The sequence below is a fragment of the Lissotriton helveticus genome, chromosome 2_1 (assembly GCF_964261635.1).
Source record: "Lissotriton helveticus chromosome 2_1, aLisHel1.1, whole genome shotgun sequence".
NCBI lineage: Eukaryota > Metazoa > Chordata > Amphibia > Caudata > Salamandridae > Lissotriton > Lissotriton helveticus.
This window is the reverse complement of record NC_136059.1, coordinates 1,564,235,662-1,564,379,840: the sequence shown is the minus strand read 5'-3', so window position 1 is coordinate 1,564,379,840 and position 144,179 is coordinate 1,564,235,662. Positions and strand designations below refer to the sequence as shown.

The following is a 144,179-nucleotide window of genomic DNA, read 5'->3' as shown; positions in this document are numbered from 1 at the left end:
TTCACCACACAAAAATGTATGAATTGAGCAATCCACCATTTTGTGCTCAGTGGAACACCCACTTCCCTGGTGTCCACACACATCAGAGTAAGGAGGGGAAGAAAGACTGATTGCTTTTGAACACTGTCTCCTACAGATCAAGTAGTAAAACAGTTACAACAAACACACTTACAAAGGATGTAGTAAAACCCCAAAACATTTAATAAGAATATGTTTTTTATATATCCACAGATTTTCGCCAGGCTATCTACAGTCTTAAAAATAGGAGCATTCATAGAACCCTTAGAAAAGCAAGTCAATGGAATAAAAATCAACTCTCATTATAAATGTTTTTTTCAATTATTAGGAAAAATATTCATAAGCTAAATTACTGAGGAGGTATTAAACATTACCAATAGCAGAATGGTAGTGGTGGGCAAAAATACAGTCATACAGTCATAAATCTTTATTTCGATATAAAAATAACAAAAGATAAACCATGATACATAGAGTTAAAAATATATGGAATACAAACATGATACAGCCTGAAAGTCAGATAAAAAAATAAATTGTGATTCAAACCTTACTAAAATAATTAGTGATTACACAATAAATAAATTAAAGACAACTAAAAGGACTTCCCTTAGAGACCACCGCCTTAGGCAACCAAGTGTCCTAAATTCATCATACAAGACATTTGGATTTCATTCAATAATATTAAAATGAGGTACATAGTGCAAATAGAATCACCTAAGACTATAGACAAAAAGCAATTACCTAGAGCTCCTCTCTTTCCCACGAATCACCCAAACCCAGCCCAAGAACTTAGCGACAGCAATCACAATGGACTCTTCCGTAGATGTTTTTAAAATCCTGAATGCCTCGCTACTAGACCTAGTCCCCAGGTTTCGACATGTAGGTTTTAGCCATCTAAGCCTGGGGTTGCTATAGGCTTGGCAAGCGAACAGAATGTGTACTAATGATTCAATGGAGCTAGGGCAGAAAGGGCAGTTACTACCATTCGAACTGCACCATTTGTTTGTAAATACATTAGTAGGGAGCGAGCCCACCCTAAACTGGCGGTACAGTTTCCTGTCCCTAGGGGTAGTGATTAAGTCTCAGTACACCTCATATTTAGCTTTATGCTTAAACTCAGTGAAATCTCTGGATAGAGAGGGCCCAGTTAAAGCAGCAAACCGTTTCATAATGAGCGAGTTCCAATATGCTGCCTTAAACTCTCGTTTAGCTGGAAATACACTGTCAGCCGGGGATGCCCATAAAAAGCTCATTCCCATTTCACAGAGTGTGGCTTTTACTCGCCTTAGCCACAATACTTTTCTCAAACCGTCTGCCTCCCTAACTTCTAATAGAGCTTGGGCATATTGTGAAAGCTCCGGGGTAACCCAGAGCCTCCTCCAGTATGCCACAGGCCTGTAGTGTGCCACGTCCTCAATCGAATAGCATGCCAGATCCAAGAATAAAAGGTATTAAGGGGGTGGACTGGGGAGGGAGGCCAATTATAGACCTCAAGAATGTATTTTGGGTTTAGAACTAAGGGGTCTAAATTAGCATACCCCCACAGTTCTGCCGCATACAGGATCGAAGCGCTGATCTTTGAGGAATACACTTGGAGGGCAGGAGCAATAGGTTTGGTGTATGAGCAACAGTGCTCCTTCAAAAGGGCACCACAAAGCTGGGCATGCTTGACAGTGAGCAAATCTATTTGAGGCTTCCAGCTGAGTTTGTTACCAATGGTTACCCCAAAATATGTAAAGTTCTGTGTTTGTTCCAGAGTACCACCCTTCATAACGACTCTACCCCTAATATTCCTGTACTTGTGCAGGACCATATATTTTATTTTATCTACGTTGACTACTAAGTCATGTTCCTGACAAAACTCTTCGAATCTCTCAAGGGCACAATGAAGGCCCTTACTAGTCTTAGAGAGTATAACGGTGTCGTCCGCAAACATAAGCAGCGGGATCCTCATCCCTGCTAAACTGGGATAATTATGGAAATACTGCACTACCCCATTTATATATAATGAGAATAGGGTGGGTGCTAGAACGCACCCCTGTCTAACACCCTTCTCGACAGGAAACATTTTGGTGGTGCTCCCCTGCGTTTCCCATCTCACAGGCGTGTAATTTGCTTCATGTAACTTTACCAGGAATACCAAAATGTCTAATGGCATAGCTAATGCCAAAAAGATGCGCTGCAACTTAGAACGGGGAACAAGAACAAATGCCAACTTAAGGTCAACAAATGCTGCGTAGATTGTACCTCCCGCTAGCACTACGGTACGCCAATATATCAAGATGAATCGGAATACTTGATCAATGGTACTGGTGCAGCACCGGAAACCCGCCTGAAGTGGGGATAAGATGTCACATTCCTCTATCAAGGACTGCAGTCTGCCCAGCACCATCCTAGCTGATATTTCTTTAATACAATTAGGCTTATCGGCCGGAAATTTCCTGGAGGGGAATGATCCCCTTTCTTAAAAATGGGAAGGATTTCGACACCCGCCTAAGTACCGGGCACGGGTGCTCCGCTTGCAATGGCATTCACTAAAAGCTGGATGTAGGATGCCCAGAAGGGTACATCGTGTAGGAACAAATCTGTGGGGATACAGTCTGGCCCTGGCTCCCTTCCCCTAGGGACTGAAAGTAAAACATTTTCCACCTCTTTCTTACTAAAGTACAACGTGGAGTTGGGAGGTAACATGTGGAAACAATCGTACACCTCTCCACTATATGCAAACTGAGCTTTGAAATACGATACCCACTGGTCTGGATCTACATGATTCGTGGGCGCCTTACTCACATCCTGCTACCCTGTTTCACCAAATACCAGAAGGCAGACATGTTTCTCTCCATACAAGCCTTGAGCAATTTTGCCCAGTGTTGCTCATCCCAGTCCCTTTTGGGTTGGAGTTGGGCAGCCCTATATCCAGCCCTAGCCTTTTGGATATCATCCCTATTTTTAAGCAGAATTGCCCTGGCTAGAGTTCTAGATGCTGTGCGACATGAAGTATCATACCAGGCGGCAGCCGTGAAACCCGGGATAGCCTGCATTTTTTTGATTTTGGAAGTAAAAAAGGCTTTAAGCTGACTAAAAAGTTCCTCATGGACCTGCACTACTACAGAGTTAAGCTCCTCCTGCATAGCACAGGACTGTAGTGTACACAGTGCATTATTTGCCAGCCTACTCCTTTGCAACAAGTGCTCCTCTTTGTTAATGATATATTATCTGATATATATATATATATATCAGCACTAGTGTTATGAGCAGTGTTTACGGGACAAAGGGAGAGCACTAATGGGTTATGGTCACCTCGGGGCGTTCACAAACCACCATATCTATCAGATTGGACCAGAATTCCTAGTTTAGCAGAATGAAATAAATGCGACTGCTTTTCTTTCCAGTGCCAAAAGTGTATGAGCCCTGCTTATCAGAGGGTGTTCTCCCATTAGCTGCCCTTACACCCTGTTCCAAACAGAACACTTTGAGTTGAATTGCTGCTCTAGTCCATTTATTAATAGGAGGAAGATCCAGCGTGGGAATGGACCACAGAGCATCCTCTTTTGCACTAAGGTTTACATCGTGAAGGTCCAGGGGTTCAAACGTACAATTAAAATCACCAGCTATAATCAGATTATTATAACCTCTATGTTCCGTTAAAAAAGAATCTAGAAGGTCAACCGTGGGCGAGGCTTTCCCCCCTTGCACACCCCTAACATGGACATTAATAAGAAGCAGGTCTAATACATTGGCTTGCTGTATCCTAATGATAAGGATGTCATTTCAATTAATATGGAGCTTCTCCACCTTATAGCGGTTAGATTGTCTGACCCAGGTTGTGAGGCCCCCCCTGGGTCTACCAGCTTACCACCTTCAGCTACATTAGCAAAATGTAGATAGCGCTGACAGAATATATGGTCCGTGGCCCAGGTTTCTTGAAAGGTCAATATGTCGTGCCCTTCGATGAAGGCAGAGGCAGACCACTCAGGTGACAATGTTTTTTGTAGAAGTCCTGCCACATTCCATGAAGCTATTTTGAGGCCCACTGTGGTGCCGGAGTTGTGACTAATTCCATTCAGATTGCTAGAACCACTTGCCTCTACAAGGCGTGTTACCCCAGAAGCTAGGGAGTTACCGACATGTAGTGAACTGCACTCCCCTGCGGTACCCAACCTTTTCATCCCCAAAACATACGCACCATTCAGAACTTTTGACATAGGCGGTAGTGAGCCACCCAAGTTGTTACGGCCAATAACCCAACCTCCCACACCCACCTCACCCGGTGAAGGAGGGAGAGACTTATTGTTGGCATCACAGGGACGTAGTCAGTCATGGTCCTCCAGATTAGAGAATAACTCAAATCTATTGTGTGTAGGGACTGCAAAATCCATTGGGCTAGGGACCTGACAGCATCCCTTAATCCATCCCTGCCTCTTGCAATAGTTGAAAGGTTTCGATAAAAATAGCCTAACGGCAAGATATTAATTTTGTCCCTGCTTAGGTGCCCAGACCCTGCCCTTTCTAAGATGGTATGGACAAGATGCGGGGACCCAAAGCTTAGGACCACGAAGTCACCTTTAAAGGCTTTCTGGGTACTACCAACCCAGGGAATTCTGTGAATCATTTTGAATCCTCTAAATAAAGCATTAACCAGACCAATGGAGGGCTTTGTTCTTGAGTGACAACCAGTGCTCATCCTGTCCTAAGGGTAACATAGGGACATTCAAAAGTATAGTATATGGTGTTGCTTGAGGTGGCAGGTGAAGAGACTTACTAGGGCTCACTACCCCTCCAGGTGGAAGCCCTGGTTGATGGCAAATAACACAGTCCCTACTATGGATAGCATTAATAGAAGGAGTGAGTGTGTTTGAAGGATTTACTATGGGGACTTTCACTTTGGTTGGGGGAAGACAGCCAGCCACGGTGGTAGAATTACTGATTTTAGACACGCTGACATATCCAGGGCCAGTCGATTCTCCTGGCACACCCTCAATTCCCAGAGATGTTGGAAAGGTAAGATGTTGCTCAATTTTTGCTAACCATGAGTCTATACCAGACAGCCTTGCATATAGCGGGTCAAGCATAGCAGCAAGTTTTAATTCGAGCTTAGCAACAATGACATCCTCAAGATTACTGGGCCTCTGTGTAAAAATAGTTGAAGCTCTTGCTTCATCCGTGCTCGAGGTACCTAAAGCAGAACCCTCATTTATACAACCCGTGCTGGTCACTTTCGCTTTTGCCATTTTGGAAGCCTGCTGCGTGGTTATGTGCAAGCCACGAGCCTTCCTTTTTTTGTGAATGCCATCACCACCATTGGTTCGTAAAGACTTTTGGTGGCGAGTAATTGCCTTTGTAGGGGGAGTAGGTGGGTGAGATACAGTGCTTTCTACTGCAAGGGATTCATGCTGTTCGGTTTCCACTAAAATACGATTCACTTGGGGCATACAAACGTGTTTGAATCCGGCTCAGTGATTAGTGAGGGGGGGAGAGGCATCAAAGGGGACCCTTAGTGATTCTAGTAAGAGCCTTCTTTCGGTTAACTCGATTTTATGTATTAACACTGACTCAGCCCGAGTCAAGAAGGCATCCAACGTGCCTACAACACCTGGCCCACCAACCCTCTTTCGTTTAACCTTATTCATTCTTACAACATAGTGGAATACAGAACGCAAAAGTACTACACAATATAAGTTAACAATTGAATAAATTCTGACCAGTTCCTATAGAGTCCAATTAAAAGGGCGTGGCCCAGACCTGCCTCCTCCTTGCTCTGACGGGCGTCCCGCACTGCAGGAAGACCGCGTAGAATAAGAGGGCCTCCTTCTGTGCCCTCCGGTGACGCGGTCGCGCAGGGCCCTCTGGGAGCTGTAGTCCGTGACCGCCTGGCCGTTCCCCTCATGGCGGCGCAGTGCAGTAGAACTGGTGTGCCCCAGGAAAGTGAGTGAGAGAGCTTGTGCTGGGATGGATGAAGAGGTAAGTGAAGCCGTTCCCCTCACGGAGTTGGAACAAAGTCTTGGCATGATCCGCGCTGCGGAAGACCGCGTTGAATAAGAGGGCCTACTCCTGCGCCCTCCAGTGACTTGGTCACGCAGGGCCCTCTGGGAGCTGTAGTCCATGACCGCCTGGTCGTTCACCTCACGGCGGTGCGGTAGAACTGGTGTGCCCCAGGAAAGCGAGTGAGAGAGCTTGTGCTGGGATGGGTGAAGAGGTAAGTGAAGCCGTTCCCCTCACGGCATTAGAACGAAGTCTTGGCAAAAATATTATTGCCAACCCCAAAAGGTGATTGCCTCAGGGATGGTGCATGATAGTGGAAGGGGGTAAAATTGCAATTCCTACTTCAAGAAGTGTTTGCCTCAGAAAAAGTGCTGGATAGTGGGCTAGGGGCAAAATCAGTAATAAAACCCTGACATGTGGTTGCCACAGTGAAGGTGCTGATGATGGTGGGGGCTAAAATTCCTATTCCTATTCTGACAGGTGCTTGGCTCAGGGAAGGTGTTGTATGATGATGGGGCCAAAATAACTATTCCTACTTCGAGAAGTGTTTTCCTCATGGAAAGTGCTGGATGGTGGTGGGGGCTAAAATGACTATTCCTACTCCTATAGGTGTTTGCCTCAGGGAAGGTGCTGAATGGTGGTGGGGGATAAAAGTACTATTCCTACTCCGACAGGTGTTTGCCTCAGGGAAAATGCTGAATTATTTGGGGAACAAAATGACTATTCCAATTCCGACCGGTGTTTGCCTCAGGGAAGATGCTGGATGGTGGTGAGGTTAAAATTTGTATTCCTACTCTGACAGATGTTTGCTTGAGGGAAGGTGCTGGATGGTGGTGGGGGGCTGAATTACTATGCCTATTCTGACAGGCATTTGCCTCAGGGAAAGTGCTGGATGGTGGTGGGGGCAAAATTACTATTCCTACTCCGACAAATGTTTGTATCAGAGAAGGTACTGGATGGTGGTGGGGGGCAAAATTACTATTACAACTTTGACAGGTGTTTGCCTCAGGGAAGGTGATGGATGGTGGTGGGTGTCAAAATTATTCTTCCTACTCTGACAAATGTTTGCCTCAGAGAAGGTACTGGATGGTGGTGGGGGGCAAAATTACTATTACAACTTCAAAAGGTGTTTGCCTCAGGAAAGGTGCTGGATGGTGTTGGGGGCAAAATTACTAATTCAATCCCGACAGGTGTCTGCCTCAGGGAAGGTGCTGGATGGTAGTTGGGGGTAAAATTACAACCCCTACTCTGAAAAGTGTTTATTAACACAGTAAAGTACAAGTACTCCAATGGGAGCTGTCCTGAAAGAATGTGTACGACTGTACTTAAATATAAAAAAAGAAAGCATGAACAGTAAACAATAGTCACAAAATCATTTCTTTACCAGAAATGGACATTTTTTATCTTTGAAATAAAAGGTTTCAATACTACAGCACAACAAAACACAAACTATCAAAAGAGTTTACGAATATTGAAAGTGCACAACAGGTACAAATTTTAACTTAAAAACTGTTTGAATCCATAAATGATCAAAATCTGCAGAAAAATAAAAGGAAAATGTAAAATCACTCCTACCCAAACCTCACTAAACAAAATAAAAATGATATCTTAGTAAATGGAGTATGTAAAAACAAACCACAGATAAAGACATTGTCTCTTTTACAGGTGTAATCCAAACCATCCACCCATCGAAAAAAATAAATGAACAAAATATATATATACAACCATGTCTTCTTTACATTTTCTACAGATTGACCCAAATCACACCACCTGTCTGGAGGAACACATTCTCAAAATAACTAAATCATCACCACCAAAAGTTGCTGTTCACACAACGGGCAAACCCATTGAAGGTAAAATTGAACAAACACACCGTTATCGCCAATAATAACTTTGTTTTCACAGGTTTCATGAAAAAATGCATTTGAATGCAAACATAGCATTGCCTAACGAATATAAACTTTGTTATCAATAAAAAATCTAGAATGTCAAATAAATAATTTTCAAACATTTTCCCTTGCAGGATAATATCAAAAGCACATTTATAAACCAAATCATGAACACATTTTTTGTCTTATCCTTTCGGTACAGATCAAGCCATAGAACGCCACCGATCTGGAGGAATACATTCTCAAAAAGTCGGAAAGTCCACACCATCACTTTTGAAAATGACTATTCACACAACAGAGAACCCCATTCAAGGTATCATATGATAAAAACTCAATTATCAGGAAAAGTAACTTTCTTTTTACAGGTATCAACTTGAAATACATTTCAAAGCAAACATAGCAATGCCTAGGAAATATACCATTTGTTATCAAAAAGAAATGTAGTCTATGAAAAAGAGGGGTTGATTATGATGGCAGGCCGACTTACGTCCGCCTGCCACCCTATCGGGGATTGGGACCACCCAACATGCTGTTGGCAGTCCCGCAGTAGGCATTTTGATGCAACCACCACCACAGCAGTTGTAATGCCTATATTTTGCATTGTGGCAGGTCCTGCTGGCTGCAGTACCGGCCACAATGCAAAAAAGGGACACTGCACATATCCCTGCATTTCGTGGCAGGCACCATGTGGTGCCTGTCACATGGTGCAGGGATATGTAGGGGGGCATCATTGGTGCCCCTCAGGTCCAGTGTCTGGGGGCCAGGGGGCAGGTGGGGCCTGCTGGGGGCCTCAAATGTCCCTTTCCACCAGCCTTTTCATGGCGGGTTCAACTCCATGAAAGGGCCGGCAGAAAGGAACTTCGTAAAGCATATGGCGGTGCCTGGTAGGCAATGCCACCCTTGTAAGCATTACTCCACCTCCGAAGGGCCGACAGGCTTCTTGAATACATCGGATCAGTAGCGGTTGGTCTTTTCGACCGCCACACACCAGCCCGCCATCCAAATGTTGCGGGAAGAATATTTTTTACAATGGAGATGGGACCGCCAACAACGGGCTGTCAGTGGCGGGCCCACATCCACCATAATCCTGTTTTAAGTAATCTAAAAATAATTTTTCCCTTTCAGGATAAAATTTAAAAAACATTCATATACAAAATTACTACTACATTTTTGTATCTTTTTTTTTCTTTCTACCTGCAGATAAAGAATGGCATCAAGAAATCAGGCAATTTATATCAAATCAAAAAGGGAAAATAGACTACTAGGTTACAGTGGCTCCTTTATTGTAATGGTGACACAAAATGGAAAACCCAACAAACCTTTGGAAGCTTGGACAATTAACAGGTAAGTGTGCCTACAAGGGATTAGTTTGAATGTATTTGTATATCAATTTAGAAAATAAACTGAGGTAAGCTCTATCAAAGTTGCTTCGAAATGGAATAATCCAAAAACAAGTCTGCAAATTTAACAATGAACCAAACATGGAGATAAACAGATGAAAACAAATTGTGGACGCAAACTATGAAGAACAATGAAAAACAACAAGGGTGTAGATATACTAAACCTCAATTTTATGTAAATAAAAGATCATTGATTCATAAAGTTACAGAATTCCGAAACGAAGTGAAAACATATACACAAAGATAAAATAGTCCTCATGGTTACAATTGTAAACACCTTTTCGTAGAAAAAATGAGGGCAACTTGAGAAGTTTACACAATACCAAAATTGCCAATACTGTAATCAAATAAGAAATAGGTGTAGTAGTCGACGTTTTGGTTTAATGTTGTCTTTGTAGTTAGACCATCCTCAGGACTTTGCCTGTGATGATAAAACCTCTGTATATACACCAACAGTAATCAACAATTATCGTGTGGTATCTGACGCTTAATCAGTTAAATGTTAAAAGCTAACACCCATGTGGGAAATTGTCCAAAAAAGTGTATCTCACCAGTGCAAAAGCTAACCATGGCTTAGAAGGTATATAGAAGCCTTATAGCCCCAGAGAAAAAAAAGAGAAAGAAAGAAGGAATTAATCGGCACTTACGTTGCACTCAATAAAGTCAATTATTTGGAGAAGCTATTTCATAAATCGACTTGCTTCTCATGTAATGAGTGCTAAGGGGAAAAGAGAATAAAACGTTTTTCCATTGGTGGTTATTTATGGCCATTTGATTATGAGAGGCACAATTTACAATAATTACTTGTGCCTTAAAAGTGAAAAATGTATTGCCAGCAGCGTAAAGTCACCATTGGGCTGTACACATTGATAGCAAACTAATCTAGAGCGATTTGAGGTTGAGTGTGATGTCGGATACACTTATATAACACTGAGATATAAAACATTGGTTTGTGAACATGTTTGTCAAACAAATTATATTAATCCACAGACTGTATAACATGAACTTGTTTCCCTTAAACTAATTGCTGTTTAAAACTAGTCTTGGATTTATCTATAGTATATTAAAGATACCATTTTTTTTTTTTAAAAGACCGTTCCGCTAAGGAGTAAATCAGAGCCCCCTATATTATTAGGAAGCATTTAAAAGGGGAGCGAGGAATCTTACGTTGTTGTTGTACAGCTTCAAGACCACATTCGATGTAGGTACTTTCAGGTGGAAAAGGCAGTGCAGATTCTGTTAAATAAAATGATAGAATTCAACAATAATACTGCCCGAGTTCTCTTGATTCAAGTCCAGTCAGTGTTTCCCAAAAATTGATATTAAAGGTACCTGTTTAGTAGCTCGAAATGGGTTCTGAGAAATCCAACATGCACAGAATAATCGGCGTGTTTTGCCAATCGGGAACAGTATCTATTTAAACGTGCCGCGTAATGGACGTAGCCTAAAGGTAGGAAGGGGACTACTCTCCTGGGTGTGTGCCATGGTTGAATGGGGAAACACGGCAAATCAATTGAATTAAGAGATATGGTACACACTCTAATAATATCAAAAAGATGGAAAATAAACACTGGTCACTTCTAAAAAGTCTACCTGAGTTGCAGACTAAACCTATGTTTTCATTTAAAAGAGGTTCCAACCTCCAGGGTTGCTTGGTACATGCCTATGAATACACTGACACCAATATAGTTGATAACATGAGACAAATGGTCCCATTAATTGGACACTATAAATGCAACATGAGTCTGGCATGTGTCGCCACGAAAACAACCAAGACCTGCCAAATTAATGGTGTTGACATCACTATGAAACACTTCTCCAATTGCAACATGTCCAATGTCGTGTATTGTATCAAATGCCCTAGTGGGCTACACTACATTGGGAAAAGAAACACATCTTGTAACATCAATCACGTATTAGATGTAGAGTAGAGAATACTCCCTAAGTGGAACACTATCTCAATCTTGGCCGTTCAGAAAAAGAAATGAGTTGATGGGTTATTGAAGTTGTTAAGCCTTCCAAGAGACAGACAAACATAGACAACATACTCACTCTGAAAGAAAGCAGACTAATATGCTGTACAGACAACATTAAAAGAGGTTTGAATTTGGCAACCGAATGGTTTGCATTAGCCTGCATTCTGTAACTGTATTGAGTTTATGTAGATGTGACACAATCTAGGATATATTTACAATCTGTATCCATACACATTTCACTTTTCTGTACAACTCATTCATTGCGTCACTAATTAAAAAGGACATGTTAAATTATGTTGGAATTTTATGAATGTATTGAATTCAGCATTAATATGTCAATGATGTAATTTATTAAGACAGAATTTTCAGTTCCTATATGTAAAGATCCTGTGTCATCTCACTGTGTAATTTTTTTGTTACATTTCTCAAATATTTGATAATACCTTTATGATCAGAAATGAAAAAGACATCTGTAATTTATGAAGTGAAGGTATATATATTAACACCATGTTATAAGAATTATTCTTGAACTCACAATGTTACTGTAAATATTTCTTTCAATTAACACTCTTTTGAAAAGTTCATATTTGACACATCTCCCGTGACGGTTTGCACTTCCTTCTTTTTTTTTTATGTCAGTGATTTGATTCACGAATAAAGTTTTAAATTTCAGTTCCATCTAACAAGGACGACCAACATGGCTGTTTTTGTGCCTTAGGGCCAACTAGTAACAGACAAACTCATTCACCGGTATAATTATGTGTGCATCTTGACACTAAGAACTTCGGTCGAACAATGTATTTACAATTTGTATATCTCTCAATTCAATTGATTTGCCATTTTTCCCCATTCAAACAAGGCACTCACACAGGAGAGTAGTCCCCTTTCTACCTTTAGGCTACGTACGTTACCCGGCTTGTTTAAATAGATCCTGTTCCTGATCGGCAAAACACGCCGATTATTCTGAACGCGTTGGATTACTCAGAAACTATTTCGAGCTACTAAACAGGTACCTTTAATATACATTTTTGGGAAACACTGACTGGACTTGAGTCAAGAGAACTCGGGCAGTAATATTGTTGAATTCTATCATTTTATTTAACAGAATCTGCACTGCCTTTTCCAGCTGAAAGTACCTACATCGAATGTGGTCTTGAAGCTGTACAACAACAACGTAAGATTCGTCTCTCCCCTTTTAAATACTTTCCAATATAGGGGGCTCTGATTTACTCCTTAGTAGAAAGGTCTTTTTTTATAAATTCATTTCTTTAATATGCTTTAGATAAATCCAAGTCTAGTTTTAAACAACAATTAATTTAAGGGAAACAAGTTCATGTTTTACTGCCTGTTAATTAATATAATTTGTTTGACATACATGTTCTCAAACCAATGTGTTATATAATATATCCAACATCACACTCAATCCCAAATCACTCTAGAATAGTTTGCTATCAATGTACACAACCCAATAGTGTATTTACGCTGCTGGCTATACATTTTTCACATTCAAGACACAAGTTATTAATATAAAATTGCACCTCTCATAATCAAATGACCATAAATAACCACCAATGGAAAAACATGTTATTCTCTTTTACCCTTAGCCCCACTACATGAGTAGCAAGTTGATTTATGGAATAGCTTCTCTGAATAATTGACTTTATTGTGTGCGAAGTAAGTGCTGAATAATTCCTTCTTTCTTTCTCTTTTTTTCTCTGGGGCTATAAGGCTTCTATATACCTTTTAAACCATGGTTAGCTTTTGCACTGGTGAGATACACTTTTTTTGGACAATTTCCCACAAGGGTGTTAGCTTTTAACATTTAACTTATTAAGTGTCAGATACCACACAATAACTGTTGATTACTGTTCGTGTATATACAGGGGTCTTACTTATCATCACAAGCAAAGTCCTGAGGATGGTCTAACGAACAAAGACAGCATTAGACCGAACCGTTGACTACTACACCTATTTCTTATTTGACTACAGTAATATCCTTTGAGAAGTTCATGTTGAGTCTAGATTTAAAAATCAATTGTAGTAAAACCTTCTCCATGAACTGTGGCACAAGAACCGGAAAGCAGATGAGAAGAATGTTCATAAATAATGTTCCTTTGGTAAACACCTCTACTTTCCCTTACCTTGGTATTTTGTTCCATGAATCTGGGGTTTGGACAAGTGCTGTAAAGGCCAGAACTCTTTTATTCTTAAAAACAATAATGGCCTTAAAGAATTTTCTAAAAAAGTTGGGCAAGAAACCAATAAGAGAAATCTTAACTATATATAATGCCACGTGTACATCAGTAGCTTTGTATGGCTCGGGTCTTTGGGGGTATTCGAACATAGAATCAATTCAAATAGCCGAAAATAAGTTTATGAGGGATGTCCTGACAGTACCACAAAGTGTTGCGACCTACATCTGTCACACTGAACTTGGACAACCTCATATATCAGATATAATTAGAACACAACCCATCCTCTTGTGGCATAGGGTATGGACAAAAATTGAGTGTGTCATGAACCGGCCTATGTTGCAGGATGTATTAAAATTGGAAAATGTGGGTAGATTTGATTGGCTAGATTACGTTAAACGTTTTCTTATTGAAATTGGTTGCCAACAATATTATGATGATCCACCCACAATGGTTAATATATCCAGAAAATTGTTGAGAAAATTGTGTATGGAATACCTCGAGGAGAAGAGAAGTCGAGATGAAATGAATAAAAAGACAGTTACCTCGCATCTCCTGTTATTAACTGGTGATAAAGTACAGCCATATTTAACCCTGCCGATGTCTAATTATGATCGATTTCTCTTGACCCGTTTTAGACTAAATATTGTTTTTATACTCTTGTCCTTCCCAGAAATGAATTCATGGTTGCGAAATTTGCCTATGTGCCCGTGTGATGATTCCTCGTCAGAATCCGATGACCATATTTTATTCTTTTGTAAATTTTATATTGTACCACGTAGGAAATTCATTATCCCAATCCTCAAAGAAATGAATTTAAATAGATGTCGCCCAGCTTTTTTAGAATTTCAGAGAATGGACACTGTTTTAACTGTTGCAGTAGTTTTAGGCTTTTTTAAACATGTTTTTAAATTACGGAAAACAATTGGTATGGATGAAATATAATAGATCTGTCCTTTTCTAAATTTCCCTGTGTAAATTGTAATTTCATGCTGTTGCTTTTATGGTTATTGTCTTTTAAACGAATAAAGTACTTTTTGAACTTTGAACTTTTGGTATTATGTAAACTTCCTTAAGTTGCCCTCATTTGACAATTGTAACCATGAAGACTATTTAATTTTGTGTATATATTTTTACTTCTGGATATATTGTGTTGGTTTCGTAATTCTGTACCCTTTATAAATCAATGATCTTTTATGAATATTGAGTCTAAGTACATCCACATCCTTGTTGTTTTTCATTGTTCTATATAGTTTGCGTCCACAATTTGTTTTCATCTGTTTATCTCTACTTTTGATTCATAGTTAAATTAGCAGACTTGTTTTGGGAATATTCCATTTGTAAGCACCTTTATTGTAAGGCAAGATCAACTGAGCCCAGAAGTCATTGAAGGTGTGTGCAGTATTATGCATCTCATCGCACAGGTAGATAGGTTACTCTTGTTGACAGTGTTGAAAAAACAACAAAGCATAACCACTTTGCCTCTGCAATGGAGATTGAAGTTCTACATAATATTGACCAAACACAAATACCAGCATCCACCGCCAATGAACCTTGTGAATCTGTTTTGAAGAAGGTTTACCAAAATGTACCTATGCATGTAGCTAGTTGTTTGCTTACAATTACTAATCTATGTCAAAATATACAGAGACAAAAACAGGCAAGTACTCCTCAATGTGTAACACCTCAAACCTACTCAGATACAACATCCCTGATGAATTGACAGTAACCTTTACTAACAAATCTTTACATTTCCATGACAACAAATGCCCTCTAAAACAATTACTAATTTGTAGCACTCTCCATACCCTTGATAAACTGGAGAATAGTGATAATTGGATAATGGATGGTACCTTTAAGTCCACCCCATCACTTCAACCAAATATAAACCATTCATGCCAATAATAATAGCACCACTGTTCTTTAAGTTTACAGTTTACTGCCTGATAAGCAAGCTTCAACCTACACTGAATATTTGTCAGTAATAAACACTAAAACTCTAAATAAAAGTCTCAGAAATGTAATTATTGATTTTGAATTGTCTATGAATAATGCCATTACTGAATTATACCCTGAAACCCAAATTCAAGGATGTTTTTTCCACGTCTCACAGGCATATTGGCAAACAAATACAAAAAAACATCCTTGGTTGAAGTTTACATATCAGACAGGGGAAACATCCTAAACCACGAAGTATGAACAACGACTCACCGGAACATCGAAGAGTGAACAACTAAGACTCACATATTCATGAAGGGCTGAGCAACGAAGGTCACATCAACGATTGACGGAACAACAAAGGACGGAACCACGACTTTTAGAACACCGGAGTTGCACGTCACTTCTCTCTGCCGTCTTCGACTCTCCGCCTACCTTCCCCTCATGCTCACTTCGATTGGGCTTTGTTGGAGTGATACGTCACTCATCTCCGCCCAATCACAATTTAGCCTTTGTTGCCCACGATAGGTTTGGAAATGAATGTTGACATTGGCATCGCGAAATGCAAATGTCAGCCTTAACGTTTCGTCTACACCGTGGCTGATGTTATAAAAAGAGTATTGGGAAGTAGTCTGGTTTTATCCTGCTTGGTTATACGACCTTGGAAAAGCATCTCTGGAATTCTCTGACATTCTAAGGTAGGTCATTCAATTGAATTTATGTTTTTTTTTAATACTTTTAAATTATTTTTTGGTGTATTATTTTTTAAATGGGTGGATATACATTTGTATTTAATTTTATGTTTAATTCTAGCAACAGGATGTAGATATGCTATGGATAGTGGTTTGTGAAGTAATTTGATACCTAGCTGTTAATTTTATTTCTCAAGTATTAAATTATTATTGAGAAGACTTATTATATATTAATTAATGTTTTTGTTCAAGAAATGTCTTTAAAATCAGAAATATGTAACTTTTGCCATATGATGTTAAAGTGAATAGTGGCAGTGGGTTTGGAAAGTAACTTAATATTTAGGTAACTTTGTTGTTGCTCAGGTATTATATATTTTTTAAATATTTTACTTATAGGGACGGGGTGTATGGATTATAGGGAAAATGGGTGGGGAAGTTTATTAATTCCTTGGTATAATTTTTATTACTCAGCTATTAATTTTTTTTAAATTATTATTATTATATCATTATATAATATCCCTTCAGGGACAGGATGTTATGAAGTATGCGGTAATGGGTGGGAAAGTAATGTAATACTCAGGGTTTTTTTTGTAGATTAAATATTTATAATTATTTTAAAAAAATTTAAAACATACTTACCTTTTGTGATGGGATGTAGTTATGAAAGGGGTACTGGGTGGGGAAGTATTTTAATACCTAGGTAACCATTTTATTACCCAGGTATTACATTTTGACAGCAAGGTATGCTGAGTACAGACTTTTTGTCATTCTTGAACCTAGCCACATAGTGTCACATTATCTCACTCCCCTCCCACACCCCTCATCCAAATTTATATTTGGCAGTGTTAAAGTGTTACGTCACTCATCACAATCCCCTCAACCCTCTGAACTGCAAAGACCTGACATTATTCTCTTTTTCATGTACCATTCTTGGCACATCATTCTTTTCTGAACACCCCGCCATCTTTCAGCTTCATAATCGTTATTTATGCAACAATGCTTGCGGGTAACGAGAACAGCCAAGGTCACTCTGGTTTGGTTTGCACACTGGCACTATGTTTGGCACATTACTTATCTCCCCCCTCTACACCTTATCTACACCTATATTCAGCAATGTTGCCTCCAGGCTGGGAGTCTTTTAAAGAGTGTGTGGAACTAGTCTGTTTTCTTCCTGCTTGCTAGCATTATGCTTGCAAGAATTATGGGGTAGGGATGTAATTTAAAACGGAAAAAATATTTGTATTACCTAAGTTTTTTAATATTGTTTAATGTATATACATAAATATAAAATATAAAAAAAATAGAAATACTTAGCTTTTGGTACGGGATGTAGGGATGATAGGGGTAGTGGGTGGGGAAGTAATTTATTATTCAGGTAACACTTGTATTACCAAGTTATTACATTTAAAAATAATAATTATAAAATATATTGAAATATTTTTTTAATGTATAATTTATTTAAGGGATGTAAGCTTTTTCTTAAAATCTTGACTCTAGTGACGGAATGTAGGGATGCTAGGCCTATTGGTTCGGAAAGTAATTTAATAATCAGGTAACAATTGTATTACCCAGTTATTCATTAAAAAAATATATATATATAAAATATATTTTAAAAATATATATATTTTCAATATTTTAAATTTACTTAAAGTTTGTATGTTTTATAATTAAAACTTACTTCTAGGAATGGGATGTATGGATGTTGTGAGAAATGGGTGGTACACTAATTTTATACCCTGGTTACATTTTTATTACTTATTTTTATAAACTTGAAATATAAAAATGAATCATGACTGTATTACAAAATGTATGTTTTATCTCAAAAATATACCTCTAGGGACGGGATGTAGGGATGATAGGGGTAATGGGTGGGAAGTAATTTAATACTCAGGTAACAAATTAATTACTCAGGTATTACATTTTGGAAATATTAATTATAACATTTATTTAATACATATTTTTTAAATTTAAAATGTGTTTAAGGGAGGTATTTTTTTTTTTAAGACCTTTATTGGAGTCACGTAATTAGTACACAGCTTAGTCGCCTACAACCTGAGGAAGCAGGCCAGCAGCAGTACCACGTAGTGTAATCATACCCAGTAACCATATAAAAGAAGCATCGAGTTAACACAGCATGCCGCCTACAACCCATCTGGGCCGGCCGCGATGTAAAGCATCTAAAGCTGTTAAAGGAAGTGTTATTCCGCAGGTAAATAACCAGTTAATGCCAAACCTTAAACACTTGAGGTCTCATTTTCTCCTTTTTGTTGAACTCTAAACTTTTTATAACGAACTATGAGAACCAAGGTGGTCAGTCCCCGCCCACCGTGTGGCCGCCATACGTAGTATGCGGTTCAGAGGATCTATTAGGGCAGAGCAAAGATACAGTGCTTCCACCAACAGGGATCTAATTGTGCTAGAAGTGGGTGTACTCTGCAGTTTAGGGACCAACGTGAATGGTGTGGGGGGGAGGTGGTATGTGTAGTCTGTGCTCGTATCTGTGTACTGGAGAGATCGCCACTTGCTTAAATGCCATGGTTCGCGCGATGCGCCGGAGGTGGGGTGTGTAGAAAGCTGAGGTCGGGAGGGTTATAGGTCCGTCTCCCGGTCAGTCAGGGAAGGTGAAATGTGCTAGTATATATCTGTATTATTATGCCTGGGACCGCAAATGGAGCTTTGTTGACATCGATATCCCCTGTCCTGTAGTGTACCTAGAGGGATGGGGGGGAGGTCCAGCAGTGTCAGTCAGTAGTGGATCAGACGCACCTTTGGGCACGGAGGGTTGTGCATCTTGTCCCGCGTCCTCCCGATTGTCTGGTACGCTTTGTGGCGTGATTTATGGGGTAATAACTCGGCATAATTATGGAGTTGGTCCTGCCAAGTTGACATAGTAGTCAGCCATATTTTAAATTTGGGGGCACGTCCACGGCCCCATCTACATGCCAAGTGGCGTTTCGCAAGTAGAAAACCGAGCGCAAAGAATTTCCGGTGGCTTTTATTCGCAGGGATGGAGTGTCCTAGTAGGGCAATTTTGGGACACGGTTCGACTTCCACCCCTATCATTGCAGACATGGCTTCGAAAACCTGTACCCAGTATAAGGCAACAGCTGGGCACGACCATGCCAAATGAATGAAGTCTGCTCCTGCCCGTTTGCATCTGAGGCAGCGGTCGTTGTCACGCAGTCCGAAGCGGCACAGCTTGTCGGGGTGTGATAGAGGCGATGTAGAAACTTATAGTGGACCAGTCTAAGGCGGGCATTACCAGTCACTGAATTCGTGTGTGAGCAGCTCTCCTCCCATTAGTCGTCTGAGAGTGGGGAACCTAGGTCTACGTCCCAATCGCGTCTTGCACGGAGATCTGGGGGCGTTGAGGCCGCATACGCATGTTTATATAGCATGGAGACTACATGTTTCGGGGTGTCATTATGAAGCAGTGCATGCAGGGGCGCCGTGACTTCCGGCTCATCAGGAAACCCGGGTGTAACGGTTTTAATATTCTGTCGTAATCGTGCGTAAAAGAACGTGTCCATGACAGAGGGTGTATGTTCCCCAAAAAATTGAGCCGCCGTGCGAAACTCTCCCTGTATGTACAAATCCCCCCATGTATGAAGGGCTAGTTTGGAGAGCATTTTGCGTCCTATTTCTTCACGTGTGATACTTAATCTAGGGTCATGTGCTAGGGTCATGCGCGGGGAATATAAAAAGGCGACATCCATACGCTCTGCAATCCTACGCCAGGCGCGCACCGTGCAATCAACTGTGGAGGGGTCTCGGTCAGTCATACGGGCCTCCAAGTAGAGATAGCCCGACGGTTTTTCAGGTCTCATGTACCCATCTTCCACGGCCAGGTGTGCCATAAAGGGAGGTGGATGGAGCCATTATGCAGCAAAGTGGCCTTGTGCGCAGTCATAATACAGCCGAAAGTTTGGTACAGCAAATCCACCCTGGTGATAGGGCAACATGAGCATCCCTAGTTTCAGCCTAGCCTGCTTCCCTCCCCATATAAGTCTCGACAACTGGGAATCAAGGGCGCGGAAGAAGTGCGAACCTGGACTATATGGAATATTAGTGAAGAGGTACAGCATCTTAGGAAGGATTACCATTTTAATCAGGGATATACGTCCAGCCATGGACAGCGGGAGGTGGATCCATTTAGTAACGCTGTCCGTCAATTTGTCAAGGACAGTACCATAGTTCGCCCTGATTAGGGCTTCACGGTTCCTGGTTACGTTGATCCCCAAGTACTTTATCTCATCATTTTCCCATAACAGTGGGTAGTCGAGAGGAAACTGGGGAGTTTTGTCTGTTAGGGGGAACAGAGCAGACTTAGACCAGTTGATCTGTATCCCCGCTATGGCTCCAAATTTGGTAATTTCGCGCAGTAAGGGGTTCAGATTGTCTTGCGGTTTGTGAATATATAAAGTCGGGTCGTCAGCATATAATGAAATGAGCAGCTGCCGTTCCGGATAGATCAGTGACCTATGATTATGATGTTGACGGAGTTTGGCCGCAAGGGGTTCAATAGCTATTGCAAAAAGTACTGGGGATAGCGGGCATCCCTGACGAGTTCCTCTATGTATTTCGAAGGGGGCTGAACGGGACCCATTCAGTAGGACTGAAGCGTGTGGTTTATTGTATAATAGCCTGATCCAATCTAGAAAGCTAAAGGGAGTTCCCATCCGTTCCAGTAACGACAGTAGGTAGTCCCATTCCAGAGAATCAAACGCCTTGGTGGCGTCGAGGAAAACCGCAGCTGCCTCACATCTAGGATCAATATCCTGTATTACAGCCTGTAAGGTGCGGAGGTTGTGTGAAGTTGCGCGGTTTGGGACAAATCCCGCTTGGTCCGGAAGGACCAGCCTTTCCATCAGGAGATTCAGGCGTGTTGCCAGAACTTTCGCCAGTATTTTAACTTCAGTATTTAATAATGAAAGAGGTTGGTAGGAGTCACAAAGCTCCGGTGGTTTGCCTGGCTTAAGCAGTATGTTTATCAGGGCTTCACGCATACTAGTTGGCAAGATGCCTTCATCAAGAGCTGAATAGTACACCTGCTTCAGTATGGGAGCAAGCAAATGAATGTAGGTTTTATAGAAGTCTATCGGCAGGCCATCTGACCCCGGAGATTTGCCGGATTTCATGGACATAATAGCGTCTTTTATTTCATCCAGCTCTAGCTCGAGGTGTAAGAACTTCTGTTGTGTAGGGCCCAACCATGCAATTGCAGTGTCTTCAAGGTACGCACACAGGTCAAGTGGCGACTGTCTTTGGGAGGTGTACAGTGTTGTGTAATGGTCAGTGAGTACACAAAGCTGCCCAGGGAGGTCTCTCTGTGGCACCTGTTGGCCATCGAGTAGGGTGGTGACATAATTTTGATGTCTTGGGGGCCTAACAGCCGAAGCCAGCACCCTACCCGGCCTGTCTCCCTCACCAAATATGCGTGCCGTGAAGGGTTTCCCTAGAAATTTACATTCCTTATCAGCAGCCTCGGTGAACTCATTAATTTTGTCTCTGAGCTGCGCCCGCATTTCATGTCCCCTTGTCCCGCGAGAAATATCTCTCTCAAGAGTGTGAATTTCAGTTTCTAACTTACGTAGTTCCCCACGAAGGGATTTGAGGACTCCCCCCCTTTGTAAATACACCATCCCCTCACGGTGACCTTAAAGGCTTCTCATACAGTAGTAAGGCTTGAGACAGAGTCAATGTTACGGTCAAAGAATTCTTTCATGTCCTGCTCAAGGTCCGCCCTAAAGGCGAGTCCGTGAGGTGCGCAGGGTTGAGGCGCCAGTTTAAGTAGGGGGAGACGTCGAGGGGGATGTGCAAGGAAAGGAGGACTGGTGAGTGATCTGAGAATGTACGAGCTAGGTGTAGAGTTTTACCCGCCCAGGGTGCGAGGCCTGCGGACAGAAAAATGTAGTCAGTGCGTGCCCAGGTGGAGTGGACTGCTGAGAAATGTGTGCCTTGTCGCAAGGAGGGGTGCGAATGTCTCCATGCATCTGTCAAATGGTGGTCTTCCATGATGCCTAATAAGGTGCGTTGGGAGTGAGTATAATGCAGTGGCTGTGGGTGTGATCTGTCCAGTGTAGGTTTCACAGCAGTATTGAAGTCTCCCCCTAGTATTACATGAGCTATGCCCAAAGTTTGAATTTTGCCCCACATAGTAAGAAGTGCAGACGGGTCATCTGTGTTGGGGCCGTAGTAACATGCAAATAGTACCGTATGAGAGTGTAGTTTCCCCCAGACCATGCAGTACCTCCCCCCTGAATCAACGTCTGTGCCTGCCGGGGTAAATCCCACCCCTTTCTTTATCAGGATTGTGACGCCTCTAGCGTAGTTTGAGTAAGATGAGAAAACCCTGCACGATGCCCATCTAGATGCGAACAAAGGGGACCCAGTTGGCACTAAGTGTGTTTCTTGTAACATGGCTATAGATACTCCGTGTCGGTCCAGGTACCCCAGTATCTATCGCTTCTTTCTAGGGTTATTCAACCCTCACACATTCCACGACATCAGCTGGAATTGGAGCGCTGGTAGCGCATCCGTTACGTTACCCATCCCCACAGTGAAAGATAGATGTGGCATGTATATGTAGCAATCAGCGTCAGACAGACATCAGTAAACTTACTAATTTGGTCATTTCCCAGCTCTGCCCCATAGTCCCCTCCTGCCCCAGGTAGTTTTGCAGCAGCTGAATCAACAGAATGAAACCAGGCGAAATACCCCCCCATTCCGGCAATCCCAACTGGCCGGAACATCGCTCGTCCGGCAACCCAAAAGCGACTGAGCATTTCAATTATAGCTGGAATATTAAGGGTCGCAGAGTCGAAGCATAGTGTCATCCCACCCACACCGGCAACCCCAACCCGCCGGGCAATTAGTCCCCACCCACCCTCCCTAAACCCAAATACAACCAAAAACAAGATAGTCATTACAGTTGCTCTTGCCCTGGAAGGGGAAGAGGTGCTGAGGGGATCGCCCATTGGAGACAGAATCTAGGGGCGCCAGACCTGCCCTCCACCTCCTTACTTGCACCCACAGGCAACCAGGTCAGGACCCAGTCGGCATATGTGGGACGGAGGTTGGTGATCAGGTACTCAGTTATGTCTCAGATCGGTGAGAGGGTAAATCAGCAGTGGTACCTCACCGGGATTTGCTGTGTCCAGCCCCTATAGGGGCAGTGTCCGGCATCTTTGTGACCAGGATGACAGCGCCAGGTATTAGTCTTGCTGGGACATCGGAGATTGCGATCTGGATCGCCACCCCTCCCTCTCATCTCTGAGTCGTTCCTTCCTGTGCTGCTTAAGAAAGTCCTCCACCTGTTGCGGGTTATGAAAAAAGTATTGTGTGCCGCAGTGTGTTATTTTTAGCTTCGCTGGATAGAGCATGGCATAGGGGATCTCTTGAGCTTTGAGTTTCTTTTTCACCCCCGCAAATTTGCGCCTGGCGTCTTGGACTGAGGGGGTAAAATCGGGAAAGAAGGACAGCGTCGTGTTGCCATAAGTTACAGTTCCAAGTTCTCTTGCACGACGCAGTACTGCATCCCTGTCCCTGTAGTTTAGGAAGCGGGCGATGATGGGTCGCGGCGGAGCCCCAGGAGGAGGTTGTGCAGCGAGAGATCTGTGGGCCCCCTCTACAATAAGGTGGGAGGAGAAGGAGTCTTTCCCAAATAATTCCACCACAAGTTTTTCCATGAAAACATCCATTTTCCCTGTGTTGGTGGACTCCGCAAGGCCCAGGACGCGGATGTTGTTGCGGCGGGACCTCGCTTCCACATCCTCGTTTTTGTCCGCAATTATTTTGAGCAGTTTGTCCATTTGCGTGACTTGCTTGGTAGTCGAGGTGGCCCCGTCTTCCAGCACAGAGATTCTATCCTCGGTCTCTTTGATGCGGGTGTCATGATGTTCCAGTTTTGCCACAACGTTATCCATGCGTGTATTAATGGCATCGATTTTGGAGTCAATTGTTGATAGGCTTTGCTTCATGCCCAGCAGGGGGGTTTTCCAATCCTCCTCTTGGGGGGCGGGGGCGGTGGGTGTCTCCTCCGTCTCCGGCGTCGCTTTGGAAGGGTTTTTGGACTCAAAGGGTATTTTGGACTGTCTAGCATCATTGCGGCCCATTTGGCGCCGAGGAGTCCGAGTCGTCGCAAGTGAAAAGGACGCCAGAACGGCGACCAATGTAGATACGACAATGATTAACGTGGGTAGAGACGCTGGTTAGGAGCACTAGCTGTCGTGAACCACAGGTGAGCAAGAGGGGGTCGTGTCCGCCGCAAAACCACGTCCACACGTCGGGTATCGACTTGAGCAGTTGGTCCGCAGCATTCACCGGGAAGGGCCTCGAGGCACTGGTCGTGGCGAGGGAATGTGCCCCCTCTCAGTTCGGGCCTCCAGTGGGGGGGACGAGAGGCGGGGGTAGTTGGTTCACTAGGTCCTTGAGCAGCGGCGGACCCCACGGATGTTGACAGGCGAGGGGGGGACAGCGGGGGTCACAATCCAGTCAGGAAGAGTGATTTCTGAAGTTTCGCAAAGGCCAAGAAGTCGCAGCTCCCAAGGCGCGAAAGTTTGGCAGGGGAGATCGCAGCAGCCGGCTAGTTCCACCAATGAAAAGCTCCCAGTCGTATTATGAGGTCACTACTGCGCCTTCTGGGGGGGGGACCCCCCGTGGCCTTGTGTCAGTGCCTACCAGGCCAGGGTGTAAAGTGCTTCAGCGGCCTATCAGCCGGTCCAAACCGTTTAGGCCGCAGCAGCTGGCCCGTGCGTACGTCGTGTCAGCAGGGTTTGGGGGCCGCTTGCATGCAGGAGATGGCTGGTATTAAGGCCGGAGGCAGGAGCAGTCCAGCCCCCAAGCGTAGAGTAGCCCCTCAGGTGTTGGGTGCCGCAGTGAGTCAGAGCAATGCGGGCCGCTGCAGTCAAGAGGCCTCTCCCAGCAGCCCAGCCCAAGGGTGGATCGTGGCGCCCAGTCGCGGCAATTCCCAGTGGTCAGGGCGGCAGCCAGTTTGTCATACCGGCCGCGGCTAAAATGTCCGACCAGGCCCGTGCAGGCGGCAAAGCCAAGGGGTCGCATGATGCGCCGCTCCGACGGGCGAGGGGTACCAGGCGTGCGCCTCAATCGGGCGAGCAGGAGACGCCACCGGACGTCTATGTTAGGGGCGAGACCGCGGGTGGTGTTGTAACGAGCAGCCCGCAGCCAGGCCTTGCAGAAATGTCTCGCCCTCCGTGTCAACGCCCGGGCCTCCGGTGCCAGCCAATATCCCCCCGGAGTGCGAGCGGGGCACGGTTTAACCCTCGGCGGAGGAGTTTGCAGGATTTAGGCGGCGCTCACCTTTTCTGTGCGGTGATGAGGGTCTTGTGGCAGTAGCTTCCCGGGCTGGGCGCTAGGATCAGCTCGTTCTTTGAGTCGGTGCCTCCCGGCAGCGCCGTGCAGGCCGCGGAGCACCGGTCTTTCGTGGTGGGCGGCCCCGGCTCTCAGTAGCCCTCGCTCCGTCCTCACTGCCCGCTCCAGAAGCGCCGGCGATTCGCAAGGCAGCCGGAAGGGCAAACTCGGCAAATTTGGTACCGCTGTGTGCAGGACAACTCAGTGGAGCCAGTGGTGTGGGTTTTGGACCGATATCACCGATCAGGATGTTGCAGGATAGAAAAGAGTGCCCGGTCTGGCGGGAGCCTCACTCCAGTGCGGCCATCTTGGTTTGGCGCCACCTAGTGCCTCCATTTAAGGGAGGTATTTTTAAAGCTAAAAACTAACCTATAGGAATGCGTTGATAGGATGTTGTGAAAAATGGTTTGTAAACCAATTTAATACTCATGTTTCAGTTTTTTAATACTCATATTTGATAATTTAGGAATAATAAAATAATAGAAGATGTAGTACAAAAACTGTTTTAATAAATCCATGAAGAAAATATTTTTAAACACAATATTTACTCATGTATTAAAAAATTAATTCAGAGACATTTACGATTATTAAAATCTATTTATTTATATTGTTGTTTTTTAAAACATCTTTTTCATACCAAAATTGGTATTTTTAAAAACATATTGCAGTTCTCTGTTTATTAGAATTTATAAAACAGCAACATTTCATTCTCCCCGCTTTACAATGCTTTTGAATGGAAAGCCTTTTCCGTTTTCTTTTTCTGACGAATCTGCTGCTGTTTGCACAAGATTGTTTTCCCTTGTTTTCCTGATTGTATTGCCTTCCAGTGAAGAGGAGATCACGGACGACTTGCTGACAGGTAAGACTAAACTTATTTTTATAGAATTAAATATGGTGAGAGCCTCTAATGTAAAGTTTAAGCTGAGGGAAGTATTTAGCATTTAAACGGGTATAATTCGTGTAAAGTTCAGTTTTCCCAATTTTTTACACCGATGCATGTCACCAATAGCATTTTCTCCTTGCGTATGATTTGTAAAAAATATACATATCTTAGATTTGAGAGTGTATACGAATACTTTTTACGGGCCTGAGAGAGCCAGAAAGCCAGATAGAGTCAGAGAGCCTGTGGGGACGAGTCAGCGTTCCGCGATCGGTGGAGCTTTTCTGACTCATCCTCCCGCCCTCTTCTGCCCTCCTCTCCCTCGGGAGCACCCGAAGTACGGCTCGACTGCGGCTTGACTGCGGCAGGTGTTCGCAGAGGCGCGAGACGAGGGAGACGCGAGACCGACACTGAGACCGTGAAGGAGACCTGAGGGGAGGAGTGAGCGAGGGTGTGCTGTGAGCCCAGACCGGCAAACACTCGAGCAAGGAGCTGCCGCGCTGTGTCCCTGTGAACCCCGGATTGTTCCGCAAGGCAAGGAGCGGTGAGGGGGGGCCTGGGAAGACTGTGGAGCTGCCGCACTGCGTCCTGCGGTGTTGCCGCACCTACTTCGGATTGTTTTACAAGGCAAGGAGAGGCCTCCACATAGCAACGGAAAACCTCAGAAAACCTTGGACTGTTTGCCCACTAGCGGGAAAGCCAAAACTCCAGCAGGACACCCGGCACATGGGGGTCAATAGGAAGGGCCGACAGCCCACGTCCCTGGAAAAAAGCCCCACGACCCAATCTCCTACCAATTAGACAACAACACGGATGATGAGGAACAAATCATTAACCGACAGCGTAAATAAAAAGCCGCAAGAGACCGACCAAATAGGTTCGATTAGAAAATTTCTCCAAAAAAATGATCCTCTTAATAGCAACCACGATTCCTCCCAGGTCGCCATCCCAGGCATTTCAAGCCCGGTACAAGAGAGTAGTACCAATGTTCAAAGTAGACGGCTGTCCAATTCCATCTGCTCCCTCAAGGATGCGGCACCCCCCTGCGAGGAACTCACGACTAACCAGGAAAAGGCTGGCATATCCCACGAGCAACCACATGCTAAGCTATCAGCAGGTCAATGCTGGGGTGGAACCACTATCAGGTCCTCAGACAAAATGCAGGACAACATAACCAGCAAGACCACTGACACAGCTCCCCCCAAAAGCGGCCCCACAGCAATGACAACAGTGCAAATCCACCAGACCAATGCTCTCGACCCAGCCGTTCAGACCTTGGACTTAAGTAACCTCCAACACGAACTCAAGAACCTTAATCTAACGGACCCTCAACCAGCTGCCCCTGCACCTGTGTTGTCAGTCGCTGGAGAGCTCTCGGGTTCCTTCCTCCATAACCTTGAACAAAAGATCGAAAGAACCCTCGATCTAACTCCAATTTCGTCGTGGCCTTTAGAGTCTCCATGGGTCCACCAAACGAAGGTTGACCATCTGGCCTGCAACAGCAGTACAGTACAGACACGACCACAGAGAATCCATCTCAGTGCGAGACAAATAGTGCTACCAACAAAGCTCTTCTGTGGCAATCAACGAAGATGGAACTACAAATAGACCTCCTGCAGGCAATAGCTGGGCGCTTAGCAGACATAAATTCCAAGATGGAGGCCCTGGCTAACAGGATCTCCCATCATGAGCTTTCCAACTGGGGGGCCTGTTCCTGCCGCTGCTCAGACCTTATCGAGAAGTGGGCCTCTCTGCCTGAGGTACTAGCCGACAAAATGAAATTAGCGAAAGAGAGAACAGCAGCTCCGTTGCTAAACAACGAAGAAGACAGGGTGAAGCAAAATAGTCACACTCCGAAGGAGATACAGCCACTCTGGGCGACATCGGGGAAGAAGGACATGGTTGACCATGGCAAAAATGCAGAGCATACGATCACCAAGGCAGACAGCAGCCCATTAATATCTATAACCCCCCAAGGCTCAAACCATAGGGACAGCGACGCCAATGGAACAGTCCCGCAGGAAGACTCGATAGGCACAACGGACACACAGGATCCCCCTCTATCAAGGAGAGCAAAAAAGAAGCTAAAAAAGCAACAGAAAAAAACAAAGTTAAAAGTGAGACAACCACAGCTATTGAAATTCCAGCAACCGCCCCCAAAAGGGGGGGCAAAAGTGACCAAGTTGTACCCATTATTCACAGATAAAAACTGGGGCAATAGGAACCCCCCGCCCCCCCCCCAAGGAACCACAATATAAACAAACCATACTATCAAGTACTCCGAGTAAGAAGGGCGAAAAATCACCAGCAAGGAAAATTATCCCCATGGCTAATCAGCTATGGCCTGGAACAAGCCCACCACCCTCAAAATGGCTCACACAGACAATCCCGGCAAAACCCTTGTTACAAGCGGCAATTCCGCACCCACCTCAAATAAGCACTCAGTCCCAGCCTATCATTAGGACCAATCACAATCAAAATAAGGCCCCGCAAGGAGGCCCTCCCTTAATACCTCAAGGGAGCATCAGGATAGAGCCCGTCCCAGCAGAACCTGCAACAAAAAATGAAGCTCGGGCTCAAACCGCGGGTGCATCAGCAGTCGTGTATGAGGTGGCCCTTACTCCGAGATTCTCCAGCATGGGCAAACATGACATTCTGAATCGGAGTAACATCCTACGACTTTTCAAACATCTCGACACACTAGACAAGACACAAACAGGGGACATAGAATGGGTGAAATTCCTGAGTCTGAAAGGGGACACACACGGCGACTCTACCGTGCTGGGACTAAAGAACATGGAAACACTACAAGCCATCGAGAAAAACTCAATCCTTCTTGTGGAGTGGGCATTGAAGTTCAGATATTGTCGCTCCCAAAATATCCACTTGTCCTGGCCCCAGATAGTGGGAGAAGGGCCACTCGATCGGTCCTACAAGGGACAACCTGCTAGGGAGCCCCAAATAGAAGCCAGATGGGCCAAAGCGCCCTAACCGGAATCAGAATCCTTTGCCAAAACAATCAACGGGTTATACGCACCATCTCTCCCATCCCTGAGCTAAAGGGACTCGCAAGCAGGAGGACACAGAATTCCTAACCACCATAAAAATCAGCAGGTCAGAGGAGGCATCAGGCCAGGTACTACTGCAAAGTCACAACTAACTGTAATCTCCTGGAGCATAGCGGGTATTAGCAAAATCTGTAAAAATGATAACTTGAAGCAGTTCCTGGAAAGTGGAGACATAATCTGCCTCAAAGAAACTTGGGCCTTGACCTCCACTCCTCTGGCCGGGTACTACGAACTTCAAGTACCAGCAACAAAAAGGAACATCTTCGGTCGTCCAGCAGGCGGCCTTTCAGTTTTTATCAAACATGAGTGCGCCGTCATTGCTACCACCATCAACTTGAACTCTCTTGGTCTACAAGCCCTACAGATAAGAGGTTTGAGATCCATCAAACGTCCAATTCATCTGCTGGTTTTAAACTGTTACATCAACCCCGCACAGACCCTAATGAAAGACCAGTTGTAGGCTCTGGCACAAAATCTAGTGGACCTGGTAAATAAATATAAAACACACCAGGTCATTCTAGTTGGGGACCTCAACTTAAAAGATGTCGACAAACCGGAATCATTGCCCAGGGGTTCGGTAAGGGCGAGTCCATTGCAGGATCTTTTCTCTAGCTATAAATTGACATCAACTGACGCCCTCAAAGAGCTCGCTCGACCGCCTGGCAGCCTCACCCCACCTTCCGGAACGTGTCCAGAATTGATTATATCATGATAAGCTGAGAGCTGGCAGACAGAATGATTGGAGTTGAAGTCGAAAACCGGCAGGAAAGTGATCATAGGCCACTAAGAGCATCATTTCAGCTGGACATACTGCCTGCTACCTTTTACCAACCCATCGAGGAGTCATGTGGCGAGGAGAAACATAGCGTCCTGCGGAGGATCAAGTGGACAGATAAGATCTATGGGAAATTTCAAATATGGCTGGGCCAGGCAGAGAAAGGGAGCCAGTTCACTGAGGATCCACCCATAAAAGGATGGGAGAAAATCATTGAGGATCTACAAAGCAAGCTTGTGAACCCCAAATCTCAAAATACAATAACAAAAGTGCAATTTAGCACAGGAAACACCTGCCCCCAGGACATACGAGAACATGAAAGACTTTTACGCAAGGCTCTCGTAGCAAAGAAAAGAGGGGGCAGACAAATAGAGGGGGCATCGATAGCTATACTGAGGGCTTCTTTGGGAACTCAAAAAAGCCAACACGGAAAGCAATTGGCTTAAAGTTTTCTCCCTCCTCAAACACAAGAACCCAGCACGACTCTGGAGATTTATAAACCAACTGAGCAACCGAAGACCAACGAGAGAAAACGGGGTAGCTGAAAAAGATTGGGTGCAATGCGTGAAACAGCTTTATGTAACAGACTCCACTAGGGAAGCCCTACCAAGAGATAAGGCGGAGTCAGCTGAGGAAGTCCAACAGATCAGCATAAACCCTGAAGGCTCAACTTTGAGCCCAAGCAAGGACTCAAGGTATAACTGCGCGGCCGATATTGATGATACCACACCAACCTGGTTAAACATCCAACAGGTTATTAAAACCATCAAGCGCATGAGGAACGACGGGGCCCCGGGGCCCAAAGGGATTCCAGCGCCGGTCTTCAAACAGGCCCCAGAGTTCTGGGCGACACTCTTAACTCCGCTCTTCAATCACACCTATCTGACCGCTACCACCCCGACTCCTGTAGGGGCTCCATACTGGTTCCAATCTTTAAAAAAGGAGATCGCCTTGAGCCGTCGAACTACAGTCTCGTTTCCCTGCTAGACTTGGAGGCCAAGGCATATGCATGCCTACTTTTGAATGACCTAGAAAAATGGGCCAAAGAGGGAAACATAATACCCATGTACCAGACCGGATTTAGGTCCCAGGCATCTACGATGGACAACGTCCTGGTGCTAGCACATCTTTCAGCCTAGGCTATCTTGAAAAACAATCCCCTCCTATTCTGCTGCTTTGTGGACTATACCACAGCCTTTGATAAAGTGGACAGAAATCGTTTATGGTGGAAATTAGAAAAGTGGGGCATACCATTGAAACTTCTGAGGGCAATAAGGTCATTATATGAGGCCACTTGGGTGCGGGTTAAAACAAGCGCTCGAACAATCTCCTCCAAAATAACTACAGCAAATGGGCTGAATCAAGGGTGTGTGCTGGCCCCCATCCTTTTCAATTTATACACGGCGGATCTGGGGGAGGCCCTAAAAGGAGCCAGCTTAGTAGCACCCAGATTAGGAAGTGTGAGGCTACCAGTTTTACAGTATGCTGACGACACGGCTATAATGAACCATACGAAGATAGGCCTACAAAGAGCACTAACTGCATTAAACAGCTTTAACATCGCCAACAGCCTAACAGTCAATCAAGGGAAAACCAAGGTCATTGTCTTTGGGTCCTATTATCGGAAAAGGCATGCACAGTGGCAACTGGGAAATGCTCAAATAAATTCAGTGGCCTCTTACAACTACTTAGGGGTCTGGTTCACGGAACTAGCCAAAGTAAATGTACATCTAAGACAGCAGGCCTCCAAAGACAACAAGGTAATACATTTGTTAAGACAACTAAGTCAGAGCCTGATCAGTCCATCCGCTAGCCCAATTCTGATAGCTCTACGAGCAAAGCTCCTCCCTGCAATCTGTTCCGGCCATCTTGCCTTTCCCGGGAAGCTGGACGTCCTTCTCAATTCAGCCCAAGTTAAGGCCTACAAGTCTGTGCTTCACATACCAAGGACAGCAAGAAGAACCAGGCTGAGACTGGAGCTTGGCCTAGCGAGGCCAGACTTGATCTGCCAGGGGGAGCTTACAAAGTTGTATCTAAGGATATTAAGGGCCCCTGCTAACTCCCTAAAATTCCACCTGAGATCCATCTTCGAAGGGCCAGCCTCGACATGGCACATCAGGCTGGGAAATGCAATCAAAGCCTTGAAGATTGAGGAAGGAAATATCCAGCGGCAGGAAATTCCACTGAATGCTTGGAAGAGAGCAGTTAATAAACAAGTGAATGAAATTTCTTTTGACCTTGACTACAATCCTACATCCTTTTTACTAAGCTAAGAAGCTTACAATCACTGTTCTTTGTACTCTTTCCTTTTACTGTAAAGATTTTAATTAATTGTACAGTTAATAATAAACTTGAACTTGAATGCTTTTTGGTTTTATAAGGGGGGATAATTTTGAAAATATACTAATTAAGGGCATTTTTTTCAGGTTAACGTGCGCCTGGAATAAATGCACATTAATTGATGTTTGAAATACAATAGTGAAATTATGGAGAAGAATAGCTGTGCCTGATGCATTGGAAGAATATTTTTCATGTAAAGCTCAATTAAATGGTTTTGGAAGACTGCATATCTTGGAACTAAGTATGGGCGAATTTTGCGGATCTGCGGTCCGCGAATTCGCTCGAAATTGCACAAAAACACGCGAATTTGTGGATTTTACTGCGAAATCGCAGATTTTTTAGCGATTTGCACTATACTCAACTGCAGTACTTTCTACTGGCTAATCAGTAAGTGCCACCACGTCAGGTGAATGTATAGTGCTTTTCCTACACTGCAGCTGCGTAAAGGGCCAAAAGATTTGTCTCCACTGACCATGTGGGGAAACATCCTTTACCACGCGGATTTTACTCCGCAAGGCTTTAACAACACGTCCATTACAGCGCAAGTCGTAACCATGACTTGCGCTGGTGGGCGCTAGAGGATTAAGAATAGTATATTTACTATTCCAACACCTTCCCTAGTGTCCACGGGGACTCGTGTTAGAATAGTAAATTATACTATTCTCAATCCGTGCCCCCAACGCAAGTCGTGGTAACGACTTGCGTTGTAAGGGACGCGTTGTTAAAGCACGCGTTGTGACGGTACGCGTCGTACCGTCATACATCCACCATGTGTGCCTGTAACTTTGCCACCACACCAAAAGGCGCCGAGGTCCCTTGAGTGAGCTGTCCATCATAGTTGGGAAAGGGTGGGAAGACGTTTGATACCGCTAGTGTGTGGTGCAGGGCCGAACGGGCGGGGCTGCTGTACGTGTTCACATGCCTCTTGTGTATAAAGGGTCAGAGAGCGAGCAGGGCAGCAGGTGAGGAGAAAGCAGCCTCCTGGCCACAGGAACTACACGAGGATCACGCTCGAGAAACTCATGGGTGCAAACACCTCCCCGAAGTATTACAGCTAATTTTCGACGGCAGAGACGGGGTTAAAGCACACTTGGCCAGCCTCGACCATGCTCACTAATGTTTTGGGCTGATTAAAACGTTACTGATTTGAGCCTCAACTCGGGCACCTGCTTCATTTATATCTGTAAGTGCTTCCTGTTGAGGGTTAATTTTTGTGACAGGAGCCTCGTGGCAGAATGAATCCTGCCCTGCATAGTTATCCACGAAGATGCCACTATGATGGACGAAGCTGTCCATCATAGTGGGGAAAGGGCGGGATAAGGTTTGATACCGCTAGTGTCTGGTGCGGGGCCGAACGGGCGGGGCTGCTATGTGTGTTCACATGCCTCTTGTGTATAAAGGGTCAGAGAGTGAGCAGGGCAGCAGGTGAGGAGAAAGCAGCCTCCTGGCCACAGGAACTACACGCGGATCACGCTCGAGAAACTCATGGATGCAAAGACCTCCCCGAAGTATTACAGCTAATTTTTGACGGCAGAGACGGGGTTAAAGCACACTTGGCCAGCCTCGACCGTGCTCACTAATGTTTTTGGCTGATTAAAACGTTACTGAATTTGAGCCTCAACTCGGGCACCTGCTTTATTCATATCTGTAAGTGCTTCCTGTTGAGGTTTAATTTTTGTGACAGGAGCCTCATGCCAGAATGAATCCTCCCCTGCATAGTTATCCACGAAGATGCCACTATGATGGACAAAGCTGTCCATCATAGTGGGGAAAGGGTGGGAAGACGTTTGATACCGCTAGTGTGTGGTGCGGGGCCGAACGGGCGGGGCTGCTATGCGTGTTCACATGCCTCTTGTGTATAAAGGGTCAGAGAGCGAGCAGGGCAGCAGTTGAGGAGAAAGCAGCCTCCTGGCCACAGGAACTACAAGGGGATCACGCTCGAGAAACTCGTGGATGCAAAGACCTCCCCGAAGTTTTACAGCTAATTTTCGACGGCAGAGACGGGGTTAAAGGCAAGCACACTTGTCCAGCCTCGACCGTGCTCACTAATGTTTTGGGCTGATTAAAACGTTACTGAATTTGCGCTTCGACTCGGGCACCTGCTTTATTCATATCTGTAAGTGCTTCCTGTTGAGAGTTAATTTTTGTGACAGGAGCCTCGTGGCATACTTGTAACTATTCTCTGAACCTGCTTCGATGGTCAGAGCAGTGTCAGAGAATAGTAGCAAGTAGGCAACGAACTTTGGAGGCGCCGCTCAGGAAGCACTTACAGGTTTACTGCAGGTGCCCAAGTTGAAGACTTCCACCCGCCCGCCTCCTTAGCGGTGCTGGGACCGGCAATTAGGATGCATCCTCCATTCCCAGCATTGTTACGGGCCGTGCTCACAGCACCGTCCACAACATTGCAGGGAATGCACTGCGTGCATTCTCATGCACTAGGTGATAGGCACCGCATGGTGCCTGCCAACATGTCCATGACAAAGCTGAGGGGGTACCATAGGTACCCCCCATGTACACCCCCGTCCCCCAATACCCAGAGGGCCCGCAACGAGCACCTGTAAGAGAATTCAGCACCCATGCTAATATAGATGGCGGTGTCTAGCAGACACCAATACCATATTTAACCCTTTTCATCACATGTTTTTTACTGTACGCATGCCTTTTCAAAGTATACCTTCCCACGTATTTTAGGGAATAAAGGGGGTGCGGTTAGTCTCCCCTCACAAATATCTATGCCTTACAATGTATTTAAGGGAAGATGGGTGGTGCGGGGTGTCTCCAATCAAAAATATCTATGATGTTCCACTTATTAAAGGAATAAAGGGGAGTGTGGCGGGTCCTCCTCCCGCAAGTATGTATACATCTCTACATATTTAAGGTAAGATGGGGTTGTGGGGGGTATCCCCCCACAAATACACATGCTTTAACTTTATTATTAAAAGTAGTTGGAGGTTGTGGGAGGTCTCCCCCCGCAAAAAAAACCAAAAAAAAAACATTTGGTTTAAAAAAAAAAATGTGTGGTAAGGTAAGCATGCTTGAGTTAAAAGGTGCAAGATGCCTTTGATCAAACTGTTTGACCACTACTACTGTTTAAGCTACCATTTTATTTAGAGATTTACAGCTACTCACCATGTATATCTGTAGTATAGTTCGTACTTCCTTGTAGGCTGCTGCTTGGTTGTTTATTTCAAGGTAAAGCAGTTTTTTTAATTAGATTTCTGAAAAATTATTAGAAATGGTAAAATAAGTGATTTTTTCACAATTGATCTGTTATGATTTTTTTTGAGTGAGATTCATAGGCATTATCTATCTTCAACAATAAGGGGAAAAAAGTCTTGGTACAGGCATAATATATATTTAGTTGTTTTGAAATTGCTTTTTTTATGTTGCTTCCCAGTCACTCCTATGCACTTGTTTTTTTGGTACTCACTCTTTGCCTCTGTAATGGAAAAGATATTTTTGAAACTGTTTTATCACTAATTAATTTTTTACAACACATGTATTTTCAACTCAAGCATGCTTATACCACGTAATTAAGGGTAGATTGGGGGTGTGGGGGTCTTCCCCCACAAATATGTTGGTTTAAAAAAAAAGAAAAAAATGTGTGGCTATGGTATGCTTTGTCAAAGCATGTTTGAGCCAAAAACGTGTGTGGTAAAAATAAAATGGTAGTGGCATACAATGTTTATAAAACTCAGTTCTTACTTATTTTTCTACAAGATACCTTTGATCACACTCTTTGATCACAACTACTGTCTAATCTACCATTTTTTTTAGAGATTTACAGATACTCACTATGTTTATCTGTTGTATAGTTCATACTTCCTTGTAGGCTACTGCTTGGTAGTATGTTTCAAGGTAATGCTTGGTTTTTTATTAGATTTCTGAAAATTGATTAGAAATGGTACAATAAGTGATTTTTTTCACAATTGATCTGTGATGATTTTTTTTGTGAGATTCATAGGCATTATCTATCTTCAACAATAAGGGGAATTAAGTCTTGGTACAGGCATAATATATCTTTAGTTGTTTTGAAATTGCTTGTTTTATGTTGCTTCCCAGTCACTCTTATGCACTTGCTTTTTTGGTACTCACTCTTTGCCTCTATAATGGAAAAGATATTTTTGGAACTGTTTTATCACTCATTTTTTTTTTTACAACACATGTTTTTCAACTCAAGCATGCTTTTACAGCGCATGCTTATACCACGTTATTAAGGGAAGATTGGGGCGTGTGGGGGGTTTCCCCCACAAATACATTGGGTTTTTATTAAAAGCAGTGTGTGGTAAAGGTATGCATTGTCAAACCATGTTTGAGCCAAAAACGTGTGTGCTACAAAAAAAAAGGCATAGGGGTGGCATAGAGATTTTTTTAAACTCAGTTACTACTTAAGTTTCTTCCAGTTGCCTTTGCTCACAGTCTTTGTTATTTTTAAAAGATTTAGTGGTACTTACTGTGTATATCACTTGTTATTTTTGTAGATTCTTATAGGCCGCAGCTTGGTTGTTTGAATCAAGGAACTGACGTTTTTTGTTTTTTTTTGGGATTGATTTCTGAAATTTGAAAAGAAATTGTACATTAAGGGGCCAATTCCGATCCGGTAAAATCCCCCACGAATGGCAGTACTGTCCGTTTTTCCCATACTATATGTACACCTACAACGTCCCCGTACGTACGATGAAGTACGATCCTAACCCAAAGCATATCTACGTATGAATCGTACCAAACACCATACGAACCAAAAATACATACAATTCATATCCGGGTCACGCTCTACGCGCCGTCCGTACGTAAACAGGCAGCAGTTTCCGGACCAGCAAGTACGATTCGTGGCGGCGACCCTCCGTACGACCCTATTGCTACGGGAGCTGAAAACTACTGTAAAAGCAGAGTCCGGCCTGAACCGCACCCAGGTATGCGACAGACACACCATGATCCCCATCGACCGTGTCATCCCAGTCCTGTACGCCTACGACCTGGTGAATAGAAACCGACGACGGTGCATACGGTGAGAACAGCGTCACACGCTCGCGTACATCACCATTGCAATAGTGATACGAGCCGAACACACGCCATTAAAGTTGAGGTACGGTGCGTCACACGCTCGCGTACATCACCATTTCAACAGTGATACAAGCCGCAAACATGCCATTAATGTTGGGGTACGGTGCGTCACACGCTTGCGTACATCACCATTGCAATAGTGATATGAGCCACACACACACCATTTATATTGTGCTACAGTGTGTCACATCTGAGGGGTGAGTGCAGAGGACTCCCAGCAGTGCACAGACATAGGAGGGGTGAGTGCAGAGGCCTCCCAGCAGTGTCCAGACATAGGGGGGTGGGATATGACTCCCAGCAGTGCCCAGACATAGGAGAGGGGTGTGGATATGACTTCCGGCAGTCCACAGACATAGGAGGGGGGTGTGGATATGACTCCCAGCAGTGCCCATACATAGGAGGGGGTTGTAGATATGACTTTTAGCAGTGCCCAGACATATGAGATCACAGAACGATGTGTAGCAAAACAACTCTCTCGTCATATCATAACCTTGTCACGCCCTCTTCCGAAAAAAACTAAAAACCTTCCTGTTCCCCAAATAGTTTTCCTTTCTCCCCCTCTCTTGGTCTCCACAGATTTACAGCGCGGGGATGCCTACGGGTCACCAGGCGCTCTACAAATCGCAAAATAAAATAAAATAAATATCAAGGACAATGATCTTCTTGACAATTGTCAGTCCGGCTTCATCCAAAACTGCAGCACTGAAACAGCCCTTCTGCAAGTGGTTGATGATGCGCTGAGGATACTCGACTCAGGGGGGTCCTGTCTGCTAATTCTCCTTGACCTTTCCGCAGCCTTCGACACTGTTAATCACAACACCCTCCTCAATATTCTTCAACAGAGAATGGGCATGGAGGGCACTGTGCTTAAATGGTTTGCATCCTTCCTCTCTGACAGATCTCAAATGATCAAAATAGCGAACAGTCTCTCTTCTCCTGTGGCGGTGGGTCAAGGTGTTCCCCAAGGCTCGATACTAGCACCAACATTGTTCAATCTCTACTTAGAACCACTGGGAAACCTCCTAAGCAAATCTGGGATTCACTATCATCTCTATGCAGACGACACTGAACTCTACCTCAAGGTTGCCTCCACTCATGATCTCTCCATCCTAAGATCTACTCTTGACTCCATTCAAAACTGGATGTCAACTCATCAATTGATTCTGAATCCCCCCAAAACTGAATTCCTCCTCTTCTCCTCCTCACTCTCTCCTCCCCCGGTTCAATCATGGATGGATCAGATGAATCTACTAAACAATAAACCCATCATTGTCGACAGTGCAAAATCCCTTGGTGTCATTCTAGACAAAAAACTCAATCTAACTCCCCACATCAATTCTATTGCAAAATCTGCTCGCTACCAACTGCGCCTTCTTTGGGGAATCCGTCGCTTCTTCCCGGAGCAGGACCTTATAACCCTGGTGCAATTGCTGGTCCTCTCTAGACTAGACTACTGCAATTCTCTTCTTACTGGCCTCCCCAAATCTCACCTGTCCCCACTTAAGTCTGTCTTCCATTCAGCAGCTCGTTTCATTTATGGGGCCAAAAGAAGCGATCACATCACACCGATGTTATCCACCCTCCGCTGGCTTCCCTTCGAGGCTAGAGCTATCTACAAGACTGCCTGCATTACCCACAAAGCCTTGCACTCCTCATCTCCCTGCTACCTGGCGAATAAACTGAAACTCTCTGGAGGCTCTAGACCTTCACGCAATGCGGATAATCTACTGCTTGAACCTCCCACTTTCAAGAAGGAAAGAACAATGGCCCAATCCTTTTCAGGCAACGCAGTGAGAATCTGGAACTCCTTTCCACCTCAGCTCCGGACCACCGCCTCCTCCCAGGCCTTCAAAAGGGACCTCAAAGTTCTCCTCCTCCAGAGACACCTCCAAAAGTAATTCACCTCCTCTTGCTATTTGTGAGGAAGACTTCCCACTACTGATAATTTCTACTTTCCATGACCATGGAAGTGCCTTCCCAGTGTATGCCTGTGGTTGGAGGGTCTGCCTTTTTGCAGTATTTTCCATGTACTGGTGTTCGGTGCCCTTTTGTAACATGCACACACCACTCTGCCCTTGTAACACACGGTTGCTACCTCTCACATGTTTTTACCTTTGATACTTGCACAAGTGCAACCTTGCCCACGTAACGCTTGTTCTTGTGCCTGAGTGTCTAGCACTTATTGCAGTACTATACCTCAAATTATACTCTGTTTTCTCTTATAACTGCACACTTGTCACTTTCCTCTTGTGCACTTTTGACTACCTCATGTATTTTTGGTTGCTCACAATTTTTACTCAAGTATTTTGTTTGCTCACGATTGTCACTATTACCTTTACTACCTCATGTATTTTTGGTTGCTCACAGTTTTTACTACCTCATGTATTTTGTTTGCTCACAATTGTCACTATTACCTTATGTAAGTAACGTATGTTTTTGCAATCTGTTCTTTTGTAATGTTTCTCATTATGTTTCATTTCTGTTCCTAATGTGAAGCGCTCTGACGCCTTCGGGTAAAGTCTGCGCTATATAAAAATGCATAAATAAATAAATAAATATGAGGGGGGTGTGGATATGACTTCCAGCAGTGCCCAGACATAGGAGGGGTGAGTGTAGAGGACTCCCAGCAGTGCCCAGACATAGGAGGGGTGAGTGCAGAGGACTCCCAGCAGTGCCCAGACATAGGAGAGGTGGTTGGATATGACTCCAAGCAGTGCCCAGACATAGGAGGGGTGAGTGCAGAGGACTCCCAGCAGTGCTCAGACATAGTAGGGGTGAGGGCAGAGGACTCCCAGCAGTGCCCAGACATAGGAGGGGTGAGTGCAAAGGACTCCCAGCAGTACCCAGACATAGGAGGGGTGAGTGCAGAGGACTCCCAGCAGTGTCCAGACATAGGAGGGGTGGGTGGATATGACTCCCAGCAGTGCCCAGACATAGGAGGGGGTGTGGATATGACTCCCAGCAGTGTCCACATATAGGAGGGGTGCATGCAGAGGACTCCCAGCAGTGCCCAGACATAGGAGGGGTGTGGATATGACTTCCAGCAGTGCCCAGACATAGGAGGGGTGAGGGCAGAGGACTCCCAGCAGTGCCCAGACATAGGAGGGGTGAGTGCAGAGGACTCCCAGCAGTACCCAGACATAGGAGGGGTGAGTGCAGAGGACTCCCAGCAGTGTCCAGACATAGGAGGGGTGGGTGGATATGACTCCCAGCAGTGCCCAGACAGAGGAGGGGGGTGGATATGACTCCCAGCAGTGTCCAGATATAGGAGGGGTGTATGCAGAGGACTCCCAGCAGTGCCCAGACATAGGAGGGGTGTGGATATGACTTCCAGCAGTGCCCAGACATAGGAGGGGTGAGTGCAGAGGACTCCCAGCAGTGCCCAGACATAGGAGAGGTGGTTGGATATTACTCCCAGCAGTGCCCAGACATAGGAGGGGTGAGTGCAGAGGACTCCCAGCAGTGCCCAGACATAGGAGGGGTGAGGGCAGAGGACTTCCAGCAGTGCCAGACATAGGAGGGGTGAGTGCAGAGTACTCCCATCAGTTCCCAGACATAGGAGGGGTGAGTGCAGAGGACTCCCAGCAGTGTCCAGACATAGGAGGGGTGGGTGGATATGACGCCCAGCAGTGCCCCTACAAAGGAGGCGGGGTGGATATGACTCCCAGCAGTGTCCAGATATAGGAGGGGTGTGTGCACAGGACTCCCAGCAGTGTCCAGACATAGGAGGAGGAGTGGAAATGACTTCCAGCAGTGTCCAGACATAGGGAGGGGGGTGTGAATATGTCTCCCAGCAGTGCCCAGAAATAGGAGGGGTGAGTACAGGGGACTCCCAGCAGTGCCGTGACATAGGAAGGGTGAGTGCAGAGGACTCCCAGCAGTGCCCAGACATAGGAGGGGGGTGTGGATATGACTCCCAGCAGTTCCCAGACATAGGAGGGGGTGTGGATATGAGTCTCAGCAGTGCCCAGACATAGGAGGGGGGTCTGGATATGACTCCCAGCAGTGCCTAGACATAGGAGGGGTGTGTGGATATGACTCCCAGCAGTGTCCAGATATAGGAGGGGTGAGTGCACAGGACTCCCAGCAGTGCCCAGACATATGAGAGGTTGGTGGATATGACTCCCAGCAGTGTCCAGACATAGGAGTGGGTGTGGATAGGACTCCCAGCAGTGCCCAGACATAGGAGGGGTGAGTGCAGAGGACTCCCAACAGTGCCCAGACATAGGAGGGGGTGTGGATATGACTCCCATCAGTGCCCAGACATAGGAGGGAGGGTGGGTATGACTCCCAGCAGTGCCCAGACATATGAGGGGGGTGTGGATATGACTCATAGCAGTGCCCAGACATAGGAGGGGTGTGTGGATATGACTCCCAGCAGCGCTCAGACATAAGAGGGGTGAGTGCAGAGGACTCCCAGCAGTGCCCAGACATAGGAGGGGTGAGTGCAGAGGACTCCCAACAGTGCCCAGACATAGGAGGGGTGAGTGCAGAGGACTCCCAACAGTGCCCAGACATAGGAGGGGTGAGTGCAGAGTACTCCCAGCAGTGCCCAGACATAGGAGGGGTGAGTGCAGAGGACTCCCAGCAGTGCCCAGACATAGGAGGGGTGGTTGGATATGACTCCCAGCAGTGTCCAGATATAGGAGGGGTGTGTGCACAGGACTCCCAGCAGTGCCCAGACATAGGAGGGGGTGTGGATATGACTCCCAGCAGTGTCCAGACATAGGAGGGGGTGTAGATATGACTCTCAGCAGTACCCAGACATAGGAGGGGTGAGTGCAGAGGACTCACAGCAGTGCCTAGAAATAGGAGGGGGGTGTGGGTATGACTCCCAGCAGTTCCCAGACATAGGAGGGGGGTGTGGAAATGACTCCCAGCAGTGTCCAGATATAGGAGGGGTGTGTGCACAGGATTACCAGCAGTGCCCAGACATATGAGGGTTCGGTGGTCATGATTCCCAGCAGTGTCCAGACATAGGAGGGGGGTGTGGATATGACTCCCAGCAGTGCCCAGACATAGGAGGGGTGAGCGCAGAGGACTCCCAGCAGTGCCCAGACATAGGAGGGGGTGGTGGATATGACTCCCATCAGTTCCCATACATAGGAGGGGGGGGGTGGATATGACTCCCAACAGTGTCGAGACATAGGAGGGGGTGTGGATATGACTCCCAGCAGTGCCGAGACATAGGAGGGGTGAGTGCAGAGGACTCCCAGCAGTGCCAAGACATAGAAGGGGTGTGTGGATATGACTCCCATCAGTGCCCATACATAGGAGGGGGTAGGTATGACTCCCAGCAGTGCCCAGACATAGGAGGGGGGTGTGGGTATGACACCCAGCAGTTCCCAGACATAGGAGCGGGGTGTCGATGTGACTCCCACCAGTGTTCAGATATAGGAGGGGTGTTTGCACAGGACTCCCAGCAGTGCCCAGACATATGAGGGGTTGGTGGATATGATTCCCAGCAGTGTCCAGACATAGGAGGGGGGTGTGGATATGACTCCCAGCAGTGCCCAGACATAGGAGGGGTGAGTGCAGAGGACTCCCAGCAGTGCCCAGACATAGGAGGGGGGTGTGGATATGACTCCCATCAGTTCCCATACATAGGAGGGGGGGTGTATATGACTCCCAACAGTGCCCAGACATAGTAGGGGGTGTGGATATGACTCCAAGCAGTGCCCAAACATAGGAGGCGGTTGTGGAAATGACTCCCAGCAGTGCCCAGACATAGGAGGGGGGTGTGGATATGACTCCCAGCAGCGCCCAGTTTTAGGAGGGGTGAGTGCAGAGGACTCCCAGCAGTGCCCAGACATAGGAGGGGTGAGTGGAGAGGTGTGGCTCACTGGTTAGAGGCGGCAGACCTGTAAGCAGAGAACGGCCCGGGACCAGGGTTCAATTCCCGACGCAGCAGGGTCTTGGACCAGGGTCAACGGACTCGATAATTCTCGCCTCAGTGCCTACTCTAACCAGGGAACACTCTCGGTAACTCTGGGCATTAAGCTTGCCTCATCTCTACAACGGCCCCCCACAGACGCCGGGGATGCCTGGTTTCACCCTGGAGATACCCAGAAAGGGACCATCTCACAGGGAAAACCAGGACGGGTTCCCCAGCGGTCTACAGTGCCAGGACACTCGGGTAGAGTAACAGTGCGCTTTACAAGTATCCAACATTTACATTTTACATTTACTCCCAGCAGTGCCCAGACATAGGAAGGGTGAGTGCAGAGGACTCCCAGCAGTGCTCAGACATAGTAGGGGTGAGGACAGAGGACTCCCAGCAGTACCCAGACATAGGAGGAGTGAGAGCAGAGAACCCCCAGCAGTGTCCAGACATAGGAGGGGTGGGTGGATATGACTCCAAGCAGTGCCCAGACATAGGAGGGGTGAGTGCAGAGGACTCCCAGCAGTGCTCAGACATAGTAGGGGTGAGGGCAGAGGACTCCAAGCAGTGCCCAGACATGAGAGGGGTGAGTGCAGAGGACTCCCAGCAGTACCCAGATATAGGAGGGGTGAGTGTAGAGGACTCCCAGCAGTGTCCAGACATAGGAGGGGTGGGTGGATATGACTCCCAGCAGTGCCCAGACATAGGAGGGGGTGTGGATATGACTCCCAGCAGTGTCCAGATATAGGAGGGGTGTATGCAGAGGACTCCCAGCAGTGCCCAGACATAGGAGGGGGTGTGGATATGACTCCCAGCAGTGCCCAGAGATAGGAGGGGTGAGTGCAGAGGACTCCCAGCAGTGCCCAGACATAGGAGAGGTGGTTGGATATTACTCCCAGCAGTGCCCAGACATAGGAGGGGTGAGTGCAGAGGACTCCCAGCAGTGCCCAGACATAGGAGGGGTGAGGGCAGAGGACTTCCAGCAGTGCCAGACATAGAAGGGGTGAGTGCAGAGTACTCCCATCAGTACCCAGACATAGGAAGGGTGAGTGCAGAGGACTCCCAGCAGTGTCCAGACATAGGAGGGGTGGGTGGATATGACGCCCAGCAGTGCCCCTACAAAGGAGGGGGGGTGGATATGACTCCCAGCAGTGTCCAGATATAGGAGAGGTGTGTGCGCAGGACTCCCAGCAGTGTCCAGACATAGGAGGGGGAGTGGATATGACTCCCAGCAGTGTCCAGACATAGGGGGGGTGAATATGACTCCCAGCAGTGCCCAGAAATAGGAGGGGTGAGTACAGGGGACCTCCAGCAGTGCCCAGACATAGGAGGGGGGTGTGGATATGACTCCCAGCAGTGCCCAGACATAGGACGGGGTGTGGATATGAGTCCCAGCAGTGCCCAGACATAGGAGGGGGGTCTGGATATGACTCCCAGCAGTGCCCAGGCATACGAGGGGGGTGTGGATATGACTCCCAGCAGTGTCCAGATATAGGAGGGGTGAGTGCACAGGACTTCCAGCAGTGCCCAGACATATGAGAGGTTGGTGGATATGACTTCCAGCAGTTTCCAGACATAGGAGGGGGATGTGGATAGGACTCCCAGCAGTGCCCAGACATAGGAGGGGTGAGTGCAGAGGACTCCCAACAGTGCCCAGACATAGGAGGGGGGTGTGGATATGACTCCCATCAGTGCCCAGACATAGGAGGGAGGGTGGATATGACTCCCAGCAGTGCCCAGACATAGGAGGGGGTGTGGATATGACTCCCAGCAGTGCCCAGACATAGAAGGGGGTTGTGGATATGAATCCCAGCAGTGCCCAGACATAGGAGGGGGGTGTGGATATGACTCCCAGCAGCGCCCAGACATAGGAGTGGTGAGTGCAGAGGGCTCCCAGCAGTGCCCAGGCATAGGAGGGGTGAGTGCAGAGGACTCCAAGCAGTGCGCAGACATAGGAGGGTTGTTTGGATATGACTCCCAGCAGTGTCCAGATATAGGAGGGGTGTGTGCACAGGATGCCCAGCAGTGCCCAGACATAGGAGGGTGTGTGGATATGACTCCCAGCAGTGTCCAGACATAGGAGGGGGTGTAGATATGACTCTCAGCAGTACCCAGACATAGGAGGGGTGAGTGCAGAGGACTCCCAGCAGTGCCTAGACATAGGACGGGGGTGTGGGTATGACTCCCAGCAGTTCCCAGACATAGGAGGGGGTGTGGATATGACTCCCAGCAGTGTCCAGATATAGGAGGGTTGTGTGCACAGGATTACCAGCAGTGCCCAGACATATGAGGGTTTGGTGGTTATGATTCCCAGCAGTGTCCAGACATAGGAGGGGGGTGTGGATATGACTCCCAGCAGTGCCCAGACATAGGAGCGGTGAGTGCAGAGGACTCCCAGCAGTGCCAAGACATAGGAGGGGTGTGTGGATATGACTCCCATCAGTGCCCATACATAGGAGGGGGGGTGGGTATGACTCCCAGCAGTGCCCAGACATAGGAGGGGGGTGTGGATATGACTCCCAGCAGCGCCCAGACATAGGAGGGGTGAGTGCAGAGGGCTCCCAGCAGTCCCCAGGCATAGGAGGGGTGAGTGCAGAGGACTCCCAACAGTGCCCAGACATAGGAGGGGTGAGTGCAGAGGACTCCAAGCAGTGCCCAGACATAGGAGGGGTGTTTGGATATGACTCCCAGCAGTGTCCAGATATAGGAGGGGTGTGTGCACAGGACGCCCAGCAGTGCCCAGACAAAGGAGGGTTTATTTATTTATTTATTTTATAGCACTTATAAGGCGCACAGCTACCCACAAAGGGTTTCCCGGCGCCGAACCAGCAAAACACAAAACACATCTGGAGAGAGAACAGTCAAGCACTTATTTGTCGAACAACCAGGTTTTTACGCTTTTTCTGAATTTCAAATAGCTTTCCTCCTTGCGTATATGAATGGGCAGTGTGTTCCACAAAGTTGGGCCCAGATAGGAGAAAGATCTCCCGCCCATTCTGGCCCGTTTAAACCTCGGAACCGCAAAGTTTGCAGCTGTACCCGAACGAAGACTGCGATTGGGGAGGTAGGGCTGAGCAAGGTCCTGTAGGTATTTGGGAGCAGTGCCAGCTTTGATTTTGAATAGATAGTTCAGGGTTTTAAAACGAATCCGGTTTTCAACCCTGAGCCAATGCAGGTCCCTAAGATGTTTAGTGATCCTCGTGGATCTCGGGATTCTGCAAAGCAATCTGGCAGCAGCGTTTTGCACCAGTTGCAGACGTTTTATTACTGTTTTGTTTGAGCCCAGGTACAAGATGTTACCGTAATCAAGCCGAGATGTCACTAAGGCATTGACTACGGTCTTCTGGGAGTGTGGATATGACTCCCAGCAGTGTCCAGACATAGGAGGGGGTGTAGATATGACTCTCAGCAGTACCCAGACATAGGAGGGGTGAGTGCAGAGGACTCCCAGCAGTGCCTAGACATAGGACGGGGGTGTGGGTATGACTCCCAGCAGTTCCCAGACATAGGAGGGGGTGTGGTTATGACTCCCAGCAGTGTCCAGATATAGGAGGGTTGTGTGCACAGGATTACCAGCAGTGCCCAGACATATGAGGGTTTGGTGGTTATGATTCCCAGCAGTGTCCAGACATAGGAGGGGGGTGTGGATATGACTCCCAGCAGTGCCCAGACATAGGAGGGGTGAGCGCAGAGGACTCCCAGCAGTGCCCAGACATAGGAGGGGGGTGTGGATTTGACTCCCATCAGTTCCCATACATAGGAAGGGGGTGTGGATATGACTCCCAACAGTGTCCAGACATAGGAGGGGGTGTGGATATGACTCCCAGCAGTGCCGAGACATAGGAGGGGTGAGTGCAGAGGACTCCCAGCAGTGCCAAGACATAGGAGGGGTGTGTGGATATGACTCCCATCAGTGCCCATACATAGGAGGGGGGGTGGGTATGACTCCCAGCAGTGTCCAGACATAGGAGGGGGTGTAGATATGACTCTCAGCAGTACCCAGACATAGGAGGGGTGAGTGCAGAGGACTCCCAGCAGTGCCTAGACATAGGACGGGGGTGTGGGTATGACTCCCAGCAGTTCCCAGACATAGGAGGGGGTGTGGATATGACTCCCAGCAGTGTCCAGATATAGGAGGGTTGTGTGCACAGGATTACCAGCAGTGCCCAGACATATGAGGGTTTGGTGGTTATGATTCCCAGCAGTGTCCAGACATAGGAGGGGGGTGTGGATATGACTCCCAGCAGTGCCCAGACATAGGAGGGGTGAGCGCAGAGGACTCCCAGCAGTGCCCAGACATAGGAGGGGGGTGTGGATATGACTCCCATCAGTTCCCATACATAGGAGGGGGGTGTGGATATGACTCCCAACAGTGTCCAGACATAGGAGGGGGTGTGGATATGACTCCCAGCAGTGCCGAGACATAGGAGGGGTGAGTGCAGAGGACTCCCATCAGTGCCAAGACATAGGAGGGGTGTGTGGATATGACTCCCATCAGTGCCCATACATAGGAGGGGGGTGGGTATGACTCCCAGCAGTGCCCAGACATAGGAGGGGGGTGTGGGTATGACTCCCAGCAGTTCCCAGACATAGGAGCAGGGTGTCGATGTGACTCCCACCAGTGTTCAGATATAGGAGGGGTGTGTGCACAGGACTCCCAGCAGTGCCCAGACATATGAGGGGTTGGTGGATATGATTCCCAGCAGTGTCCAGACATAGGAGGGGGGTGTGGATATGACTCCCAGCAGTGCCCAGACATAGGAGGGGTGAGTGCAGAGGCCAGACATAGGAGGGGGGTGTGGGTGTGGATATGACTCCCATCAGCTCCCATACATAGGAGGGGGGTGTATATGACTCCCAACAGTGCCCAGACATAGGAGGGGGTGTGGATATGACTCCAAGCAGTGCCCAAACATAGGAGGGGGTTGTGGAAATGACTCCCAGCAGCGCCCAGTTTTAGGAGGGGTGAGTGCAGAGGACTCCCAGCAGTGCCCAGACATAGGAGGGGTGAGTGTAGAGGACTCCCAGCAGTGCCCAGACATAGGAGGGGTGAGTGCAGAGGACTCCCAGCAGTGCTCAGACATAGTAGGGGTGAGGGCAGAGGACTCCCAGCAGTACCCAGACATAGGAGGGGTGAGTGCAGAGGACTCCCAGCAGTGTCCAGACATAGGAGGGGTGGGTAGATATGACTCCAAGCAGTGCCCAGACATAGGAGTGGTGAGTGCAGAGGACTCCCAGCAGTGCTCAGACATAGTAGGGGTGAGGGCAGAGGACTCCCAGCAGTGCCCAGACATAGGATGGGTGAGTGCAGAGGACTCCCAGCAGTACCCAGACATAGGAGGGGTGAGTGCAGAGCACTCCCAGCAGTGTCCAGACAGAGGAGGGGTGGGTGGATATGACTCCCAGCAGTGCCCAGACATAGGAGGGGGTGTGGATATGACTCCCAGCAGTGTCCAGATATAGGAGGGGTGTATGCAGAGGACTCCGAGCAGTGCCCAGACATAGGAGGGGGTGTGGATATGACTCCCAGCAGTGCCCAGACATAGGAGGGGTGAGTGCTGAGGACTCCCAGCAGTGCCCAGACATAGGAGAGGTGGTTGGATATTACTCCCAGCAGTGCCCAGACATAGGAGGGGTGAGTGCAGAGGACTCCCAGCAGGGCCCAGACATAGGAGGGGTGAGGGCAGATGACTTCCAGCAGTGCCAGACATAGGAGGGGTGAGTGCAGAGTACTCCCATCAGTGCCCAGACATAGGAGGGGTGAGTGCAGAGGACTCCCAGCAGTGTCCAGACATAGGAGGGGTGGGTGGATATGACGCCCAGCAGTGCCCCTACAAAGGAGGGGGGTGGATATGACTCCCAGCAGTGTCCAGATAGAGGAGGGGTGTGTGCACAGGACTCCCAGCAGTGTCCAGACATAGGAGGGGGAGTGGATATGACTCCTAGCAGTGTCCAGACATAGGGGGGGGGTGAATATGACTCCCAGCAGTGCCCAGAAATAGGAGGGGTGAGTACAGGGGACTCCCAGCAGTGCCTTGACATAGGAAGGGTGAGTGCAGAGGACTCCCAGCAGTGCCCAGACATAGGAGGGGGGTGTGGATATGACTCCCAGCAGTGCCCAGACATAGGAGGGGGGTCTGGATATGACTCCGAGCAGTGCCCAGACATAGGAGGGGGGTGTGGATATGACTCCCAGCAGTGTCCAGATATAGGAGGGGTGAGTGCACAGGACTTCCAGCAGTGCCCAGACATATGAGAGGTTGGTGGATATGACTCCCAGCAGTGTCCAGACATAGGAGGGGGGTGTGGATAGGACTCCTAGCAGTGCCCAGTCATAGGAGGGGTGAGTGCAGAGGACTCCCAACAGTGCCCAGACATAGGAGGGGGGTGTGGATATGACTCCCATCAATGCCCAGACATAGGAGGGAGGGTGGATATGACTCCCTCCCAGCAGTGCCCAGACATAGGACGGGGGTGTGGAAATGACTCCCAACAGTGTCCAGACATAGGAGGGGGTGTGGATATGACTCCCAGCAGTGCCGAGATATAGGAGGGGTGAGTGCAGAGGACTCCCAGCAGTGCCAAGACATAGGAGGGGTGTGTGGATATGACTCCCATCAGTGCCCATACATAGGAGGGGGGTGGGTATGACTCCCAGCAGTGTCCAGACATAGGAGGGGGTGTAGATATGACTCTCAGCAGTACCCAGACATAGGAGGGGTGAGTGCAGAGGACTCCCAGCAGTGCCTAGACATAGGACGGGGGTGTGGGTATGACTCCCAGCAGTTCCCAGAAATAGGAGGGGGTGTGGATATGACTCCCAGCAGTGTCCAGATATAGGAGGGTTGTGTGCACAGGATTACCAGCAGTGCCCAGACATATGAGGGTTTGGTGGTTATGATTCCCAGCAGTGTCCAGACATAGGAGGGGGGTGTGGATATGACTCCCAGCAGTGCCCAGACATAGGAGGGGTGAGCGCAGAGGACTCCCAGCAGTGCCCAGACATAGGAGGGGGGTGTGGATATGACTCCCATCAGTTCCCATACATAGGAGGGGGTGTGGATATGACTCCCAACAGTGTCCAGACATAGGAGGGGGTGTGGATATGACTCCCAGCAGTGCCGAGACATAGGAGGGGTGAGTGCAGAGGACTCCCAGCAGTGCCAAGACATAGAAGGGGTGTGTGGATATGACTCCCATCAGTGCCCATACATAGGAGGGGGGGTGGGTATGACTCCCAGCAGTGCCCAGACATAGGAGGGGGGTGTGGGTATGACTCCCAGCAGTTCCCAGACATAGGAACAGGGTGTCGATGTGACTCCCACCAGTGTTCAGATATAGGAGGGGTGTGTGCACAGGACTCCCAGCAGTACCCAGACATATGAGGGGTTGGTGGATATGATTCCCAGCAGTGTCCAGACATAGGAGGGGGGTGTGGATATGACTCCCAGCAGTGCCCAGACATAGGAGGGGTGAGTGCAGAGGCCAGACATAGGAGGGGGGTGTGGGTGTGGATATGACTCCCATCAGCTCCCATACATAGGAGGGGGGTGTATATGACTCCCAACAGTGCCCAGACATAGGAGGGGGTGTGGATATGACTCCAAGCAGTGCCCAAACATAGGAGGGGGTTGTGGAAATGACTCCCAGCAGCGCCCAGTTTTAGGAGGGGTGAGTGCAGAGGACTCCCAGCAGTGCCCAGACATAGGAGGGGTGAGTGTAGAGGACTCCCAGCAGTGCCCAGACATAGGAGGGGTGAGTGCAGAGGACTCCCAGCAGTGCTCAGACATAGTAGGGGTGAGGGCAGAGGACTCCCAGCAGTACCCAGACATAGGAGGTGTGAGTGCAGAGGACTCCCAGCAGTGTCCAGACATAGGAGGGGTGGGTGGATATGACTCCAAGCAGTGCCCAGACATAGGAGTGGTGAGTGCAGAGGACTCCCAGCAGTGCTCAGACATAGTAGGGGTGAGGGCAGAGGACTCCCAGCAGTGCCCAGACATAGGAGGGGTGAGTGCAGAGGACTCCCAGCAGTACCCAGACATAGGAGGGGTGAGTGCAGAGCACTCCCAACAGTGTCCAGACATAGGAGGGGTGGGTGGATATGACTCCCAGCAGTGCCCAGACATAGGAGGGGGTGTGGATATGACTCCCAGCAGTGTCCAGATATAGGAGGGGTGTATGCAGAGGACTCCGAGCAGTGCCCAGACATAGGAGGGGGTGTGGATATGACTCCCAGCAGTGCCCAGACATAGGAGGGGTGAGTGCAGAGGACTCCCAGCAGTGCCCAGACATAGGAGAGGTGGTTGGATATTACTCCCAGCAGTGCCCAGACATAGGAGGGGTGAGTGCAGAGGACTCCCAGCAGTACCCAGACATAGGAGGGGTGAGGGCAGATGACTTCCAGCAGTGCCAGACATAGGAGGGGTGAGTGCAGAGTACTCCCATCAGTGCCCAGACATAGGAGGGGTGAGTGCAGAGGACTCCCAGCAGTGTCCAGACATAGGAGGGGTGGGTGGATATGACGCCCAGCAGTGCCCCTACAAAGGAGGGGGGTGGATATGACTCCCAGCAGTGTCCAGATAGAGGAGGGGTGTGTGCACAGGACTCCCAGCAGTGTCCAGACATAGTAGGGGGAGTGGATATGACTCCTAGCAGTGTTCAGACATAGGGGGGGTGAATATGACTCCCAGCAGTGCCCAGAAATAGGAGGGGTGAGTACAGGGGACTCCCAGCAGTGCCTTGACATAGGAAGGGTGAGTGCAGAGGACTCCCAGCAGTGCCCAGACATAGGAGGGGGGTGTGGATATGACTCCCAGCAGTGCCCAGACATAGGAGGGGGGTCTGGATATGACTCCCAGCAGTGCCCAGACATAGGAGGAGGGTGTGGATATGACTCCCAGCAGTGTCCAGATATAGGAGGGGTGAGTGCACAGGACTTCCAGCAGTGCCCAGACATATGAGAGGTTGGTGGATATGACTCCCAGCAGTGTCCAGACATAGGAGGGGGGTGTGGATAGGACTCCTAGCAGTGCCCAGACATAGGAGGGGTGAGTGCAGAGGACTCCCAACAATGCCCAGACATAGGAGGGGGGTGTGGATATGACTCCCATCAATGCCCAGACATAAGAGGGAGGGTGGATATGACTCCCTCCCAGCAGTGCCCAGACATAGGACGGGGGTGTGGAAATGACTCCCAACAGTGTCCAGACATAGGAGGGGGTGTGGATATGACTCCCAGCAGTGCCGAGATATAGGAGGGGTGAGTGCAGAGGACTCCCAGCAGTGCCAAGACATAGGAGGGGTGTGTGGATATGACTCCCATCAGTGCCCATACATAGGAGGGGGGTGGGTATGACTCCCAGCAGTGTCCAGACATAGGAGGGGGTGTAGATATGACTCTCAGCAGTACCCAGATATAGGAGGGGTGAGTGCAGAGGACTCCCAGCAGTGCCTAGACATAGATCGGGGGTGTGGGTATGACTCCCAGCAGTTCCCAGACATAGGAGGGGGTGTGGATATGACTCCCAGCAGTGTCCAGATATAGGAGGGTTGTGTGCACAGGATTACCAGCAGTGCCCAGACATATGAGGGTTTGGTGGTTATGATTCCCAGCAGTGTCCAGACATAGGAGGGGGGTGTGGATATGACTCCCAGCAGTGCCCAGACATAGGAGGGGTGAGCGCAGAGGACTCCCAGCAGTGCCCAGACATAGGAGGGGGGTGTGGATATGACTCCCATCAGTTCCCATACATAGGAGGGGGTGTGGATAGGACTCCTAGCAGTGCCCAGACATAGGAGGGGTGAGTGCAGAGGACTCCCAACAATGCCCAGACATAGGAGGGGGGTGTGGATATGACTCCCATCAATGCCCAGACATAAGAGGGAGGGTGGATATGACTCCCTCCCAGCAGTGCCCAGACATAGGACGGGGGTGTGGAAATGACTCCCAACAGTGTCCAGACATAGGAGGGGGCGTGGATATGACTCCCAGCAGTGCCGAGATATAGGAGGGGTGAGTGCAGAGGACTCCCAGCAGTGCCAAGACATAGGAGGGGTGTGTGGATATGACTCCCATCAGTGCCCATACATAGGAGGGGGGTGGGTATGACTCCCAGCAGTGTCCAGACATAGGAGGGGGTGTAGATATGACTCTCAGCAGTACCCAGACATAGGAGGGGTGAGTGCAGAGGACTCCCTGCAGTGCCTAGACATAGGACGGGGGTGTGGGTATGACTCCCAGCAGTTCCCAGACATAGGAGGGGGTGTGGATATGACTCCCAGCAGTGTCCAGATATAGGAGGGTTGTGTGCACAGGATTACCAGCAGTGCCCAGACATATGAGGGTTTGGTGTTTATGATTCCCAGCAGTGTCCAGACATAGGAGGGGGGTGTGGATATGACTCCCAGCAGTGCCCAGACATAGGAGGGGTGAGCGCAGAGGACTCCCAGCAGTGCCCAGACATAGGAGGGGGGTGTGGATATGACTCCCATCAGTTCCCATACATAGGAGGGGGTGTGGATATGACTCCCAACAGTGTCCAGACATAGGAGGGGGTGTGGATATGACTCCCAGCAGTGCCGAGACATAGGAGGGGTGAGTGCAGAGGAGTCCCAGCAGTGCCAAGACATAGAAGGGGTGTGTGGATATGACTCCCATCAGTGCCCATACATAGGAGGGGGGGTGGGTATGACTCCCAGCAGTGCCCAGACATAGGAGGGGGGTGTGGGTATGACTCCCAGCAGTTCCCAGACATAGGAGCAGGGTGTCGATGTGACTCCCACCAGTGTTCAGATATAGGAGGGGTGTGTGCACAGGACTCCCAGCAGTGCCCAGACATATGAGGGGTTGGTGGATATGATTCCCAGCAGTGTCCAGACATAGGAGGGGGGTGTGGATATGACTCCCAGCAGTGCCGAGACATAGGAGGGGTGAGTGCAGAGGCCAGACATAGGAGAGGGGTGTGGGTGTGGCTATGACTCCCATCAGTTCCCATACATAGGAGGGGGGGTGTATATGACTCCCAACAGTGCCCAGACATAGGAGGGGGTGTGGATATGACTCCAAGCAGTGCCCAAACATAGGAGGGGGTTGTGGAAATGACTCCCAGCAGCGCCCAGTTTTAGGAGGGGTGAGTGCAGAGGACTCCCAGCAGTGCCCAGACATAGGAGGGGTGAGTGTAGAGGACTCCCAGTGTGGTTCTCAAAATCCGGACCCTGTTGTTTTCCCGATATCGAGGTCCGATACCCGTGTCACAAAATCTCAAAGTACCAAGACGATTTTGGTGTCTATGAACCGATAATGATTAGGACATCATTTCTGTGTATTTGCGTGACAATCGCGGGTTGCCAACACCCCTAAATCACAGTTTCCGTCCCATCCCTTAAACTCCATTTTGTGAACGGCATCCATCTTGCATCTTGCCCTCATGATAAGTCAATTAAAGGTCGAGCTTGATCCAAATAGACACGTCCACCTTTCGTGACTTTCCCCTGACCTGTCCTAACTGACTCCACTGCCTTCGGCCAGACCTGTTTGGGCAGCTCCCCGCCCAGTGGCCGAATACGATAGCATCACTACATCACATTCCACAAACCATTCACTACATACAGACCATGCTTTCTGCAAACATGCACCTGTCCACATTCCTTGTTTATGGCCAGTTTTATGACTGGGTTGTACCTTTCTATATTGAGGTTTCATCGATATCTGATGGGAGTTCCAGGCCTAACTGGGTAATCTATCAACAAACTGGACATCTAAAGTATGGGCTTGCTTACATGACTTCGCTCTTTGTATTATTGTAGAAATATGTGTATAGCCATATCATAAACTTAGGAATTCTTGCTTGCAGCTATATATTTTGTATATAAGGAGACGGCTGGTTCTGTAAAAACGAACAGTCTCCCTAGAACCTACTCTCCGTGTGGTGTACTTCTGGGACACGTGTTACTTGGTAGCTACCAATAAAACTTGATCTTTGACTGCGACTAGAAGACTCCGTGTTTCTGTGGTCCGGAACATGGGAGAACTCAGAGGTCTTCGGGTGTTATCCCCTGACACCAGCGGGTTCCTAAAAACCCGTTACCTCAGTTGGCGCCCAACTTGGGGCGATATCAAGCGGTGACGGTCCAAGCCAGATGTTCGTGAGGAGCTTCGTGTGAAAATTCCAGAGGACGGCCAGCCACTTCAGCGACCCCTGTATGTCGACGTGGTTCCGAAGGTCTTTGCTGCGAGGTTCCCCGCAAACCTGACGGCTACGAAGGACTGCTGCCCTGACTATCGCCTTGTTTTGGACCCAGTGATCCTTGGTAGAGCGAAACGATAGACGAGTCTTCTAGCGACGTCACAGATCTTCAAATACTTCAGTTAAGTATAAGTGGAGCGTCTCCCAGTCCTTAGTTTGTCCTTAGTTTTTGGTATCCTTGAGATACGACTTGATTTGGTACTTGCAAGCCCCAAAGCCGAAGGACTCGTGTATTCACGAGAAATATCGTAATAGATAATCCTTTGAAGCTAGACTAGTGAGCGAAGATGCCTAGTTTTAGCAGACTTGGAAACTTGTTTTGTCTTGGTTGTAGTAAGGACTCCCGATTAGAGGATTCTTGTCCGGTTCCTCCAATTGGAACTCCAACGTATGAACTATATATAAAGCACGGCGTAGGTCCTATAACATATAACGAGGTATGGATAAAATACACCCGCAAGGATGGTGTTTTAAAATGGCCCCAATATGGTAGTTTCGACTCAGAAGTTTTAGATAACCTAGAGGTCAAACTGTTCAAGAAGAAAGCCCGGCCGGCGATGTTTGACTCTTTCCGCCTATGGCGCAAAGAAGCCAAACAGAAAGAAATAAAATTAGCAAAAAGAAATAAAAGAAGTATGTCGATGGTACAAGCTGCCGTTGCATACAGAGATAACGAGGAAGAGCAGGCAAGCGAACAAATGCTTAGGAGCAAGAAACTAGCAGTAGATAAATGTTACCCGATGCTGCCAAATAAGGGACAAGGTCAAGAGAAAGGATCCGAGAAAGATCCATTAATGTCCCACTTGTTAAATTCGCCACCACCCTATGCACAAAATGCCACAGCACCTCCGCAACCTTTAGTTGCACCTCTGGTAGCTGTTATACAGGCTCCTTTACAGCACCCACCAGCTGTTCTTCAACTGGCTCCTGTTTCTCTGGTACAGCCTCCTCAAGGCTCACCGATCACATCTACTTCTCCTACTGTTCCTTCTAAAATTTCGCCTAGCGCACCTTCTAGTCTCTCTGATACTCGTTCTACGAACATTTCTGTTTCTGCTTTGCGTGACTCTGTTCTACCACCAGTTATTCCCCCACTTTCACCTTCCGTCTGGCATAAAATGGCCAGCATTGTTACTAACTTTCCTTCACCACTTTTTCGGTCGCCTAAAACGACCCCTAACACGGAACGAAGACAATTACGAAGCCAAATGCCCGATTATCAGGAAAGAGAATCGTTGAATAAGTTAGCACGGAATTGGGCTATTGACACAGCAAGATATGATGTAGAGTCTGTCTTGAACGTTTTCCGTCAATGGGATGAACCAACGCAAAGATACGTCTTTGAGCAGATGTGTGTTTTCCTGTGTGAGGATTTGGAAGATAATGGTCAGAAGAGCAACCTGCAAGAGTTGTGTAGTGTGCGATTTAAATTTGGGGAGGGTATGATAGTTGGTCCCGACGTTGAAAAAGCAGTTGAGATATTATTATCACATCGAAGTACGGGTGGTAATTCTGGGTCATCCTCTGACAATGGTACATCTAGCAGGAAAAGGGCGAGACAGTACCCGATGAGAGAGGTTCCTCCGGTCTGAAGGGAAGGTGACGCAAACGCAGTTCCACCGGTTCTGCCTCATTTCCAGCGTGTATGGGTACATGTCCCCTGGAAAAGATCCGAAGTTTTAGCACTCAAACAGACACTACCCGATCCCCGTAAAAACCGGACTGGGTATTATAAGGAGTTGTCCCAAACTGCAAGCTCATGTATAATGAATTTAGCGGATATAGACATGTTGTTTGGGAACGTTGTTCCACATCCTTTATGGAGTAAGATACGTCATACAGATCATGACCAAGAATTAGGTGACTCATGGGCGAACATTGCGACTACAGATGCTAGACAAGTCGGTGGTTTCAAGCCTGAGCCGTTAATAGCTGAACTTCCTGGTAGAATTATTGCGTACATGAAGACCATTATGCCTGAAGTACGCGTGAACTGGGACAAGCTATCCGCGTGCAAGCAGAAGACGAGAATGTGTCTGACTTTTTCACAAGATTTGAGGAAACTTTCACTGACCATAGTGGTCAGGATATGGCTACCGAGGGTGGCCAAAGATTGTTTGTAGACAAATTTGTACATAATTTGCTTCCTGAACTGTGTGCTAAACTAAAAGATTCAGAGAGTGCTTGGGCTGTCTCTACGTCAGCGCAGATTTTAGCAACAGCCCAGTACTATGAAAATAGGCGTAAAGACGAGATAGACAAAGCAGACAAAAAGACTAAAGATTTAAAAACTAAAGTTCTTCTCCAACAGGCCTATCCGCCCCGTATGGTTAGCCAGCCCAATTATCAACAGAATCAGCAGTATTCTAGAGACGCGCAAGGAAACGAGCTTTCCCATCAGCGTCCTACATATGGCCCGAATCAATGTGCGTATTGCAAAGAAGAAGGTCATTTTAAAGGTAATTGTCCGGCTCTTGCGCGACGTTTAAACGGTGCTCAAGGTGTAAGGGGAAGAGGTGTTCAGCATGCCCCTAGAGGTAGAGGCCGTGGAAATTTCACTCCGAATATAATTTCTTTTCCGCCTCAGAAATCCATGAATAGCTTTGATCAACAGAATAACGCATCGTCTAGGTCAGCTCAGTACTATGCTGACGACTACTACACCGAACACGACAATGAGGGTAATGATTGCTAGGACAGCCATGGACAAAGAGAGGGAGTTGTTTCAGTTCCAGTAGATCAGGAGGGACCTTATGTCGAGGTAATTACCTCAGGAGTGTCAGAGCCATTTCTGCTGGATACTGGTGCTACAAAAAGTTCTATTATGCACTCAAAACTTCCTGGCGCACCTTTGTCTGGCGAAATAAATGTCTCAGTAGGCTTTTCTGGCGCCCCTGTTAGAAACCCGATTTCTAGTCCTGTGTCCCTTTCTGTTGGCCCCTGTGAATTAGAAGCACCCCTCATTCTTACAACAGGTTGCGGTGAAAATTTGTTAGGATTAGATTTGCTAAAGAGGTTGTATGCGACTTTGTACTGTTCTCCCTCGGGAGTACAACTTACCTTAGGGAAAGAAGTCATTTCTCCAATGTACTTGTCAAAAGAAGGTATTCCAACCGAATTGTCATCACTTCCTGATATACTGTGGGCTAATGGTTCCAACGATGTAGGTCGTTTGGAGATAGCACCGTATGTCATAACCTTGAAAGCAAACGTCGGATTGCCACGTATTCCTCAATACAAAATATCTAACGAATGCGAGAAGGCATTATTAACGATCATTTATGATTTGATCGATAAAGATGTTATCGAAGAAACAACAGGTAACGTTTGTAACAGTCCAGTTTTACCGGTCTTAAAACGTACTGATCCTTCACAGCCCCCTGTGTATAGGTTTGTTATTGACCTCCGAGAAGTAAATAAGGTAGTTATTCCGCAGTTTCCAGTGGTCCCCGACATTACCGCTTTATTGACAATGGTTCCAGCTTCAGCAGCCTGGTTTTCGGTGATTGACCTGAAGAACACTTTCTTCAGCATACCGATCGCAGAAGAGAGTAGAGACCTTTTCGGCTTCAATTTAGGAGGACGAAGCTTCCGCTTCAAATGCGCTCCTCAAGGCTACTGCGAAAGCCCATCAATATTCAGTCAGGCTCTGAAAACACAACTAGACACAATTGTACTGCCAGATGGGTCAACCTTGATTCAGTACGTAGACGATCTACTGATCGCTGCAGACACTGAAGAGATTTGCAAGGAAGCTACGTTGTCACTATTGCGTCACTTATGTGACATGAAGCACAAAGTCTCCCTTTCAAAACTGCAATTTTGTCGACAAGAAGTAACCTACCTAGGTCACATCTTATCGAAGGAGGGAAGGAGACTGACACCAGAAAGAATACAGGCAATTACAGAACTAAGTGCCCCAAGGACACAGAGAGAGATTCGAGCCTTCCTGGGCATTACATCGTACTGTAGACAATGGATACCGAATTTCTCACTATTAGCCAAACCCTTGCTAGTACTACTCCGCAAAGACACGCCTAATCCTATGCCTTGGTCTGAAGATTGTCAGACGAGTTTCCACGAGTTGCGCGATGCATTGTGTTCGGCTGCTGTGTTGGGAAACCCCAACTACAGTAAGCCTTTTACATTGTATGTCCATGAAAAAGAAGGTTGTGCATTATCAGTCTTAACGCAACTCTTTGGGGACAAACAGCGCCCATGCGCGTATTTTTCGGCAACTCTGGATCCTGTGGCTAAGGCACTGCCAAGTTGTCTGAGAGCAACCGCCGCAGCAGCTGTCTGCATTCGACAGTCTGCTGGATTAGTCATGAATAACACTCTGATCGTTATGGTTCCGCATGCAGTAGACATTTTGCTAAATAGGACAAAGACACAACATCTTACTAGCGCTCGACTATCCAGTTACGAACTTACCCTGTTAGCAAGTCACATCCACATAAAGAGGTGTGATACGCTCAACCCTGCTACGTTATTACCCATCCCGACAGAGACAGACAAGATCGACAGACATGATTGCTGTTTCAGGACAGAAGAAGAGACAAAAGGGAGAGTAGACTTACAGGACACTCCCCTTCCCGAATGCAATGATACTTTATGGGTTGATGGTTCATGTTTCAAGTTGCCGAATGGTGATACGACTACAGCATATGCCGTAACGACATTACACACCATTGTAGAGACTGCACGCGTTTCCCACAATTCTGCGCAAGCTGCAGAGTTGATTGCGCTTACTAGAGCATGTGTGTTGGCGAAAGGAAAGCGAGTGAATGTGTACACTGACAGCCAATATGCCTTTGGTGTGGCTCACAGTTTTGGGAGATTGTGGCGTGAACGTGGGTTCCTTACGTCCCATGGTGCAAAGATACAACATGGCCAGTTAGTTAATGAGCTCCTTGAGTCACTCACCTTACCCCTACAAGTCGCCATTATAAAATACAGTGCACACAAAAAGATTCAGGATGATGTTGGCCGTGGGAATGCATTTGCAGATGAGGTTGCGAAAGAAACTGCAAGGAACACAATGAGTCGGATGTATGTTATGGGTCCCGCCAGATGGATTGCTGATGTAGGAATGTGTGAGGACACCATTGAAAGCGTAAAATCGATACAAGCCGAGGCCACTGAGAACGAGATGAATGAATGGAGAGAAAGCACAGGTAGATTGGATGCGAATGGTTGTTGGGTCGAACTATCGGAACACCAGTGATGGCTATTACCTAATGCATACGTACTTGCAGTAGTAACGATGGCTCACGGAATGGCACACATCAGTTCGAGAGGAATATGTAAACTATTGGCCCCAGTATGGCAGAATAGCAATATCCCAAAATGTGCAAAGAATGTGGTCGAAAAGTGTATGGTGTGTTTGAAGTACAATCCCGGTAGGGGAACCCCAACTCCAGCTGGTCATTTTGCGCCTCCAACGTATCCGTTCGAGGTTTTGCAGCTCGACTTCATCCACATGGAGAGGTGCAACAATCTAAAGTACGTGCTCGTTGTTGTTTGCGCCTTTTCAAGGTGGGTGGAAGCATACCCCCTTAAGGACAATACCGCCTTATCGACTGCCAAAGCCCTTGTCAAAGAGTTCTTCCCTAGGTTCGGTATGCCTAGAATTGTCTGGAGTGATAACGGAAGTGAATTTGTAGGATGCGTGATGAAGAGAGTGTGTGAGTGTTTAGGCATCCACCAGAAATTCCACGCTGCAAACCACCCCCAATCAGCTGGATTAGTAGAGTGCTACAATGGCACTCTAAAACTCAAACTAGCCAAGATCCAAGCCAGTACAGGTCTTAAATGGCCTGACGCTTTGCCTCTAGCACTCTTGTCAACCAGGACGACTGTCCACTCCAGAATAGGACTTAGCCCCCATGAGATCGTGTTTGGCCGCCCAGCCAACGTCTGGGGCGTGCCAAGACCCAAGAAACTAAGCGAGATAGAACACCCCGTACTGCTTGACTATTTGTGCGAATTGACAACTAAATTACGTGTTTTACACCAACAGGTTCACAGTTCCTCTCCACCAGCCTCTGACGATCCAGGTCACCTCATCGAACCCGGCTCGTGGGTTTTGGTGCGGAATTTCCAGCGCACCAACAACGGACAGCCGAGGTGGACCGGACCGCACCTAGTGTTGCTTTCAACGAGATCTGCTGTTCGGGTGGAAGGCAAGAAGAACTGGGTACATGGGACCCACTGCAAACGGGTCCCTCTACCCCTTCCATACGACCGGTGGGTCAACAAAGGACTTGCCGACTCTGAGACAGAATCCGTACCTCGCTTCATCCCTTTCAGCGATGCCCGTTTGAAAGAAACTAGTACCGAAAAGGAGAGTCATCATATTTTGCAAGGACTTGTGTCACCGTCTATGCAATTGGACATTACTGAACCTGAGACGTTGTTTGAAGATCACACCGCACCTGGGAAAAGACGATACAACCTACGGTCTAAAGAAAAAAAAGAGGACTAATAAAAGCTTGATCTAATGTAATTTCCCTTTTTCCCCCTAAGAACTATTTTTTGGATTTTCAGCTCTCTCGTCCCAAGGGAACTAGCTCATTTTTGATTTTTCGAACCGCCATCCGGTTCTGCTGCTAGGGTCGCGGTTGAAGTCTGGGGAGTGCAACTGGGAAGTTCTAGGTCCACGGTTCTGATTGGTCCACAGGAGTTACCCCGGACTGAGCAGAGCGCGCTCCCTGGGAGAATCAATCAACCACCGCGGGCAGCAACTAGAGGATGGAGTTTCCAAGGGTAGAGAGACCTGTCAGACTCACGAACTTCGGAAAACAGTTATGCACGATACTGTCCAGAAGGAGATTCCTGATACTAGGGGCCAGATGTAGGTAGGCTTTTACCGGGTGGTAACGGCCGAATTCGGCCGTTACCACCCGGTAAAAGCAATTTGACATGTAGGTCCCTGTAATTTACAGACTCGGTAAATTTACCGATAGGTAAATTTACCGAGTATGTAAAATACCGAGTCGGTATCATTACTGATTCCGGACAATTGGTATGTAGGTGGGACTCTTCTGAGTCCCACAAGCAGTACAACATCGGTATTTTACCATCAAATACTACTTGATGGTAAAATACCGTTTCTGGTGTGCATGCACATGTGTGCATGCACACCTATGCCATATGACAGGCAGACCTGCCCTTAGGGCAGGTATGCCTGCCACATGGCACCCGAGCCTCTTTTGGGGGTGCCAGAGGGTGTCAAAGTGACACCCCCTGCACCCTTGTGACAGTCGGTATTTTCCGATGTGGTAAATACCGACCGGTATATGCCCAATCAATCCTATGGGCTTCAAAGCCCATAGGAATGCATGGGCATTAACTGGTCGGTATTTACCACATCGGAAATTACCGACTGTTTCCGATTCGGTAATTGCACATCTGCAATTACCTACATCTCGGTATTTTTATTTTCCGACCTCTTAAATACCGAGTCGGTATGACTCGGTATTTAAGAGGTCGGTAAATAAAAATTACCTACATCTGGCCCTATGTGTTTTGATGTTATGTAGCATACTTGTGTTTTTTACCGGTTATACTCTATTCATATTTAAAGTTACCTTCTCGAATGACACCCAGACACCACCTCCTCCCACTATTTCTCCACACTACTTTCACCCTCTACCTGAACACGAGTCTGCCCGAAGACTCGAATTTGCAAACAACTCTTTCATTCAGCTTCTACACCAACACCAGTCCATAATGAACACGTCAAACTGTTGGATATGCGGACTTATGCCACACACAACCGATAAGGGGATCCCATACTTCATTTTGCCATTCAGCTACTATGGTTCTCTGTGGGCTTTCCAGACCATGTTCTTATTCGCCCTAGAACCATACCCGACCAGTTCCGCTGCGAGCGATTCCAGTAACAAGGCACTGATTGCAGGGATAAGAAATATGAGTAGGGATATCGACACATATCTGACAATCCCCAAAGATGAACTCAGTCCCTACACCCGTTGGAATGTGACTAAACATGGGGTTTACCTGGTCAAGAGCCAGGCAGCAAGGAAATCCCGCCCAGTTTGGATAGTGCCCCACCGAGGTCACTTATGCTTACAGGGTATTGGTAGGAACCCCACAGCACAGTTAGGAAAGAGCGTTTGCACGGAAACATATGTATTTGCTTCCCGAACTTCCCCTATACTTTTGGCAGCCAAAGGCACGTATTTCGTTTGCCACGACCAAGCCTACACTTGGTTGCCCCCTGATTTCTCAGGTACATGTTTTATTTCATTTCTGCTGCCTCCCACCTATACGGCCCGAGCAGATTACCATCGGACAAGGACAGCTAGAGGTGTCGTGAGTAAAGACGATACCGCGGGTCAGGAATTCGCTGACTTCGCAAAGGGTTTTCTGCCATTTTGGGGGCCTATGGTGAACAGCAGGAATATTCGCCAGTTAGCAAGGATAGTTGAATCCGCCGTGACTACGACGGCCGGAGCCCTTGGCAATTTGACAACAGAGCTTCAGTCGGATCGACTTATGACCCTTCAGAACCGAATTGCCTTAGACATCATACTCGCCGATCGTGGTGGTGTGTGTAGAGTCATCCAATCCAGTTGTTGCATTTTCATCCCTGATAACGCACCGACAGTATACCAGGCCATCTCCAAACTACACGAAATATCTGGTTCCCTTCACGTTGAGAAAGGGGATTGGTCCCTGCTGGGGTGGTTCTGGGAGCTGATCACTGCCTGGGGATGGAAAACTTTGATCTTCATTGGGATGATCTTGGCACTTCTGTTCATGTTTTGCTTGTGTATACAGTGTGCTCCTGCACTATGTGGCCTCTGTGCTACTTCGTGTGTACAGAAGCCTGTGTCGCAGGACGAACTGAGTAACAGAATGATGCTACAGCAACATCTCCACGAATTTCTTCATACCGATTTGGACTCAGATTAGCATGAGTTATTGCCTTATATGAGGGCAAAAGGAGGGTCTGTGGTTCTCAAAATCCGGACCCTGTTGTTTTCCCGATATCGAGGTCCGATACCCGTGTCACAAAATCTCAACGTACCAAGACGATTTTAGTGTCTATGAACCGATAATGATTAGGACATCATTTCTGTGTATTTGCGTGACAATCGAGGGTTGCCAACACCCCTAAATCACAGTTTCCGTCCCATCCCTTAAACTCCATTTTGTGAACGGCATCCATCTTGCATCTTGCCCTCATGATAAGTCAATTAAAGGTCGAGCTTGATCCAAATAGACACGTCCACCTTTCGTGACTTTCCCCTGACCTGTCCCAACTGACTCCACTGCCTTCGGCCAGACCTGTTTGGGCAGCTCCCCGCCCAGTGGCCGAATACGATAGCATCACTACATCACATTCCACAAACCATTCACTACATACAGACCATGCTTTCTGCAAACATGCACCTGTCCACATTCCTTGTTTATGGCCAGTTTTATGACTGGGTTGTACCTTTCTATATTGAGGTTTCATCGATATCTGATGGGAGTTACAGGCCTAACTGGGTAATCTATCAACAAACTGGACATCTAAAGTATGGGCTTGCTTACATGACTTCGCTCTTTGTATTATTGTAGAAATATGTGTATAGCCATATCATAAACTTAGGAATTCTTGCTTGCAGCTATATATTTTGGATTGGTGTCACTACATCGCGGTTTTTTACAACGCATTCCGTTACATCGGAATTTTTACAACGCAGGATCCATTACATCGGATGCCATTACAACGCATGGCATTACATAGCAGATGCTATTACAACGCATGGCATTACATCGTAAGTATAGGTAAGTATAAAAAATGTAATTAAGTTAAGTTAATTTAATTAATTTAATTGATTGAATTAAAATACATTTTAAAATAGTAATTAATTTTATTTAATAAATTTAAATCTATTTATTTAAATTAATTTTAATGAAAATTGCAATTAATTTTATTTAATTAATATAATGAAATTAATTTAATTTAAATATTTTTTTAATTGTAATTAAATTAAATTAATTTAAATAATGTATTTAATTTAATTATTTTAATTAAGAAATGTAATTAATATAATATAATTAATTTAATTTAACCTAAAAACACCCCTGTTCCCCAAAACCCAAACCCTGCCCTGAAACCTAAAAACACCCCTGTACCCCAAAACCCAAACCCTACCCTGAAACCAAAAAACACCCCTGTACCCCAAAACCCAAACCCTACCCTGAAACCAAAAAACACCCCTGTACCCCAAAACCCAAACCCTACCTAAAAACACCCCTGTACCCCAAAACCCAAACCCTACCCTGAAACCTAAAAACACCCCTGTACCCCAAACCCAAACCCTACCCTGAAACCTAAAAACACCCCTGTACCCCAAAACCCAAACCCTACCCTGAAACCTAAAAACACCCCTGTACCCCAAAACCCAAACCCTGCCCTGAAACCTAAAAACACCCCTGTACCCCAAAACCCAAACCCTGCCCTGAAACCTAAAAACACCCCTGTACCCCAAAACCCAAACCCTGCCCTGAAACCAAAAAACACCCCTGTACCCCAAAACCCAAACCCTGCCCTGAAACCTAAAAACACCCCTGTACCCCAAAACCCAAACCCTGCCCTGAAACCTAAAAACACCCCTGTACCCCAAAACCCAAACCCTACCCTGAAACCTAAAAACACCCCTGTACCCCAAAACCCAAACCCTACCCTGAAACCTAAAAACACCCCTGTACACATGTACTTATTTTAAAAATTATTTTAATTAATATAATAAATAATAAATTAATAATATTAAGAAACATAAATAAATATATTTTATTATAATTAATATTAATAAAATTAAAAAAAATTAAATACTTACCTATACTTACGATGTAATGCCATGCGTTGTAATAGCATCTGCTATGTAATGCCATGCTTTGTAATGGCATCCGATGTAATGGATCCTGCGTTGTAAAAGTTCCGTTGTAAAAGACTCCCGTTGTAAAAGTTGCGATGTAACGGTGCATCACCATATATTTTGTATATAAGGAGACGGCTGGTTCTGTAAAAACGAACAGTCTCCCTAGAACCTACTCTCCGTGTGGTGTACTTCTGGGACACGTGTTACTTGGTAGCTACCAATAAAACTTGATCTTTGACTGCGACTAGAAGACTCCGTGTTTCTGTGGTCCGGAACAAGGGAGAACTCAGAGGTCTTCGGGTGTTATCCCCTGACACCAGCGGGTTCCTAAAAACCCGTTACCTCACCAGCAGTGCCCAGACATAGGAGGGGTGAGTGCAGAGGACTCCCAGCAGTGCTCAGACATAGTAGGGGTGAGGGCAGAGGACTCCCAGCAGTACCCAGACATAGGAGGGGTGAGTGCAGAGGACTCCCAGCAGAGTCCAGACATAGGAGGGGTGGGTGGATATGACTCCAAGCAGTGCCCAGACATAGGAGTGGTGAGTGCAGAGGACTCCCAGCAGTGCTCAGACATAGTAGGGGTGAGGGCAGAGGACTCCCAGCAGTGCCCAGACATAGGAGGGGTGAGTGCAGAGGACTCCCAGCAGTACCCAGACATAGGAGGGGTGAGTGCAGAGCACTCCCAGCAGTGTCCAGACATAGGAGGGGTGGGTGGATATGACTCCCAGCAGTGCCCAGACATAGGAGGGGGTGTGGATATGACTCCCAGCAGTGTCCAGATATAGGAGGGGTGTATGCAGAGGACTCCGAGCAGTGCCCAGACATAGGAGGGGGTGTGGATATGACTCCCAGCAGTGCCCAGACATAGAAGGGGTGAGTGCAGAGGACTCCCAGCAGTGCCCAGACATAGGAGAGGTGGTTGGATATTACTCCCAGCAGGGCCCAGACATAGGAGGGGTGAGTGCAGAGGACTCCCAGCAGTGCCCAGACATAGGAGGGGTGAGGGCAGAGGACTTCCAGCAGTGCCAGACATAGGAGGGGTGAGTGCAGAGTACTCCCATCGGTGCCCAGACATAGGAGGGGTGAGTGCAGAGGACTCCCAGCAGTGTCCAGAAATAGGAGGGGTGGGTGGATATGACTCCCAGCAGTGTCCAGATAGAGGAGGGGTGTGTGCACAGGACTCCCAGCAGTGTCCAGACATAGGAGGGGGAGTGGATATGACTCCCAGCAGTGTCCAGACATAGGGGGGGTGAATATGACTCCCAGCAGTGCCCAGAAATAGGAGGGGTGAGCACAGGGGACTCCCAGCAGTGCCTTGACATAGGAAAGGTGAGTGCAGAGGACTCCCAGCAGTGCCCAGACATAGGAGGGGGGTGTGGATATGACTCCCAGAAGTTCCCAGACATAGGAGGGGGGTCTGGATATGACTCCCAGCAGTGCCCAGACATAGGAGGGGGGTGTGGATATGACTCCCAGCAGTGTCCAGATATAGGAGGGGTGAGTGCACAGGACTTCCAGCAGTGCCCAGACATATGAGAGGTTGGTGGATATGACTCCCAGCAGTGTCCAGACATAGGAGGGGGGTGTGGATAGGACTCCTAGCAGTGCCCAGACATAGGAGGGGTGAGTGCAGAGGACTCCCAACAGTGCCCAGACATAGGAGGGGGGTGTGGATATGACTCCCATCAATGCCCAGACATAGGAGGGAGGGTGGATATGACTCCCTCCCAGCAGTGCCCAGACATAGGACGGGGGTGTGGAAATGACTCCCAGCAGTGCCCAGACATAGAAGGTGGTTGTGGATATGACTCCCAGCAGTGCCCAGACATAGGAGGGGTGTGTGGATATGACTCCCAGCAGCGCCCAGACATAGGAGGGGTGAGAGCAGAGGACTCCCAACAGTGCCCAGACATAGGAGGGGTGAGTACAGAGGACTCCCAGCAGTGCCCAGACATAGGAGGGGTGAGTGCAGAGGACTCCCAACAGTGCCCAGACATAGGAGGGGTGAGTACAGAGGACTCCCAGCAGTGCCCAGACATAGGAGGGGTGAGTGCAGAGGACTCCCAGCAGTGCCCAGTCATAGGAGGGGTGGTTGGATATGACTCCCAGCAGTGTCCAGATATAGGAGGGGTGTGTGCACAGGACTCCCAGCAGTGCCCAGACATAGGAGGGGGTGTGGATATGACTCCCAGCAGTGTCCATACATAGGAGGGGGTGTAGATATGACTCCCAGCAGTACCCAGACATAGGAGGGGTGAGTGCAGAGGACTCCCCAGCAGTGCCCAGACATAGGAGGGGGGTGTGGATATGACTCCCATCAGTTCCCATACATAGGAGGGGGTGTGGATATGACTCCCAGGAGTGCCGAGACATAGGAGGGGTGAGTGCAGAGGACTCCCAGCAGTGCCAAGACATAGGAGGGGTCTGTGGATATGACTCCCATCATTGCCCATACATAGGAGGGGGGGTGGGTATGACTCCCAGCAGTGCCCAGACATAGGAGGGGGGGTGTGGGTATGACTCCCAGCAGTTCCCAGACATAGGAGCGGGGTGTCGATATGACTACCAGCAGTGTCCAGATATAGGAGGGGTGTGTGCACAGGACTCCCAGCAGTGTCCAGACATAGGGGGGGGGGGGTGAATATGACTCCCAGCAGTGCCCAGAAATAGGAGGGGTGAGTACAGGGGACTCCCAGCAGTGCCTTGACATAGGAAGGGTGAGTGCAGAGGACTCCCAGCAGTGCCCACACATAGGAGGGGGTGTGGATATGACTCCCGGCAGTGCCCAGACATAGTAGGGGGGTCTGGATATGACTCCCAGCAGTGCCCAGACATAGGAGGGGTGTGTGGATATGACTCCCAGCAGTGTCCAGATATAGGAGGGGTGAGTGCACAGGACTTCCAGCAGTGCCCAGACATATGAGAGGTTGGTGGATATGACTCCCAGCAGTGTCTAGACATAGGAGGGGGGTGTGGATAGGACTCCCAGCAGTGCCCAGACATAGGAGGGGTGAGTGCAGAGGACTCCCAACAGTGCCCAGACATAGGAGGGGTGTGTGGATATGACTCCCATCAATGCCCAGACATAGGAGGGAGGGTGGATATGACTCCCTCCCAGCAGTGCCCAGACATAGGAGGGGGGTGTGGAAATGACTCCCAGCAGTGCCCAGACATAGAAGGTGGTTGTGGATATGACTCCCAGCAGTGCCCAGACATAGGAGGGGTGTGTGGATATGACTCCCAGCAGCTCCCAGACATAGGAGGGGTGAGAGCAGAGGACTCCCAACAGTGCCCAGACATAGGAGGGGTGAGTACAGAGGACTCCCAGCAGTGCCCAGACATAGGAGGGGTGAGTGCAGAGGACTCCCAACAGTGCCCAGACATAGGAGGGGTGAGTACAGAGGACTCCCAGCAGTGCCCAGACATAGGAGGGGTGAGTGCAGAGGACTCCCAGCAGTGCCCAGTCATAGGAGGGGTGGTTGGATATGACTCCCAGCAGTGTCCAGATATAGGAGGGGTGTGTGCACAGGACTCCCAGCAGTGCCCAGACATAGGAGGGGGTGTGGATATGACTCCCAGCAGTGTCCAGACATAGGAGGGGGTGTAGATATGACTCCCAGCAGTACCCAGACATAGGAGGGGGGTGTGGATATGACTCCCATCAGTTCCCATACATAGGAGGGGGGTGTGGATATGACTCCCAACAGTGTCCAGCCATAGGAGGGGGTGTGGATATGACTCCCAGGAGTGCCGAGACATAGGAGGGGTGAGTGCAGAGGACTCCCAGCAGTGCCCAGACATAGGAGGGGGGTGTGGATATGACTCCCATCAGTTCCCATACATAGGAGGGGGTGTGGATATGACTCCCAACAGTGTCCAGCCATAGGAGGGGGTGTGGATATGACTCCCAGGAGTGCCGAGACATAGGAGGGGTGAGTGCAGAGGACTCCCAGCAGTGCCAAGACATAGGAGGGGTGTGTGGATATGACTCCCATCAGTTCCCATACATAGGAGGGGGGTGTATATGACTCCCAACAGTGCCCAGACATAGGAGGGGGTGTGGATATGACTCCAAGCAGTGCCCAAACATAGGAGGGGGTTGTGGAAATGACTCCCAGCAGCGCCCAGTTTTAGGAGGGGTGAGTGCAGAGGACTCCCAGCAGTGCCCAGACATAGGAGGGGTGAGTGTAGAGGACTCCCAGCAGTGCCCAGACATAGGAGGGGTGAGTGCAGAGGACTCCCAGCAGTGCTCAGACATAGTAGGGGTGAGGGCAGAGGACTCCCAGCAGTACCCAGACATAGGAGGGGTGAGTGCAGAGGACTCCCAGCAGTGTCCAGACATAGGAGGGGTGGGTGGATATGACTCCAAGCAGTGCCCAGACATAGGAGTGGTGAGTGCAGAGGACTCCCAGCAGTGCTCAGACATAGTAGGGGTGAGGGCAGAGGACTCCCAGCAGTGCCCAGACATAGGAGGGGTGAGTGCAGAGGACTCCCAGCAGTACCCAGACATAGGAGGGGTGAGTGCAGAGCACTCCCAGCAGTGTCAAGACATAGGAGGGGGTGTGGATATGACTCCCAGCAGTGTCCAGATATAGGAGGGGTGTATGCAGAGGACTCCGAGCAGTGCCCAGACATAGGAGGGGGTGTGGATATGACTCCCAGCAGTGCCCAGACATAGGAGGGGTGAGTGCAGAGGACTCCCAGCAGTGCCCAGACATAGGAGAGGTGGTTGGATATTACTCCCAGCAGTGCCCAGACATAGGAGGGGTGAGTGCAGAGGACTCCCAGCAGTGCCCAGACATAGGAGGGGTGAGGGCAGATGACCTCCAGCAGTGCCAGACATAGGAGGGGTGAGTGCAGAGTACTCCCATCACTGCCCAGACATAGGAGGGGTGAGTGCAGAGGACTCCCAGCAGTGTCCAGACATAGGAGGGGTGGGTGGATATGACGCCCAGCAGTGCCCCTACAAAGGAGGGGGGTGGATATGACTCCCAGCAGTGTCCAGATAGAGGAGGGGTGTGTGCACAGGACTCCCAGCAGTGTCCAGACATAGGAGGGGGAGTGGATATGACTCCCAGCAGTGTCCAGACATAGGGGGGGGTGAATATGACTCCCAACAGTGCCCAGAAATAGGAGGGGTGAGTACAGGGGACTCCCAGCAGTGCCTTGACATAGGAAGGGTGAGTGCAGAGGACTCCCAGCAGTGCCCAGACATAGGAGGGGGGTGTGGATATGACTCCCAGCAGTGCCCAGACATAGGAGGGGGGTCTGGATATGACTCCCAGCAGTACCCAGACATAGGAGGGGGTGTGGATATGACTCCCAGCAGTGTCCAGATATAGGAGGGGTGAGTGCACAGGACTTCCAGCAGTGCCCAGACATATGAGAGGTTGGTGGATATGACTCCCAGCAGTGTCCAGACATAGGAGGGGGTGTGGATAGGACTCCTAGCAGTGCCCAGACATAGGAGGGGTGAGTGCAGAGGACTCCCAACAGTGCCCAGACATAGGAGGGGGGTGTGGATATGACTCCCATCAATGCCCAGACATAGGAGGGAGGGTGGATATGACTCCCTCCCAGCAGTGCCCAGACATAGGACGGGGGTGTGGAAATGACTCCCAACAGTGTCCAGACATAGGAGGGGGTGTGGATATGACTCCCAGCAGTGCCGAGATATAGGAGGGGTGAGTGCAGAGGACTCCCAGCAGTGCCAAGACATAGGAGGGGTGTGTGGATATGACTCCCATCAGTGCCCATACATAGGAGGGGGGTGGGTATGACTCCCAGCAGTGTCCAGACATAGGAGGGGGTGTAGATATGACTCTCAGCAGTACCCAGACATAGGAGGGGTGAGTGCAGAGGACTCCCAGCAGTGCCTAGACATAGGACGGGGGTGTGGGTATGACTCCCAGCAGTTCCCAGACATAGGAGGGGGTGTGGATATGACTCCCAGCAGTGTCCAGATATAGGAGGGTTGTGTGCACAGGATTACCAGCAGTGCCCAGACATATGAGGGTTTGGTGGTTATGATTCCCAGAAGTGTGCAGACATAGGAGGGGGGTGTGGATATGACTCCCAGCAGTGCCCAGACATAGGAGGGGTGAGCGCAGAGGACTCCCAGCAGTGCCCAGACATAGGAGGGGGGTGTGGATATGACTCTCATCAGTTCCCATACATAGGAGGGGGTTGTGGATATGACTCCCAACAGTGTCCAGACATAGGAGGGGGTGTGGATATGACTCCCAGCAGTGCCGAGACATAGGAGGGGTGAGTGCAGAGGACTCCCAGCAGTGCCAAGACATAGAAGGGGTGTGTGGATATGACTCCCATCAGTGCCCATACATAGGAGGGGGGTGGGTATGACTCCCAGCAGTGCCCAGACATAGGAGGGGGGTGTGGGTATGACTCCCAGCAGTTCCCAGACATAGGAGCAGGGTGTCGATGTGACTCCCACCAGTGTTCAGATATAGGAGGGGTGTGTGCACAGGACTCCCAGCAGTGCCAGACATATGAGGGGTTGGTGGATATGATTCCCAGCAGTGTCCAGACATAGGAGGGGGGTGTGGATATGACTCCCAGCAGTGCCGAGACATAGGAGGGGTGAGTGCAGAGGCCAGACATAGGAGAGGGGTGTGGGTGTGGATATGACTCCCATCAGTTCCCATACATAGGAGGGGGGTGTATATGACTCCCAACAGTGCCCAGACATAGGAGGGGGTGTGGATATGACTCCAAGCAGTGCCCAAACATAGGAGGGGGTTGTGGAAATGACTCCCAGCAGCGCCCAGTTTTAGGAGGGGTGAGTGCAGAGGACTCCCAGCAGTGCCCAGATGTGAGAAGTTGGCCTGGTAGGGGATGTTTCCAATTCTGGAACCACCTACTACCTGACCAAACAATCCCTTATGGTGTCTGGTTGTAAGTCAACCTTATTAGACAAGCTATCCTAGGGGTAGCATGGACTAAGCAGCCTAAAGGCTTAACTTAAGAGGTCGTGTTAAGCGAGCTGTTTTACCACATACAATCCTGTAATACCAAATGAAAGGACACCACACAAGTATATATTATAAAAATATATGTGTTTATTACTAAAAACAATCCCCAGTATTCTTTATGAATAAAGGGACACAAGCGTTAAATCAAAAGCACTGTTTAAACATACAAGTTGCACAATTATGGATGAGGGCGGGTGGCCACTCAAACCATATACTAAACAAGTGGTATAAGAGAGGCCACTCGAACAGTGGTTAGGCCTAGGGCCTAGGGAATCGCTGGGAGCAGTCAGGAAAAGCAATGCTGAAGTCGTGAATGGCCCTCGGGATTCGGGAGATGTGCGGAAAGCGCACGCATGCACCAATGTTAACCAATGGTGCGTAAAAGTCATAGAGTTAAAGTTTAAGGACACTTCCGCTGAACCTAGAGGAACAAAACTTAACACACAGACCCTAGAGGTGTGCACCAGTGTGGGAACACCGGCGGAGCAAAGTTACCTCACCCACAGGAAGTGGGTGCACAGGGTCGAAGTGGCGTCGGGTTTTGACACGCAGGCTCTTGGTGCTTGGAGCTGAAAGGGCTGCAGGCGGGTTAAAGATGAAGTGTCCGGTGGAGTCCAAGGGTGGACTCAAGCTGTAGAGTACCTGAAAGCAGAGGGGACAGAGTCTGGGTCACTCAGCAGTGACCAGGGTGGAACCAGGATGGAACCAGGCAATGTCGGGCGCAATCAGGTGGTCGTCGAGGAGCTTCTCTCCGCTGTCACGTGGGCTCTGGGGCATCTGCGACGTCCAGGAGCAGGTCACGATCTGTCCCACGCAGGCTCTCACCGTCGGTGCAGTCGGCTTCAAGTTTGGAGCAAACAAGCCTTGGTAAGAGCAATCCACGCAGGATCGGAAGATTGCTTCTCACTCGGACCAGGAAGGTCAGAGTCGGGGCTCCTTTTCAGGGGAGCTGGTGTGGATCTGGAGCAACCAGATTCACGAGTCTTCTTAGGTAGTTCGTCGGCACAGGGACCACTAGCCAGCTGGCAAGTGACCGGGCCAATGCGTTGAGCCAAATAGAGCCAAAGGGCCCCACGCAGCACTCGTCGAGTGTGGAGGGCTGAACTTCGGCTCAGGAGCAGCTCAGGGTGGGGGCTTCTCAAACCCCGGTGCACAGCTTCGAGGGTCACTCGTGGGCTGCACGGTCAGCGTCTCGTGGTCAATTCAAGATGGCGTGCCCCACGCTTCCGGTCGCCTCCACGGGTCTCAGCTCTGCAGGGACTGTGGATCGGGCTGTTGGAAGGCAGGCAAGCTTGATCTCGTCGATCTCAGTCGCTCGAGCTCCGGCGGGAACTGCAACTAAGTAGACGTCGAGGGCTGGATGGTGCCTGCTGCTGCAGGGTGGTCACTCCTTGACCACAAGGGAGATTCTTCGGGCTTCCACGATGAGATGGAGGGCGAAGGGTCCAGAATTGCGTTTCAAATGTTTCTTCCAGGAAATCTGATGTGCATTGGCCCTGCTCCCACTCTTATTCCAATCTGGGGGGCGTGATTACCTGCTAGGTCCCCTCCTATGGGTGGGACCCAGGAAGTGGGTGGATACACCCCCTTCCTTTGATCCAGGCCGCCCTGGCACGAGGGCTGGAGTGCCCCAGAACCGGTTTGGCCGGATTATGCAAGGGGCAGCCTTGTGCGCCCCAGGCAGTGTCTGGTTTCTTTCAAACCTCCCTGCTACAATACACTATCTCCTGTCTGGAGGGCGGTGACACCCTCCTGTGACAGGAAACCCTTTGTCCAGGACCCATTTGGTCGAGTTTCGGTCAACTGCAGGGGTCCAGACATTTGTCTGGGGCAGAGGCATCCATTTTGTGGATCTTAAGGTCTTTGGAGAAATTAACCGCATTTAGTAAAGGAACATGTCTTACCCCTCTAGAGGGGTGGAATGCCATCCCCGTCGCCAGAACTGGCGAGGGGATGGTATTCCAAATCGTATGACACCTTACACGACATGTTTTGATAAAGCCAAACCAAAGTTGCTAAATAACCGCGAGGATTATAAGGCCCTTAATAGTATATGGTATGGCATTATCCTGAAACAGCTTAGGGATTTGTTCCCGACAGCTGCAGACAGGCTCAGCTCATGCTAGAGCTCCATCTCACATAAAACCACGCACTCAGCCTCCAGGATTGATGAGGCCTACTATAGGAGTGGCTCACAGGTTTACATGTGTCCAGATATAGGTTTAGATATAGATATACTATACCTAAGCAAGGGGTGTTTACACCACCTTACCCCAGCTGAGTGATCAGCCAGTTGTGTCAATTTAAGAACCAGCCAGGGGTGGCAAAAGATATGCTGCAGCCCCTGGTAGGCCTTGGTGGCCCCTATGCCCTGTGCACCTATAGTGCATTCTACAGGGGCTGACAAGGAGTCCATTTCCAATTGGTATGTGCCTATAGCACATGTGTCATTAATTTAGTGAGAGAACAGCAGGCTGGGGGTCTGATTAGCAGGCCCACAGCCTCAGTAGTCGAAAACCAGTGAAGCAAAAAGCAAAAATTTGGGGTGACCATAGGATAGCAGACCCTACTCTCCTACACAACCCCCCCCCAAACGCAGGGACATTAAACTAACCTTGACCAGATAAGTCTTCATGTTCTAAGTGGAAGTACCTGGAGAGACCATCTGCATTACCATGGTCAGTCCCTGGGCGGTGCTCCACTGTAAAGTCCATCCCCTGTAGGGAAATGGGCCACCTGAGCAGTTTGGGATTTTCACCCTTCATCTGATTAAGCCATAAGAGGGGCTTATGGTCTGTCTGCACCAGGAAGTGAGTTCCAAACAAGTAGGACCTCAACTTCTTTAATGCCCAAACCACAGCAAAGGCCTCCCTCTCAATGGCTGACCAACGTTTCTCTCTGGGAGTCAGCCTCCTGCTAATGAAAGCAATAGGCTGGTCTTGACCATCTTGATTAAGTTGTGAGAGCACAGCTCCCACCCCCAACTCAGAAGCATCTGTCTGAACAATGAACTGTTTGGAGTAGTCAGGACTCTTTAGGATAGGTGCAGAGCACATGGCCTTCTTCAGGTCTTCAAATGCCTTCTGACAGCTAACTGTCCACTGAACCTTTTTTGGCATCTTCTTGGATGTCAAGTCATTTAATGGTGTCACTATAGACCCATAGTTCTTCACAAACTTCCTGTAATACCCAGTCAGGCCCAAGAAGGCTCTGACTTGTGTCAGGGTAACTGGAGGAGCCCAGTCCTGTATGGCCTGGATTTTGCTTTCCAGTGGCTGAGCCTGGCCTCCACCTACTAGGTGGCCCAGGTATACAACCTTACTCTGCCCTATCTGGCACTTAGTGGCCTTGATAGTTAGGCCTGCCTTTTGCAGGGCCTCCAAAACTTTCTTCAGGTGGATCAGGTGATCCTCCCAGGTGGAGCTAAAGACAGCAATATCATCTAGATAAGCTGCACAAAAGTCATCCAACCCAGTAAGGACTTGGTTCACCAACCTTTGGAAAGTGGCAGGTGCATTCTTCAAACCAAAGGGCATTACCACAAACTGATAATGTCCACTAGGGGTAGAGAATGCTGTTTTGGCTTTTGACTCCTCAGCTAGTCTGATTTGCCAGTAGCCAGCTGTCAGATCAAATGTGCTCAGAAACTTGGCAGAAGCCAATCTGTCAATGAGCTCATCTGCTCTTGGAATGGGGTGAGCATCTGTCCTAGTGACAGCATTGAGACCCCTGTAATCCACGCAAAACCTCATTTCTCTCTTTCCATCTTGGGTATGAGGTTTTGGCACCAGGACTACTGGGCTGGCCCATGGGCTCTCTGATGGTTCAATCACTCCAAGCTCCAACATCTTTTGCACCTCAGCCTTGATGCAATCCCTGACATGATCAGGTTGCCTGTAGATCTTATTCTTGACAGGCAGACTGTCACCAGTGTCCACAACATGGGTACACCAGTCAGTCTGGCTGGGTGTGAGTGAAAACATTTGCCTGTGAGCCTGCAAAACTTGTCTGCAGTCCCTCTGTTGCTGGTCAGTGAGGCTGCCTGCCAAGGCTACTCCATCAACTGAACCATCATCAGGGTTCTGAGAAAGCAGGTCTGGGAGAGGGTCACTCTCTTCCTCCTGTTCCCCATCTGTGGCCATGAGCAAGCTCATGTCCTCCCTGTCCACAAATGCTTTCAAGCGATTCACATGGATTACCCTGTGAGGGCTCCTGGGTGTTCCAAAGTCTACCAAGTAGGTGACTTCCCCCTTCTTCTCAATAATAGGATAGGGTCCACTCCATTTGTCTTGGAGTGCTGCTGGAGCCACTGGCTCCAGTACCCATACCTTCTGTCCTGGTTGGAACTCTACCAGCACAGCCTTTTGGTCATGCCAAGCTTTCTGTAATTCTTGGCTGGCCTCCAGGTTTTTGGATGCTCTTTCCATGTACTCAGCCATCCTGGAGCGGAGACCAAGTACATAGTCCACTATGTCTAGTTTGGGCTTTTTGAGAGGTAACTCCCATCCTTCCTTCACCAAACACAATGGACCTCTCACAGGGTGGCCAAACAAAAGTTCAAAAGGGCTGTAGCCAACCCCCTTCTGTGGGACCTCTCTGTAAGCAAAGAGCAGGCAGGGTAAAAGAATGTCCCATTTCCGCCTGAGCTTCTCTGGTAATCCTTTTATCATGCCTTTAAGGGTCTTGTTAAATCTCTCCACAAGCCCATTGCATTGTGGATGATATGGGGTGGTAAACTTATAGTTTACTCCACATTCCTTCCACATTGCTTTCAGATAGCTGGACATAAAATTCGTCCCTCTATCTGATAGTACCTCCTTAGGAAAGCCCACTCTTGAGAAAACTGCAATGAGGGCCTTTGCCACCACAGGTGCTGTGGTGGTCCTTAGGGGAATAGCCTCTGGATACCTGGTGGCATGATCCACTACCACCAGTATGAATCTGTTCCCAGATGCTGTTTGGGGGTCCATTGGACCCACAATATCAATTCCAACTCTTTCAAAGGGGACCCCCACCACAGGTAGTGGTATTAGGGGGGCCTTTGTTGTGCCACCTGACTTACCACTGGCTTGGCAAGTGACACAGGAGCGACAAAACTCCTTGACATCCTCTGACATGTGAGGCCAGTGAAAGTGTGGAACAAGCCTGTCCCACGTCTTGTTCTGGCCTAAGTGTCCTGCAAGGGGAATATCATGGGCCAAGGTAAGAAGGAACCCCCTAAACTGCAGAGGTATGACCAACCTCCTGGTCATGCCAGGCTTGGGGTCTCTAGCCTCTGAGTAAAGGAGTCCCTCATCCCAATACACCGTATGGGTACCTTTGGCATCCCCAGCAGCCTCAGCAGCAGCCTGCTGTCTGAGGGGTTCAAGGGAAGGGCAATCTAATTGAGCCTGCCTCAGGTCTGCCCTTGAGGGTCCCCCTGTCCCCAGAAACTCAACCTGGTCAGGTTCAAGCTCCTCTGAGACAGTCTCCTCTTGGACTGCAGAATCAGTTTCCTCTGAAACTTGATCCTCAACCTGGGGCAAGGTGGAAGGCTGGGCCTTTCCTCTCTTGCTCCTTCTCTTGGGTTGTGGCTGGTCTATTGTTTCAAGATCCACCACTGGTTCAGGAAGGCACTTCTTAGCCTGAGCCCTTGTCATGGCAAGGACATGCTCTGAAATCCCTAGCATTTCTGCATGAGTCCTGTACTCCACTTCTGACCATGCTGAGCTTTCAAGGTCATTGCCTAACAGACAGTCTACTGGTAGGTCTGCACTCACCACAACTTTCTTTAGGCCATCAACCCCTCCCCAGGAGAAGTTCACAACTGCCACACTATGGGAGGTAGTGGAGTTGCTGGCGTTGGTTACTAGGTAGCTCTCACCTAGTACAATCTGTCCAGGGTCCACAAAGTCAGGTGTCACCATGGTGACACTGGCACATGTGTCCCTGTATGCTTGAGCCAGTTTCTCATTAATTAAGGGAGTCTGCCTGTATTTGCCCAGGTTAGTGGGGCTTACTGCAGTGGGCAACTCAATGTCCACATCATACAGGAGAACTGCCTGTGTAGGGACTCTGACTAGGCCAGATCCTACTTCAATACCCAGGGTCAACCCAGCTACACCCTTGGACTGTGTTCCACCACTGCTTACTGTACTTGGGGTTGCAGTTGCTTTAGGAGCTGTAGTGGTGGGAACTGGATTTGCCTTGGTGCACTCACTGCCCCAGTGTGAAACTGATTTGCAGGTATTACACCAAGGTGTCTTTGGACCTTTGTTCTTCTTCTTCTTGTTACCATTTTGGGAACCACCCTCCTTACTATTAGTTTGGGGGCCTGAAGACTTCTGGTCTTTTTCTTTATCTTTCTGATTCTGATTACCACCCTTCTGGTCTGTTTTCTTCTGGTCACCACCTTGGTTCTGGGGTTTCTGCTTAATCCTTGTTCTGACCCATTTGTCTGCCTTCTTTCCCAATTCTTGGGGAGAGGTCAGATCAGAGTCAATAAGGTATTGATGCAACAGCTGGTTTGTACAGTTATTAAGGATCTGTTCTCTCATTATAAGATTGTACAATCCTGTATAGTCTGAAACTTTACTTCCCTGCAACCAACCCTCCAAAGCCTTAGTGGCACACTCAACGAAATCAGTCCAGTCTTGAGTCTGTGCTTTTTGGGCGTCTCTGAACAACAACCTGTATTGCTCAGTGGTTAGGCCAAACCCTTCAATAAGAGCACTCTTCAAAACAGAGTAGTTTTTGGCATCCTCAGGTCTAACTGTGAGGAGCCTGTCTCTCCCTTTCTCAGAAAAGGAGTACCACAAAATTGCAGCCCACTGATTCTCAGGAACCTGCTGTACCATGCAGGCTCTCTCAAGAGCAGTCATCCATTTGTGGATGTCATCCCCTTCTTTAAAGGGGGGCACAATTTTGGTCAGGTTTCTATTATCATAGGCCCTGTCTTTTTCTCTTGGAAAATTGCTGCCACCAGTGACATCTAAGCCACTTAATTTCTGCTCTCTTGCCAAGGCAAGTCTAGCTTGAGCCAAGGCTACCTCCTCCCTCTCTATCTGGAGTTTGACAGCCCTCATTCTGGCCCTATGTTCTAGCTTTTGAGAAGCATTCATGCCTCTCTGTGATTCTCTGGAGGCACTAGAAACATGAGAGTCCCCTGAGGGAGATCTCACTCTTCTGTTGCCTGGGAGAATAACATGTTGGGTTCTGGGGAGGTGCTGGCCCTCTCCATTCCCCAGTAGGTCCAAGTTGGCCTGGCTAAGCCTGGCAACTGGAACCTGGCTACCCTGATCCTGTACTTCTAAGTCCTCAACATCTGAGTCCTCATCTAAGTCATCATCATCCTCCTCCTCCTGAGGGGGATCAGTTTCAGGGGGGTTCCCTCCACTTCCTGTGTCTAGGGAAGCTGCCTTTGCCTTTTCTAAGTCATCCTGTTCTAGGATTTCTACCAGGATTAGGCAGGTGGGGCTTCTGCCCCTTTTTAACCCTCTTGCTTTGCACAAGGCAATCAAGTCTCTGCGGGTTAGTTTGTCATATCCAAAAGTTGCCTGGGTAGGGTCAACTGTCACAGGAGCAGACCCTGAGGCTTTTCCTGTGTCAGACATGGTTACTAGTGAGGTGTAAGTGGTGCACTTACCTACACTAAGTGTTTTCCTACTGTACCTTGCTAGTTAGTTGTAGTCAGGGTGTGCTAATCCCTTCAACCTACAACTACTAAGTTCAGTAGAACTTAATATGCTAAGCTTTTGATTTATATGTACCTAGAGGTACTTGATGTGATCTTTCAATTTGATATAAAGATTGCAATGGTAAAACAACAGCAAGCTCAAATCCGCACCGCTGCTCACCAATGTGAGAAGTTGGCCTGGTAGGGGATGTTTCCAATTCTGGAACCACCTACTACCTGACCAAACAATCCCTTATGGTGTCTGGTTGTAAGTCAACCTTATTAGACAAGCTATCCTAGGGGTAGCATGGACTAAGCAGCCTAAAGGCTTAACTTAAGAGGTCGTGTTAAGCGAGCTGTTTTACCACATACAATCCTGTAATACCAAATGAAAGGACACCACACAAGTATATATTATAAAAATATATGTGTTTATTACTAAAAACAATCCCCAGTATTCTTTATGAATAAAGGGGCACAAGCGTTAAATCAAAAGCACTGTTTAAACATACAAGTTGCACAATTATGGATGAGGGCGGGTGGCCACTCAAACCATATACTAAACAAGTGGTATAAGAGAGGCCACTCGAACAGTGGTTAGGCCTAGGGCCTAGGGAATCGCTGGGAGCAGTCAGGACAAGCAATGCTGAAGTCGGGAATGGCCCTCGGGATTCGGGAGATGTGCGGGAAGCGCACGCATGCACCAATGTTAACCAATGGTGCGTAAAAGTCATAGAGTTAAAGTTTAAGGACACTTCCGCTGAACCTAGAGGAACAAAACTTAACACACAGACCCTAGAGGTGTGCACCAGTGTGGGAACACCGGCGGAGCAAAGTTACCTCACCCACAGGAAGTGGGTGCACAGGGTCGAAGTGGCGTCGGGTTTTGACACGCAGGCTCTTGGTGCTTGGAGCTGAAAGGGCTGCAGGCGGGTTAAAGATGAAGTGTCCGGTGGAGTCCAAGGGTGGACTCAAGCTGTAGAGTACCTGAAAGCAGAGAAGACAGAGTCTGGGTCACTCAGCAGTGACCAGGGTGGAACCAGGATGGAACCAGGCAATGTCGGGCGCAATCAGGTGGTCGTCGAGGAGCTTCTCTCCGCTGTCACGTGGGCTCTGGGGCATCTGCGACGTCCAGAAGCAGGTCACGATCTGTCCCACGCAGGCTCTCACCGTCGGTGCAGTCGGCTTCAAGTTTGGAGCAAACAAGCCTTGGTAAGAGCAATCCACGCAGGATCGGAAGATTGCTTCTCACTCGGACCAGGAAGGTCAGAGTCGGGGCTCCTTTTCAGGGGAGCTGGTGTGGATCTGGAGCAACCAGATTCACGAGTCTTCTTAGGTAGTTCGTCGGCACAGGGACCACTAGCCAGCTGGCAAGTGACCGGGCCAACGCGTTGAGCCAAATAGAGCCAAAGGGCCCCACGCAGCACTCGTCGAGTGTGGAGGGCTGAACTTCGGCTCAGGAGCAGCTCAGGGTGGGGGCTTCTCAAACCCCGGTGCACAGCTTCGAGGGTCACTCGTGGGCTGCACGGTCAGCGTCTCGTGGTCAATTCAAGATGGCATGCCCCACGCTTCCGGTCGCCTCCACGGGTCTCAGCTCTGCAGGGACTGTGGATCGGGCTGTTGGAAGGCAGGCAAGCTTGATCTCGTCGATCTCAGTCGCTCGAGCTCCGGCGGGAACTGCAACTAAGTAGACGTCGAGGGCTGGATGGTGCCTGCTGCTGCAGGGTGGTCACTCCTTGACCACAAGGGAGATTCTTCGGGCTTCCACGATGAGATGGAGGGCGAAGGGTCCAGAATTGCGTTTCAAATGTTTCTTCCAGGAAATCTGATGTGCATTGGCACTGCTCCCACTCTTATTCCAATCTGGGGGGCGTGATTACCTGCTAGGTCCCCTCCTATGGGTGGGACCCAGGAAGTGGGTGGATACACCCCCTTCCTTTGATCCAGGCCGCCCTGGCACGAGGGCTGGAGTGCCCCAGAACCGGTTTGGCCGGATTATGCAAGGGGCAGCCTTGTGCGCCCCAGGCAGTGTCTGGTTTCTTTCAAACCTCCCTGCTACAATACACTATCTCCTGTCTGGAGGGCGGTGACACCCTCCTGTGACAGGAAACCCTTTGTCCAGGACCCATTTGGTCGAGTTTCGGTCAACTGCAGGGGTCCAGACATTTGTCTGTGGCAGAGGCATCCATTTTGTGGATCTTAAGGTCTTTGGAGAAATTAACCGCATTTAGTAAAGGAACATGTCTTACCCCTCTAGAGGGGTGGAATGCCATCCCCGTCGCCAGAACTGGCGAGGGGATGGTATTCCAAATCGTATGACACCTTACACGACATGTTTTGATAAAGCCAAACCAAAGTTGCTAAATAACCGCGAGGATTATAAGGCCCTTAATAGTATATGGTATGGCATTATCCTGAAACAGCTTAGGGATTTGTTCACGACAGCTGCAGACAGGCTCAGCTCATGCTAGAGCTCCATCTCACATAAAACCACGCACTCAGCCTCCAGGATTGATGAGGCCTACTATAGGAGTGGCTCACAGGTTTACATGTGTCCAGATATAGGTTTAGATATAGATATACTATACCTAAGCAAGGGGTGTTTACACCACCTTACCCCAGCTGAGTGATCAGCCAGTTGTGTCAATTTAAGAACCAGCCAGGGGTGGCAAAAGATATGCTGCAGCCCCTGGTAGGCCTTGGTGGCCCCTATGCCCTGTGCACCTATAGTGCATTCTACAGGGGCTGACAAGGAGTCCATTTCCAATTGGTATGTGCCTATAGCACATGTGTCATTAATTTAGTGAGAGAACAGCAGGCTGGGGGGTCTGATTAGCAGGCCCACAGCCTCAGTAGTCGAAAACCAGTGAAGCAAAAAGCAAAAATTTGGGGTGACCATAGGATAGCAGACCCTACTCTCCTACACCAGACATAGGAGGGGTGAGTGTAGAGGACTCCCAGCAGTGCCCAGACATAGGAGGGGTGAGTGCAGAGGACTCCCAGCAGTGCTCAGACATAGTAGGGGTGAGGGCAGAGGACTCCCAGCAGTACCCAGACATAGGAGGGGTGAGTGCAGAGGACTCCCAGCAGTGTCCAGACATAGGAGGGGTGGGTGGATATGACTCCAAGCAGTGCCCAGACATAGGAGTGGTGAGTGCAGAGGACTTCCCAGCAGTGCTCAGACATAGTAGGGGTGAGGGCAGAGGACTCCCAGCAGTGCCCAGACATAGGAGGGGTGAGTGCAGAGGACTCCCAGCAGTACCCAGACATAGGAGGGGTGAGTGCAGAGCACTCCCAGCAGTGTCCAGACATAGGAGGGTTGGGTGGATATGACTCCCAGCAGTGCCCAGACATAGGAGGGGGTGTGGATATGACTCCCAGCAGTGCCCAGACATAGGAGGGGTGAGTGCAGAGGACTCCCAGCAGTGCCCAGACATAGGAGAGGTGGTTGGATATTACTCCCAGCAGTGCCCAGACATAGGAGGGGTGAGTGCAGAGGACTCCCAGCAGTGCCCAGACATAGGAGAGGTGAGGGCAGAGGACTTCCAGAAGTGCCAGACATAGGAGGGGTGAGTGCAGAGTACTCCCATCAGTGCCCAGACATAGGAGGGGTGAGTGCAGAGGACTCCCAGCAGTGTCCAGACATAGGAGGGGTGGGTGGATATGACTCCCAGCAGTGTCCAGATAGTGGAGGGGTGTGTGCACAGGACTCCCAGCAGTATCCAGACATAGGAGGGGGAGTGGATATGACTCCCAGCAGTGTCCAGACATAGGGGGGGTGAATATGACTCCCAGCAGTGCCCAGAAATAGGAGGGGTGAGTACAGGGGACTCCCAGCAACGCCTTGACATAGGAAGGGTGAGTGCAGAGGACTCCCAGCAGTGCCCAGACATAGGAGGGGGGTGTGGATATGACTCCCAGCAGTGACCAGACATAGTAGGGGGGTCTGGATATGACTCCCAGCAGTGCCCAGACATAGGAGGGGGGTGTGGATATGACTCCCAGCAGTGTCCAGATATAGGAGGGGTGAGTGCACAGGACTTCCAGCAGTGCCCAGACATATGAGAGGTTGGTGGATATGACTCCCAGCAGTGTCCAGACATAGGAGGGGGGTGTGGATAGGACTCCTAGCAGTGCCCAGACATAGGAGGGGTGAGTGCAGAGGACTCCCAGCAGTGCCCAGATATAGGAGGGGTGAGTGCACAGGACTTCCAGCAGTGCCCAGACATATGAGAGGTTGGTGGATATGACTCCCAGCAGTGTCCAGACATAGGAGGGGTGGGTGGATATGACTCCAAGCAGTGCCCAGACATAGGAGTGGTGAGTGCAGAGGACTCCCAGCAGTGCTCAGACATAGTAGGGGTGAGGGCAGAGGACTCCCAGCAGTGCCCAGACATAGGAGGGGTGAGTGCAGAGGACTCCCAGCAGTACCCAGACATAGGAGGGGTGAGTGCAGAGCACTCCCAGCAGTGTCCAGACATAGGAGGGGAGGGTGGATATGACTCCCAGCAGTGCCCAGACATAGGAGGGGGTGTGGATATGACTCCCAGCAGTGTCCAGATATAGGAGGGGTGTATGCAGAGGACTCCGAGCAGTGCCCATACATAGGAGGGGGTGTGGATATGACTCCCAGCAGTGCCCAGACATAGGAGGGGTGAGTGCAGAGGACTCCCAGCAGTGCCCAGACATAGGAGGGGTGAGGGCAGAGGACTTCCAGCAGTGCCAGACATAGGAGGGGTGAGTGCAGAGTACTCCCATCAGTGCCCAGACATAGGAGTGGTGAGTGCAGAGGACTCCCAGCAGTGTCCAGACATAGGAGGGGTGGGTGGATATGACTCCCAGCAGTGTCCAGATAGAGGAGGGGTGTGTGCACAGGACTCCCAGCAGTGTCCAGACATAGGAGGGGGAGTGGATATGACTCCCAGCAGTGTCCAGACATAGCGGGGGTGAATATGACTCCCAGCAGTGCCCAGAAATAGGAGGGGTGAGTACAGGGGACTCCCAGCAGTGCCTTGACATAGGAAGGGTGAGTGCAGAGGACTCCCAGCAGTGCCCAGACATAGGAGGGGGAGTGGATATGACTCCCAGCAGTGCCCAGACATAGTAGGGGGGTCTGGATATGACTCCCAGCAGTGCCCAGACATAGGAGGGGGGTGTGGATATGACTCCCAGCAGTGTCCAGATATAGGAGGGGTGAGTGCACAGGACTTCCAGCAGTGCCCAGACATATGAGAGGTTGGTGGATATGACTCCCAGCAGTGTCCAGACATAGGAGGGGGGTGTGGATAGGACTCCTAGCAGTGCCCAGACATAGGAGGGGTGAGTGCAGAGGACTCCCAACAGTGCCCAGACATAGGAGGGGGGTGTGGATATGACTCCCATCAATGCCCAGACATAGGAGGGAGGGTGGATATGACTCCCTCCCAGCAGTGCCCAGACATAGGACGGGGGTGTGGAAATGACTCCCAGCAGTGCCCAGACATAGAAGGTGGTTGTGGATATGACTCCCAGCAGTGCCCAGACATAGGAGGGGTGTGTGGATATGACTCCCAGCAGCGCCCAGACATAGGAGGGGTGAGAGCAGAGGACTCCCAACAGTGCCCAGACATAGGAGGGGTGAGTACAGAGGACTCCCAGCAGTGCCCAGACATAGGAGGGGTGAGTGCAGAGGACTCCCAACAGTGCCCAGACATAGGAGGGGTGAGTACAGAGGACTCCCAGCAGTGCCCAGACATAGGAGGGGTGAGTGCAGAGGACTCCCAGCAGTGCCCAGTCATAGGAGGGGTGGTTGGATATGACTCCCAGCAGTGTCCAGATATAGGAGGGGTGTGTGCACAGGACTCCCAGCAGTGCCCAGACATAGGAGGGGGTGTGGATATGACTCCCAGCAGTGTCCAGACATAGGAGGGGGTGTAGATATGACTCCCAGCAGTACCCAGACATAGGAGGGGTGAGTGCAGAGGACTCCCAGCAGTGCCCAGACATAGGAGGGGGGTGTGGATATGACTCCCATCAGTTCCCATACATAGGAGGGGGGGTGTGGATATGACTCCCAACAGTGTCCAGACATAGGAGGGGGTGTGGATATGACTCCCAGGAGTGCCGACACATAGGAGGGGTGAGTGCAGAGGACTCCCAGCAGTGCCAAGACATAGGAGGGGTGTGTGGATATGACTCCCATCAGTGCCCATACATAGGAGGGGGGGTGGGTATGACTCCCAGCAGTGCCCAGACATAGGAGGGGGGTGTGGGTATGACTCCCAGCAGTTCCCAGACATAGGAGCGGAGTGTCGATATGACTCCCAGCAGTGTCCAGATATAGGAGGGGTGTGTGCAGAGGACTCCCAGCAGTGCCCAGACATAGGAGGGGTGAGTGCAGAGGACTCCCAGCCGTGCCCAGACATAGGAGGGGGTGGATATGACTCTCAGCAGTGCCCAGACATAGGAGGGGGTGTGGATATGACTCCCAGCAGTGCCTAGACATAGGAGGGGGTATGGATATGACTCCCAGCAGTGTCCAGATATAGGAGGGGTGTGTGCACAGGACTCCCAGCAGTGCCCAGACATATGGGGGGTTGGTGGATATGACTCCCTGCAGTGTCCAGACATAGGAGAGGGGTGTGGATATGACTCCCAGCAGGGCCCAGACATAGGAGGGGTGAGTGCAGAGGACTCCCATCCATGCCCAGACATAGGAGGGGGTGTGGATATGACTCCCAGCAGTCCCCAGACATAGGAGGGGGTGTGGATATGACTCCCAGCAGTGCCCAGACATAGGAGGGGGTTGTGGATATGACTCCCAGCAGTGCCCAGACATAGTGGGGGTGTGAATATGACTCCCAGCAGTGCCCAAACATAGTAGGGGTGAGTGCATAGGACTCCCAGCAGTGCCCAGACATAGGAGGGGTGAGTGCAGAGGACTTCCAGCAGTGTCCAGACATAGGAGGGGTGGGTGAATATGACTCCCAGCAGTGCCCAGAGATAGGAAGGGGGTGTGGATATGACTCCCAGCAGTGTCCAGGTATAGGAGGGGTGTTGCACAGGACTCCCAGCAGTGCCCAGACATAGGAGGGGGTGTGGATATGACTCTCAGCAGTTTCCAGACATAGGAGGACGGTGTGGATATGACTCCCAGCAGTGCCCAGACATAGGAGGGGTAAGTGCAGAGGACTCCCAGCAGTGCCCAGATATAGAAGGGGTGAGTGCAGTGGACTCCCAGCAGTGCCCAGACATATGAGGGGTTGGTTGATATGACTCCCAGCAGTGGCCAGACATAGGAGTGGGTGTGGATATGACACCCAGCAGTGTCCAGACATAGGAGGGGTGTGTGGATATGACTCCCAGCAGTGTCCAAACATAGGAGGGGTGGGTGGATTTGACTCCCAGCAGTGCCCAGACATAGGAGGGGGGTGTGGATATGACTGCCAGCAGCGTTCAGATATAGGAGGGGTGTGTGCACAGGACTCCCAGCAGTGCCCAGACAAAGGAGGGGGTGTGGATGTGACTCCCAGCAGTGTCAAGACATAGGAGGAGGTGTGGATATGACTCCCAGCAGTGTCCAGAAATAGGAGGGGTGGGAGGATATGACTCCCAGCAGTGCCCAGACATAGGAGGGGGTGTGGATATGACTTCCAGCAGTGTCCAGACATAGGAGGTGTGGGTGGATATGACTCCAAGCAGTGCCCAGACATAGGAGGGGTGAGTGCAGAGGACTCCCAGCAGCGCTCAGACATAGTAGGGGTGAGGGCAGAGGACTCCCAGCAGTGCCCAGACATAAGAGGGGTGAGTGCAGAGGACTCCCAGCAGTACCCAGATATAGGAGGGGTGAGTGTAGAGGACTCCCAGCAGTGTCCAGACATAGGAGGGGTGGGTGGATATGACTCCCAGCAGTGCCCAGGCATAGGAGGGGGTGTGGATATGACTCCCAGCAGTGTCCAGATATAGGAGGGGTGTATGCAGAGGACTCCTAGCAGTGCCCAGACATAGGAGGGGGTGTGGATATGACTCCGAGCAGTGCCCAGACATAGGAGGGGTGAGTGCAGAGGACTCCCAGCAGTGCCCAGACATAGGAGAGGTGGTTTGATATTACTCCCAGCAGTGCCCAGACATAGGAGGGGTGAGTGCAGAGGACTCCCAGCAGTGCCCAGACATAGGAGGGGTGAGGGCAGAGGACTTCCAGCAGTGCCAGACATAGAAGGGGTGAGTGCAGAGTACTCCCATCAGTGCCCAGACATAGGAGGGGTGAGTGCAGAGGACTCCCAGCAGTGTCCAGACATAGGAGGGGTGGGTGGATATGACGCCCAGCAGTGCCCCTACAAAGGAGGGGGGGTGGATATGACTCCCAGCAGTGTCCAGATATAGGAGGGGTGTGTGCACAGGACTCCCAGCAGTGTCCAGACATAGGAGGGGGAGTGGATATGAGTCCGAGTAGTGTCCAGACATAGGGGGGGGGTGAATATGACTCCCAGCAGTGCCCAGAAATAGAAATAGGAGGGGTGAGTACAGGGAACCCCAGCAGTGCCTTGACATAGGAAGGGTGAGTGCAGAGGACTCCCAGCAGTGCCCAGACATAGGAGGGGGGTGTGGATATGACTCCCAGCAGTGCCCAGACATAGGAGGGGGTGTGGATATGAGTCCCAGCAGTGCCCAGACATAGGAGGGGGGTGTGGATAGGACTCCCAGCAGTGCCCAGACATAGGAGGGGTGAGTGCAGAGGACTCCCAACAGTGCCCAGACATAGGAGGGGGGTGTGGATATGACTCCCATCAGTGCCCAGACATAGGAGAGAGGGTGGATATGACTCCCAGCAGTGCCCAGACATAGGAGGGGTGTGGATATGACTCCCAGCAGTGCCCAGACATAGAAGGGGGTTGTGGATATGAATCCCAGCAGTGCCCAGACATAAGAGGGGGGTGTGGATATGACTCCCAGCAGCGCCCAGACATAGAAGGGGTGAGTGCAGAGGGCTCCCACAAGTGCCCAGGCATAGGAGGGGTGAGTGCAGAGGACTCCCAACAGTGCCCAGACATAGGAGGGGTGAGTGCAGAGGACTCCAAGCAGTGCCCAGACATAGGAGGGGTGTTTGGATATGACTCCCAGCAGTGTCCAGATATAGGAGGGGTGTGTGCACAGGACGCCCAGCAGTGCCCAGACATAGGAGGGTGTGTGGATATGACTCCCAGCAGTGCCCAGACATAGGAGGGGATGTGGATATGACTCCCAGCAGTGTCCAGATATAGGAGGGTTGTGTGCACAGGATTACCAGCAGTGCCCAGACATATGAGGGTTTGGTGGTTATGATTCCCAGCAGTGTCCAGACATAGGAGGGGGGTGTGGATATGACTCCCAGCAGTGCCCAGACATAGGAGGGGTGAGCGCAGAGGACTCCCAGCAGTGCCCAGACATAGGAGGGGAGTGTGGATATGACTCCCATCAGTTCCCATACATAGGAGGGGGGTGTGGATATGACTCCCAACAGTGTCCAGACATAGGAGGGGGTGTGGATATGACTCCCAGCAGTGCAGAGGCATAGGAGGGGTGAGTGCAGAGGACTCCCAACAGTGCCCAGACATAGGAGGGGTGAGTGCAGAGGACTCCCAGCAGTGCCAAGACATAGGAGGGGTGTGTGGATATGACTCCCATCAGTGCCCATACATAGGAGGGGGGTGGGTATGACTCCCAGCAGTGCCCAGACATAGGAGGGGGGTGTGGGTATGACTCCCAGCAGTTCCCAGACATAGGAGCGGGGTGTCGATGTGACTCCCACCAGTGTTCAGATATAGGAGGGGTGTGTGCACAGGACTCCCAGCAGTGCCCTGACATATGAGGGGTTGGTGGATATGGTTCCCAGCAGTGTCCAGACATAGGAGGGGGGTGTGGATATGACTCCCAGCAGTGCCCAGACATAGGAGGGGTGAGTGCAGAGGCCAGACATAGGAGGGGGGTGTGGGTGTGGATATGACTCCCATCAGTTCCCATACATAGGAGGGGGGTGTATATGACTCCCAACAGTGCCCAGACATAGGAGGGGGTGTGGATATGACTCCAAGCAGTGCCCAAACATAGGAGGGGGTTGTGGAAATTACTCCCAGCAGCGCCCAGTTTTAGGAGGGGTGAGTGCAGAGGACTCTCAGCAGTGCCCAGACATAGGAGGGGTGAGTGTAGAGGACTCCCAGCAGTGCCCAGACATAGGAGGGGTGAGTGCAGAGGACTCCCAGCAGTGCTCAGACATAGTAGGGGTGAGGGCAGAGGACTCCCAGCAGTACCCAGACATAGGAGGGGTGAGTGCAGAGGACTCGCAGCAGTGTCCAGACATAGGAGGGGTGGGTGGATATGACTCCAAGCAGTGCCCAGACATAGGAGTGGTGAGTGCAGAGGACTCCCAGCAGTGCTCAGACATTGTAGGGGTAAGGGCTGAGGACTCCCAGCAGTGCCCAGACATAGGAGGGGTGAGTGCAGAGGACTCCCAGCAGTACCCAGACATAGGAGGGGTGAGTTCAGAGCACTCCCAGCAGTGTCCAGACATAGGAGGGGTGGGTGGATATGACTCCCAGCAGTGTCCAGACATAGGAGGGAGTGTGGATATGACTCCCAGCAGTGTCCAGATATAGGAGGGGTGTATGCAGAGGACTCCCAGCAGTGCCCAGACATAGGAGGGGGTGTGGATATGACTCCCAGCAGTGCCCAGACATAGGAGGGGTGAGTGCAGAGGACTCCCAGCAGTGCCCAGACATAGGAGAGGTGGTTGGATATTACTCCCAGCAGTGCCCAGACATAGGAGGGGTGACTGCAGAGGACTCCCAGCAGTGCCCAGACATAGGAGGGGTGAGGACAGAGGACTTCCAGCAGTGCCAGACACAGGAGGGGTGAGTGCAGAGTACTCCCATCAGTGCATCAGTGCCCAGACATAGGAGGGGTGAGTGCAGAGGACTCCCAGCAGTGTCCAGACATAGGAGGGGTGGGTGGATATGACGCCCAGCAGTGCCCCTACAAAGGAGGGGGGTGGATATGACTCCCAGCAGTGTCCAGATAGAGGAGGGGTGTGTGCACAGGACTCCCAGCAGTGTCCAGACATAGGAGGGGGAGTGGATATGACTCCCAGCAGTGTCCAGACATAGGGGGGGGGGTGAAAATGACTCCCAGCAGTGCCCAGAAATAGGAGGGGTGAGTACAGGGGACTCCCAGCAGTGCCTTGACATAGGAAGGGTGAGTGCAGAGGACTCCCAGCAGTGCCCAGACATAGGAGGGGGGTGTGGATATGACTCCCAGCAGTGCCCAGACATAGGAGGGGGGTCTGGATATGACTCCCAGCAGAGCCCAGACATAGGAGGGGGGTGTGGATATGACTCCCAGCAGTGTCCAGATATAGGAGGGGTGTGTGCACAGGACTCCCAGCAGTGCCCAGACTTAGGAGGGGGGTGGATATTACTCCCAGCAGTGTCCAGACATAGGAGGGGGGTGTGGATATGACTCCGAGCAGTGCCCAGACATAGGAGGGGTGAGTGCAGAGGACTCCCAACAGTGCCCAGACATAGGAGGGGGTGTGGATATGACTCCCAGCAGTGTCCAGACATAGGGGGGGGTGCAGATATGACTCCCAGCAGTACCCAGACATAGGAGGGGTGAGTGCAGAGGACTCCCAGCAGTGCCTAGACATAGGAGGGGGTGTGTATATGATTCCCAGCCCTGTCCAGATATAGGAGGGGTGAGTGCACAGGACTCCCAGCAGTGCCCAGACACATGAGAGGTTGGTGGATATGACTCCCAGCAGTGTCCTGACATAGGAGGGGGGTGTGGATATGACTCCCAGCAGTGCCCAGACATAGGAGGGTTGAGTGCAGAGGACTCCCAACAGTGCCCAGACATAGGAGGGGGTGTGGAAATGAATCCCATCAGTGCCAAGACATAGGAGGGGGGGTGGATATGACTCCCAGCAGTGCCCAGACATAGGAGGGGGGTGTGGATATGACTCCCAGCAGTGCCCAGACATAGAAGGGGGTTGGGGATATGACTCCCAGAAGTGCCCAGACATAGGAGGGGGTGTGGATATGACTCCCAGCAGTGTCCAGATATAGGAGGGGTGTGTGCACAGGACTCCCGGCAGTGCCCAGACATAGGAGGGGGGTGTGGATATGACTCCCAGCAGTGTCCAGACATAGGAGGGGGGTGCAGATATGACTCCCAGCAGTACCCAGACATAGGAGGGGTGAGTGCAGAGGACTCCCAGCAGTGCCTAGACATAGGAGGGGGTGTGGATATGATTCCCAGCAGTGCCAAGACATAGAAGGGGGGTGTGGATATGATTCCCAGCAGTGTCCAGATATAGGAGGGGTGAGTGCACAGGACTCCCGCAGTGCCCAGACATATGAGAGGTTGGTGGATATGACTCCCAGCAGTGTCCAGACATAGGAGGGGGGTGTGGATATGACTCCCATCAGTGCCCAGACATAGGAGGAGGGGTGGATATGACTCCCAGCAGTGCCCAGACATAGGAGGGGGGTGTGGATATGACTCCCAGCATTGCCCAGTCATAGAAGGGGGTTGTGGATATGACTCCCAGCAGTGCCCAGACATAGGAGGGGTGAGTGCAGAGGACTCCCAGCAGTGCCCAGACATAGGAAGGGTGAGTGCAGAGGACTCCCAACAGTGCCCAGACATAGGAGGGGTGAGTGCAGAGGACTCCCAGCAGTGCCCAGACGTAGGAGGGGTGAGTGCAGAGGACTCCCAGCAGTGCCCAGACATAGGAGGGGTGGTTGGATATGACTCCTAGCAGTGCCCAGACATAAGAGGGGTGAGTGCAGAGGACTCCCAGCAGTGACCAGACATAGGAGGGGTGGTTGGATATGACTCCCAGCAGTGCCCAGACGTAGGAGGGTGAGTGCAGAGGAGGACTCCCACCAGTGCCCAGACAAAGGAGGGGTGGGTGCAGAAGACTTCCAGCAGTGCCCAGACATAGGAGGAGTGAGTGCAGAGGACTCCCAGCAGTGTCCGGACATAGGAGGGGTGGGTGGATATGACTCCCAGAAGTGCCCAGACATAGGAGGGGGTGTGGATATGACTCCCAGCAGTGTTCAGATATAGGAGGGCTGTGTGCACAGGACAACCCAGCAGTGCCCAGACATATGAGAGGTTGGTGGATATGACTCCCAGCAGTGTCCAGACATAGGAGAGGGGTGTGGATGAGAATTACAGCAGTGCCCAGACATAGGAGGGGTGAGTGCAGAGGACTCCCAACAGTGCCCAGACATAGGAGGGGTGTGGATATGACTCCCAGCAGTGTCCAGACATAGGAGGGGTGGGTGGATATGACTCCCAGCAGCGCCCAGACATAGGAGGTGTGAGTGCAGAGGACTCCCAGCAGTGCCCAGACATAGGAGGGGTGAGTACAGAGGACTCCCAACAGTGCCCAGACATAGGAGGGGTGAGTGCAGAGGACTCCCAGCAGTGCCCAGACATAGGAGGGGTGAGTGCAGAGTACTCCCAGCAGTGCCCAGGCATAGGAGGGGTGGTTGGATATGACTCTCAGCAGTGCCCAGACATAGGAGGGGTGAGTCAGAGGACTCCCAGCAGTTTCCAGACATAGGAGGGGTGGTTGGATATGACTCCCAGCAGTGCCCAGACATAGGAGGGGTGAGTGCAGAGGAGGACTCCCAGCAGTGCCCAGACAAAGGAGGGGTGAGTGCAGAAGACTCCCAGCAGTGCCTAGACATAGGAGGGGTGAGTGCAGAGGACTCCCAGCAGTGTCCAGATATAGGAGGGGTGTGTGGACAGGACTCCCAGCCGTGCCCAGACTTAGGAGGGGGGTGGATATTACTCCCAGCAGTGTCCAGACATAGGAGGGGGGTGTGGATATGACTCCCAGCAGTGCCCAGACATAGGAGGGGTGAGTGCAGAGGACTCCCAACAGTGCCCAGACATAGGAGGGGGTGTGGATATGACTCCCAGCAGTGTCCAGACATAGGAGGGGGTGCAGATTTGACCCCCAGCAGTACCCAGACATAGGAGGGGTGAGTGCAGAGTACTCCCAGCAGTGCCTAGACATAGGAGGGGGTGTGGATATGACTCCCAGCAGTGCCCAGACATAGGAGGGGGTGTGGATATGATTCCCAGCAGTGTCCAGATATAGGAGGGGTGAGTGCACAGGACTCCCAGCAGTGCCCAGACATATGAGAGGTTGGTGGATATGACTCCCAGCAGTGTCCAGACATAGGAAGGGGGTGTGGATATGACTCCCAGAAGTGCCCAGACATAGGAGGGCTGAGTGCAGAGGACTCCCAACAGTGCCCAGACATAGGAGGGGGTGTGGATATGACTCCCATCAGTGCCCAGACATAGGAGGGGGGGTGGATATGACTCCCGGCAGTGCTCAGACATAGGAGAGGGGTGTGGATATGACTCCCAGCAGTGCCCAGACATAGAAGGGGGTTGTGGATATGACTCCCAGCAGTGCCCAGACATAGGAGGGGGTGTGGATATGACTCCCAGCAGCGCCCCGACATAGGAGAGGTGAGTGCAGAGGACTCCCAGCAGTGCCCAGACATATGAGGGGTGAGTGCAGAGGACTCCCAACGGTGCCCAGACATAGGAGGGGTGAGTGCAGAGGACTCCCAGCTGTGCCCAGACATAGGAGGGGTGAGTGCAGAGGACTCCCAGCAGTGCCCAGACATAGGAGGGGTGGTTGGATATGACTCCCAGCAGTGCCCAGACATAGGAGGGGTGAGTGCAGAGGACTCCCAGCAGTGCCCAGACATAGGAGGGGCGGTTGGATATGACTCCCAGCAGTGCCCAGACATAGGAGGGGTGAGTGCAGAGGAGGACTCCGAGTAGTGCCCAGACAAAGGAGGGGTGAGTGCAGAAGACTCCCAACAGTGCCCAGACATAGGAGGGGTGAGTGCAGACGACTCCCAGCAGTGTCCAGACATAGGAGGGGTGGGTGGATATGACTCCCAGAAGTGCCCAGACAGAGGAGGAGGTGTGGATATGACTCCCAGCAGTGCCCAGACATAGGAGGGGTGAGTGCAGAGGACTCCCAACAGTGCCCAGACATAGGAAGGGGGTGTGGATATGAATCCCATCAGTTCCCCGACATAGGAGGGGGGGTGGATATGACTCCCAGCAGTGCCCAGTTATAGGAGGGGGTGTGGATATGACTCCCAGCAGTGCCAAGACATAGATGGGGGTTGTGGATATGACTCCCAGCAGCGCCCAGACATAGGAGGGGTGAGTGCAGAGGACTCCAAAAAGTGCCTAGACATAGATAGGAGGGGTGAGTGCAGAGGACTCCCAGCAGTGCCCAGACATAGGAGGGGTGAGTGCAGAGGACTCCCAGCAGTGCCCAGACATAGGAGGGGTGGTTGGATATGTCTCCCAGCAGTGCCCAGACATAGGAGGGCTGAGTGCAGAGGACTCCCAGCAGTGCCCAGACATAGGTGGGGTGGTTGGATATGACTCCCAGCAGTGCCCAGATATAGGAGGGGTAAGTGCAGAGGAGTGCTCCCAGCAGTGCCCAGACAAAGGAGGGGTGAGTGCAGAAGACTCCCAGCAGTGCCCAGACATAGGAGGGTTGAGTGCAGAGGCCTCCCAGCAGTGTCCAGACATTGGAGGGGTGGGTGGATATGACTCCCAGAAGTGCCAAGACATAGGAGGGGGTGTGGATATGACTCCCAGCAGTGTCCAGATATAGGAGGGGTGTGTGCACAGGACGCCCAGCAGTTCCCAGACTTAAGAGGGGGGGTGGATATGACTCCCAGCAGTGCCCAGACATAGGAGGGGGGTGTGGATACGACTCCCATTAGTGCCCAGACATAGGAGGGGGTGGATATGACTCCCAGCAGTGCCCAGACATAGGAGGGGGGTGTGGATATGACTCCCAGCAGTGCCCAGACATAGAAGGGGTTGTGGATATGACTCCCAGCAGTGCCCAGACATAGGAGGGGGGTGTGGATATGACTCCCAGCAGCACCCAGACATAGGAGGGGTGAGTGCAGAGGACTCCCAGCAGTGCCCAGACATAGGAGGGGTGAGTGCAGAGGACTCCCAACAGTGCCCAGACATAGGAGGGGTGAGTGCAGACGACTCCCAGCAGTGTCCAGACATAGGAGGGGTGGGTGGATATGACTCCCAGAAGTGCCCAGACATAGGAGGAGGTGTGGATATGACTCCCAGCAGTGCCCAGACATAGGAGGGGTGAGTGCAGAGGACTCCCAACAGTGCACAGACATAGGAAGGGGGTGTGGATATGAATCCCATCAGTTCCCCGACATAGGAGGGGGGGTGGATATGACTCCCAGCAGTGCCCAGTTATAGGAGGGGGTGTGGATATGACTCCCAGCAGTGCCAAGACATAGATGGGGGTTGTGGATATGACTCCCAGCAGCGCCCAGACATAGGAGGGGTGAGTGCAGAGGACTCCAAAAAGTGCCTAGACATAGATAGGAGGGGTGAGTGCAGAGGACTCCCAGCAGTGCCCAGACATAGGAGGGGTGAGTGCAGAGGACTCCCAGCAGTGCCCAGACATAGGAGGGGTGGTTGGATATGTCTCCCAGCAGTGCCCAGACATAGGAGGGCTGAGTGCAGAGGACTCCCAGCAGTGCCCGGACATAGGTGGGGTGGTTGGATATGACTCCCAGCAGTGCCCAGATATAGGAGGGGTAAGTGCAGAGGAGTGCTCCCAGCAGTGCCCAGACAAAGGAGGGGTGAGTGCAGAAGACTCCCAGCAGTGCCCAGACATAGGAGGGTTGAGTGCAGAGGCCTCCCAGCAGTGTCCAGACATTGGAGGGGTGGGTGGATATGACTCCCAGAAGTGCCAAGACATAGGAGGGGGTGTGGATATGACTCCCAGCAGTGTCCAGATATAGGAGGGGTGTGTGCACAGGACGCCCAGCAGTTCCCAGACTTAAGAGGGGGGGTGGATATGACTCCCAGCAGTGCCCAGACATAGGAGGGGGGTGTGGATACGACTCCCATTAGTGCCCAGACATAGGAGGGGGTGGATATGACTCCCAGCAGTGCCCAGACATAGGAGGGGGGTGTGGATATGACTCCCAGCAGTGCCCAGACATAGAAGGGGTTGTGGATATGACTCCCAGCAGTGCCCAGACATAGGAGGGGGGTGTGGATATGACTCCCAGCAGCGCCCAGACATAGGAGGGGTGAGTGCAGAGGACTCCCAGCAGTGCCCAGACATAGGAGGGGTGAGTGCAGAGGACTCCCAACAGTGCCCAGACATAGGAGGGGTGAGTGCAGAGGACTCCCAGCAGTGCCCAGACATAGGTGGGGTGAGTGTAGAGGACTCCCAGCAGTGCCCAGACATAGGAGGGGTGGTTAGATATGACTCCCAGCAGTGCCCAGACATAGGAGGGATGAGTGCAGAGGACTCCCAGCAGTGCCCAGACATAGGAGGGGTAGTTGGATATGACTCCCAGCAGTGCCCAGACATAGGAGGGGTGAGTGCAGAGGAGGACTCCCAGCATTGCCCAGACAAAGGAGGGGTGAGTGCAGAAGTCTCCCAGCAGTGTCCAGACATAGGAGGAATGGGTGGATATGACTCCCAGAAGTGCCCTGACATAGGAGGGGGTGTGGATATGACTCCCAGCAGTGTCCAGATATAGGAGGGGTGTGTGCACAGGACTCCCAGCAGTGCCCAGACATAGGAGGGGGGTGTGGATATGACTCCCAGCAGTGTCCAGACATAGGAGGGGTGAGTGCAGATGACTCCCAGCAGTGCCTAGACATAGGAGGGGGGTGTGGGTATGACTCCCAGCAGTTCCCAGACATAGGAGGGGGGTGCGGATATGACTCCCAGCAGTGTCCAGACATAGGAGGGGGGTGTGGATATGACACCCAGTAGTGCCCAGACATAGGAGGGGTGAGTGGAAATGACTCCCAGCAGTGCCCAGACATAGGAGGGGGGTGGATATGACTCCCATCAGTGCCCATACATAGGAGGGGGGTTGGGTATGACTCCCAGCAGTGCCCAGACATACGAGCGGGGTGTGGATATGACTCCCAGCAGTGTCCAGATATAGGAGGGGTGTGTGCACAGGACTCTCAGCAGTGCCCAGACATATGAGGGGTTGGTGGATATGATTCCCAGCAGTGTCCAGACATAGGAGGGGGGTGTGGATATGACTCCCAGCAGTGCCCAGACATAGGGGGGGTGAGTGCAGAGGACTCCCAGCAGTGCCCAGACATAGGAGGGGGTGTGGATATGACTCCCATCAGTTCCCATAAATAGGAAGGGGGTATGGATATGACTCCCAACAGTGCCCAGACATAGGAGGGGTGTGTGGATATGACTCCAAGCAGTGCCCAGACAAAGGAGGGGGTTGTGGACATGACTCCCAGCAGTGCCTAGACATAGGAGGGGGGTGTGGATATGACTCCCATCAGTGCCCATACATAGGAGGGGGGTGGGTATGACTCCCAGCAGTGCCCAGACATAGGAGGGGGGTGTGGGTATGACTCCCAGCAGTTCCCAGACATAGGAGCAGGGTGTCGATGTGACTCCCACCAGTGTTCAGATATAGGAGGGGTGTGTGCACAGGACTCCCAGCAGTGCCAGACATATGAGGGGTTGGTGGATATGATTCCCAGCAGTGTCCAGACATAGGAGGGGGGTGTGGATATGACTCCCAGCAGTGCCGAGACATAGGAGGGGTGAGTGCAGAGGCCAGACATAGGAGAGGGGTGTGGGTGTGGATATGACTCCCATCAGTTCCCATACATAGGAGGGGGGGTGTATATGACTCCCAACAGTGCCCAGACATAGGAGGGGGTGTGGATATGACTCCAAGCAGTGCCCAAACATAGGAGGGGGTTGTGGAAATGACTCCCAGCAGCGCCCAGTTTTAGGAGGGGTGAGTGCAGAGGACTCCCAGCAGTGCCCAGACATAGGAGGGGTGAGTGTAGAGGACTCCCAGCAGTGCCCAGACATAGGAGGGGTGAGTGCAGAGGACTCCCAGCAGTGCTCAGACATAGTAGGGGTGAGGGCAGAGGACTCCCAGCAGTACCCAGACATAGGAGGGGTGAGTGCAGAGGACTCCCAGCAGTGTCCAGACATAGGAGGGGTGGGTGGATATGACTCCAAGCAGTGCCCAGACATAGGAGTGGTGAGTGCAGAGGACTTCCCAGCAGTGCTCAGACATAGTAGGGGTGAGGGCAGAGGACTCCCAGCAGTGCCCAGACATAGGAGGGGTGAGTGCAGAGGACTCCCAGCAGTACCCAGACATAGGAGGGGTGAGTGCAGAGCACTCCCAGCAGTGTCCAGACATAGGAGGGGTGGGTGGATATGACTCCCAGCAGTGCCCAGACATAGGAGGGGGTGTGGATATGACTCCCAGCAGTGTCCAGATATAGGAGGGGTGTATGCAGAGGACTCCGAGCAGTGCCCAGACATAGGAGGGGTGTGGATATGACTCCCAGCAGTGCCCAGACATAGGAGGGGTGAGTGCAGAGGACTCCCAGCAGTGCCCAGACATAGGAGAGGTGGTTGGATATTACTCCCAGCAGTGCCCAGACATAGGAGGGGTGAGTGCAGAGGACTCCCAGCAGTGCCCAGACATAGGAGGGGTGAGGGCAGAGGACTTCCAGAAGTGCCAGACATAGGAGGGGTGAGTGCAGAGTACTCCCATCAGTGCCCAGACATAGGAGGGGTGAGTGCAGAGGACTCCCAGCAGTGTCCAGACATAGGAGGGGTGGGTGGATATGACTCCCAGCAGTGTCCAGATAGAGGAGGGGTGTGTGCACAGGACTCCCAGCAGTATCCAGACATAGGAGGGGGAGTGGATATGACTCCCAGCAGTGTCCAGACATAGGGGGGGTGAATATGACTCCCAGCAGTGCCCAGAAATAGGAGGGGTGAGTACAGGGGACTCCCAGCAACGCCTTGACATAGGAAGGGTGAGTGCAGAGGACTCCCAGCAGTGCCCAGACATAGGAGGGGGGTGTGGATATGACTCCCAGCAGTGACCAGACATAGTAGGAGGGTCTGGATATGACTCCCAGCAGTGCCCAGACATAGGAGGGGGGTGTGGATATGACTCCCAGCAGTGTCCAGATATAGGAGGGGTGAGTGCACAGGACTTCCAGCAGTGCCCAGACATATGAGAGGTTGGTGGATATGACTCCCAGCAGTGTCCAGACATAGGAGGGGGGTGTGGATAGGACTCCTAGCAGTGCCCAGACATAGGAGGGGTGAGTGCAGAGGACTCCCAGCAGTGCCCAGATATAGGAGGGGTGAGTGCACAGGACTTCCAGCAGTGCCCAGACATATGAGAGGTTGGTGGATATGACTCCCAGCAGTGTCCAGACATAGGAGGGGTGGGTGGATATGACTCCAAGCAGTGCCCAGACATAGGAGTGGTGAGTGCAGAGGACTCCCAGCAGTGCTCAGACATAGTAGGGGTGAGGGCAGAGGACTTCCAGCAGTGCCCAGACATAGGAGGAGTGAGTGCGGAGGACTCCCAGCAGTGCCCAGACATAGGAGGGGTGAGTGCAGAGGACTCCCAGCAGTACCCAGACATAGGAGGGGTGAGTGCAGAGCACTCCCAGCAGTGTCCAGACATAGGAGGGGAGGGTGGATATGACTCCCAGCAGTGCCCAGACATAGGAGGGGGTGTGGATATGACTCCCAGCAGTGTCCAGATATAGGAGGGGTGTATGCAGAGGACTCCGAGCAGTGCCCATACATAGGAGGGGGTGTGGATATGACTCCCAGCAGTGCCCAGACATAGGAGGGGTGAGTGCAGAGGACTCCCAGCAGTGCCCAGACATAGGAGAGGTGGTTGGATATTACTCCCAGCAGTGCCCAGACATAGGAGGGGTGAGTGCAGAGGACTCCCAGCAGTGCCCAGACATAGGAGGGGTGAGGGCAGAGGACTTCCAGCAGTGCCAGACATAGGAGGGGTGAGTGCAGAGTACTCCCATCAGTGCCCAGACATAGGAGTGGTGAGTGCAGAGGACTCCCAGCAGTGTCCAGACATAGGAGGGGTGGGTGGATATGACTCCCAGCAGTGTCCAGATAGAGGAGGGGTGTGTGCACAGGACTCCCAGCAGTGTCCAGACATAGGAGGGGGAGTGGATATGACTCCCAGCAGTGTCCAGACATAGCGGGGGTGAATATGACTCCCAGCAGTGCCCAGAAATAGGAGGGGTGAGTACAGGGGACTCCCAGCAGTGCCTTGACATAGGAAGGGTGAGTGCAGAGGACTCCCAGCAGTGCCCAGACATAGGAGGGGGGTGTGGATATGACTCCCAGCAGTGCCCAGACATAGTAGGGGGGTCTGGATATGACTCCCAGCAGTGCCCAGACATAGGAGGGGGGGTGTGGATATGACTCCCAGCAGTGTCCAGATATAGGAGGGGTGAGTACACAGGACTTCCAGCAGTGCCCAGACATATGAGAGGTTGGTGGATATGACTCCCAGCAGTGTCCAGACATAGGAGGGGGGTGTGGATAGGACTCCTAGCAGTGCCCAGACATAGGAGGGGTGAGTGCAGAGGACTCCCAACAGTGCCCAGACATAGGAGGGGGGTGTGGATATGACTCCCATCAATGCCCAGACATAGGAGGGAGGGTGGATATGACTCCCTCCCAGCAGTGCCCAGACATAGGACGGGGGTGTGGAAATCACTCCCAGCAGTGCCCAGACATAGAAGGTGGTTGTGGATATGACTCCCAGCAGTGCCCAGACATAGGAGGGGTGTGTGGATATGACTCCCAGCAGCGCCCAGACATAGGAGGGGTGAGAGCAGAGGACTCCCAACAGTGCCCAGACATAGGAGGGGTGAGTACAGAGGACTCCCAGCAGTGCCCAGACATAGGAGGGGTGAGTGCAGAGGACTCCCAACAGTGCCCAGACATAGGAGGGGTGAGTACAGAGGACTCCCAGCAGTGCCCAGACATAGGAGGGGTGAGTGCAGAGGACTCCCAGCAGTGCCCAGTCATAGGAGGGGTGGTTGGATATGACTCCCAGCAGTGTCCAGATATAGGAGGGGTGTGTGCACAGGACTCCCAGCAGTGCCCAGACATAGGAGGGGGTGTGGATATGACTCCCAGCAGTGTCCAGACATAGGAGGGGGTGTAGATATGACTCCCAGCAGTACCCAGACATAGGAGGGGTGAGTGCAGAGGACTCCCAGCAGTGCCCAGACATAGGAGGGGGGTGTGGATATGACTCCCATCAGTTCCCATACATAGGAGGGGGGGGGTGGATATGACTCCCAACAGTGTCCAGACATAGGAGGGGGTGTGGATATGACTCCCAGGAGTGCCGACACATAGGAGGGGTGAGTGCAGAGGACTCCCAGCAGTGCCAAGACATAGGAGGGGTGTGTGGATATGACTCCCATCAGTGCCCATACATAGGAGGGGGGGTGGGTATGACTCCCAGCAGTGCCCAGACATAGGAGGGGGGTGTGGGTATGACTCCCAGCAGTTCCCAGACATAGGAGCGGAGTGTCGATATGACTCCCAGCAGTGTCCAGATATAGGAGGGGTGTGTGCAGAGGACTCCCAGCAGTGCCCAGACATAGGAGGGGTGAGTGCAGAGGACTCCCAGCCGTGCCCAGACATAGGAGGGGGTGGATATGACTCTCAGCAGTGCCCAGACATAGGAGGGGGTGTGGATATGACTCCCAGCAGTGCCTAGACATAGGAGGGGGTATGGATATGACTCCCAGCAGTGTCCAGATATAGGAGGGGTGTGTGCACAGGACTCCCAGCAGTGCCCAGACATATGGGGGGTTGGTGGATATGACTCCCTGCAGTGTCCAGACATAGGAGAGGGGTGTGGATATGACTCCCAGCAGGGCCCAGACATAGGAGGGGTGAGTGCAGAGGACTCCCATCCATGCCCAGACATAGGAGGGGGTGTGGATATGACTCCCAGCAGTCCCCAGACATAGGAGGGGGTGTGGATATGACTCCCAGCAGTGCCCAGACATAGGAGGGGGTTGTGGATATGACTCCCAGCAGTGCCCAGACATAGTGGGGGTGTGAATATGACTCCCAGCAGTGCCCAAACATAGTAGGGGTGAGTGCATAGGACTCCCAGCAGTGCCCAGACATAGGAGGGGTGAGTGCAGAGGACTTCCAGCAGTGTCCAGACATAGGAGGGGTGGGTGAATATGACTCCCAGCAGTGCCCAGAGATAGGAAGGGGGTGTGGATATGACTCCCAGCAGTGTCCAGGTATAGGAGGGGTGTTGCACAGGACTCCCAGCAGTGCCCAGACATAGGAGGGGGTGTGGATATGACTCTCAGCAGTTTCCAGACATAGGAGGACGGTGTGGATATGACTCCCAGCAGTGCCCAGACATAGGAGGGGTAAGTGCAGAGGACTCCCAGCAGTGCCCAGATATAGAAGGGGTGAGTGCAGTGGACTCCCAGCAGTGCCCAGACATATGAGGGGTTGGTTGATATGACTCCCAGCAGTGGCCAGACATAGGAGTGGGTGTGGATATGACACCCAGCAGTGTCCAGACATAGGAGGGGTGTGTGGATATGACTCCCAGCAGTGTCCAAACATAGGAGGGGTGGGTGGATTTGACTCCCAGCAGTGCCCAGACATAGGAGGGGGGTGTGGATATGACTGCCAGCAGCGTTCAGATATAGGAGGGGTGTGTGCACAGGACTCCCAGCAGTGCCCAGACAAAGGAGGGGGTGTGGATGTGACTCCCAGCAGTGTCAAGACATAGGAGGAGGTGTGGATATGACTCCCAGCAGTGTCCAGAAATAGGAGGGGTGGGAGGATATGACTCCCAGCAGTGCCCAGACATAGGAGGGGGTGTGGATATGACTTCCAGCAGTGTCCAGACATAGGAGGGGTGGGTGGATATGACTCCAAGCAGTGCCCAGACATAGGAGGGGTGAGTGCAGAGGACTCCCAGCAGTGCTCAGACATAGTAGGGGTGAGGGCAGAGGACTCCCAGCAGTGCCCAGACATAAGAGGGGTGAGTGCAGAGGACTCCCAGCAGTACCCAGATATAGGAGGGGTGAGTGTAGAGGACTCCCAGCAGTGTCCAGACATAGGAGGGGTGGGTGGATATGACTCCCAGCAGTGCCCAGGCATAGGAGGGGGTGTGGATATGACTCCCAGCAGTGTCCAGATATAGGAGGGGTGTATGCAGAGGACTCCCAGCAGTGCCCAGACATAGGAGGGGGTGTGGATATGACTCCGAGCAGTGCCCAGACATAGGAGGGGTGAGTGCAGAGGACTCCCAGCAGTGCCCAGACATAGGAGAGGTGGTTTGATATTACTCCCAGCAGTGCCCAGACATAGGAGGGGTGAGTGCAGAGGACTCCCAGCAGTGCCCAGACATAGGAGGGGTGAGGGCAGAGGACTTCCAGCAGTGCCAGACATAGAAGGGGTGAGTGCAGAGTACTCCCATCAGTGCCCAGACATAGGAGGGGTGAGTGCAGAGGACTCCCAGCAGTGTCCAGACATAGGAGGGGTGGGTGGATATGACGCCCAGCAGTGCCCCTACAAAGGAGGGGGGGTGGATATGACTCCCAGCAGTGTCCAGATATAGGAGGGGTGTGTGCACAGGACTCCCAGCAGTGTCCAGACATAGGAGGGGGAGTGGATATGAGTCCGAGCAGTGTCCAGACATAGGGGGGGGGGGGTGAATATGACTCCCAGCAGTGCCCAGAAATAGAAATAGGAGGGGTGAGTACAGGGAACCCCAGCAGTGCCTTGACATAGGAAGGGTGAGTGCAGAGGACTCCCAGCAGTGCCCAGACATAGGAGGGGGGTGTGGATATGACTCCCAGCAGTGCCCAGACATAGGAGGGGGTGTGGATATGAGTCCCAGCAGTGCCCAGACATAGGAGGGGGGTGTGGATAGGACTCCCAGCAGTGCCCAGACATAGGAGGGGTGAGTGCAGAGGACTCCCAACAGTGCCCAGACATAGGAGGGGGGTGTGGATATGACTCCCATCAGTGCCCAGACATAGGAGAGAGGGTGGATATGACTCCCAGCAGTGCCCAGACATAGGAGGGGTGTGGATATGACTCCCAGCAGTGCCCAGACATAGAAGGGGGTTGTGGATATGAATCTCAGCAGTGCCCAGACATAAGAGGGGGGTGTGGATATGACTCCCAGCAGCGCCCAGACATAGAAGGGGTGAGTGCAGAGGGCTCCCACAAGTGCCCAGGCATAGGAGGGGTGAGTGCAGAGGACTCCCAACAGTGCCCAGACATAGGAGGGGTGAGTGCAGAGGACTCCAAGCAGTGCCCAGACATAGGAGGGGTGTTTGGATATGACTCCCAGCAGTGTCCAGATATAGGAGGGGTGTGTGCACAGGACGCCCAGCAGTGCCCAGACATAGGAGGGTGTGTGGATATGACTCCCAGCAGTGCCCAGACATAGGAGGGGATGTGGATATGACTCCCAGCAGTGTCCAGATATAGGAGGGTTGTGTGCACAGGATTACCAGCAGTGCCCAGACATATGAGGGTTTGGTGGTTATGATTCCCAGCAGTGTCCAGACATAGGAGGGGGGTGTGGATATGACTCCCAGCAGTGCCCAGACATAGGAGGGGTGAGCGCAGAGGACTCCCAGCAGTGCCCAGACATAGGAGGGGGGTGTGGATATGACTCCCATCAGTTCCCATACATAGGAAGGGGGTGTGGATATGACTCCCAACAGTGCCCAGACATAGGAGGGGTGAGTGCAGAGGACTCCCAACAGTGCCCAGACATAGGAGGGGTGAGTGCAGAGGACTCCCAGCAGTGCCAAGACATAGGAGGGGTGTGTGGATTTATTTTATGGAGTTTGTAGAGCGCGCAGCTACCCCCTAGGGGGTGTCCCGGCGCTAAAATCCAGGGGTACCCAAGTGAAAAGGGGAAGTGAAAAAGAAGGAGATGAAGGGGAAACTAGAGTCCGGAGAAAAGCCAGGTTTTAAGTTTGGCTCGGAAGATGGTTTCAGAGGGACAAAACCTCAGCTCAAGCGGAAGGGAATTCCAGAGTCTGGCAGCAATGACACCGAAACCTCTGCCACCGGTTCTGGACAGTCTGAAACGGGGCGAGATCAGGAGGCGGAGGTCATTGGATCTCAGGGATCTGGTGGAGCGGGATATCGAGACCCGATTTTGCAGGTAAGTAGGACCGAGGTTGTTGACGGCTCGATAGGTAAGAGTGAGGACCTTAAACTGGATGCGGCTAGCCACAGGGAGCCAGTGGAGTTTCCTCCGGTATGCAGAGACAGATTGACGGTACGGGATATTACCGATCAGTCTGGCTGCAGCATTCTGGACGATCTGCAGCCGACCAATCAGGTACTGGGGGGCCCCTGCATAGAGGCTGTTGGCATAGTCCAGGTGGGACGTGATAAGGGCCTGGGTAACTGTGCGGCGGGAATCCATGGGGAGGTACGGAAGGATCTTTCTTATCATGCGTAGTTTCATGAAGCAGGCGGAAGTAACTTTGTTGATCTGAGTTTTACATGACAAGGAGTCATCAAATTGGAAGCCAAGGTTCCGTGCCGAGTGAACCGGGGATGGGGCAGGATCAAGAGCCGTAGGCCACCACCAAGAAGAGGGGATAGAGGTTTTCTGATTAAAAAACAGAACCTCTGTTTTGTCTGCGTTCAATCTAAGGTGGTTCGTAGTCATCCAGCCACTGATGTTAAGGAGGCATTGGCGGAAGTTGAGAAATGCGGAGTCCGAGTGGTCCTGAAAGGAAAACACCAGCTGTGTGTCGTCAGCGTAAGAGACCACCCTGACTCCGTAAGATTCCACCACGTCCGCCAAGGGGGCCAGATAGACGTTGAAGAACAGGGGGCTTAGGGCGGAGCCCTGCGGCACCCCACAAGATAGAGGTTTTTTCTCTGACTTAAAAGGGCGTAGCAGTACCCTTTGACTTCTGGATGAGAGGAAGGACTCGATCCAGCCGAGGGCAGTGCCACCGATGCCTATCTGCTTGAGACGATCCAGGAGGATGGGGTGCGAAACCGTGTCGAATGCCGCGGACAGGTCGAGGAGAACCAACATGGCCTCCTCGCCCCTGTCCACGCACTCCCGGATGGTCTCAGACACCTCCAGCAGGGCCGTCTCGGTACTGAATCCTGCTCTGAAACCGGATTGGGATCCATGAAGCAGAGAGTGGTCTTCTAGATAGTCCGTAAGTTGGAGCTGTACGGCTTTCTCCAGGACCTTGGCGGGTTTAGGAAGAAGGGAAATGGGACGATAGTTGGAAAAGACAGCGGGGTCTGCGTCTGCCTTTTTCAGAATGGGAATCACCAATGCCTCCTTCCAGGTGGTTGGGAAGAAGCCATGGTGAAGGGAGGCATTCCAGACGGAGAGGAAAGGGCAGGCCAGTGAGGGCGCCAATTCTCCCATGATTTTAGCGGGGATCGGATCGGAGGGGGCACCAGATTTACAGCCGATGAGTAGTCTGATAGCCTCGTCCTGGTTGAGTTTATTGAATGCAAGGAAGGATGGAGACTCAGGGGGACTGATAGGGGAAGATGGAGTGACAGACTCTGTGGGAAAGGAAACACAGAGTTTGTTAATTTTATCCAGAAAGAAATCTGAGAGTCCCTCGCAAAGAACCTGACAGGCGGTATTCTGGGGGGCCCTAGCCGGAGGGTTAATAAAGTCTTTGACGATGTTAAAGAGCGTTTTAGATGAATTTTTGGCTTTATTAATTTGAGCGGCAAAGTGGTCTTTCATCGCGCATTTTTTAAGTTTAAGAAATTGTTTTAGGGCCGTTCTGTAGAGATGTTTGACTTCAGGGTCGTAATTAAGTCTCCACTTGCGTTCTAGAGCCTTACATCTGCTTTTCTCCTCCCGAAGGGGGGTGGAGAACCAGGGAGCCGAGGGTCGCGACCTGGTGGAGGAAATGGTTATCTGGGGGGCAATAGAATCAATTGCTTTGATGAGAGTAGAGTTCAACCTGGAGACATTTTCATCAATGTCCGGGGAGAGGTGCTCCGACTGATAGTGGAATAGTGGATCCAGGGTAGCGCAAGTGACCTTATGCCACTTTCTTCCCAGTTCCTTCCTATGGGCCATTGGGGCAGATTTGCGTCCTAAAGTGAAAGTAAATGGGACGAAGTAGTGATCGGTCCAGGTCAGAGGGAGAGGCTGAAGGACAGTGATGAACGGGAAGTTGGCGAATATGAGGTCCAGGGTGTGGCCAGCCACATGAGTGGGACCTACAACCAGTTGTTTAAGATTGAGGCTATCCATGGTGTCCACCAGGTTGGTAGCCTTGACGCAAAGCGGGTTGTCGATGTGGAGGTTAAAATCGCCCAGGACAATGAAATTTTGATGTTTAATAGATAGATCGGCCAATAAGTGGACAAGGGCAGTGAGGGAGGGGCGGTGACGGGAGGGGGACAATAAACTAGAGTGCCAGCTAGGATTGCTGACGCGGAGTCGGAGATTGAGAAGTACATAGCTTCGATTGTACCTATTTCAGTAAGTTTAGTGAAAGTCAGCTGGAAAGAGGATTTGAATATGACAGCTAGACCACCACCAGACTTACCTCCGGCCCGATTCAGGCATTTGATGTCATAACCTGGGGGGGTAGCCAGATAAATATCCGGCGAGGAAGAGTCTGTGATCCAGGACTCAGTTAGGAAAAGAATATCCCATTCATCAGACGAGATGGACATCCAGATGTCATTGGCGTGACGGGGAAGAGATCGGCAATTGATCAGACCTGCTCGTAAGCATGTAAGTGGATATGACTCCCATCAGTGCCCATACATAGGAGGGGGGTGGGTATGACTCCCAGCAGTGCCCAGACATAGGAGGGGGGTGTGGGTATGACTCCCAGCAGTTCCCAGACATAGGAGCGGGGTGTCGATGTGACTCCCACCAGTGTTCAGATATAGGAGGGGTGTGTGCACAGGACTCCCAGCAGTGCCCAGACATATGAGGGGTTGGTGGATATGATTCCCAGCAGTGTCCAGACATAGGAGGGGGGTGTGGATATGACTCCCAGCAGTGCCCAGACATAGGAGGGGTGAGTGCAGAGGCCAGACATAGGAGGGGGGTGTGGGTGTGGATATGACTCCCATCAGTTCCCATACATAGGAGGGGGGTGTATATGACTCCCAACAGTGCCCAGACATAGGAGGGGGTGTGGATATGACTCCAAGCAGTGCCCAAACATAGGAGGGGGTTGTGGAAATTACTCCCAGCAGCGCCCAGTTTTAGGAGGGGTGAGTGCAGAGGACTCTCAGCAGTGCCCAGACATAGGAGGGGTGAGTGTAGAGGACTCCCAGCAGTGCCCAGACATAGGAGGGGTGAGTGCAGAGGACTCCCAGCAGTGCTCAGACATAATAGGGGTGAGGGCAGAGGACTCCCAGCAGTACCCAGACATAGGAGGGGTGAGTGCAGAGGACTCGCAGCAGTGTCCAGACATAGGAGGGGTGGGTGGATATGACTCCAAGCAGTGCCCAGACATAGGAGTGGTGAGTGCAGAGGACTCCCAGCAGTGCTCAGACATAGTAGGGGTAAGGGCAGAGGACTCCCAGCAGTGCCCAGACATAGGAGGGGTGAGTGCAGAGGACTCCCAGCAGTACCCAGACATAGGAGGGGTGAGTTCAGAGCACTCCCAGCAGTGTCCAGACATAGGAGGGGTGGGTGGATATGACTCCCAGCAGTGCCCAGACATAGGAGGGAGTGTGGATATGACTCCCAGCAGTGTCCAGATATAGGAGGGGTGTATGCAGAGGACTCCCAGCAGTGCCCAGACATAGGAGGGGGTGTGGATATGACTCCCAGCAGTGCCCAGACATAGGAGGGGTGAGTGCAGAGGACTCCCAGCAGTGCCCAGACATAGGAGAGGTAGTTGGATATTACTCCCAGCAGTGCCCAGACATAGGAGGGGTGAGTGCAGAGGACTCCCAGCAGTGCCCAGACATAGGAGGGGTGAGGACAGAGGACTTCCAGCAGTGCCAGACACAGGAGGGGTGAGTGCAGAGTACTCCCATCAGTGCATCAGTGCCCAGACATAGGAGGGGTGAGTGCAGAGGACTCCCAGCAGTGTCCAGACATAGGAGGGGTGGGTGGATATGACGCCCAGCAGTGCCCCTACAAAGGAGGGGGGTGGATATGACTCCCAGCAGTGTCCAGATAGAGGAGGGGTGTGTGCACAGGACTCCCAGCAGTGTCCAGACATAGGAGGGGGAGTGGATATGACTCCCAGCAGTGTCCAGACATAGGGGGGGGGGGGTGAAAATGACTCCCAGCAGTGCCCAGAAATAGGAGGGGTGAGTACAGGGGACTCCCAGCAGTGCCTTGACATAGGAAGGGTGAGTGCAGAGGACTCCCAGCAGTGCCCAGACATAGGAGGGGGTGTGGATATGACTCCCAGCAGTGCCCAGACATAGGAGGGGGGTCTGGATATGACTCCCAGCAGAGCCCAGACATAGGAGGGGGGTGTGGATATGACTCCCAGCAGTGTCCAGATATAGGAGGGGTGTGTGCACAGGACTCCCAGCAGTGCCCAGACTTAGGAGGGGGGTGGATATTACTCCCAGCAGTGTCCAGACATAGGAGGGGGGTGTGGATATGACTCCGAGCAGTGCCCAGACATAGGAGGGGTGAGTGCAGAGGACTCCCAACAGTGCCCAGACATAGGAGGGGGTGTGGATATGACTCCCAGCAGTGTCCAGACATAGGGGGGGTGCAGATATGACTCCCAGCAGTACCCAGACATAGGAGGGGTGAGTGCAGAGGACTCCCAGCAGTGCCTAGACATAGGAGGGGGTGTGTATATGATTCCCAGCCCTGTCCAGATATAGGAGGGGTGAGTGCACAGGACTCCCAGCAGTGCCCAGACATATGAGAGGTTGGTGGATATGACTCCCAGCAGTGTCCTGACATAGGAGGGGGGTGTGGATATGACTCCCAGCAGTGCCCAGACATAGGAGGGTTGAGTGCAGAGGACTCCCAACAGTGCCCAGACATAGGAGGGGGTGTGGATATGAATCCCATCAGTGCCAAGACATAGGAGGGGGGTTGGATATGACTCCCAGCAGTGCCCAGACATAGGAGGGGGGTGTGGATATGACTCCCAGCAGTGCCCAGACATAGAAGGGGGTTGGGGATATGACTCCCAGAAGTGCCCAGACATAGGAGGGGGTGTGGATATGACTCCCAGCAGTGTCCAGATATAGGAGGGGTGTGTGCACAGGACTCCCGGCAGTGCCCAGACATAGGAGGGGGGTGTGGATATGACTCCCAGCAGTGTCCAGACATAGGAGGGGGGTGCAGATATGACTCCCAGCAGTACCCAGACATAGGAGGGGTGAGTGCAGAGGACTCCCAGCAGTGCCTAGACATAGGAGGGGGTGTGGATATGATTCCCAGCAGTGCCAAGACATAGAAGGGGGGTGTGGATATGATTCCCAGCAGTGTCAAGATATAGGAGGGGTGAGTGCACAGGACTCCCGCAGTGCCCAGACATATGAGAGGTTGGTGGATATGACTCCCAGCAGTGTCCAGACATAGGAGGGGGGTGTGGATATGACTCCCAGCAGTGCCCAGACATAGGAGGAGTGAGTGCAGAGGACTCCCAACAGTGCCCAGACATAGGAGAGGGGGGTGGATATGACTCCCATCAGTGCCCAGACATAGGAGGAGGGGTGGATATGACTCCCAGCAGTGCCCAGACATAGGAGGGGGGTGTGGATATGACTCCCAGCATTGCCCAGTCATAGAAGGGGGTTGTGGATATGACTCCCAGCAGTGCCCAGACATAGGAGGGGTGAGTGCAGAGGACTCCCAGCAGTGCCCAGACATAGGAAGGGTGAGTGCAGAGGACTCCCAACAGTGCCCAGACATAGGAGGGGTGAGTGCAGAGGACTCCCAGCAGTGCCCAGACGTAGGAGGGGTGAGTGCAGAGGACTCCCAGCAGTGCCCAGACATAGGAGGGGTGGTTGGATATGACTCCTAGCAGTGCCCAGACATAAGAGGGGTGAGTGCAGAGGACTCCCAGCAGTGACCAGACATAGGAGGGGTGGTTGGATATGACTCCCAGCAGTGCCCAGACGTAGGAGGGTGAGTGCAGAGGAGGACTCCCACCAGTGCCCAGACAAAGGAGGGGTGGGTGCAGAAGACTTCCAGCAGTGCCCAGACATAGGAGGAGTGAGTGCAGAGGACTCCCAGCAGTGTCCGGACATAGGAGGGGTGGGTGGATATGACTCCCAGAAGTGCCCAGACATAGGAGGGGGTGTGGATATGACTCCCAGCAGTGTTCAGATATAGGAGGGCTGTGTGCACAGGACAACCCAGCAGTGCCCAGACATATGAGAGGTTGGTGGATATGACTCCCAGCAGTGTCCAGACATAGGAGAGGGGTGTGGATGAGAATTACAGCAGTGCCCAGACATAGGAGGGGTGAGTGCAGAGGACTCCCAACAGTGCCCAGACATAGGAGGGGTGTGGATATGACTCCCAGCAGTGTCCAGACATAGGAGGGGTGGGTGGATATGACTCCCAGCAGCGCCCAGACATAGGAGGTGTGAGTGCAGAGGACTCCCAGCAGTGCCCAGACATAGGAGGGGTGAGTACAGAGGACTCCCAACAGTGCCCAGACATAGGAGGGGTGAGTGCAGAGGACTCCCAGCAGTGCCCAGACATAGGAGGGGTGAGTGCAGAGTACTCCCAGCAGTGCCCAGGCATAGGAGGGGTGGTTGGATATGACTCTCAGCAGTGCCCAGACATAGGAGGGGTGAGTCAGAGGACTCCCAGCAGTGCCCAGACATAGGAGGGGTGGGTGGATATGACTCCCAGCAGTGCCCAGACATAGGAGGGGTGAGTGCAGAGGAGGACTCCCAGCAGTGCCCAGACAGAGGAGGGGTGAGTGCAGAAGACTCCCAGCAGTGCCTAGACATAGGAGGGGTGAGTGCAGAGGACTCCCAGCAGTGTCCAGACATAGGAGGGGTGGGTGGATATGACTCCCAGAAGTGCCCAGACATAGGAGGGGGTGTGGATATGACTCCCAGCAGTGTCCAGATATAGGAGGGGTGTGTGGACAGGACTCCCAGCCGTGCCCAGACTTAGGAGGGGGGTGGATATTACTCCCAGCAGTGTCCAGACATAGGAGGGGGGTGTGGATATGACTCCCAGCAGTGCCCAGACATAGGAGGGGTGAGTGCAGAGGACTCCCAACAGTGCCCAGACATAGGAGGGGGTGTGGATATGACTCCCAGCAGTGTTCAGACATAGGAGGGGGTGCAGATTTGACTCCCAGCAGTACCCAGACATAGGAGGGGTGAGTGCAGAGTACTCCCAGCAGTGCCTAGACATAGGAGGGGGTGTGGATATGACTCCCAGCAGTGCCCAGACATAGGAGGGGGTGTGGATATGATTCCCAGCAGTGTCCAGATATAGGAGGGGTGAGTGCACAGGACTCCCAGCAGTGCCCAGACATATGAGAGGTTGGTGGATATGACTCCCAGCAGTGTCCAGACATAGGAAGGGGGTGTGGATATGACTCCCAGAAGTGCCCAGACATAGGAGGGCTGAGTGCAGAGGACTCCCAACAGTGCCCAGACATAGGAGGGGGTGTGGATATGACTCCCATCAGTGCCCAGACATAGGAGGGGGGGTGGATATGACTCCCGGCAGTGCTCAGACATAGGAGAGGGGTGTGGATATGACTCCCAGCAGTGCCCAGACATAGAAGGGGGTTGTGGATATGACTCCCAGCAGTGCCCAGACATAGGAGGGGGTGTGGATATGACTCCCAGCAGCGCCCCGACCTAGGAGAGGTGAGTGCAGAGGACTCCCAGCAGTGCCCAGACATATGAGGGGTGAGTGCAGAGGACTCCCAACGGTGCCCAGACATAGGAGGGGTGAGTGCAGAGGACTCCCAGCTGTGCCCAGACATAGGAGGGGTGAGTGCAGAGGACTCCCAGCAGTGCCCAGACATAGGAGGGGTGGTTGGATATGACTCCCAGCAGTGCCCAGACATAGGAGGGGTGAGTGCAGAGGACTCCCAGCAGTGCCCAGACATAGGAGGGGCGGTTGGATATGACTCCCAGCAGTGCCCAGACATAGGAGGGGTGAGTGCAGAGGAGGACTCCGAGTAGTGCCCAGACAAAGGAGGGGTGAGTGCAGAAGACTCCCAACAGTGCCCAGACATAGGAGGGGTGAGTGCAGACGACTCCCAGCAGTGTCCAGACATAGGAGGGGTGGGTGGATATGACTCCCAGAAGTGCCCAGACATAGGAGGAGGTGTGGATATGACTCCCAGCAGTGCCCAGACATAGGAGGGGTGAGTGCAGAGGACTCCCAACAGTGCCCAGACATAGGAAGGGGGTGTGGATATGAATCCCATCAGTTCCCCGACATAGGAGGGGGGGTGGATATGACTCCCAGCAGTGCCCAGTTATAGGAGGGGGTGTGGATATGACTCCCAGCAGTGCCAAGACATAGATGGGGGTTGTGGATATGACTCCCAGCAGCGCCCAGACATAGGAGGGGTGAGTGCAGAGGACTCCAAAAAGTGCCTAGACATAGATAGGAGGGGTGAGTGCAGAGGACTCCCAGCAGTGCCCAGACATAGGAGGGGTGAGTGCAGAGGACTCCCAGCAGTGCCCAGACATAGGAGGGGTGGTTGGATATGTCTCCCAGCAGTGCCCAGACATAGGAGGGCTGAGTGCAGAGGACTCCCAGCAGTGCCCAGACATAGGTGGGGTGGTTGGATATGACTCCCAGCAGTGCCCAGATATAGGAGGGGTAAGTGCAGAGGAGTGCTCCCAGCAGTGCCCAGACAAAGGAGGGGTGAGTGCAGAAGACTCCCAGCAGTGCCCAGACATAGGAGGGTTGAGTGCAGAGGCCTCCCAGCAGTGTCCAGACATTGGAGGGGTGGGTGGATATGACTCCCAGAAGTGCCAAGACATAGGAGGGGGTGTGGATATGACTCCCAGCAGTGTCCAGATATAGGAGGGGTGTGTGCACAGGACGCCCAGCAGTTCCCAGACTTAAGAGGGGGGGTGGATATGACTCCCAGCAGTGTCCAGAGATAGGAGGGGGGTGTGGATATGACTCCCAGCAGTGCCCAGACATAGGAGGGGTAAGTGCAGAGGACTCCCAACAGTGCCCAGACATAGGAGGGGGGTGTGGATACGACTCCCATTAGTGCCCAGACATAGGAGGGGGTGGATATGACTCCCAGCAGTGCCCAGACATAGGAGGGGGGTGTGGATATGACTCCCAGCAGTGCCCAGACATAGAAGGGGTTGTGGATATGACTCCCAGCAGTGCCCAGACATAGGAGGGGGGTGTGGATATGACTCCCAGCAGCGCCCAGACATAGGAGGGGTGAGTGCAGAGGACTCCCAGCAGTGCCCAGACATAGGAGGGGTGAGTGCAGAGGACTCCCAACAGTGCCCAGACATAGGAGGGGTGAGTGCAGAGGACTCCCAGCAGTGCCCAGACATAGGTGGGGTGAGTGTAGAGGACTCCCAGCAGTGCCCAGACATAGGGTGGGTGGTTAGATATGACTCCCAGCAGTGCCCAGACATAGGAGGGATGAGTGCAGAGGACTCCCAGCAGTGCCCAGACATAGGAGGGGTGGTTGGATATGACTCCCAGCAGTGCCCAGACATAGGAGGGGTGAGTGCAGAGGAGGACTCCCAGCATTGCCCAGACAAAGGAGGGGTGAGTGCAGAAGTCTCCCAGCAGTGTCCAGACATAGGAGGAATGGGTGGATATGACTCCCAGAAGTGCCCTGACATAGGAGGGGGTGTGGATATGACTCCCAGCAGTGTCCAGATATAGGAGGGGTGTGTGCACAGGACTCCCAGCAGTGCCCAGACATAGGAGGGGGGTGTGGATATGACTCCCAGCAGTGTCCAGACATAGGAGGGGTGAGTGCAGATGACTCCCAGCAGTGCCTAGACATAGGAGGGGGGTGTGGGTATGACTCCCAGCAGTTCCCAGACATAGGAGGGGGGTGCGGATTTGACTCCCAGCAGTGTCCAGACATAGGAGGGGGGTGTGGATATGACACCCAGTAGTGCCCAGACATAGGAGGAGTGAGTGGAAATGACTCCCAGCAGTGCCCAGACATAGGAGGGGGGTGGATATGACTCCCATCAGTGCCCATACATAGGAGGGGGGTTGGGTATGACTCCCAGCAGTGCCCAGACATACGAGCGGGGTGTGGATATGACTCCCAGCAGTGTCCAGATATAGGAGGGGTGTGTGCACAGGACTCTCAGCAGTGCCCAGACATATGAGGGGTTGGTGGATATGATTCCCAGCAGTGTCCAGACATAGGAGGGGGGTGTGGATATGACTCCCAGCAGTGCCCAGACATAGGGGGGGGTGAGTGCAGAGGACTCCCAGCAGTGCCCAGACATAGGAGGGGGTGTGGATATGACTCCCATCAGTTTCCATAAATAGGAAGGGGGTATGGATATGACTCCCAACAGTGCCCAGACATAGGAGGGGTGTGTGGATATGACTCCAAGCAGTGCCCAGACAAAGGAGGGGGTTGTGGACATGACTCCCGGCAGTGCCTAGACATAGGAGGGGGGTGTGGATATGACTCAGAGCAGCGCCCAGTTTTAGGAGGGGTGAGTGCAGAGGACTCCCAGCAGTGGCCGGACATAGGACGGGTGTGTCCAGTGGACTCCCAGCAGTGCCCCTACGTAGGAGGGTGAGTGCAGAGGACTCCCATCAGTGCCCAGACATAGGAGGGGTGAGTGCAGAAGACTCCCAGCAGTGCCCAGACATAGGAGGGTTGAGTGCAGAGGCCCCCCAGCAGTGTCCAGACATTGGAGGGGTGGGTGGATATGACTCCCAGAAGTGCCAAGACATAGGAGGGGGTGTGGATATGACTCCCAGCAGTGTCCAGATATAGGAGGAGTGTGTGCACAGGACTCCCAGCAGTTCCCAGACTTAGGAGGGGGGTGTGGATATGACTCCCAGCAGTGTACAGACATAGGAGGGGGGTGTGGATATGACTCCCAGCAGTGCCCAGACATAGGAGGGGTAAGTGCAGAGGACTCCCAACAGTGCCCAGACATAGGAGGGGGGTGTGGATATGACTCCCATCAGTGCCCAGACATAGGAGGGGGTGGATATGACTCCCAGCAGTGCCCAGACATAGGAGGGGGGTGTGGATATGACTCCCAGCAGTGCCCAGACATAGAAGGGGGTTGTGGATATGACTCCCAGCAGTGCCCAGACATAGGAGGGGGGTGTGAATATGACTCCCAGCAGCGCCCAGACATAGGAGGGGTGAGTACAGAGGACTCCCAGCAGTGCCCAGACATAGGAGGGGTGAGTGCAGAGGACTCCCAACAGTGCCCAGACATAGGAGGGGTGAGTGCAGAGGACTCCCAGCAGTGCCCAGACATAGGTGGGGTGAGTGTAGAGGACTCCCAGCAGTGCCCAGACATAGGAGGGGTGGTTGGATATGACTCCCAGCAGTGCCCCGACATAGGAGGGATGAGTGCAGAGGACTCCCAGCAGTGCCCAGACATAGGAGGGGTGGTTGGATATGACTCCCAGCAGTGCCCAGACATAGGAGGGGTGAGTGCAGAGGAGGACTCCCAGCATTGCCCAGACAAAGGAGGGGTGAGTGCAGAAGTCTCCCAGCAGTGTCCAGACATAGGAGGAATGGGTGGATATGACTCCCAGAAGTGCCCAGACATAGGAGGGGGTGTGGATATGACTCCCAGCAGTGTCCAGATATAGGAAGGGTGTGTGCACAGGACTCCCAGCAGTGCCCAGACATAGGAGGGGGGTGTGGATATGACTCCCAGCAGTGTCCGGACATAGGAGGGGGGTATATATATGACTCCCAGCAGTACCCAGACATAGGAGGGGTGAATGCAGTTGACTCCCAGCAGTGCCTAGACATAGGAGGGGGGCATGGGTATGACTCCCAGCAGTTCCCAGACATAGGAGGGGGTGTGGATATGACTCCCAGCAGTGTCCAGACATAGGAGGGGGGTGTGGATATGACACCCAGTAGTGCCCAGACATAGGAGGGGTGAGTGGAAATGACTCCCAGCAGTGCCCAGACATAGGAGGGGGGTGTGGATATGACTCCCATCAGTGCCCATAATTAGGAGGGGGGTTGGGTATGACTCCCAGCAGTGCCCAGACATAGGAGGGGGGTGTGAGTATGACTCCCAACAGTTTCCAGACATAGGAGCGGGGTGTGGATATGATTCCCAGCAGTGTCCAGATATAGGAGGGGTGTGTGCACAGGACTCTCAGCAGTGCCCAGACATATGAGGGGTTGGTGGATATGATTCCCAGCAGTGTAAGCACCTACTGAGGTCTTTTTAGAAATACCAGATATTTAGGGCGCACCACTTGTGAACCGCTAAGTAATGACAGGCACTTGTAAAACAGGGTGTAGGCAATAGGGCGAGTGGTAATACCTCACAACCACTCAGGATGACCAGAAACTGGTCAGCAATACATATGAACAACAATGCCCCTGCACTAACACAAAAACCATATGGTAACAATTTACGTATACGATTGTAACATAAGAAAATGACATATAGTGCATCAATCTAAACAGTTCGTGTAGATACGTGATTCAATAAAAGTTCGTCTATTGTGACGGGTAAGTCAGTCAAAAGTCTGTGGTGGGGGTGTCCATTTTCTGTTTATTGTTCCATTTCAACAAAAGCCAACACGTGTTTCATCGCAAGGAACAAAGGAGGGGTTAGTGCAGAGGACTCCCAGCAGTGCCCAGACATAGGAGTGGTGAGTGCAGAGGACTCCCAGCAATGCCCAGACATAGAAGGGGTAAGTGCAGAGGACTCCCAACAGTGCCCAGACATAGGAGGGGGGTGTGGATATGACTCCCATCAATGCCCAGACATAGGAGGGAGGGTGGATATGACTCCCTCCCAGCAGTGCCCAGACATAGGAGGGTGGTGTGGAAATGACTCCCAGCAGTGCCCAGACATAGAAGGTGGTTGTGGATATGACTCCCAGCAGTGCCCAGACATAGGAGGGAGTGTGGATATGACTCCCAGCAGTGTCCATCTATAGGAGGGGTGTGTGCACAGGACTCCCAGCAGTGCCCAGACTTAGGAGGGGGGTGTGGATATGACTCCCAGCAGTTTCCAGACATAGGAGGGGGGTGTGGATATGACTCCCAGCAGTGCCCAGACATAGGAGGGGTGAGTGCAGAGGTCTCCCAACAGTGCCCAGACATAGGAGGGGGGTGTGGATATGACTCCCATCAGTGCCCAGACATAGGAGGGGGTGGATATGACTCCCAGCAGTGCCCAGACATAGGAGGGGGTGTGGATATGACTCCCAGCAGTGCCCAGACATAGAAGGGGGTTGTGGATATGACTCCCAGCAGTGCCCAGACATAGGATGGATGGTTGGGTATGACTCCCAGCAGTGCCCAGACATAGGAGGGGTGAGTGCAGAAAACTCCCAGCAGTGCCCAGACATAGGAGGGGTGGTTGGATATGAATCCCAGCAGTGCCCAGACATAGGAGGGGTGAGTGCAGAGGACTCCCAGCAGTGCCCAGACTTAGGAGGGGTGGTTGGATATGAATCCCAGCAGTGCCCAGACATAGGAGGGGTGAGTGCAGAGGAGGACTCCCAGTAGTGCCCAGACAAAGGAGGGGTGGGTGCAGAAGACTCCCAGCAGTGCCCAGACATAGGAGAGGTGAGTGCAGAGGACTTCCAGCAGTGTCCAGACATAGGAGGGGTGGGTGGATATGTAGCTCTCCCCGGGGAACAGCTCAGGGGTCCCAGAGGATGCAGGGACCTCGGGGTCCTCGGGGTAGCCGGTGCTGCCTCTGGAGTTGCCCCTCGGGCGGTCATCAACCGGGTGTTCACACAGGCCCATTCGGGCAGGCCCACCATCTCCAGGTGGGTCCGTTTCTCAACCCGCTGCCAGGGGGAGCTCTCTAGATCGTTGCCAAGCAGGCAGTCCACAGGCATGTCGGACCGGACTGCCACTCGTAACTCTCCGGAGACGCCCCCCCATTCGAACGGGACTTGAGCGATCCGGCAGGTGCGGACGGAGTTATCAGCTGCGATCACCCTGCAGGAGAGGTGGGGAACAATCTGGGCTTCAGTGACTAGGTGCCGTTTGACGGCGGTGATACTGGCCCCGGTGTCCCGGAGCGCCCCTATGTGGTGGCCATTGACAGTCACCTGCTGTCGGTACTTCTCAGTGTTGTCGGGCAGGGGGGCTCCTGGGACCATCTCCCTATCACCCAGGGAGACTAACATCATGGCTGCGGGGTCAGCTCCCTCGAAATCCTCTTCCCCCTCCTCTTCTAGGGCTACTGAGGTGATGTGGCGCACGGTGGGCCCTGCAGCGGCAGGCTTCTTGAATAAAGGGCAGCGGGGGTCATTGGCATAGTGCCCTGGTTGCTGGCAATGGAAACAGGCTTGGCTGACTCGGGCCCTGGCTTGGCTGGGGGGAACCCTGCGCGCGCTGTGGGAGGCGAGGTGCCGGGCTGGTTTCTGGGGGGACTGCGCGGGGACCCTATCTGGGATCCCCTCTGTCTATTCTGATTCCCCCCTCCCCTCTGGCGGGAAGATCCTTGTTCATTTCGACCAGAGTCTCCCCCAGCCCCCCGGGGGACTCTGGTGTTCACCCAGCGATCGGCCTCGATGGCCAGCTTCCGGTGGTCAGCCAACTTGCTGTCCAGGAGGTGCTGTCTGAGTTCCACAAAGCAGTTCAGAGACAAATGTTCTTAGGCAATGAGGTCGATGAGCCCCTCGAAGGTGGAGACTTTGCTGCCCTTGATCCACCCTTCCAGGGCCCGGCTGTAGAAGTTGACATATTCCACCCATGTGGTGCTGGGGATTTTCTTACAGTCTCTGAAGCGTTGGCGGTACATTTCAGGGGTGAGTCCATACCTTGTGAGGAGGGCCTCTTTCATGTGGCTGTAGGAGGTCTGTTCGGCCGACGGTAGGTCGAGTAGGGTGTCTCTCCCCTCGCTCAGGAATCGCCCCCACAGGCCGGCTCCCCAATCTTTCTGCGGAACTCGGTGGGAGGTCATGGCGACCTCGTAGGCCCTGAATTATTGTTGGATATCATCGTTTTTATAATATTCTTTGACCACATCCTTGGGGATGTGGACCTTGGGTTCCACCGGGGGAACAGACTCTCGGGTCGCCGATGTTCTGTGGTCTTCGGTCCTGGCCTTTAGTTCGATCTCCTTCATGCTGCGCTCGTGCTCCAGCTGGAGTCTTTTCCCTTCGTGTTCTCTCTGGAGTTTCTTCTCCTCCAGTTCTCTCTGGAGTTTCTTCTCCTCCAGTTCTCCTTGCAGCCGCAACTGCTCGATGGCTAGCTTCTTCTCGGCTAGCTTGAGTTCTCCTTCCATCTTCAGACGGGCTAGTTCTAGCTCGTGGTTTCGGTTGCGTTCTCGGTCGGTCATCTCTTCTCGAGACAGACCTCTCTCAGTGCTGTGAGTCCGCGTCGGGGACTCTGCTCTTTCTTGCTCTGGGGTGTGGGTTTCGGCCAGGGGTGCTCCCCCTCCATCGGCTTCTGTCGGTACTGGAGGTTGTGCTCCGGCCTCCACCCAGGCGGTTAGGGCTTGATGAAAGTCTTCTTTGGTGTTTAATCCCGTTGTCGGGATGTGAAGATCTTTGCAGAATTGCTTCATTTGTCGGTGCGTATAGTCCTTCAGGAGCTCCACCCGGAAGGTAATCTCGTCTTCCTTGATGCTCATGGTTGTTCTTCTTTGTTCGGGTAGTGTGTCAGTACTGTACGATCCCTAGACGTAGGTTCTTATCGCGACGCTGCCACCAATGTTAGAAGGGGCGATCTCAGAGGGCCAGGTTGTGCTCACCCGACCACCCCAGGACCCACCTCTCCCACAGATCTTGCCGAGTCTTATCATGAGGTCCTCACCGGGGAGGACTTCGAGTCTAGGATCGTACACACTGAGCTCACACCACACTTACGAACGGACACCACACTGAGGGATTTCAGTAACAAGTTCTTTATAAGCAGTAAAAGGAAAGTTGCACTCTTATGTACAAATGATCGAGGGATCACAAAAAGTCTTAGAGGATTCGGGGAGAGGGAAGCGGGACAGTCTTTAGCCTTTGGGCCAGTACGGGGCGTACCCTGCGCACAGCTCTCAATCCTCGAGCCGGGGGATACGGAAGGTGATGGGCGTACTGGCTGCTTCACTCACGTCGAATCGGCTCGGTCGTGATGGTGATCTCGATGGTCCAGCCGGACCAGAGTACTCCTCGAGCCGCGACAGCGTCAGCAGGGCTCCTCAAGAACTTCTCCGGATCGAGCCCTGCTGACCTCGTCACGGCTCGAGGAGTACTCTGGTCCGGCTGGACCATCGAGATCACCATCACGACCGAGCCGATTCGACGTGAGTGAAGCAGCCAGTACGCCCATCACCTTCCGTATCCCCCGGCTCGAGGATTGAGAGCTGTGCGCAGGGTACGCCCAGTACTGGCCCAAAGGCTAAAGACTGTCCCGCTTCCCTCTCCCCGAATCCTCTAAGAGTTTTTGTGATCCCTCGATCATTTGTACATAAGAGTGCTACTTTCCTTTTACTGCTTATAAAGAACTTGTTACTGAAATCCCTCAGTGTGGTGTCCATTTGTAACTGTGGTGTGAGCTCAGTGTGTACGATCCTAGACTCGAAGTCCTCCCCGGTGAGGACCTCACGATAAGACTCGGCAAGATCTGTGGGAGAGGTGGGTCCTGGGGTGGTCGGGTGAGCACAACCTGGCCCTCTGAGATCGCCCCTTCTAACAATATGACTCCCAGAAGTGCCCAGACATAGGAGGGGGTGTGGATATGACTCCCAGCAGTGTCCAGATATAGGAGGGGTGTGTGCACAGGACTCCCAGCAGTGCCCAGACATATGAGAGGTTGGTGGATATGACTCAGAGCAGTGTCCAGACATAGGAGGGGGGTGTGGATACGACATACAGCAGTGCCCAGACATAGGAAGGATGAGTGCAGAGGAATCCCAACAGTGCCCAGACATAGGAGGGGGGTGTGGATATGACTCCCATCAGTGCCCAGACATAGGAGGGGGGGTGGATATGACTCCCAGCAGTGCCCAGACATAGAAGGGGATTGTGGATATGACTCCCAGCAGTGCCCAGACATAGAAGGGGCAGGGGTGGGGGAATCATATCGCCCGACGCCCGAACCATGTTGTTTTTATAGATGGGCAAGAAGATTTATTGTCTATTATGTCCGACGGACAAGTAGACATTAAATCACATTAGAACAACAGGCTGTGGGCCCTCTGGGGCTCACAGCCAATCCGAAGCTTGCAGAGAGTCTTTGGAGGCATCTGATTGGATAGCGGCCCATGACTGGGCTCTAGCCAGTGATTGGCTGTGGGGGTTAAACGTCACTCAGCTTATGCAAGCAGAAGTCCGTGGCCGTAGCGGGGCTCGCTTTCAGGTAAATTAAGCAGTTTTGCCCGCTTCAGCTTTGCTAGTATTTGAAAGTGTGATGTTGGATGCTCCCAATAAACTATTCTGTACTTGATTGCGTGAAATTGTGACAGAGGTGCGATTTTTTTTATTAGCAACTATCGGTAAAAAGATTAATTAGTTCAAAAGCCTAGACCTGGCCCGCCATGGCGCCTCAGAAGAGGACGTCAAAAAAGCGTATTGCAAGCAGGCGCGCTGCGCCACTACCGTGACAAAAAGCGGGAGCCAGGCTCTGAGGACAGCTTAATGGTGATTGCAGAGGCTTCAGAAGTGGTTAGTGACCCCAAAAAACGAGAGTTCTTCGACAAGTGAAGATAATTATGAAGGGCGTCCGTGGCGGGCTCGGTGGACCCGTCATTCAGTTACACTTTCCACTGCGATCCTCATAATGTTTTCAGAGTTCTTCAGAGGCCGCAATTCTTTTGATGCGTGCTACTGTGCACGAAGCGCAACAAACACAAGTAAGTTAATGACCCATTTGCCAGCTTTGGGATGGGGGTCGGTGGATTCAGTAACGGGTTTTCTGCGGGCTCAGCGATGACGTAATCACGTCAGCAAAAATTCAAGACCCTCCAGTAGTGCATGCACTTAAAGGTATCTTGATGAAATCTACACCGGCTGCAGCAGTTAAATGAAATTTTTTTTGATAAGCACCTGAATCCAGACGGCAGAACTGCACACTCCGAAGGACGAGATTGTAACCTTCAATCAAGAAAGGGAACGAAGATTACCTTCCCTAATGAAGGAGACCAAACACCCACAAGCATCCTCCCCGATCTAGTCTTTGTTCTGAAAAGATAAACCCCATCTAGTCTTCAGAGGGAAGGCTCGGACATTATCCACCCAGCAAAAATCACCCTGTCTTCAAGGACGACATAATTGAAACAGAATCCCAGGCGAAGGCCTCCTGCCACCCAAAGCCGCAGAGCAGCGGGGCGACCTCATCCTCAGTTCCCAGACTGAATTCCTCCCTCCTCAAAGAAAGTACTGGAGCAGATACTGCCCGCATAGCCACAACATGGACAAAACAATCGAACTGGAAAGTTGTTGTTTGGCCTGAAGAAAAACTGTAAAAAGTGAGTGTTATACAGGAATATTCAATAGTAACATGCTTAAGCATTCTTGTATTAAAACGGGTTTCATGTTTTCAAGTTTTTATCTACTGGGCCTGACCAAAGTTAGTGTGTGTCAAACGTGGGGTTGCATTTTGCAAGCTGTTGTTTTTTCACCGATATACAGCAGGGTAACATGACTTCACTGTGCACCAAGGTTAAATACTGGTAAAATGTTTAAAAAATGTAAACCCGTATTTGTATAGTGCACTTGAACATCTGCATAGTGCATTAATGTTTGTTAAAGTCAATAAGCCAGACAGCAGAGACGCAACTAGACTGAGTCTGAGGCCCATTTGGAGGGAGAGGGGGGCCTAATCTTCCAACTATAGGCAGAGAGTGGCGATGCAGCGGATCTAAGGAGGGGTGAAAACACAATAAAAAGCTTAGTTAACAAATGAATGGTCTTTGAAAGACGTCACCTGTGAAGTACTCGGTTGCAGCTGCGTGTGTGCCCGGGAAGCTGTCTCAGCCCAGGCTGACACACACGGGGGGGGGGGGGGGGGGGGGAGTAGGGTCTGAAGCCCTTTGATCCCAATCAGCATTGCGCTGCGCGCCTGCCATACAGGGATACAATTTCTCCTGCCTGGATCATGCAGCTGTGTGAGGGGTGTTCTCAATGAGGTGGGACACCACCTTATTTGTGAAGTGTCAACGTCGCTATCAGAAGTAACTGGAAGGGGAGAGGTTTTAACGTTCCCATCCTTTGCATGGACTTTTGAGGGGGTTGGAATGCTTTCATTTTTTAAATCCTTTCATCTCTGGTAATGTCCATTTTCAGGTGTAAGGGCCTTTGCTTCTGTGGAACTTCTGAGAATCGTGGACAGTGTCTCTGTAAATCTCACCTCTTGTAAGTAATGTTCTTAATACAGTGATTAATTAATTTTTTTAAAGCATTGCTAGGGTGTTTAAAAGGGTTATTTTTTCGAGAAGATCGCTCTGAATAGAATAGAACTGCTGCGCCTGCTGTGACGGACTGTGTGTACTGAGAGACCCTCATGGCTGCAGGAAGCGCAGGCTCCCATCAACCTCATCGCTGCTATTGGAGTAGTTCCACTCAGCGCACCTTTCCATTGGTGGGCAGAGCAGATGCAAACTCCCTTTCACACCAGACGTGTGACAGAGATGCCAGATTGGGCAATTTCCTTTACAAATGGGTGATATTTTTCCCATTTGAGTGAGAAAATACTCAATTGACCAGTGCCTTCTATTTTTCAAGCTTAATCTGGCACATTGTGCGCATCTTTTTAAGCCGTGGCGGAGCCTCAGCGTCAGCACTGCAATTTATCATTCTTGAGCTGCCATGCTTGCTAAAAAATTGTAAAAGGACACTGGCATTACTGGATAATGGGTAAGGAGGTACCCGAGAGGGAGGCGCAAAGGTGGCATTGCATTTGCGGGACTCACTACGATTATTTTCTTAAGGGAGGGTCCTGTCAGTCTGGAACAGAGGCACGACGCATAAATTGCACCATTCTCATTGTTTGTTCAGACCCAAAACGCCATGGCATGAATTCAGACCCAGATCTGAATATGGGTGAAAAATACATTTATTTCGAAAAGTGATCGTTGTTTTCCCATAGAACACAGTAGCCGCCTCAATGTACTGCTATTTGTGTCATGTTGCAGAATGATATGTGATTGAGTCATCACTTTTAGGACTGGCTTTAGCCAAGACCTTTTGATTTTACTAAAATATGTATAATATTACTTAATGGTGCTTTCCGCCACCTCTATTCACCCATTGGTCTGTTGTTGGGTCATTCCCATTTTGCTTCAACCCAGTACCTCATACAGCATGGGGTAGTGGGTCAGCATCATTACTTAAATCTCTGATTAAAGTCACTTTGAGTAGCTGCAGTGCATTTTTCTCTTTCACAAGGTGCACATCCACACTCAAGGAGTTTCCTTGAGTACCAGAGTTACCAGATGTGATTGTAGGACACATTTGAAGTGAGCCCATGGCATATTTCAGATTTATCAGTTCCTATCTCCTTCCAACGCTGTTGTAAATTCTGTTTGAAGTGGACTGCTGCTCTCTCATGGCATCTCCCGACTCTCTTTTACCAGTGGTTATTTGATCAACTTTGCCCAGGGAAAAAACAAAATGTTATGGTGTTTAATTTGCTGTAGTTTTATTGAAACATAGGTGGGGTGTGTAACTTGGTTTTTAGTATCCAATATTTCTTTATACTAAGTACCCTCTTTCCTTCCATTTTCTTTCTTGCCTTTGTCTTCCTTCTTTTTTTCCATCTTTCTTTTCTGCCTTTCCTGTTTATCTTCCCTTTTTCCTTTCCTTTCTTTATTACCTTCCTTCATTCTTTATTTTTCTTTCCTTTCTTTTTGCCTTATTTTCTTTTACCTTTCATTTTTTTCCTTTCTGTTCATTCTTTCCTTTATTTTTATCCATCAATCATCTTTCTCGAGCAGTCAGTTACACATGATTTCTAATGTTTTTCATTAATTTTTTTATTGGTAACATGGATGGTAGATTTGAATTACCTTTATGTAAGCTTGTACTTTTCCAAAGCTCAAATCCTTGTTCTTAGTGTACATCTTTTCTTGGCTTTTCGGTCTAGAGTGCCAACCAGTGTAGCACCAGCTGTGAGTTCACAACTTGGCATGAAACAGAATCACTACGAAGCGTAGAGGCAGCATAGAGGTTCATTGCAGCAGGCAGCCGCAACCCTTGATTCTCGAAGAGTTTGGAAAAGTGTAGGAGGAAACCTGTATCTTTCAAGATTTAGTGTAATTTCCTGTCTGTGAAAAGTCAGAAGCTATAAATAGCTCAACATTTCTGGACAGTGAGTTTAAAACTGAATTAAGTTTAGTCTCATACTTGATTACTTTGTCCAGTTGACAGGCAAATATGTCCCAACAAAGTCTATTCAGCTTTGGATTAAAAAAACATAAAGACAGTGATAAAGATAGCCCAGGAGAAGGAAACCAAAAAACAACAACTGAGGTTGGGCCATGTACCCCTGCACAGAATCCTAACATAACTAAAAACAAAAAGTATGACGCTGAAAAAAGAAAACGAGTTTTTCAGTCACACTGGGTGGAATCCTGGCCATGGCTAGCCCTGAAGGAAAGTCCTGAGAGGGAAGGACCAAAATGTACTGCACTATTTGCCAAAAATATCCTACTATAGCAGTCAGCTATTCGGGTTCCGGTAGGAATGCATTCTTAAGTGGATGTGACCAGTTGCGCATTGAACCAATCAGATCTCATGAAACTAGTAAGGCACATATGACATTTGTTTCATGGCACCGCCAGGAAATGAAAGAAACCACTTTGCAATGTGAGACTGCTACAGCGAGTACCTCAAATGTCAGTGTCCATACAGAGCAGCCCCTCATCATGCAAGCACTGCAAAAACTGAAGGAAACAGAAAGAAAGAAACTGACCATCTTGTTTAACAATGCTTACCTAATTGCAAAACAAGGTAAGCCACTCTCAGACATGGACACCCTATGTAGGGCTATGAAGAAAGCAGGTGTGGATATAGGAGAAAATTATGCAAACCGCGAAAAAGCCTCAGAGTTCATTAGATGTGAGGCGGATATACTTCGACAGGACATCAAAAAAATTGTTTCAAATTCTCGCTTCATCTGCATTATTGCTGACGGAAGCACAGATAGTGGCATCACTGAACAGGAAACTGTGCTGGTCAGAGTAGTCCATGGTGGAAAACCCTACACTCTATTTGCAGATCTTGTTCCACTTGAACATGCACATGCTCTAGGAGTTCTGGACGGTATAGTTAAAGGAATCAAAAGGTTATCTTTGGATTTAGTAGATATGAGGTCTACAGAACATACGGGTCCATCACTAATCGCTGTCAATTTCGATGGTGCTGCAGTTATGATGGGATCTAAGGGAGGGGTTGCAGCACTCCTAAAGAAAGACATTCCTTTTCTTCTGCCGTTCCACTGTGTAGCTCACAAGCTTCAGCTTGGGATTCTAGATGCTGTAAAATTCCATCCCTCTATTTGTCAGTTTGAGCAAACTTTAAAATGGATTTTCAAATTCTATTGGTATAGTCCTAAGAGACGAAGAGATGCCAAAGAAATTTCAAGAATAATTGATGAAAACTTTGCTCATTTCACTGATATTAAACAGGTTAGATGGGTATCCAGCAAAACCAGGGCTTTGGCAGCCATGCAACAAAACCTGCAGACAGTGGTTCTACACTTGGGACAGGTCGCAGCTGGTAGTGATGATTCTGCTGCTAAGGCAAAAAAGTACCTCTCAGTTGTTACTAGTTTTACATTTATAAAAAACCTTTACAGTCTGAGAGATGTTCTGAATCCAGTGTCTCAGCTTTCAGAATTCTTTCAGTCTAATGAACTGCTTTTATTGCATGTTCCACCTGCTGTAGAGAGGTGTACGTTGACCCTAGTAGGCCTAAAGAGTGAGCTTGGTGAATATATGCAGCAGTTTAAAAAACTGTACCACCCGGAAGAAAAGAAGTTTGGACACATTTCTACTGATGGCTGGGAAATAAAGTTATCAGGACACTGCCCACCAGCAGCAACAATCCAAAGTGACAGTGAGCTCATTGACAGTATGGTTAAGTACATTGATAAGAGGTTTGAAAATTTTAATTCCATGCCGGTTCAAGGTTTTCAGGCATTCGATTATACACTGTGGCCAGAAAGTAGAGAGGAGCTTTATACATATGGGCTCTCTGATATTGAGGCAATTGTGCAACATTTTGAGGTACTTTTCACAACAGACGAGACGTTGGCAATTGTAGAGGAGTTTTGTGGACTTAAAACCCATATGAAAAGCTTTCAGACCAAAGGTATTCCTGTATTGCCTGCATATTCCACCCTGCTAGCAACAAAACCTTACTCGTTGACTAATATATTAAAGCTTGTGGAGATGATGTTCACATTCAGTGTATCTACAGCAGAAGCTGAACGTGTGTTTTCTGCCATGAATATCATTAAGAACCCACTAAGAACACGGTTAAATCAAGATGTTCTCCAAGACCTAATGCCTCTTAAGGTAGAAGGACCCAACTTTGAGGATTATGACCCCAGCAGAGCTATTGATCTCTGGCTTACAACAGGAGGCACAAAGCATGTGTGCGGACATAAAAGGCCACATCTATCATAACTGTTGAAGTATTGCTAATATGGGTTTTAGAGCATCCTGCCATGCATAATCGTTTATTGTTGTATTTCTATTCAATTTCTATATGTTTGGATAAAAGGGATAATCACGCTTGTCAAGTTTTCCTTTAGCATTATTATTGCACAGCATTTCATGGTTTACTGAATAAAGGAAAAATATATTAATGTTTCTCTGTCAGGCGGAGCCCTTATGTTTGATGTGGGACGGGAGTAGGTGGGACAAGTGGATTTTGCAGGACATGTAGATCTCAGTGGTATTTTGTCCCTTGGACAACTAGATTATTTGGAAAATTCCACACCCCTGAAGGGGGGTGTAGATATGACTCCCAGCATAGGAGGGGTGAGAGCAGAGGACTCCCAGCAGTACCCAGACATAGGAGGGGTGAGTGCAGAGGACTCCCAACAGTGCCCAGACATAGGAGGGGTGAGTGCAGCGTGTAGGAGAGTAGGGTCTGCAATCCTATGATCACCCAGATTTTTGCTTTTTGCTTCACTGGTTTACGACTTCCCTGGCTGTGGGCCTGCTAATCAGACCCACAGCCTAGCTGTTCTCTCTACTCCAAATTGTACCCAGGTACTGAATTGGCACTGGGCCCTCTCTAAGTCCCTGTAACCAGGGCTGAGGTGCACCCAGAAGTCTCCCAGGGGCTGCAGCATGTATTATGCCACCCCTGGGCTGACTAACTAAACAGACACAACTGGCTGCTTGACAGCTGGGGCAAGGTGGTGTAATCACCCTTTGCTATAGATATAGTATTCCTATATCTAAACCTAAAATGGGCACACAGATCTCCTATCAGTCACTCCTATGGCAGGCCTTGACAATCCTGAAGGCAGAGTGCTTGGAATCGTGTGAGATGGTGCTCTGGCATGAGCTGAGCCTGTCTGCGGCTTTCGGGATCTATCCCTTAGCCGTTTCCATGATATCGCATACCATATACTCTTAAGTGCATTATAATCCTCGCGGTTATATGCCAACTCTGGTATCGCTTTATCAAAACATGTCGAGTAAGGTGTCATACGAATTGGAATACTAACCCCTCGCCAATTCTGTCGACGGGGTTAGCATTCCACCCTTCTAGAGGGACACGACATGTTGGTAACCTGTAACCCCGGTTAAAGTCAGACAGAGCCTTAGCTCCACAAAATGGATGCTGCCACCGAGACACAAGTCTGCCCTCCTGTTGCTGGGAGTCCTCCCAGCGCAGGAGGCAAGGACAAAGGGTTTCCTTTCAGGGGCGGTGCCAGCACCGTCCCAGACAGGATTTTGTGTATCCTAGGTAGGCAGGGCTTTAGAGGAAGGTGACTGCAAGTGGCACCCCAGTGCTCACTGTGCATAGGCCGGCTTGAACCAGTTCCAGGGGCACACCAGACCCTGAGCTGGGGAAAAGCCCGCCAAAGGAGAGGGGTGTAACCACCCCCCTCCTAGTCCCACCCATAGGGCAGGACTTAGTCGTGTGCCAGCCCCCTTTTTCAGGATAAAGGTAGGAGCAGGCCCCCTTCCAAATTAGATCATCTTTGAATCCTGAAACTACTTTCTACGAAAGGAACTCTCGACTTCTTCTCAAGATTTCTCCCTTGTGACTAAGGAGTAGTCACCCTGCAGCAGCAGGCACCAACCAAGCATCGCGGTCTGCTGTAAGTCTCTCCTCCGGATCAAGACTGCCCAGCACGACGAGAACCGGCTTCCCTGGCACCTCTGACCTCAACCTGCATCATCAGCCCAGCTGTGATCTGTGGGTGTGACGAGACCTCGAGGGACCGGCCATCTTTAAAGACTGCACGACGCTTGTCCAGCACTCCCACCGAGTGACCCTCGACTGAGTGCTTTGGGGTAAGAGAAGCCCCGACCCTGAGCAGCTCCAGCACTGAAGTTCAGCCCCCCTGCATCCACGAGATCTGCGTGGGGCCCTTCTGCTCTTTGCTGCTCACCGCGTTGTCCCGTTCACTTGCCCGTTGGCTAGTGGCCCTCTGACGACGAACTTCGACGACAAACACCGCTGGTCTGGTTGCTCCAGACTGGCCCTTGCTCCCCTCCAACAGAGGAGCACCCTGGACCCTCCTGGTCCACTCCAGACGCCATTTTGAGTCCACCGCGTGGGCTTGAATTTGCCAAGACTTTTTGCCCCAATCCTGGGTCCAGCGACGTCGACAGCAGACACCTTCGTGGGACAGCTCGCACCTCCATCCTGGTCGCCGACAACGCCTCCTGGTCCGAGAGACTGCAGAGCCCAGCAGCGCCCACTCACCTGGTCGTGGTGACTTCATCCGGTGCCATCCTGGTGCCCACCTAAATCACTGGCTAGTGATTCAGAACTTGGTCCCCTCTGCTTACAGGTCTTCTCCTTCCCTGATCCAGGCTTGGATCTCCACGAACTTCTTCACTGGCTGCCTGCCAGCAACTTCTTTTCTTCAGGCTCCTGGTTTGACAACGAGGGTTTCCGACGCAACTTGAACCCTATGCAGCCGCAGCCCCTGGGCTAGGTAAACTGAGTACTCCGGTGCTCCAGCATAGTCCAACACCCTAAGTGTTCGGATCCACTCTTGTTTTCGACCCACCTAGTCGGGTTCGCCCGAGAACAGTAACTTTGTCTTTACTAGCCTCCATAGACTTTTTCCCGCCTTACGCGTGAGAGTTCCCACTCTGCACACGACGTCCACAGGCCTCCTGCTCCTAATCTAAGTGTTTAGTATTGTAGGCCTAGCGATTCTAAAGTCTATGGGAATAGTTACTTACCTGCTAGTAATTCGCATTCCACTTCTTGTGTATATGGTTTTTCGTGCCCCTCGGGCATTTGTGTAAATTGTGCGACTTTCAGTAATTCTTTAAGAGTTTTGTTGTGTGCTTAGCTCCCTGTCTCATAAAGAGCCAGGGTAGTCCTGTTATAAATAAATATACTTTATTTTTGATAACAACTTGTGTGGTGTCCTTTCACTTGGTGTTCAAGGGGTAATGTGATGGTAAAACAGCTGGCTTAACACGCCCTCTAGAGTCTTAGCCTTAGACTGCTCGTATCCATGCTACTAGGATAGCTGGTCTATAAGGTTGACTTACAACCAATCATCAATAAGGGTTGTTTGGACTGATACATAGTGATCACTAGAATAGTGAGCACTGCATATCAGGCCAACTTCTCACATTGGTGAGCAGCGGTTGGGATTTGAGCTTGCTGTTGTTTTACCACACGTATCCTAAGAATATCATTTGAAAGATCACATAAGTACTAAGGTACATATAACTTAGCTTAGAATACTCTGAGTTCTACTGAACCAGCTGTTGTAGCTCCTAGGGCCTAGCACACCCTAAACTACAACTCTAGCAAGGGATCAGTAGGTAAACATATAGTGTAGGTAAGTGCACCACTTACACCTCACTAGAAAAGCATGTCTACCCATGGAGAGTCTTCAGAGACTCCCCTTGTGGTTATTGACCCTCCACAGATCATCTCAAGATATGCAGCTCTCAGTTTCCAGGAGATGAGACAAGTGTGTACCTCCAGGAAACTGAAACAGGGGTCTAACCCCACCATTCCCTTTCTGATAGGTCTCTTAGAGACTTATGATGCTAGGAAAGCATCCCAGGCAGATGGGAATATGCCAGCCTTAGAGGGTACTCGTGGTGATCCAGACCTCCTTGACACTGAAAATGCAGTTGGGGAGGAGGATCAGGAGGAACTCTCTGGGGATGAGGCAGACAGGCCTGAACTAGTCAGCAGACTCACTAGGGCCAACTTAGACCTGCCTGGGAAAGGAGCTGGGGGCCCCCCAGTACTGACCCTGATCAGGCCTAACATTGGAGTTAGGAGAGATAGATCTCCTTCTAGGGACTCCAATAGATCTCTGCACTCTAATGCCTCTTCTCAGAGGAGAAGGAACTCTCCCCAGAGGAGATGGACTTCCCCTCAGAGAATGGAGCATGAAGCAAGAATGAGACAGGCTACTCTGAGGATTGAAAGGGAAGAACTTGCCCTGGCCAAAGAAAAGCTTGCCTTTGCTAGAGAGCAGCAGATGAGTGGGGTAATTCCCACTGGTGGCAGCAATCTCCCAAGAGATAAAGAGAAGGGTTTAGATACTAAACCCCTGACAAAAATAGTGCCTCCCTTTAAACAAGGGGATGACATCCAGAAATGGATGGCTGCTTTGGAGAGGGCCTGCACTGTGCAGTGCATTCCCCAGAGTCAGTGGGCAGCTATACTGTGGCTCTCCTTTGATGGTAAAGGTAGAGATAAGCTTCTCACTACTAGAGTTGAGGATGCTAACAATTACCAGGTCCTGAAAAATACACTGGTTGATGGGTTTGGCTTAACAACTGAGCAGTACAGGTTGCTGTTCAGAGACACCCAGAAAACTCAGTCTCAGGACTGGTCTGACTTTGTGGATTGTGCCACTAAGGCTTTGGAGGGCTGGTTGCTGGGTAGCAAGGTTACAGATTACACAGGATTGTATAATCTAATAATGAGAGAACAGATTTTAAATAACTGTCAGAACCAGTTGTTGCACCAGCACCTTGTTGATTCAGATCTGACCTCCCCCCAAGAATTGGGAAAGAAGGCAGACAAATGGGTCAGAACAAGGATCAAGCAGAACCAGACTCAGAACCAGGGTGGTCAGAAGAAAGCATACCAGAAGGGTAATAACAAAAATGAACAAAATGACCAGAAGTCTTCAACAGGTCCCCAACAAACCAAAGAGGGTGGGGGTCAGGCTTCACAGCAGAAAAAGAAGACTCCAGAAGGCCAGTCAAAAAGGTGGTGCCAGTACTGTAAAAGTAAGTCTCACTGGTTTAGTGAGTGCACCAAAAGAGGAGGGCAAACTCCTACCACTACAGCCCCTAAGGCAACTGCACCCCCTAGTACAGCCAGTAGTGGTAGTGCACCTCCCAAGGCATTAGTTGGGTTAACCTTGGGAACTGAGGGGTCTGACAACTTAGTTGGCACACTCACTCAGGCTGTCCTTGTCTGTACAGGGGATGTGGATATATCCCCTGACACAAGTCCCAATACTTTGGGCAAATACAGGCAGACACCTTTGATAAATGGAAAAATGGCTCAGGCCTACAGGGACACTTGTGCCAGTGTCACAATGGTGACACCTAACTTTGTGGACCCTGGACATATCATGCTAGGTACAGACTACCTAGTGACCAATGCTAGCAATGTCACTACCAACCATAGTATGGCAATTGTTAGTTTCTCCTGGGGAGGGGTAAGTGGCCAAAAGAAAGTTGTGGTTAGTTCAGACCTCCCAGTTGATTGTTTGTTGGGCAATGATTTGGAAACATCCCTATGGTCAGAAGTGGAGCAGAGGACTCACATGGAAATGTTAGGCTTGCCAGCACATGTCCTTGCTGTGACTAGGTCACAGGCCAAAAGATGCCCCACTGAACAGGTGCTGGATCCTGGAATAATGGACCAGACACCTTCCAAGAAGAGGAGCAGTAGGGTTAAGGCATTGCCTTCCCCCTTGCCCCAGGTTGAGGATCAAGCCTCTGAGGAAGCTGATCTCCAGGAACTGAGGGAAACTGAGCCTAAAGAGCTTGAACCTGATCAGGTTGGGTTTCTGGGCTCAGGGGGACCCTCCAGGGAAGACCTGGGGAAGGCACAGTTAGACTGTCCCTCCCTTGAACCCCTCAGACAGCAGGCTGCTGCTGAGGCTGCAGGGAATGCCACAGGTACCCACAAGGTATACTGGGATAATGGACTCCTGTACACTGAGTCAAGAGACCCCAAGCCTGGCATGACCAGGAGGCTGGTCATCCCCTTGTCTCAGAGAGGTTTCCTTCTTACCTTGGCCCATGAAATTCCCCTTGCAGGTCACTTAGGTCAGACAAAGACGTGGGACAGGCTTGTCTCACACTTTCACTGGCCCCACATGAATGAAGATACCAAGGAGTTTTGTCGCTCCTGTGACACCTGCCAAGCCAGTGGCAAATCAGGTGGTCAAACAAAGGCCCCCCTCATACCACTACCTGTGGTGGGGGTACCCTTTGAGAGAGTGGGGATTGACATTGTTGGTCCAATGGAACCCCAGACAGCATCAGGGCACAAGTTTATTCTGGTGGTAGTGGATCATGCCACCAGGTATCCTGAAGCTATACCACTTAGGACCACTACAGCACCTGTGGTGGCAAGAGCCCTAATTGGAGTGTTCTCCAGAGTGGGTTTCCCTAAGGAGGTCGTCTCTGACAGAGGTGCAAACTTCATGTCAGGATATCTGACTGCAATGTGGAAGGAATGTGGTGTTAACTACAAGTTCACCACACCCTATCACCCACAGTGCAATGGGCTTGTTGAAAGATTTAACAGGACCCTGAAAGGGATGATTCATGGATTACCTGAACCTCTTAGGAGAAGATGGGATATCCTGATCCCCTGCCTCTTGTTTGCTTACAGAGAGGTCCCACAGAAGGGGGTTGGCTACAGCCCTTTTGAGCTTCTGTTTGGGCATCCTGTAAGGGGACCCCTTTGTTTGGTAAAGGAAGGATGGGAGAGACCTCTCAAAAAGCCTGGAACAAACATTGTGGACTATGTACTTGGTCTCCGCTCCAGGATGGCTGAGTATATGGAAAAGGCATCTAAAAACCTTGAGGCCAGCCAAGAACTTCAAAAAGCTTGGCATGACCAAAAGGCTGTCCTGACTGTGTACAAGCCAGGACAGAAGGTGTGGGTGTTGGAGCCAGTGGCCCCAGCAGCACTCAAAGACAAATGGTCTGGGCCCCACACAATTGTTGAGCAAAAGGGAGAGGTCACCTACCTGGTGGACCTTGGAACTCCCAGGAGCCCCCTCAGGGTGCTCCATATAAACAGGCTCAAGGCATATGTCAACAGGAAGGACATGGGCTTGCTCATGGCCACAGATGAGGGACAGGAGGACAAGAGTGACCCTCTCCCAGACCTGCTCACTCAGAATCCTGATGATGGATCAGTTGATGGTGTTGTCTTTTGTGGCAGCCTCTCTGAACATCAGCAACAGGATTGTAGACAAGTTCTGCAATCCTTCAGACATATGTTCTCTCTGACACCCAGCCAAACTGATTGGTGTACCCATGAAGTTGACACTGGAGACAGTCTGCCTGTCAAGAGTAAAATCTACAGACAGCCTGATCATGTCAGAGACTGCATCAAGACAGAGGTGCAGAAAATGTTGGAGCTGGGAGTCATTGAGCCCTCAGATAGCCCTTGGGCTAGCCCAGTAGTTCTAGTGCCAAAGCCTCACACCCAGGGTGGTAAGAAAGAGATGAGGTTTTGCGTAGACTACAGAGGTCTCAATGCAGTCACTAAGACTGATGCCCACCCAATACCAAGAGCAGATGAACTTATTGATAGATTGGCTTCTGCCAACTACTTAAGTACATTTGACCTGACAGCTGGGTATTGGCAAATCAGGTTAGCTGAGGAGGCCAAACCCAAGACAGCATTTTCTACCCCTGGTGGGCATTATCAGTTTGTGGTAATGCCCTTTGGTTTGAAAAATGCACCTGCCACCTTCCAAAGGTTGGTGAATCAAGTCCTCACTGGGCAGGATGACTTCTTTGCAGCTTATCTTGACGATATTGCTGTCTTTAGCTCCACCTGGGAGGATCACCTGGTCCACCTGAGGAAAGTGTTAGAGGCACTGCAAAAGGCAGGCCTCACTATCAAGGCCACTAAGTGCCAGATAGGGCAGACACAGGTTGTATACCTGGGCCACCTTGTAGGTGGAGGCCAGGTTCAGCCATTGGAGAGTAAGATACAGGCCATCAAGGACTGGGCTCCTCCAACCACCCAGACTCAGGTTCGAGCTTTCTTGGGCCTGACTGATTATTATAGGAAATGTGTCAGAAATTATGGGTCCATTGTGACCCCCCTTAATGACCTGACAAGTAAAAAGATGCCAAAGAAAGTTCAGTGGACAGCAAGCTGTCAAAAGGCATTCAATGACCTAAAGCAGGCCATGTGCACAGCACCTATCCTAAAGAGTCCAGACTACTCCAAGCCATTCATTGTCCAAACAGATGCTTCTGAGTTGGGTGTGGGAGCTGTTCTATCTCAACTGAATTTTGATGGTAACGACCAGCCCATTGCTTTTATTAGCAGAAGGCCGACCCCCAGAGAGAAAAGTTGGTCAGCTATTGAGAGGGAGGCCTTTGCTGTGGTTTGGGCCCTGAAGAAGCTGAGGCCATACTTGTTTGGCACTCACTTCAAGATTCAGACCGACCATAAGCCCCTCTTGTGGCTAAATCAGATGAAGGGTGAAAACCCCAAACTGCTTAGGTGGTCCATTTCCCTACAGGGGATGGATGTTACCGTGGAGCATAGACCTGGCACTGATCATGGCAATGCAGATGGGCTCTCCAGGTATTTCCACTTAGAGCAAGAAGACTCACCTGGTCAAGGTTAGTTTATTGTCCCAAAGTTGGGGGGGGGGGGGGGTCATGTAGGAGAGTAGGGTCTGCAATCCTATGATCACCCAGATTTTTGCTTTTTGCTTCACTGGTTTACGACTTCCCTGGCTGTGGGCCTGCTAATCAGACCCACAGCCTAGCTGTTCTCTCTACTCCAAATTGTACCCAGGTACTGAATTGGCACTGGGCCCTCTCTAAGTCCCTGTACCCAGGGCTGAGGTGCACCCAGAAGTCTCCCAGGGGCTGCAGCATGTATTATGCCACCCCTGGGCTGACTAACTAAACAGACACAACTGGCTGCTTGACAGCTGGGGCAAGGTGGTGTAATCACCCTTTGCTATAGATATAGTATTCCTATATCTAAACCTAAAATGGGCACACAGATCTCCTATCAGTCACTCCTATGGCAGGCCTTGACAATCCTGAAGGCAGAGTGCTTGGAATCGTGTGAGATGGTGCTCTGGCATGAGCTGAGCCTGTCTGCGGCTTTCGGGATCTATCCCTTAGCCGTTTCCATGATATCGCATACCATATACTCTTAAGTGCATTATAATCCTCGCGGTTATATGCCAACTCTGGTATCGCTTTATCAAAACATGTCGAGTAAGGTGTCATACGAATTGGACTACTAACCCCTCGCCAGTTCTGGTGACGGGGTTAGCATTCCACCCTTCTAGAGGGACACGACATGTTGGTAACCTGTAACCCCGGTTAAAGTCAGACAGAGCCTTAGCTCCACAAAATGGATGCTTCCACCGAGACACAAGTCTGCCCTCCTGTTGCTGGGAATCCTCCCAGCGCAGGAGGCAAGGACAAAGGGTTTCCTGTCAGGGGCGGAGCCAGCACCGTCCCAGACAGGATTTTGTGTATCCTAGGTAGGCAGGGCTTTAGAGGAAGGTGACTGCAAGTGGCACCCCGGTGCTCACTGTGCATAGGCCGGCTTGAACCAGTTCCAGGGGCACACCAGACCCTGAGCTGGGGAAAAGCCCGCCAAAGGAGAGGGGTGTAACCACCCCCCTCCTAGTCCCACCCATAGGGCAGGACTTAGTCGCGTGCCAGCCCCCTTTTTCAGGATAAAGGTAGGAGCAGGCCCCCTTCCAAATTAGATCATCTTTGAATCCTGAAACTACTTTCTACGAAAGGAACTCTCGACTTCTTCTCAAGATTTCTCCCTTGTGACTAAGGAGTAGTCACCCTGCAGCAGCAGGCACCAACCAAGCATCGCGGTCTGCTGTAAGTCTCTCCTCCAGATCAAGACTGCCCAGCACGACGAGAACCGGCTTCCCTGGCACCTCTGACCTCAACCTGCATCATCAGCCCAGCTGTGATCCGTGGGTGTGACGAGACCTCGAGGGACCGGCCATCTTTAAAGACTGCACGACGCTTGTCCAGCACGACCACCGAGTGACCCTCGACTGAGTGCTTTGGGGTAAGAGAAGCCCAGACCCTGAGCAGCTCCAGCACTGAAGTTCAGCCCCCCTGCATCCACCAGATCTGCGTAGGGCCCTTCTGCTCTTTGCTGCTCACCGCGTTGTCCCGGTCACTTGCCCGTTGGCTAGTGGCCCTCTGACGACGAACTTCGACGACAAACACCGCTGGTCTGGTTGCTCCAGACTGGCCCTTGCTCCCCTCCAACAGAGGAGCACCCTGGACCCTCCTGGTCCACTCCAGACGTCATTTTGAGTCCACCGCGTGGGCTTGAATTTGCCAAGACTTGTTGCCCCAATCCTGGGTCCAGCGACGTCGACAGCAGACACCTTCGTGGGACAGCTCGCACCTCCATCCTGGTCGCCGACAACGCCTCCTGGTCCGAGAGACTGCAGAGCCCAGCAGCGCCCACTCACCTGGTCGAGGTGACTTCGTCCGGTGCCATCCTGGTGCCCACCTAAATCACTGGCTAGTGATTCAGAACTTGGTCCCCTCTGCTTACAGGTCTTCTCCTTCCCTGATCCAGGCTTGGATCTCCACGAACTTCTTCACTGGCTGCCTGCCAGTAACTTCTTTTCTTCAGGCTCCTGGTTCGACAACGAGGGTTTCCGACGCAACTTGAACCCTATGCAGCCGCAGCCCCTGGGCTAGGTAAACTGAGTACTCCGGTGCTCCAGCATAGTCCAACACCCTAAGTGTTCGGATCCACTCTTGTTTTCGACCCACCTAGTCGGGTTCGCCCGAGAACAGTAACTTTGTCTTTACTAGCCTCCATAGACTTTTTCCCGCCTTACGCGTGAGAGTTCCCACTCTGCACACGACGTCCACAGGCCTCCTGCTCCTAATCTAAGTGTTTAGTATTGTAGGCCTAGCGATTCTAAAGTCTATGGGAATAGTTACTTACCTGCTAGTAATTCGCATTCCACTTCTTGTGTATATGGTTTTTCGTGCCCCTCGGGCATTTGTGTAAATTGTGCGACTTTCAGTAGTTCTTTAAGAGTTTTGTTGTGTGCTTAGCTCCCTGTCTCATAAAGAGCCAGGGTAGTCCTGTTATAAATAAATATACTTTATTTTTGATAACAACTTGTGTGATGTGTAAAACAGCTGGCTTAACACGCCCTCTAGAGTCTTAGCCTTAGACTGCTCGTATCCATGCTACTAGGATAGCTGGTCTATAAGGTTGACTTACAACCAATCATCAATATGGGTTGTTTGGACTGATACATAGTGATCACTAGAATAGTGAGCACTGCATATCAGGCCAACTTCTCACACAGAGAACTCCCAGCAGTGCCCAGACATAGGAGAGGTGGTTGGATATGACTCCCAGCAGTGCCCAGACATAGGAGGGGTGAGTGCAGAGGACTCCCAGCAGTGCCCAGACATAGGAGGGGTGAGTGCAGAGGACTCCCAGCAGTGCCCAGACATAGGAGGGGTGGTTGGATATGACTCCCAGCAGTTCCCAGACATAGGAGGGGTGAGTGCAGAGGACTCCAAGCAGTGCCCAGACATAGGAGGGGTGGTTGGATATGACCCCCAGCAGTGCCCAGACATAGGAGTGGTGAGGGCAGAGGAGGACTCCCAGCAGTGCCCAGACAAAGGAGGGGTGAGTGCAGAAGACTCCCAGCAGTGCCCAGACATAGGAGGGGTGAGTGCAGAGGACTCCCAGCAGTGTCCAGACATAGGAGGGGTGGGTGGATATGACTCCCAGAAGTGCCCAGACATTGGAGGGGGTGTGGATATGACTCCCAGCAGTGTCCAGATATAGAAGGGGTGTGTGCACAGGACTCCCAGCAGTGCCCAGACATAGAAGGGGGTTGTGGATATGACTCCCATCAGTGCCCAGAGATAGCAGGGGGTGTGGATATGACTCCCAGCAGCGCCCAGACATAGGAGGGGTGAGTGCAGAGGACTCCCAACAGTGCCCAGCCATAGGAGGGGGGTGTGGATATGACTCCCATCAGTGCCCAGACATAGGAGGGGGGTGGATATGACTCACAGCAGTGCCCAGACATAGAAGGGTTTTTTGGCTATGACTCCCAGCAGTGCCCAGACATAGGAGGGGGTGTGGATATGACTCCCAGCAGCGCCCAGACATAGGAGGGGTGAGTGCATAGGACTCCCGGCAGTGCCCAGACATAGGAGGGGTGAGTGCAGAGGACTCCCAACAGTGCCCAGACATAGGAGGAGTGAGTGCGGAGGACTCCCAGCAATGCCCAGACATAGGTGGGGTGAGTGCAGAGGACTCCCAGCAGTGCCCAGACATAGGAGGGGTGGTTGGATATGACTCCCAGCAGTGCCCAGACATAGGAGGGGTGAGTGCAGAGGACTCCCAGCAGTGCCCAGACATAGGAGGGATGGTTGGATATGACTCCCAGCAGTGCCCAGACATAGGAGAGGTGGGTGCAGAGGAGTACTCCCAGCAGTGCCCAGACAAAGGAGGGGTGAGTGCAGAAGACTCCCAGCAGTGCCCAGACATAGGAGAGTGAGTGCAGAGGACTCCCAGCAGTGTCCAGACATAGGAGGGTTGGGTGGATATGACTCCCAGAAGTGCCCAAACATAGGAGGGGGTGTGGATATGACTCCCAGTAGTGTCCAGATATAGGAGGGGTGTGTGCACAGGACTCCCAGCAGTGCCCAGACATTGGAGGGGGTGTGGACATGACTCCCAGCAGTGTCCAGACATAGGAGGGGGGTGTAGATATGACTCCCAGCAGTACCCAGACATAGGAGGGGTGAGTGCAGATGACTCCCAGCAGTGCCTAGACATAGGAGGGGGGTGTGGGTATGACTCCCAGCAGTTCCCAGACATAGGAGGGGGTGTGGATATGACTCCCAGCAGTGTCCAGATATAGGAGGGGTGTGTGCACAGGACTCCCAGCAGTGCCTAGACATATGAGGGGTTGGTGGATATGATTCCCAGCAGTGTCCAGACATAGGAGGGGTGTGGATATGACTCCCAGCAGTGCCCAGACATAGGAGGGGTGAGTGCAGAGGAGGACTCCCAGCAGTGCCCAGACAAAGGAGGGGTGAGTGCAGAAGACTCCCAGCAGTGCCCAGACATAGGAGGGGTGGTTGGATATGACTCCCAACAGTGCCCAGACATAGGAGGGGTGAGTGCAGAGGACTCCCAGCAGTGCCCAGACATAGGAGGGGTGGTTGGATATGACTCCCAGCAGTGCCCAGACATAGGAGGGGTGAGTGCAGAGGACTCCCAGCAGTGCCCAGACATAGGAGGGGTGGTTGGATATGACCCCCAGCAGTGCCCAGACATAGGAGTGGTGAGGGCAGAGGAGGACTCCCAGCAGTGCCCAGACAAAGGAGGGGTGAGTGCAGAAGACTCCCAGCAGTGCCCAGACATAGGAGGGGTGAGTGCAGAGGACTCCCAGCAGTGTCCAGACATAGGAGGGGTGGGTGGATATGACTCCCAGAAGTGCCCAGACATAGGAGGGGGTGTGGATA

General features: G+C 50.8%; 1 pseudogene; it reads left to right on the top strand.

Annotated features, from left to right (window-relative positions):
* The first annotated feature begins 31,678 nt into the window (after positions 1-31,678).
* LOC144820287 (dnaJ homolog subfamily B member 1 pseudogene) lies at positions 31,679-125,664 on the top strand (annotated as a pseudogene).
* The last annotated feature ends 18,515 nt before the right edge of the window (positions 125,665-144,179 follow it).